General features: G+C 41.8%; 1 protein-coding gene across 1 annotated transcript; it reads right to left on the bottom strand.

Moving 5' to 3' along the window:
• Positions 1 to 6,621: 6,621 nt before the first annotated feature.
• On the bottom strand, positions 6,622 to 68,708 carry tnr (tenascin R (restrictin, janusin)). Its single transcript, XM_076098562.1, has 28 exons — positions 68,604 to 68,708; positions 66,723 to 66,945; positions 66,476 to 66,576; positions 65,732 to 65,894; positions 64,412 to 64,888; positions 56,831 to 56,950; positions 56,556 to 56,699; positions 55,299 to 55,414; positions 51,403 to 51,553; positions 47,522 to 47,700; positions 47,134 to 47,224; positions 46,646 to 46,746; positions 45,344 to 45,446; positions 44,484 to 44,573; positions 42,771 to 42,904; positions 42,392 to 42,521; positions 39,218 to 39,484; positions 36,377 to 36,496; positions 35,857 to 36,000; positions 30,105 to 30,224; positions 28,386 to 28,529; positions 21,535 to 21,665; positions 17,199 to 17,331; positions 15,961 to 16,112; positions 15,661 to 15,757; positions 10,097 to 10,258; positions 9,463 to 9,626; positions 6,622 to 7,397 (listed from the first exon to the last, which is right to left on the bottom strand). The coding sequence occupies exons 1-28, from the start codon at positions 68,685 to 68,687 to the stop codon at positions 7,278 to 7,280; spliced, it is 4,161 nt and encodes a 1,386-aa protein (XP_075954677.1). The 5' UTR covers positions 68,688 to 68,708; the 3' UTR covers positions 6,622 to 7,277.
• Positions 68,709 to 144,179: the final 75,471 nt, after the last annotated feature.

Raw genomic sequence — 144,179 nt, forward strand, 5'->3', positions numbered from 1 at the left:
CCGTGATATGGTCCTTCATGCTGTGTTCCCTGTGTTGCTCCTTGTCCTGTTCAGCTCTGTCCTGTGTTTTAACAAGTATGTTTCCCTCATGTTTGTTTTTTGACCTCAAGGTGCCACTGAGACAGAACCAGCACATTCTGATGTAGCGTTTCAAAATCTCATTCGTGAGCTAACTTCAAATCACATTCATGATTTCACAAATTTCACAAATTTCTATTTATTACTCACAAAATGATAAATTATATAGTAAAATGAAACAAACTTGAATAACTAAATTTGAGTTCAGGCTACAACAAGTGAAACAAAGGGAGGACAGTGTAAATGACAGTCTGTCATGTGAGAACTACAAACGACAGTATAATCATGTTGTGTCTTTTCAATGGTGCATCCTGATACATTTGATCAGTTTTGAATTCAAAGCACTGCTTCCTAGTGAGCTGGTTAAAGGACGAGTTAGGCACAGTGTGCACCTGTGGCTATAGCAGAATGTGGAGTAAATGATAAAAACGTTAAAATAACAGGGAACTGAAGCTACTCGCAGTAATTTCTGATACTTTCATACTCCCACGTCTGGAAGAGAACCCAATCGAACTGCAAGCATTGTTTTCATGACGCAGCTTTTCATGGGAAGTGGTTTGTTTCGATAAAGGCTGAACATGAGCTTATCTCTCTGACCTTTACTACACTACTAGTGCTGTGTTGCTCATTTATTTGTGTCTCACTCTAATATATTCACAAACCTCATGCATGCTCATTATTTACCAAGTTGCTTCTGCTGACCAGACATTTGAATGGATAATTAATGGATAATTAGAACATGCAGTAATTAAACAATGAATCTCAAAAGTGCTGAATCAAGGTTTTGTGAGTATCTGTTTTTGCGATCAGTTCTGAGGCTGCTATAATGCATGTGTGTGTGTGTGGTTGTGCATAGTTTATATGCATGAGTTAAGATGCTCAAATCAATGGTATTTTTAATAATACAATATTGTCATATTATTAGAATTATTCAAGCTTGACTTATAGCTGGTAGTCAGCTTAAAACCGGTGCACTCTTTCAACAGTCTCAAATTCATTCAACTTTCTTACATTTGACAACTTCAGCTCAGCCAAACAGTCCCCATGACTGACCTGCTCGTCCTAGCTGAGAGTGGAATCACTACCACATTGCATTGTGGGATATCTATGCCGGCTTCGTGTTGAGTGTTTGCGTACGGTAATATTTCACCGGAAATAGTATGCAGTTCACAAGCTATTGGTTTCATGCTAAGGTTTCAGAAATACAAACAAATCTCTCAAACTGTTTTCGCGTCCTCAGCAGCATGTTAGCATGGGTTTTCATTGTTACTTCCACCATGTTGTCCGATCCGTGACCAGGAAATATTGACTTCTTTTATCCACCCCTCAAATGCTCTTGCTGGAGCATTATCTGAAGGTTTTATAGTTCTTAATTTGTGATTGATTCATTTTCCTGTGACCAGTTATGCTAACCATTATACCTGCAGTCTGTCACTAGCATGAATTTTAGTTGACAATTAATTGTCATACAAATAATTGCGATTAACGATGCAATGGTCTACTTCCGTTCATTTTATGCCACACTTTGCAACTTGAGTACTAGACTGCCGATTAGGGGAAACACAAAGCCTGTTAACTGTTTTTGCTACAGCCTCCAGACCGTGATGGGCACAGGGGACAATTTGTTTTGTCTCCAGAGCCAGAGTTGATGCTCACTTTGGGGTTAGACGGCACATTCACAACAACTAGGCTACTTTAAAGCTAATGTCTTCTCTGCTCCAATCGCAGACACCTGCCTCTTCTGAGCGCAGCTCTCACTTAATCACACATTCGCTAAGCTTGTATATGCACTGAGCTCTTCCTAAAAGGACCCACGGTACTCTATTAACATATTGTTTTCATCGAAACGTTTCATGTGAATTGTCTAATTAGAGAAGCTGGATGGAAGCGACAGCTCCATCTGCACTTTCCCCAGAGCTGTCAAACACCCCGCCGCACCTGTATGAGCAGAAACACAGTAATCTGTCCAACAGCAGATCGAGACAGCCAAGCTCTCTTTATCCATATTTTGTTTTTCCTGACGTTGGAACCTTGTGCTCAGGTATACACTTTATTTACCCTGCGGATGAAAACAAACCTACTACACTTTTTCTTTGCTGCCACATTTCTAAACTTATCAAATTCCTTCGATTGTGGAATCTAATGCTGATCCAAACTAAACACACTTCCTTCACTGCTACTCAGCCAATAGATGTTATTCATATATGTAATTACCATTTTAAAAGCACCTTTTCGAAGATGAAAATGTAAACGTTTGTAGAATGAATATTTAACCGGTATGTTGTCCTCAGAAGTGTTTCCATGTCCATGCAGGTCTGCTTTGTCTCTGTGCGAAAGCATAAATTAGAGGACCTGGAGCCACACTGGCAGGCAGGCCTTTATGACTGCACTCTCACTCTTCACTTGTAACTGCTGCCGGCCTTACTTCAATTTTTAATGGCTTCCAATTAGAGGTGAAGAAACTTTGAAAAGTTTATGACATGGAGTCAGTTGGCTCTAGGTACTTCATTATTTCATAGGAGTAAAAAGGGGAAGTAGTTGCAGTAAGATTTCTTTTATATAAAACTTTACTCTAAAAGTGAAAAAAATGAACTCTTCATGCAAAGACGTTGTACGTGGATGTTGAAGGCTTTCATCAACAGTTCACCAAAAATTGCACGTATAACATCATTTTGTTTTTACAGAGAAGCAGTACAGAGCACCCTGACAGAAAACACTACAAACTGGCACAGGATGTACACGGCCAAGGACAAGAGGGCTCTACAGCGGGAGATTTAAACCACCCAGAACATCATTGGTACCCATCTATCGAACATCAGTGATATTGATGACAAGAGGTGCCTGCGAAGAACCCAAAGGACATTATAAGACGTAACCCACCCCAGCAACAGCCCGTTCACCCTGCTGCCGTCTGACAAGATATACAGAACTAAAAGCTGCCGTACAACCAGACTGCAGAGCAGGGTCTTTCCTCGGGCTGTGACGATCCTAAATTCATCCTCCACCCTCCACATTTAATATATTTATTCATGTGTATTTCTTTTATGTAGAAAAATGTTACTATAAAATGCATTTTGTTGCACAACCCTGTTTTACAATTAGAATAAATCACCTTGTAACCTTTTATGTAATTAACACACTAAAATATAAAAAAAGAAACACCAAATCAGACGATTTGAATATTTTATTAATATGTAGAAAATGTATTAAAAAAGGAACTATATAGTACATGTTTAAGTCAAACTAGAGCTAAATTTGACAGTAATATCCAAGATTATCCAACAATAAATCCTTAGTTTCAGCATAATGAGCTTCTCAAACAGTCGAGATTTTGTCAACATTTATATTTCATGGCAAGATTTCAAATCAATGCAGTTTCAGTGTCTGGCTTGTATAAGAGATATTATCATACAGGGCGGTCGTATCAGTTCATTCAACATGTAAAAGTCAACCCATGAAACAAAGCATTTTCAGTTTGATATCATAGAGGACCATGTGTCATTAATTACTGTATTTTTACCACAATGATGCATCAGTCAGTGTAATTGAAAAACGAATAGAAGTTGAAAAAATAAGATGAACAAGTTTCCTGTAAGGAGCTCAGCAGAAATAAATAGTTATACAGTGTGAGTGTATTCTAGTGATGGACAGAGTTTTAATTTAAAAAGATGGAGGAGATTCTCTTTTCATCCCTCCAAAAAGATTTAAAATAAGACTTTGGTAGCTTGCCATGAGGAAAACAAACTACTTGATTTATGTTAGCGGGACTGGCATCATAATACCAAATAACAAGTCAGGCTCTTTTAACAATGTCATATCAAACATGTTATTACCATGTTATTACCATGACAAGATGGGCAGGATTTGTTTTTTGTTTTTCAAACAAATGGAAAAAGAATAAAAAATATCCACAGTAATGCAACTTGAAACAAACAATTTGTTTTTGTGGTTTTCACATTGAAACTTAAGCTGATGAATGAGTAAAGTAAAATAAATTATAATAAGAGCATCTTATAGTTTGCCATGAGAGAAATCTCTTACAATACAAACAACATTCTGTTTCTTTTCTGCAAAGCTTCGTGACCTTTGACCATCGTACAAAGATGCACCGAGGCAAACTTCATCTAAATAGTTAATGAAATAAGTACTTGGAGAATTCCCTATTCTACTATAAATCACTGTGGGAGGTGGATCGCATGAGAGGCTCTGAAACAGTCACTTTGACGGTGAACCATGAATCAGACCTGGGAAAGGTCACATGTTGAAACCGTTATCTTATAGATTATATTTTAGGTTATGTTGGTTTTAGTTTTTGCCCATGTGGGCAATTTCACTGTTTGCACAAGAGCTCAGAGTCCTGATGAATCTATACCATCTACATCTTCTACCGTACAAACTATCTCAAGAGAACCGCTTACCCAGATCAGCAAAGAAATATGTCACAAACACATTCTTATGACATTTGTTATTTACTATCAGACTCTTGATTGCAATTTAGTCAACATGCGGTGGGCTCCATTCATCTTTAACATAACAATGGTTAAAAGTACAGCGGTTAAAAGGGAAATGTTTCAGAAGGCCATCTGAAGTAGTTTGCATCTAAAGGGGGAACACATTAAAAGTCACATTATCTTCAGCTCTATATCTACGTGAGTATATTAGCAGTTTATAGAGGGGAAAGTCACCGAAAAACAAATGAAAAATATACACAGGACACAAGCCAGATGTTCTGGTTTGCTTCAATAAGAGAACTGAAAAGAAGAAACGGACGAAGGCTACTTAATTAAGAATGAGATTTCCAGCTGTTAATATTTGGATTATTGAACATATATCTGAGAACAAATGTCTCTTGCAGCGATGGTGACATTGATTGTATTGGACAACACATGTTCGTTATTGATAGTATGTAGCCAGAGAGGAGATTTTTTTTACAAGTTATGTGTTTTAGTCTTCAAACATTTTCCAGAAAAACTGCAGTCAACTAAACGCACCGAAGGCTTTGTGTGACAATGTGAACACTGAATGGAACAAAATGCTCGGTGGGTCTGCTGCAGATTACGCCCCCCCCCCCCTACTAGAAGAAGACATTCTCTGCCACACTTGCTGATCGTGTTGTTTCACTGGGGAGCTTAAATAGCGAAGCAACTTAAAAGAAGGGCACAGAAGGAGAAACTTGGCTCCACTCCACGCACTGTTATCCTTTGTTAAGTTCATTTGAGCTATAGCAGTGGGAGAGAGGCCAGGCTAAAATATATGCACTATGCCCCCCCTGACTTTCTTTTGCATAGAAGGCAGTGTTCACATTGCATAAAATGCCGAGGGACATGAATACCATAAAAGTCCCTTAAAAGTGAGAATCTATTAATACAGGAAGAAGCTGCTTCAGTGACTTTGGTGACAAAACAAACTGGCATCTTTCCAAACAGCAGAGTCTTTATTATGCAGATCTTTGGTCAAAGCTGCGGTATGCAAGCAATTTTAGGCATCATTGGGAAATGCAGATGTGTGTCTGCAGATGTGTGTCTGCACCGCCCTCCGGTGAAAGCCTGATTCAAAAGCGGGATATCCTGCAGCAGCAAAAGGTGCTCGTCAAACATTGGCAACAACCTACACTACAAAGCAACCCCCCAATAAAAGGAAGACGGACTTTTCAAAAAGAGAGACAATATTAGGGGAAGCGTTTTAGAGATGGAGAGAAAACATTGTGAATAGCTTCACGGCTACTGTAGCTACGGTTAGCAGAATGCTTAACTAGTAGCATTGTCTCTCCCATCCCTGAAATGCTTTGCTGATATTGTCGCTTTCTAATGCCTTGAATCACAGTAAAATCATCTCAAAGGGCTTTACAGGCCCAAAAGATTGCAAAGAAAACAGGACCGGAATTCTTATAGAGTTGCCGCTATTCACCGGTTTAGGACAAAGAGGGGAGAGCTGCAGGGTGAGGGTGGTATCTTCCATCTTTCAGAAAAGTCCCTTCCTTGGGGGCACTACTTGAATTACAATATGCTGAAAGGTTATCATGGAAGTTTGTTTTTACCAGTAATGCTCAAATGAAATCCCTCAGCTTCAAATGTTCCATCCATCTGCACCGTCTCTGCAAGCAATCACCGCATCGACGACAGATATTAAAGTCGAGGAAAACAATATCTAAATGCCCACGAACGCCGAAATAAATAATTGAATTGCGTGAACAAGAATAGCTTTGCTGTGTTCCCACTTGTAGTGCAAATTCTCTCAGTGTGGCTACCAATAATAATAGAGTTTAATATTAAATATTCATTCTGCTTTAATAATTAACACAAAGGGTACTGTATTCAACAGTAACACAGACGGAGAGAAATAAAACAAACGAAATCGATGGTAATGAAACTGTTGCTGGTGCGCTGCTTGGTGAATGAGAATTCTGGATGTTCAGTTTAGTTTTTTTATATTATTTTTTATCTCTAATGTCCAGTATTTGTCATCATGTTTTAGGATTACATTAACTTAATATAGGCTCAAACACCAATGCATCAAATCATGTTAAATAGATGATTCCTTTTGTCACAATATCAGCTATAAAAATATATATATATCTTACAGTTAAGGGTTTTAAGGGCATTTACAGTATATTTTTCGTTAAAAGTGGGTTTGTTTTCAAAATGGTTAAAATAACGTTAGCTCTCGCAGTCGTGAGCACATGTCCTCGCATCCTAGGGAAAGGCAAGTCACAGACTTAAAGAAAAGAAAAAGCTTCTTGGTTTGCCTTTCCTTTTTTTTTTTTCTTTCTTTTTTTTTTTTTTTTACAGCAAATGGAACCATTGTCATTCAAAGTATTTCATAAATTACATACAGTGTCCTCTATCATCTGGGTAGAAGTACAGCAGGAGCAGACAGCTAAAGCCGGGCTGGAGCAGTGATAAACAGAGTTCGGACATTGTTTCGCCCTCTCTCATATTTCATGACCACATCAATGGTTAGAACAGTTCCTTTGTGTTGGTAGTACATTAATAATGATGAGTTTTGCTTCTTTTTTTTTTACAACTATATATTAATAAAATATTAGTAGCTTTTTGTCATAACCCCACTTTTTTTTGTTTGCAGCCACACTAAAAGGCATGAAAGAGCACATCAGTGGTGCACACAGACAGCAGAAACATCAGTAAACACAGTCCGAACTCCATTTATCCATGACTCTGGGCTGGGTGGAGGCGGTGTGTTTATACAGGGGCAGACCGCCTCCTCTTGCTGCTGATGCTACGGAAGTTGAATGGCCTCATCTTCATCTCCACAAAAGGAATAGAGAATTCGTGGCCTTTCCAGTGGTACCAGTTGATACCCTGTAAGAATGAAAAGTGTGGTTTTAGAAGCTGCTTGAACCAACAGGGTCACTTAAAGCAAGGCAAGGGCAGAAAAGACAGAAAATGTGAAAGAGACTGAAGATAGAAATGTTATATATTCAGTAAAGCATATTTTAATTTCAACCGAGGGAAGCCGCTAAAAGCAGGAGGGCAAACATCCTGACTTAAGAGCTAGCACAGTCATGAATTTAGTGTAATTATTGTCTCACTCCATCCTTTCTAATCCCCGTCGCTACCAAAATCTTCCCATTTGCAGCTTTACGCCAAGAGGCAATTTCTCTCCGCGAGTCATTATGCCTGTCCATCTCTGCTCCCACCTGGTCTCATTTCTCATTTCATGTCATCAAACGACAAAGAAGACGGTACAGAGAGCACAGAGAGCGAAGCGGCGAAGCTCCGAAGCCTCTGCAGTTCAGCCTAATCACAGCTCCACACAACGCCTCGCTTTCTTCTTTGTAGAGCCATTATGGCACGGGAGAGAGGCTGGGAGAGAGGCTGGGAGAGAGGCTGGGAGAGAGGCTGGGAGAGAGGCTGCATCACACGCTCGTCAAAAGGACCGGACAAGCACTCACTCCCACCTCACACTACGTGTGAGGTGGGAGTGAGTGCTTGTCAGAAACGAAGTCACACCTGTCAGTGTGAGAATGGGATACCAGGATTATTTTTAATCAAACACAAGTGCATGTTGTTTCATGTCTTGGCTCTGGCCTTTTCCTTCCACACGTTTCCGTAATTGGAATATGAAGCCAGTGGTATGAGTGTTTGGATAAGAGTGTCATTCCCAACAGATGATAGAGGTGCTTTTTATCAGTCAAGACTGAGGTGCATCACCTCTCCAGGTTCGATTAAAATTGATAAAGTGGTGCTGCACTACCGGTCCTTTTCTTTTACCTTTCATTACAGCTCCTCCAACAGGCAAATCAGTGTAAGCATGGAGATGGATGTAGCCTTTCAAATCAGAATTGTTTAACCTTTAATCACACTGCCATAATTGAGCCAGTTGATGTGAATTTTTGTAAAAAGGGTTCACCCAAATAAATGGTGTTTGAGGTTTTGAGACAACATCCGCGTTTCCTGCTGACTTACCAAAAACCATGGACGTAAATTTGTCGTTGAAAAATTGCATTGACAAAAATGTAAATCAATGTGTCTTTCCAAAAACGGCGTCAACGTTACTTTGAATAATCCTCAGAAATGTGTGCCAGCAATTTTCATTGGACCTACTTTCTACCAATGAAGTAGTTCCTCCGAACACTTCAGCGTGAGGCGACATGGCCACACAGCTTTTGGAAAGACACATTGCTGTTGAATTTTGAGAATTTTTCAATCATGTGAACGCCACAGATTAATTACACCCTCACTGAAATTTAAGATACCAATATCTCACAACCTTGACAAATTGAAGCAAAAATATCTGCCGGGCCAGGAGGCTGACGGGCATAAATAAACCGCTGCCCCTATTGACCCCCCCGCCATTCCTTCCACTCTCTGTGCCTTGTTTACAGTGTAAGCATAAAACAAAGGTCTTAAAGACTGACTTTGACACAGGCACGTTCTTTGAGACATGGCGATAACGTTTAGGTCCCAGATTCAGGACCACAATGAGTAGGAGTGGTCTTTTGTAATTTGGAAAAACAAACTTGTTATGCCGGCGACGGCCGGAGGCGTTATATTTTTGGCTAGTCCGTCCGTCCCCTGAACGCAATATCTCCAGAACTCGAGGAGGGAATTTCTTCAAATTTGGCAAAAATGTCCTCTTGAACTGATTAGATTTCGGTGGTCAAATGTCAAAGGTCAAGCTCACTGTGACCTCACATCTACATTTTAATGAACTTAATATCTCAGGAACGCCTGGAGAGAATTTCATTCCATCTGGTACAAACTTCCACTCAAGGAATTATACATATTCGACGGACATGAATGGAAACTGCTACTTGACTGGTTGGCGGAGGCATTCAACCGCGAGGTTATTTTAGTTTCTAGCTAGCACTATTTTATTTGTCACATTCACTCTTTGATCAACTTTTATATATAGACGACTGACCTGACTGTGTCTGGACTCTCCGTATTTGCCGTTGAGGTTTGCCCGGTGGCAGTTCTTGTACCACCACGCTCCTTTGTAAGACGAGGCACAGTTAGTGACAGCGATGTCGTTATCTCTGTCTTTTGTGGAGAAGGGTCGGCCCTGGTGGTAGCTCAGAGAGTCACCTGAAATCAGAGGAGAGACAGATGCAGAACCTTAAACATCAGCATATGCCGGGACACATTTACATATGGCCGCGGTGAATAACGGCGTGATGGGGCGGACATAAACGGCCAGGCGGGCAGGAGGGGAATGGGACAGACATGAGAGGGAGGGAGAGGAAATACGTCCTGCTACAGGCTCTTTAGGCAGAGAACATTATAATTACAAACATGAGGGGATGACAGGTAATTCTGGCATATGCTCCTGTTGACAGACTGAGAGGACAAAAGTGGAAATGTGGGGAAGCGCTGAGGCGGGTTTCAGACATCAGGGAGAAGATGGAGGGGAAGGGACAGCAAACAGTTTGCTATATTAAATCATATAGTGTAGTATTTATTGTAAATCATCCACGAAGCCAAGTAAAATACAAAACAATGATGTATGTTAACTTAACAAACACCTTGTATTCAATGTAATGTATTCCACCACGTACCAGCGGTGCCATTGTACTCTCCTATCCTGAGCTTGTAGAGATTTCTTGCATCTCCGATGGAGAATTTGTCGTAGTTGGCGTAGACCGACTCTTGTCCGTCCTTCATATCAATTCTCAGCTCATAACGGCCCTGAGCAGCAATCCTCTGGATGTTGTCTAGACCTGTGGAGACACAACACACACATTATATTGCATTGTAGTCGATAACCAAAAGATATTAGTATAATAAATATGATATGGAAGACATTACACTCATATTGTGATTGAAGACTTTACCAATCACACATTTTGCTCAAAGGGCTTTACGATCTTCACAGCATTTAACACTTTCTATCCTTTGACCCTTGATTCAGATGAGGACAAACTCTAGACTATATAAAGTAAATAAAATACAAAAATGTGTAAGAACATTGACAGGAGTAGACGTAAAAACTCTACAAAAAGAATGTATTTCTGTGACTTAAAAGACATTCTAGCACCTGTACGTACACATAGACAGCTTTGCAGGTGCAGCTTTGCAGGTTAAAGGTTTGAATCCCGATAAGCACTATGTCGGACGTCTTTGTCAGCTAGTTGTATGGATGAGTATGACTGAAATTGTGGAGAGCAGTGGACACTGTCACCACCAGCCCTTCTGCAAATGCCACATGTCACAACTTGCTGAGATAGGGGGCTTTGCTCTCTATCTCCGAGGCAGCAGATGTGAGGCTCGTTTGAACACCGGCGGGAGATAAGACCCCACACCGACCTGAGAGATTGGAACGGCCTTCACTCTCAGATTACAACAAGCACCCGTTTGGAAAGGAGTCTCTTTCCCTGCTTAACCTCCAACAGAAGCATCCCATGTACGAAAAGCCTACACTGAACTACAAGTCTGCTGTAGTATACGTCAATGGAAAACAGATAAAAATCTACGTAACAACCCAAAGGCACTTAATGTGACAGGGGAAAAGCAATCGTTGTAATAAAATAGTATTTAACACTCAGTCATCTCTAATTACCGTTGTATAATATCACTGTATTACCAGCAATTAATCCTGCACCCATCATTTTTTTTTTACTTTCAGTTTTATGGGGTCGGACTGCTCTATTCCAAACTGCAGCGATTAAAAATGCATTTTTGACACACTATTGCACTCTAGTACTATTAAACTACCAATATTACCATCTAGTCACATTTTATTACCAGCCTTTCTCTCTCACTTACACAGAAGCAAGGGGGGGAGGGGGGGGGGGGAAGCAAAGAAAGTACGGGATAATGATCACATATTCACACACAGACACCCTGGTTTCTCTCTCTTATTACATCATCAAACTGACATTGTGCTCAGCATGAAAACTGGCTGAGGTCAGTGAGCAGGGAGAATAGATGCCCTTGAGCAGCAATAAAAACGGCCGTTTCCAAACTATAACACATAATAATGAAAGCTTAATTTCCATATTCTTTACTGCTGACCAGTCAAGTGCCTCTTCCTTTCAGTTTGAGTGGATTTAATGTCGATGTTTATGGTTCCATACTCTCCAATATATTGCCGTTATGTGTGTGGAGGCAGCGATTAGCTAAATGTTCACTCTAATGGTTCTCTACGGGCTATGAACTAATCTGTAGAAAGAAGAGTGAAGGACAAATGGTCTCAAACTGCAGTCACCATCTGCAGTTTCTCTCAGGAAGACACATTTTAAGGACACTTCTTACACTGTAAATGCTTACATTGGAGAGCAAATACAGTGTGGTCACAGGACGAAACACAAAAAAACTGTACAAAGCTACACAGGAGTGTTTAATACACAGCCATCGGAAGTGCAGAGACATTCAAAACAGTGGTAGTATTTTAGAAAAAGTAACAACGTATCCTAAATGTTTAGGGGTGTTATAACACAGATATAATGTCTGTGGATCATACATTTATTTTATTGTGCATGCCAGTATTCTGAAAGTTAGTTATTGTAGTTTGACCGCTTAACAACACAGCAGTTGAAGTCCATGAGAGCAACTAAAGGTTGGTAATCTTGAGAAACTAGCAAGAGTCCGCTTAGAGTAGATATACAAAGTACATCTTGATCATTTATTTTGAAGTCACATTTATCTTTGGAACTGTGGTCTTTATTATGAGGTAAACATAATTATTCACACAATTAATATCTAAGTTTTCTCTGAAACACATTTTGCAGCTATTAGTTATTTTAATTAACTGCCATCCCTTTTATCTATCATTTAATATTCATTCATTTATTTGTATCTATTATTGACAGACTGACTAAAACTGCCAATCACGTTCACTGAAAGGTTGCTTTTAATTTGAAGACAGTTCTTACACGACCTTACTGTAATGCTTAGTGTATATATGTACCGCAAAACATTGTTGGGAGTAGACTGTAGAGAATGTCTTTTTCCAAGTGGAGGCTGGATTGACTGCAGTGTTCTGCACAGGGTGTGTTGTGGTGATGGAACAGATTCGTGGTACTGCTATCTTCAGCAACAATGGTTTTGAGACATATCTTGCAGAGGATTGTAGTCTCTTCCACATCTGCTCTCCTGAAAACAAACCACCTCCAGATGACAGACCTGCTGTTCTTTTTTAAAATTAATTCTTTTGTGTTTGGCTCCTCTCTGGGACCGTTTGAATTGACGTGAACTCTGGACAATGATTTAAGTAAAACTGATGGATGTGGTGTCTGTCTGTGTGTGTCTATGAGAGGGAGAGTTGGTCTCCTGCATGTGAACATGGCCTGCTTTTAAAAAGCATAAAGAAATTACTGAAATGCGCAAGGAATATTTCCATATGATGATATGGTAATCTACCATATTGCACATAAAATGTAGATAACAATATCGGATAAATTCGATACACCACCCACTCCTACTTACAACTCCAGAACTTGCTTGACAATCATGTTTTTAAGTTTTCTTCAGTAACAAAGTAATCCAGTGATGACTGTCTGTATATCCATCGACACGACTCAAACAGGAACTGCTAACAGCTTCTTTGGCAGACCTTTAATGGTGCCTATTTCCCAAAATGTACGCAAATACAAGCTAAAACAACGGGGCGTAGAATAATAAGAGTGAGTAAACTTTTTCCAGGGTCCATTATCAGTATTCTTTGACAGCACCGAGACTCAGAGCGTGCTAGAAACACGTTTCTCCATGTAAACAGAAAACAGGTTGGCCAGTTGTCTCAAATTTGTCACAGTGTTTCCAGTGGTCCAAAAACTCGCCAATACAAGCCGTCTTTGGAGGTGCTGACTTTTGTTGAAATGAAAGAAAAGAACTAGAGTTTTAATATGAGTGAAGCTATTGTATTAGTTGTATTGCAAAAACATTTCTTCATGACCTTCCTTCACCTCCTTCAAATACTTTACAACCAGAAGGATGTCCCTATGTGAATAACCTTTTAACATCACCTTTTTTGTATTATTACAACCACTGGACCAACGGACTAACAGGACAGTTTCCTGCAGCAGGCTCGACATTTTGTGCCGTACTCTGAGGCTACCGGGTTCCCTGCTGGCGTGTTATCTGTAATCTGGCATCATGGGGAGAAGCTCTCACAGGAGCAAAGAGCAGCTTGTGATGCTCCGCACACCCCGAGGTTACATTAAGCTGCTTTTATGCACTGAGAGGACAGAGTACTGTAGGATAGAAGAAAGACGCGGGGGTGAGTGCAACCTAGAAGGCACTAAAAAAAGTAAAACAAGACCCAAGAGATGGAAGGAGGTGCCCCCGACTAGTATACGTCAAGAAACAGTGAGAGGGCAGATTATTGCTGATTCAGCTGAAGTGGAAATGGGTCAGATGGAATGTTGTACTCGCTGAACCAGATATGCTTCGATGTTTTCAGATTTTATTATGCGGACAAAGCCGACATAGATCTGCAAGAAACGAGGCAAATCTGTGCCAGGATGCTGCTCCATGAGGCCTCCAGCTAAAACACTGCTGTCAGTCTGCAGCTCACTATGTCCATCCTTTATACGGTGTCGGGTGCACAGAGGAGGGATCTCTCTCCTGTAGGATGTGTGGAGTGTTATCGTACAAAGATGTTTGTCCAAGATATTTATCACACCTCCTGCGCTTCAGTGAGTAATTTCCCCCCACACTTGTTTGTTGACAAAGAAAAGCTAATTCTGAATGTATACCAGCAAAAAAAGCAATCCAACTTATTTCCTGCTGTGGTAAAATGTTGAGAGCTACCCTTGAACACCCTTCCCTGCGGTGCTGTACAAAAGTAACAGGTCCAGCTGACATTCTTACTCGATTCCACTCGACAACACTGCAAACTACTGCTTTAAAAATACCACCGAGGCAACAAATCTGACAGACTCAACTAGAATCGCAGGCTTTTGTAGCCGAATCCGTTTTTATTGGAGCTCCTGTTCATGAGAGGTTGGATCTAAAATCTCTTTATGCTTTCACATATTACCGTGTGTTTAGTCACTAATGGACTCGAGCGTGCCACAGCTATCTTGTGTTACGATCCCATATGTGTCAGATGCAAAGTAACAGCCTCCACTCTGTGATAATGTGGTGGTAATGCAATGGCATCATATTTCCCCCCGTGTTGTTATTTCATTTCTCTAATCAAAAGGTTCAAAAAAAGCAGCCAGACAGGTTCTGATTCAGTTAATGGAATATTCATGTCATATTTTCCTTTAATCATCTGCACCAAAACAATAACACCAAAACTGGCCCATGAAGAAACACGACTCATTTTGCACATTTTCTAATGAATATAACTCTTTTTTTTTTCATAATGAGATTTTTTGTGGAGGGAAAAGAGATATGCAGCAGTCCATCAAAACAGTGAGGATGTTCCGTTGTGTTGTCTTTGAATCAGAGCGACGCCAAAAACAATTACCAAGTCATTTCAGGGAGAGATGAACTTTCAGAGAATTCAGTAATGAATCGGATAGACTTTGTGAAGTCGAGTGCTGAACGATGAAATGAGCTAAAAGCACGCTTCTCCGTCTTAATAAAGAGTGAAAAATCGTACAAGAAAGGCTATACTGCCTGCACAAGATATTGGCAATATCTTTCCTCTCCATAAAAAAGATGCATCAATTGAAACCAAGTGAAAGCTATGAGCCTCTATTGATTGTGTCCATTAAATCAACTTCAGTCATGGAGACGGTGCGTATAGGTAAAGAGGGTGAAACAGCCTTCACAAAACTGAACAAACTGGGTAGCATATTGCAGCTTAATATCTGCCTGCAGCCCATGAAATGCAGCTGAAATATGTTGGGCAGGGTGACAAGAAGTAGGAATAAGGAAGCAAACCTGGCCTTACATGTGAATTGTCTAATACACCTACATGTTAATCGGTATCATATCAGAAACTACTCCTCAATTGCTGTCTTGAATGAGGACAGATGTTTATCTTAACCTACAAGTATTCTTACAACTACAGAAGCTGTTGTTGTATCAGACATCAACAACTGGACATGGTGATGGACTTGGTCTAAATGCTTGTATTTTAAACTACGGTACACTCTACACATCGTATTCTCTGTCTTAATTAAGTCTGATTAAGTCTGATTAAGTCTGATTAAGTCTGATTAAGTCTTACCAAGCCAGAATTCATCCTCCAGGTTTCCAAAGCCGACCCGATAGTCACTCCACTTCCTGGAAAAGTCTGTGAGGCCGTTCTGACGACGCTGAAATACCTGGACACCAAAATATGACGACGTGACAAGATCAGAAAAATACAACTCGGTTGTTGACTAAAATAGCTGAGAAAAACTCAGTACTATGATCACAAGGACATCCAGTACTGTATGTGGCCCTTTCTTTAACCTAATTGACAGAGTTAATTTTTTAACAAAAGTGCTAATAAAAGAAAGAAAGCATTATCTTCACAGTGACTTACAATCCAGCCTCCTTCATCGGTGGTCATGTCGCAGTACACCTGCACACCCTGGCTCAGGTCTCTGCTGATGTAAATGGTGTAGACGCCGCCCAGCGTCTCTCCGTTCAGCAGGTGTTGGGCACAATTCTGAGGTGTCGCAAACAGACGGCTCCCTGGAGAGAAGAAGAAGAAGAGGTTTGAGGACAAATTATGATTTACTTGTTTTTGTCCATAGTTTGACTTCAATAATTCAGCTTGTAGAGATTTCTGGATAGAATTTGAAATGGTGTGGCGTTAGGCAACATTCAGGATGTCTTTTTTTTTTTTTATTCTTTAAACTGCAGTAATCTATATTGAAATATCAATATGCCGCTGTGTAATGTAAAATTACGGGTCCATGTAGTGATGGACCCGCACCTTTCAATTACTAACTAACTTATCTTAAATCACATTTCAGGAGGGCCGGACTAGCGACACTCGTGGTCAGCTGTGGAGCGCGCTCCAGCTGTTGAAATGATTGGTTGTGGAAATCAAAGATAACATGAAATAGCATTAAATATTTGCAGAACATAGCGTCAACAGTTTTTAATAATATTTTCTAATACTTCTAATACTATAGAATCCAGAGGGACCACCTCACCCACAAGCCCCTTGATTTCTGTGTCCGACAATTCCTTTTCTTGGTCTTCCTCTCAGTAGTTTCCCCTCGTGATTGCTTGTTAACAACCATTGATCAGCAGGTCCATTTCATGCTTCAGCATTTATGAGGTGCTTTGCATTGACCATTTAAAGTTGAATGTTGGGGCGAGGCGGATCCATGTGAGCACATTTCCTAGTTGATTTTTGGATTCATAAAATCCTTTGCACTGTTTTATAAATGAGACCCCAGGTGATTAGCATCTTCACGACGCTTCCTAACCCTTATTTGAGTGACATATCCGGCATCTAATTACACACTGAGCACACTGAAGATTAGAGCACCCTGTTCAGCTCTAGGTTTGTAGACAGCGACCCCGCAGGTACAGCCTAATGAGAAGTCTCCCCCACTATGCAACAGGGAAGGGAGATGAAAATTGTGTCAGACTTTGGGGACCCATTATTGTGCACCTTTGTTATGGTGACAGTAATGTGAAACACTAGAAAAAAAATCCAGGATAAGAAAACTCAACCCATAAGAATCTGTTTCCTAACTTAAATCAAAGAATACCAATACATTGTGTGTGTGTGTGTCAATGTGAGTGAATGTCTGTGTACGGTACCTGTAGTGAAGGTAGTGGAGACTACAGCGCTGGTGTCAAGTCCTCTTGCAGCCTGGAGATTGACAGTGTACTCTGTGTTCTCTGCCAGTCCCTCTAGTCGGATCCATGTGTCCTCTGCATCCAGGATCAGCTCCTAGAACACACACGTGAACAAATTCACACACATACAAGTTAAAAGATATTAAGATTAAGAAAGTGCCCTCCATAAAAAACAATAATTGAATGTGTATTCAGCATAAACCTCAGGGTCTCTGTACGTTGCATATTCCCTTCACACTTCCGACAGTGAACCTCTCCACATTCCTTGGACAATTTTGCAAATATCTGCACAAATCCACCACTTCTAAATACTGCACAGTTCATTGATTTAAACTCAGATATATTGCAAATATTTCTATAATTTTTGTTCCTGTTTATTTTCTAATTCTACTTACCGTATTTTCCGCACTATAAAGCGCACCGGATTATAAGGCGCACCTTCAATGAATGGCCTATTTTAGAACTGTTTTTATATATAGGGCGCACCGGATTATAAGGCGCATAGAATAGAATAGCGTTGTAAGCGTGTCTCTTGAAAGGTGCCATTTTGGGGTCTTTATACACACAAGTGGTGTTGGACTAGGAGTAAGCACAGTACCGGTGTTTACCGCGGTGCGGCTTTGTAGTTTACCAGTCGTACTGAAACATTTTGACAGAGCGCCGTGTACAACCAGTATGGATCAACCAATTAACCAATTGATCCATATATAAGGCGCTCCGGATTACAAGGCGCACTGTCGTTTTTTGAGAAAATTAAAGGCTTTTAAGTGCGCCTTATAGTGCGGAAAATACGGTATATTCTATATTTATATTTCTTGATTTTTGCAATACCTGCTGTTATTTTTAACTGCATCTTCTCTTACTATGTTCATGTTATACACCAGTACACCAAAGCCAATTCCCTGTTTGTGAAAACCTATATTTTCAACATTAACCTGCTGTTTGAACACACAATGAAGAACTTTTGTGTATCTTCTATGTAACTGATGGGCTTTTGTATTGTAAAAACTGTGGTGTTTTGGACTGCTGTGTGTGTTTGGCATGACGCAGAAATAACAATCAACTAAGCCGTAAGAGCTACTCTTCCAACGTCTGCAGAGCAAGTGTGGCTGCCTCCACAGATGACTAGAGCCATAGAAAACACAGAAGAGGAGGACAAGTGGGGCCAACTAGACAGGGGATACAAGATAAAAGACTCTTATCCGACAGCCAAGCTGAGAAGCTGCTCAGCAAACAGGAAACAAATATTTCTATTTGTGGTTAAGGAGTCACGACAGTACAGTCGAGTTACTTCCCTTTGTTTTTTCCCAATCGCCTTTCACTGAGCCTGTCTTGGGGAGCCAAACGTTTGACCGAGTATTCTCTGCGACCTCAGTTTTTTAGATGAGCCATAAATCCACAGGCAGAACGCTCAATTGATGAACAGAGACTTGTCTATTCGTGTGTTTGTGTGCATGTGTGTGTTACACTTTGCCCTGGATACACATTAAATATGAACAAGTAAAAATGAAATATTCAGCCAGTTTGGGAAAAGAAACCACCCATATCTAGGCAATGTGTTTATGTGAATTATGCAGGGCAGCAGCTGGTAAATGGTGTCTCTCTGTCTCAGAGGATCTGACATATTCCCACCAGGTTTTCAGGGTCAAGATAAGATTTATATTGCAAGCGAAAAGGCCTTGTTTTATAATACATATACCAATATACGCTTGCTATTGATTGTGTATGTGAGGGTGAGTGGTTGGACGTTTGGTGGATGTGTATTTATCCTTGTGACTGTTTGAAGGGGGAGATCTTTGTTACTCCAGGCACGAACATAACCAACGGTGATACATGCATTTACAAACTGGTAAGTACATGTTAATCAGATAAGAAATGATCTCAAAGCTACTGTGTGTAAATGACAAAAGTCCATTATCTCTGTAAGAGCTGGCTGAACAGCTGCGAGGCTCACCAATATGTGGTTAGATTAGAGCCGAGGTAACGCTGCTGCATGTTTTTCACCAACGCCAGACCTCAAGTGAAGACGACCGGAGGAATTTCTCACAATGAGTACTTCAATCTTCCGCCACAGCAATCATTTTTGCTCTAAGCATTAATGAGGGATGTGACTCATTACTTGTTGAACAACATCAATTCAAAATGTGCACTTGTTGAGGCAGCTCACAGTAATGAACAGAGATTTGAATAAAATATAAAAGGAACATGCTCAAAGAGAAATTTATTGATTTTCAATTGATTGACAATTAGTTAAAATTGGATTTGCAAGATCTTCCAGATTTCAACGCATGAATTTAATAGGAAACTACTGTATGCAATTGGCAACGAAAAAACTTCATTAAAAGCAGTGAACTGACATCACAATTAGTTTTGCCTCCAAAAATGTCAACGCAATCTTGAAACTCATTGTTAATATTTTTTTATTATAAAAAGAAGAAGAAACATCTTTGTATGTATGTATGTATCAAAAAGGTTCCTTTTCCTCTCAGACTCTGAAGGACAAGACGCAACATGAGCACACTTTGGCTGGAAACCGTTGCTACTAGCTGTGAGCTAACGGTATTTTTGTTTGCAGTGGTAGTGAAGAGTCAGGACTACGGCAACACCTTAACAGACGGATATTACATCTGAGGAACTGATTAGCTCTCAAGCTTGCAAACTGATGCTAGCAGTGCACATTTCTCTGATGGACGTTTGTTTGGTCGCTCATTCAGCAACCAAAGACATGTGTCCTTGTTTGCTAGTTAGAGTGTTAAGCTAAATGTATTTGTAAGTTTGATAGGAAGGCTACATTAGCAAGAAAGCTAACGTGTGTTGACGCTCAAAGCCTGTGGCTCTCGTTTTGTGTAGAATGCTGCCGTTTGGTCATTAGTCAGTATGACCATCTGCCTATGATGGAAGAGTGGAGTCACTGCTCTGTGCAGATATGGTTTAAAATGAATTTGATTAGCTTCATGAAAACAACATTCTTTGGGGAATTCTAAAAAAGGGAGCACCTAATGAAACCAAACAGTATTGAATACAAATGTCTCCCTGTTGGGCACTGATTATGCACATGTATTATGCAGATATGTATGTTGTAGGAGAAAAATAATTGTGAAAAGATCATTTCTGTTTGACTTAACATGTAAATGTATGCAGAGTCATGGAAATGTCATATCAAATGTTGATTTAGTGTTACCCCTACGTAAATGCCATAATATTTCTAGACAAATGTTTCTTTAGAAAACAAACCATTTTTTTGGGGAAAAGGATGAAAAGGTAGAACATGGGATCAACATGAAGACTGTGAATATATTTAAGAACAAATGTTGATGGAAGTCTGCATCGACTGGAAACAAGTGAAATTTTAAAAAAAGGGACGATCTGACATGTTACCGTTGCATTCTCTGTGCATGAGTGACACCCGATGGTCAACCACACAGCAGATTGTGTGTGTGTGTGTGTGTGTGTGTGAGAGAGAGACTTGAGGTCCATCATCACTGCACATAGATGCGAGCGTGTTTTAGGACCGTTCTTTTATTAAATCCTGACACTACGGTGGCCCTGGGCATTAAGGGATACAGTCTGTGTGCATTTAGTTACATGCGTGCGCTTATGTGTAAGACACGGGATTGCCAATAAAGAGGAGTCTATTGCAGAGCATCATGGGAAATGGTTATAGTCAATTCGTTAACAGGCATGGCGCGTGCCTTATTGCCATTACTCAGCCACATCAAAAAGTTTAATCAAAATAAACAATGTCTCTCCTGAGACACATTAAAGTAATATATCTATTAGACAGGCAATTTCACTGCCTCGTTCCCTTGTGTGTGCGTGTTTTTCAATCTGTGGGTTTGTGTGTCCCAAAATGCTTGCACGCTCCACATCAACATGATTGAAAGACAAAACTTGGATTTTTGAAGTGTTTGTCATAAAGTTGTGATTCCGCATTCATTTTCTTTTCCTGAACAACGTTCAACTCTATTATAATAAGTTGATTAAATTGGGAACATTTTCTCTTTTTTTGCAGAAATCCAAGAAGAGGTTTCAAATATGTGCTTCAATATCTGCAGAATTCGGTTTCTCTTTTCAGGTGTGTGGATTAACAAAAGTACAGCTTACCTCCCTGACACATGTTGGTTAGCATGCATTTTTTTTAACAGGATTTGAATAAGATGGAGAGTAGATAAGGAAACACATTTTGGCTGCAGACATTTTTTCTATAATGGAAATACCGTGTATAGGATATCAACAGTATGTGTGTAAGTGTGTACAAGAGTTGAGACACGAGTGTTCAGCTATGTGCGCTACATACTTTACGGCTGCCGTCAAGTGTCTTGTAGGTCAGCATGTAGTTGTCAATTTCCGCGATTGGCGGCTGCCAGGAGATGAGAGCGCTGCGGTGATTCACTTCACTGGCTGTCAGGTTCAGGGGCGCGTCCATGGCTGCCAGAACGAGAGAAAAACAGAAACTTAATGTAAAACAAGGAATGTTTCCGACATACTGTAGTTCTCAAATAATGACTGAGGTGTCGAGTCCTCCGCCCAGATTTGCGAAACAGGATCGTTGTTATTCATACTCATTGTTTCAGCTTATTATAGGTATTCCACAGGGTAGGGTAAAATCTCCATGTCAGTAATCCTTAATCCCCACAGTACTGAGTGAGAGGAGCAGTGCAACACGTTTCCGTGTTTAGACACAGTGCATGACAGCCGCAACAGCATTCGAGCCCTTGATCAGCAAGCCCACCCAAGTTTTACCGCACATTACATCACACCATCCGAGTATATTCTTAGTTCCTGCACAGCCTTAAACAAGGCTTGATTATAGTGCCTGCCTTGATACCTTAACCACATCACAAGGAGACTCACCTCCATTTCCCCACCTTACATCACCCCTTTTTCGGGTCAATATCTGATCTTCCGACATGGTAGCAGAAGCATTGACACGCGGTAACCTCATTTTAGTGCATAATAGAAAATAGATGACCTTCTATTCGAGAACATCAGTTTCCTGGAGTTACATCATGACATCGTCAGCTAGTCACCAACAGCGCTCTGAGTGAGTAAGGGAGGCAGAAACAAATGAAGTGCTTTGTGTGCGGTGCAATCCGACGTCACCACTGTGAATATGAGATAAAGATATTTACTGCATGGCTGTCGCTTTCTGTGATTCTTTTTCTCCCATTTTTTCTCTTTCTTCTGTGTTGAAAGTAACACTGGACTTCTGTAAACAGCGTGCACTTTTAACTTCTCCCCGGGACTTCTCCTTAACTTTTAGCTAAACATCTGACCGTAAATTGAACCCAGACCTCACACACTCCTGTCTGCTGCATACACACAAAAACCTTTTTGTTTTTTTTACCACAAACACACACTTCCCTTCTCGTTTAAATCCTTATCTGTGTGCACATATGGTAAGATCAATGACGGCTCAGTAATTAATAGCATGTGCCCGCCTTGATAACCTGCTGAAAGAGGCGGTGGGCCTTCCCTTGGAGACAGTGATACGCAGATCCACATTGTGTGACGGGGATTTAGAGAGAAAGACACAAAGAGAGCGGGAGGGAAACAAAAGGGAACATGAGAGTTTTTAAGAGCCAGAGGCTGAATAGTGTGCTTTGAGATGAACTCAGCAGATTGTGCTAAAGTCCGCAATGATGTGCCGTTCTCCTCCTTTCCTGCACCTTCACGTCTTTATTGACTGCGTCTGCATCTCATTTATGCTTTCCCTCCTCCTCCTCCTCCTCCTCCTCCTCCTCCTCCTCCTCCTCCTCCTTTGTCTGTTTCCTCCTATTCCCACATCAAACTGGCATCTTCCTCTCATTCACTCTCCTCACTATCTCCATTTGTGCTTGTGTTTATCTCTCTCTCTCTCTCTCTCTCTCTCTGCTCCTCTGGCCTTCCCATTCTTTGTCCACCACCTTTTTTTCCTGCTTATCTGACAGGCTGCCATTTTAACTCAATGTGCCACAGAATGAGCGGAGTTTATCTTTTTGTTCCCGTCTTCCCCTTGATGGACACTGTTGCTGCATTATGTGCGCGTCGAGGGATAGATGAGAGCAGGAAGAGGCGGGAGGGGCGTTTCATAGAAATGGACGGCCTGCCTATATTCTGTCTCTCTCTTCATTCACCAATTAAATCTGTCTCCTTGTCTTGCTCTCGATCACGCTCTTCCCTCCAATTAAACCTTTGCATGGAGTGTGACCAAGCAGGTGAGCAGGTGTCGTCTGAGTTGCTGGCAGCTCTGAAGCTCCGTCTCCAGACGTGGCGGTTTGAACAATGGGATTGAGATGAATAGGTTTGGCTTCATCTAGTGTCTCATTAACACACAGTGTGTACACAATACAAAAGGGAAAAAAATAAAACGCACACAGAGCAGCAGATGGGAAGGGCAGCATGGGCAGCAGTAATATGTTGTAGGAAGATAAGAGAGAGGAAAATGATTTTCTTTTCACATCTCACATTTTACATATGCCGATTTGTAAGTAAATGATGTAAATGTAACTTCTCTCAATATATGAAGTCTCCCGATTTAAACCAAATGGTTAATCTCACAGATGGTATTATGATGTCACACCGTGTTTTTATCTTTTAGAAGAGTCAAGAGCCATAGTCATTAGCATCATGGACAACATCAAAGAGCCATACGTGCATGTGAGTGCAGGTTGTGGCCGCCGCTCTGCACTGCGTTAATACAGCTGATAACGCCGTCCCTAGCGACTGCGTCATCGCGGAAGAAAAGCACCCACCCTCCAGCCCCCCCTCAGGTAAACACTGTTAGCTCCGTCAGCACTGTTGTGCCGTTGTTTGTACCGTTAGCGACGTTAGCTGCAAGCCGCCAACTCGCCGTCCCCATGTTGAGGCAATAGATGTGCTCTGGATTTAGAATTTAGCTTCACACTTCTGCACCTGAGAGCACTTCAGCCCACAAGGTACAGACAAGTAGGAGCAGAAAATAGATTAGATTAGATTAGATAGGTACTTTATTAATACCGCAAGGGGACATTTTATTTTGCTACAGCAGCATTTATAGGTACGAAGAAGTTTTCTTCTTTTGCAATCGCTGTCACCTTCTTAATGAAGTTATGATAAGCTGAGTTTAGGAACAAAGAAGACACCTCCATGTTTTACAATTTCCTGTCGATCTGCATATTCTGCATACTTTCTTTATTATCTCTCACCTGGGGTGAGATAAGAGCAGATGCCTCATTGAGACGGTAACTACACCTCTGACATCCCTCAGCAGCATCACTGCTGCTGCTAGAAAATGTCATTATATTTCAGTATAGTTACTTTTCCTGCTGTCCAAATATTGCACAAATACTGTAAATTCTGGCTTCGGGGAACTCGGTAAACCTTCTTGTCTTTCACACCCTTTGCAACAAAACTTCCAGACCCACTTTGAAATTACAAGTTTAGATTCAACACTCAGATGCTGAATTCTACGTCATGTCACAGATGCTTTACAATAATGGCTTTCAAAAGTATAAGTCATTATTTTTGCTTGATCAATTCTCCACAAGATCAAATTTGGAGATTTATGATGGATGCCATATCAGAATCTTTTTATTTAATGTTATTTGTTTTTTCAGACTTACAGAGTTTAATACAAAAGACAACCTTTATGTATTTATAGGCAAACATATGTACAATAAGCCTTTCTTATGGTGATAAGGTTGAGACGAAATCACACTTCTCAGGCTCAGGTCAATAAAACATTTTTCACATCTGATGAAATAAATTACAGTATACAACACAAATATTCATAGTAGAAATGCTACTTTTAAATTCTATATACGATAACATTTTGAAACAGTTCTAAAGTATTTTACATTAAAATAATTATAAAAGTTCTTAAAAGTACATTAAACTGTCAGAAAAGCCTTAATTGCCTGAATAATCAAGATTACATTTCTGTAATAGAGGTACTCTCACTACTAGGTGAACAACGATTAGCCATAACTCACTGAAGCTGCCCGCATCAAGGATCTCTGCCGCTTCAAAAACTTGCCAAGCACTTTCCAGCAAGTGGGCTCAGACACATCTGAGGGGCAAAGAGTCCCGGTGCTGCAGCCTACAGGCTTATCGAGACACCCGTAGCAAAATCCCGTATTTTACGGTCTTATAGCTTAAACATCAGCTGATGGAGAGCCAAGCTGTTTTACTCTGTGTTGAACTCTCGAGGCATGGATGCCAGACAGCAAAACAACTCTCAGAGTGGTTAAGAGGCTTGGGAATCGAAAGAAACTCCACCCTAAAAAAAAAAAGCAGTCTTGGCCACATTTGTATATGAAGCCATTGCTTTCCCCCTTTCTCTTCTCTCTTTGTGCTGTGGAAAGACCATCCCGACAGCAAAGCATATGGAAAGCCCTTCTAACATGAAATCAGTAGGATAGACTAGTAGTAGTAGTTGATTATTACTATTTTGTACAATTAATATACTACAATTGTATTTAAGTTATCTGGAATTAAATTCTTACTAGTTACAATTCCAAGCTGCCATATCAATAATTTCCACTAGTATGAAAATATCCATTTTGTAGACTTGGAATTCCAACTAGTCAAAAAGCAATTGTTGATCTCTGCAATTTATATCACTGCTAATTCAAACGGCCCAGCAAGAACCTTCACCTCTTTTACATCACACAGCTGCTGTACACAAAAACATGGAGACATCTTCCTGTACATAGTAATCTGCTCTATGGAATATTTTGACTTTTAACCAAATATGTCAAACCTTAACATCAGTCTCAACAACACTAAACTACCGAGAAGAACTGAAAGCTCATCTTAAAATCCCCATCCCCAGTCCAGATGTTGAATTCTATGTGTTTGAGTCTCCTTAATTATTATTAACGACTATATGATTTGATTTTTTAAAAATGTAATCAGATTTTAAATTTCTCTGCAAACCACTTGCTCAATTTCTTTTGAAATGTGCACTGTACATGACTTTACTGGACTTAACTATTACACACTTTTTCCACTGTCACAGTCCATGACGGCAATTCTTCAGCGTGGGGCTCAGTAGACGGACTGAGACTCAAAGAGCGAGGGGCCGATGAAAGCAGACAGAAACAGAGCGGCAGACATGGGGAGACGGTAACAGAGCCATAGCTGGGGTAGTTGACCAAACCAATCAATGGTCTCATCTTCCTTTACAGCCCCGTTCACAATGGGACATTTTCCACCGGAGCGTAACAGCTGGAGGAAACAAGCTGTGTGAGTGGAGCTGGAACAGGCTTTAAGATTTCAATTAGGAAGTTTAATTAACAACACGAGAAGTTCCCTGTGATGTTGGGGTTGACTAAGGCGCCCCCTGGTGAGACATGTCATCATCAGCCCTGCCAAAGGGAAAACTCTACTGGTGTGTGTTGGTGTCCGTACACTGAACCTTTAAACATGAAAGTGGACTAGAAGACGGACACTTTTAATCCAAACAGTGTTAATAGTTTGATATTCGCCCAAGAGTAGCACTTGATTAAGCTCAGGGATTATTCCTCATTGTGACTTTATTGAATTTTAGTTCCTTAATGGAATAATGCATGGCATGTTCCACTATGTCAGTATGTATAAAATAATGTACACATTGCTTCTGTGATTGCAGGATATATTTTAATAACATTGGTACACCTCTGAATGAGCTGCTGCAGATTTCCCTTCCTCTTGTAGGGAAGAATTCTATCTAATTGTGTCTTTTCTACCCAATCACATTTCCTCTAAAATGGAGTTGCAAGAATAAATTGAGCCTATCTGACAGAGAGGAGGAGAGCAGAAAGTCAAGCACCCGACTGTTTGCTTGATTCAATAAGACATGGTATTTAAAACTCTTTGTTCGCTCCGTGGTGCCTCCTACGTCACAGCAACTTCTTAAATTCCTTTATATGCGAGAGTCTAACCGGGGTAGAAATGCATGTTGTTTTTGTTCTCTGGAGAAGCTGAGGTACATAACGCACTAGGCAGAGCATCTGTTTTCCAAATTAGAATCACCTTAAACTGCCAAGAACATTTGTTTATGTATGAGTTACTATATGCATGTACAGCATTGACATGGTTGTAGGTACACCAAACTTTCCCGAGCCCCATTTATGTTTTGAAGTCTCTGCAGCCCTGCTCTCATACGTTGTCAGAGTTTGTTTCTGTCTCTGCTGCAGTGCAGGACAGGTAGCTCTGCTACTCCTCAGGGGATATGAACTCCTCTGCTGACTGAAAAAGTTCTTTTGTTTTTTCTGCAAGAACCCTAGAAAAAAAAAAAAAAGAAGTTTGCAGAGCTGCAACTCAGCTAAACTGGAACAATTCCCTCACCCCTAACTTTGCTCTCGATGGAGCAGCGGATAAAGGTGAAGATAATTGGAGAGGTGGGTCACCTGGAGGTGAAGCAGGCAAAAAAGTTGAAAAGAGAGTTCACAAATTTAATCCTCACAGCTGGTGTCTTTGACCATGTCAAGGTCTCTTGCACGGTAGCACTGACCCCTGTGACGTATGTGACTCTGCAACGAGTGTTACGCCCAGAGTAAACCCAAAACCACCCAGAATGATGATAAAACTGTAACTTTATTTCTATCGTGATAGTGACACGGCACCGGTAGTGCTGGAGAAATGATTTGTTGTTATGTCTCGGGGAATTCATCATCACTGAGACCAGCGGTGACACCAGCCTCCTCTGGACCGGTTCACTTCATTCAGGTAAAAACATGCACACAAACAGAAACTAAACCAAATCCCTTCAGGGATTAGGTTTATTATTAATTGCTATTCTGCAGCACATCAGTTTTAATTGATATTTTTCTGGGTTAGTCATGGTGGTGGTGATTAACTGGTAGAGCACATAAACACTGGTTATATATTATTTTTCCATGACGTAGTTCTGTTGTTCGTACTGCACTTCATTAATCCCCCTGAGAGAAATTCACCAGCTGCATTTGACTCATCCTGATTACTTTGGAAGCAGTGGGTACAGCCATTGCAGGAAAACGTTGGCCGTGAATGAAGCCGAGCGCCCAACCGAGGAAGCCCACGCAAACGCGGCGAGAACATTTAATTCCACACAAGGGCTCCAGTTGGGGCCTGGAGGAGCCTCCTGCTGTGAGGCGACAGTGCTAACCACGGAGCCATGCGCCACCCACTGTACAGAGAGCAGCTGAATAAAGATGAAGCACATACGTGTTTGGAGGTTGGTGATGACGGTGCCGCTGGTGAGGGGTCCTTTGGTGGCGTAGAGGGCTACAGAGTAGGTGGTGCTTGGCTTAAGGTTGGACAGCTGGTGCTCCTGCTTGTTTCCTTCCACAAGGAAAGTATCAGCTGTCACTGGAAAACACACGAGGATTACATGTTTATCGTACATCTTCTGACTACATTCAATTGTAACTGTTAGAAAGAAGCTTTCAGCGTGGGAAAGAAGGTGGCTCACTGACAGGATCATGTGTAAACATCACAGTGACAGTGATGCTGCTGAACAAACCACATTATGTCCGTGCTACACTATTCATCCGTTTTATATGAAGTTTGACTGACTGACACCATGATGGTTTGGATTTTATGTGGGTGCTCCTGGTTGGCAATAAAAATGTATTTTGTAATGCAGGACAGTATACTCGATAGAAATATGAGATTTATTGACCTTGACTTAATACACTGACACTCGTGGGATTTGTCCACAACTTTACATTGCGCTTCTCCAAACCCTGGCCGGGGCTGCTTTCTGAGTATGTGTCCAGCATATAGATAGTATCTCTGTATCTGATCAGGCTGGAGTCCAGTCAGTCGGGGTGTAACATACACATCGACTCTGGGAGCTGAGTGATACGGATTCCTTCTGGATAACTCCCGGCATGGCTTCGGCCGTGCGGTCGTGTGCAAATGAGAAATATGCTTTCCATAACATTATACTCCAGCCGCATTATAAAAGTCAGAAGGGAAAATAATAGTTGAGTTCAAGTGTCGTTAAACATTTGACTGGTGAGTTTAAAATATACATGCAAAGGCTGATGACTGAATACACGGGCTGGTGTTTCTTGAGAAAACACGACTCCTTTGAAACTTTTTATACTTTCATATTTCAGCACTCTCACTGTGTATGTCAAGCATCTTTATCTGCTGCCGGCCTACCCACTGGAGGCTTGGCAGTCCTCCACACGGTTCAGGGAGCAAATTATAAACAGACTCTGAGGGGCCAAGCAATACGGCTATCTGTTACTGATCTGGATATGGCTGTCAGACAGCGAATGCATGGGTTGCATCAGAAACGCATGCTGTGTGAAAACGGCAATGCCGGTGTCAAGGTTTAGTGGTTCAACGGAGCATAATGAACTTCTCTGAAGGCAAGACAAATGCATCAACATTGCCTCAAAGCATCACAATGATCTCACTTCTTGTACCTGACACCTCACCACACGCTGCAACCTGAACGACCAAAAACAAATCTGCTCATTGTGCTGCGACTCTTCAGTCTGATCCTGTGACTGACACTTATACCTCTCTAAAATGTAAATTACTTCATTGTCCAGAGAGCGCTTCTCAACAGCAAGTTAGTAAGTAAACATTTACTTAAACAGTGACTTTCATAACCAAGGTTACGAAGTGCTTGACGAAACACAAACATGACGCATACGGACGACGGCATTCAGAAAAAAGCTGGTGTGTAAAAATCTCCCTGTAAAATTAGCTGGTAAGCAATGTAAGCAGCAACGCTGTAGTGGTGATGTGATACAGACAGATAAGCAGCTGAACTGCTCACTATGGAGGCATTAAAAAGAAAAGGGTGTTGATGATTTTATCCAAATGCTTTAATTCGTCTCATTATTGTCCTTTGGCGGCGGTTAATCAACTCATCCATTCATTATGTAATAAACAGCCTCTGAATGACAGAGTTGGATAACTCACCCTGGTTGTGTGTGAGGGTCAGCACGTAGTTGTCCACAATGGAAACAGGTGGATTCCACCTCAGCAGGGTTCCTTGTGGAGTGATGTTGAGAGCCGTCAATTCAGCCGGCATGTCCATCGCTGCAACAGAATACGACAAAAGTATGAGCCCTATGTATTGACAAAAACAAGAGCCGAAACGTGCTCATTCCAAGAGATCAGATTACTGAGAAGCTATCAGTGACACGTGGCTGATGTGACAGCTGTGGATCAACTACAAAAGGTCCACTGACTGCAGGACATGTACCAAGTCAACGTGTTTGCTTTTTTCCTAACAGAATCATTGTTGCTAAAAATGTTTGAAAAACGATTTATCAATTACCAAAATCGTTGAATAATTGAATGTTATTGGACTAATAGATTGATCAACCAATTGATTCAGGTCTAATGCTAATATTAATACAATTTGTTTACCGGCTGAATGCTGCAGGATTTCTTATTTAATTAGTATCCTTAAAATGAAAACACAAAAAAGTTTCAGAAAAACCCAATTAGTGTGAACAGCATCTCAGTTATTTTGGAATACTACTCTGCAATTAATTTGTACACAAACTATGGAGCTGTGTTATAGTTGCTTTCATCAGCAAATATTTGCGATTTTGTTTTTGTAATGCTGGTATTATGGTAGAATTGCAAAGAGACATAAACTATCAATTATACCGTAACAATTTTGAACGGAGTACTATTTGAAACGGAAAACCGTTATTCAATCCACATCTTAGTTGTAATTATAGAGGCCCAGACACAGAAGTGCTTTGCATTCATACTGATTTATAATGACTCTCTTTGTCATTTGGATCAGTGTTTCCTCAATGCTAACACACATCAAAGAGAAATGATGCAGTCAAAAAAGGCTGTGGAGAGTCTCAGCTACTCTCCCGAGCCCACTGTTTGCCCACCCTCTTCCTGATTTCATTCTCAGACTGCTGGACATGCCAAAATTGAGTTTGAATTTAATTATACCTTTAACCTCGGTGTTTCAACCCCAATTTCTCCTCAGGCGTGCTATTGCAGTGCGGCAGCGAGCGTGGCAGGAGAACACAGAACACTGCATGTGCTCCAAAAGCTCGGCCCAGACGAGGTAATTAATATTGCCCTGCCCTCATCAGAAAAAAAGAAAAAAAAGAACTGCGCTCATTAGCACCACCAAGTGAGTTTGGGTCTTTCTTATCTCTACAACAGATGGACAAACCTGATTAAAATCATTACTTTAATTGCAAAAAGGTTTAAGTGAATTTAATGGAGGTTTGCCAAGTCAATTAGACCGGCAATGGAGATGGAGTAGCGATGGCCAATAAAGAAATAAAATAAACAGGTCATCCACTTTCATCAGTCCCAGTGATAATCCAATCATCGCTCTCCATCTCCTGATTGCACCGGTGAATCGCAGATTGAGCCCCACACTGCATCACGCTCACATGCTCGGATCTGTATCTGAAAGTCAAGCCCCGGTGCGTAAGATTCAGGACCAGAGAGAAAGGTTTGCACTGAAGCCACATGTCAAAAGTTGTTTTCAGGAGTAACTCATAGTCATTCACATCGACAGCAGCACTGAAGTCAAGCAAGACAATTTTTGTTGTCATTTATTTGACTCAGCCAGTCATCAGCCATCTGTGTTGAGGTGGTACAGGTAGAGTTGATATCTTCTCAGGCATGCTGAAACTCAGAATTAAGGCCATTGACAGAGGAAAAACCTCAAAATGTGATCGTACACTAGTCTATCGAAAAGTTTACTAGGAGCAGGAAGAATACTAATTGGTCTGCTGTAATCCCCATTGAATGTACTACAGTTCTTTCCGTGCCTTTCTTTCAGGTGAAGGTTAAATACGTGAGATAAAGGTCTTGTAATGTAATCAGCTATAATTCGTATTAATTTACCATCAAGGTTATCCAGTCCAGACTGTTTATTATCTAATATGAGAAGTATTTTTTATCTCCTCCAGTAGAAGTGGTTGGAGGTAAAACCTACAGCTTTATTTTTTTATGATAAACTCTTCAATTCGTTTCTTTAGAGAATTTGCCATTTGAGGTATTCATATCGAGTCTTAAGACTGTCAACCTTTTCAGTAAAGGGATCATTGAGATAAGTTAGCAATTTCAATGAATGCACCATCTGATTTTATATAGGAAGGATTATTTGCTTTTACTTAACGAATATTCCGTTAAAGGTATTCCAATCATTTCTTGCCATCACGCTTTAGTTCATAAATCTTGTTTTGGTCGCAGCGTGTCATTTATTTGAATCTACTTATTCTTGTGACCTTGTTTCTGAGTCCACGGTATTCATTCTGTTGATTTTATTGCCGCACGTACCATAGCTATATCCACTAAATGATGTTAACTTCAAACCAACAGGGATGGATAAGCCCCAAGAGAAGCTCTCGCTGGCATCTGTGTCAATATGCTCAATGCATGAGGCTGCTATTGGTAGGCCAGGTCATCATCTGAGTCAAATACATGATTACATAATACATGCTTACAACAAGTAATCGCTTTTTCCGAGCACAGGTCGAAGAGCTGTATGGATCCGCCTAAAAGTATTTCTCTATCAGCATCAGTGACTCTCTGAAGCACGGCACATATATCATCAGCGTATTGTATATTAAAGCTTGGGGGTCTACAGAAAAAAAGCAATAAATACTGGTTTGATGTGAGGTGAATTTAAGAGCTGAAGGGCTTTTATAACTGGATTTCTGATCTGAACTGGAATGTGGCTTTGAACATATATATCAACACCTCCGCTCATGTCAGGTACGGCTACTTCAGAGTCATTAACTGAGATGTGTTTCTGAAACATCAATCACATTAGATAATCATTTCTGAGTGGCATCAAGAGATCTTGAGACTACAGATATTAAGGTGTGCAATCCTTAGGTAAACCCAGAGACATTATTAAAGCAGTGACACTGCTTTAGGCTCTGCTAAAAACCAAGCAGGTCCAGTCAGTTATCCTGGGTCTGACCCCTGTCCTCCCTTAGGCTGGCTTTATGGACCCTCTGTCTCTGGCAGCTCGAAGCTCAGGAAGTCGATTTCTCGGGAAGAAGGTCTAATTAGTATTTTTCTTGAAGTCAGCTAAAAAGAACTTGATAATTCATCTGTGTATAAAAAAACAGACCAATGTCGTGATGGTTACCTTATTTCCATTATTGTATAATATTCAGTGGTGAAAGCTATGTGGTTGTCTGATGACGAACATCTAGCAAGTCACGTCTGGCAATTGAAGCTGAAGGTATCAGATATCATCTAAAGGAGCACATTGAGAGCTCCAAGTCTCCTCTTTGGCTGCAGAACTCACTTAACTTAATGTTAAATTCACAGACTGACAGAACAAGCGGATACTCAGCTTTGAATGTCTAAAGATCCTAAAACAAGTGATGAAGATTTGTAACTTTGTTTGTGTTTTTTCCCTCCCCAACAAACAGAGTGTACAGACATCAGCTTGCACTGCACGTTCACTAAGTAACAACTAACAGATTGTTTTGTAGTTTAGCTTGCCCACACAATTAATGTTGATACAGTTCATAAGCCTGCTAACGGCTTTGATAACAACCTTGATTTCATGGGGGACAATTGGGCACATGAAGATTGTTATAAATGGAGATTATTAAAGGTCCCATATTGTAAACAGGGGGATTTTCACGTCTTCTCTTATTATAAAGCAGGTCTAGGTGCTATATAAATGTGTGAAAGAATCAAAATGATCAATCCTTGGAAATATACACAGTCCGTATTCAGAAACTGTTACTCCTAACAGTAGTGATGTTACAACTATACAATATATGTACAATGTTACAGTTCTTTAAACATTCTAAATGTGTCACGGTGTATTTCCGGTTACGGTTTAGGTGAATGACATCAGCTGACAGAAAGTAAACATGGACCCAATGTGTTTCCTAGCACTACAATCCTGTTTAAATGAGAATACAAGTATATTCAGACGAACCCTCAGCTGTGACAGTGGACCGTGAGGTCAGTCTGCTGTGTGCTGTGTCCATTATGTCGACCACACTGCAGCAGACAGTACAGTTAGTGAGACACATTGGGCTGTTTTACTCCCCAGTCCTTCTCTACATCCCCTCTCATTACTGTGGAAGCTGTACTGCCTCCCTGTATACAAAAAGCAGGTTATCAGTGTGAGAGTGTTCTCCACTCTTAGCTACACTGGATGTGTCTGTGGCGCAATACTCAGACTAATACTTGCGGCCACAGCCATGCAAACATTATATCTGTACTCATGCTTTTATTCTGCATGTGAGCGGTACTGAACTTTTCGATGCTGATTTTAGTTTGTGAATGTAGAGTACTGTACTGTATTTGTAGAATATGAAAAAGAAAGTCGGGGGGGACTAAATGGTCTCTCTTCCAACTTAAGTTTTGGGACAAGTAATACTTCACTAGGGGTCCTGATACTTTGCCAATGAGCACCGTTATTAGCACTCCGTTAAATAGACCTTCACATAGTCTATTTAGTGTCAACCCTCCGAAATTCATCTTAGATTAGCGGTACCTGCTGTGTTAACACAATGAAATATGGCTCCCTGCTTTTTTCGTCCCCTCTGACAATAATTGATTACGGAAGTCAAGTAAGTAGCAATTCCAGCGTTATTCAAGTCATTACATACTTGGCCAGGCACTGCTGGATTACTGCTCCAAATCCCCTGTTTCTGTTTTGTTGTTGAAAGCGGCATTAAAAAGTCCCGGGCATTGTGCGATGTGAGAAAAATGTTATTTACCATTTCTAACAAGCTTGACTTTGGAGTTATGTTCTTTTCAGGCTATTACAGCCCTGACGGCTCTGCTTATTGTTAGTACACAGGGATTGTTGAAAGAAGAAGCTGATGATAAAGAAGTGGGGAGGAAGAGCAAGACACACACGAGAAGGTGAGAGACTCTTTTGCTTCTTCTTTTCTCACTGGATTGCTGGTGAATTGGGTCTCATTGGCATGCAAACACACCTCCTGCTCCCCTTTTCTCCCTCCTATCCTGGGCTCTCCTTAGCTCTCTCGCTGTTTCGTCTCTAACACACAACGGAGATTATTATGCATAGCACTGGGAGAGTGTGTTAGTGGAAGAACGGTGTCCCGTTCCCAACGGTGTTTACATGCATAACTTGTGATTTAGTGCCAAGTAAAGAGTCTGAAAGCAAGGGAGCTTGAGGTTTCTTACGTATGTTGACGAATCGGGAAGAAATTTGTGGAGAGAGAGACACCAAGAGAGAAGATTAAAGAATGGAAAGCGGAGAGGAAATGGAAAGGGGAGACAGAACGATGGAGGATAGAGAAGAGAAGGACACTGAGAGACAGAGAGAGGCGTGACGATACATTGGAGAGGTGAGGCTTAAGTATAAAGAGATAGGAAAGAAGGGGAGGGAAGCAGAGAGATAGAGGAGAGTGAAATGGAGCTGGGAGTAAGTTACCAATTACTGGGTCATGGAGTGGACAGTTTCATCTATTGCAGCAGTAAGGATTGCACCTCCTGCAATGTCAGCTGTACCCTTAGATTTTGTCTGACGTCTGTGTGTGTGTGTGTGTGTGTGTGTGTGTGTTGCTCTTTCTGGCACATACAGTGGATCCCAACGCGCAGCTATTCTTGTTGTATAAAGAACAATTGGTCTGAGAGTCCAGCAAACATTTCATCCATGTCCCACCCCCTCTCACAGTGTATTCTCTTCCATTCTATTCGCCCCTAATAATGTTTCCTCATCAACTCCTACCTGTGAAGATGGAGGTGCTGACCACTTTGCTCTCCTGACTCCCCCTGACAGCGCTGAGGCTGATGTCGTATTCTGTAGCAGGAAACAGGCTGGACAAGGTGTAGTTGGTCACATCGCTGTCCATCACCACGCTGTCCACTCGACCTGCAGGACACCATCAGAAGTGTTGCTATCGCTCCGATCTTACATTTCTTCAGCTACAAGGTAACTGGTGTGTGCTTTGAATCACGTGGCTAAATATTTAATTACTTTTTTATGGAATAATTATTAAATACAGCATTTTAATTAAGAATAATATTACATTTCACTGATAAAATGTTATCAATGAATTAGATACAACAGTGTGTGTAACAGGGTTCCCTGCTACAACATATCTTTCATCAGAGAGACCTGCTACAACAAATGCCATGTTCATTTAGCTGAAACATGAGAACGCAGAGTGCCGGCGTGTATGCCAACGTATTAAACATCATGTTATTATAATGCAATGAAGACAGGCGTAAAATAAAGGATATGCTACCTCTGGCTGATTGGTAGGACAGCTTATAGTATTCAAATGGAGCCAGCGGTTTGATCCAAAAGATAGTCACTGCGTCTTCCGTCACATCTGACACAGTCATCTCTTTAGGTGGGTCCATGCCTGGAAGGGAGAGGATGTGTGTTAGCAATGAATCAAAAGGGCCCACAATGGAAAACATGGGAGAATTTACTCTGATCCCAGAGGTACAATAGGAGCACATTACAACGAGAGTTCAGGAATCGACATAAAAATCTAAAGGATCAGTGGTGTTGAATACCAAAGTATTTAAAGCAACCCTTGCTTTGTCCATTTTTAATCTCCTCTTCATCATATTTACATAAACAGACCTGTCCTTGGTCTTTTAAAGCACACACATTTATAAATAAACAAACACCATCAAACGATACTCCAGTAGAAATATAGCTTGTAAAAGAACACAATAAGGCAGCATTAGACTGAGCAAAGCTTACTCAGAGGAGATTTACCCCCCCCCCCCCCCCGCAGACAATTTGCTTCATGTGCCTCCGGAGACTATCGAGCAGCCATGGAAAAGGTTAGGGCGAAAACAATGTGAGCAAACAATTAAAACTGGTGACAGGTCCTTAGCTGCAAGAGGAAAAAAAAGCGGGATAAAGAAAGTTAGAGAGGGGGAAAGAAAAAGACAAAAAAGGGTGGAGGAGATTAAAAGATCACGTCCATCTCTTGGTGTGGACAAGAGGCGAAACAGGCAGCGCTTGTAAACCAACTGCTCTGCTCGTCTTTGAAAAGAATAATGGCTATTATTCACAAGCAGAGGGGGCAATTTATAACTCCTGGGCTTGATTTAAATTCAACCTTTATGACATACAGGAGTAGCCATGCATGCATATCTGACTAATAATGTTTGCCTTGGCCAGAATAACGGCAGCAAATTAGCATTTTCTCATGAAGCTTCCTGAGAGGGTCTGAATGGGAGCAGTTGCAGAATATCTACCGCTATTGACCTGACCCCCCCCGGAACAACAACTTCAATTAGCACTGTGTAAGCATAATAAATTAACGTGGCCATCGGGCTGAGCGACATTAACGCACCCTTTGAACTGACCGCACAGAGTGACTATCAAAGTCTGGTAAATAACAAACCACCTACTGTATCTGGTTCAAAATTGGGCCGCAGAAAATTTCAAATGCAATGCTAAAAGCATCCCTAATTACACAAGGAAAGACAGAGTGCAGTCTCTCATCAGCGCTCGCATTCAAACATGCGAGATCAAAGCATCACCGCAGTCTAAAGACAGGTGCAGGAAATACTGTACATCTGTTTCATAATCCCTGTCCAATTTCACCCTCAAAACCTGCTCAGCATCATGTGTGGGTGAATGTAAAGAGAGCGAGAGAGAGAGTGCTCGAAGCTGCCAAGGTATTATGTGAAACTGGCACAGTAATTAGATGACAGCATGCAGGTGTCTCTGCCACTGATGCAAAGTTAATATCTCTATTGTCCAATGCTCACTTTCACCTCTCCTCTGCATTTGTCTTCAGTCCTCTCTTTGTTTCTCTTTTGGGGATTTTCCTTTCTTCCAAATTTTGCCCGCTGTCTCTTTCTCGGGCAGGTTGTTCCACTGACCCCTCTCTTCTCATTCATTCTCTTCCCAGATGTAATTAGCGCACTCGTAATCAAAAGAAATGTTTCTGAGACGAAGGCTTCAGACAAGAAGCCAATTAGCAGCTAAAATAAATGACGTGGTAATTCTGTATAACATGTTAACAAAGACAGAGAAAGGTGTGGAGGATCATTGCGGCGCAGTGGGAGGATATCAATCGAAAGAAATGGAGAGAAACGATAGAGAAACTGTAAATGAGCGAGAGGAGACAGAATAAAGGGAAGCCTAGAAGGAAAAGACTAAATTCAAATGAATAAGACAGAAAACAATACAAAGCACACGACTTCTTCTCTTACACTACAGTAATAATATGAGCTCAGCCCACACACTGCACCTTTCCTCCCCCTCTCTCATTCTTCTTTCCTCTGTCCTCGTCTGTATTAGAACGTTTCTCAAATAGCCCTAAATGTTATGATTGCCAATGAGTTCAGAATGAACACGAAACAGCACTGGATCGTTATACACGGCGGCTATAGACACAAATTCCATCTGTGTGGCAAACCTCAGTCATCCGATACCACAGGAGAATATAACAAGCGTGTATTTTTGGGGCTGTGTCTGCAAGTCTGGCAAGGAATTAGAAAGGAAAACACCTCCAAGGCAGATCTCTAATTACAAAACTCATTCTGCTGTGGTTCTGTGCAAATCAGATGCTAAAACAAGCATTTTTGCAAATACATATTCATTCAAAATCACTTTGTGTTTCCATTTCTTATGCCAATTTATCTCCTTATTAGTTTCCCACTTTACCTCACACTTGCCACAGTGTTTCCCCACTTTCTTTCCCTTTCTCTACTGATTCCAACCTTCATCCTAAATAGGATTCAAGGACATTCCAGTTCCTCCCGTCTCAACAAACCCTAAAAAGAAGAGTAGTTATAGTTTCTCTGTTGTGAGGATTTGCTGCATCGTTATGGACATATTGTCACTATTGTCTATAGACCAAACAACCAATCAATCTGCACATTCATTTATAATGTAAATCATTGTTAGTTGCAGCCCTAAACGTGACATTAAGTTCATAGGTACAGAACAATTCATCCATGCATAGACAAACAGTATGATGCAAGGTTGCGCAACTACTAAAACAGATCTCGTAAACAAAGCCTTTATTGTGCTGCTCATGCTTATTCATCCTCGTGTGTGTCTTCCCTGAGTTACCTTTCATACCACTTACACATGAAATCAAGCAGCTCACCTGTAGTGAGCGACGCTGTAATGGGGTCAGAGGTAACGTCCCCCTGTATCGTGATCAGACTGACGGTGTACTGAGTGGACGGCAGCAGCCCCTGGACCAGTGACCTCGTCTTGAAGCCGTCCAGCGTCACCTTAGAGGTGTCGGTCCCGTCTGCGGAGCTGTAGCTCAGGATGAAGAGGTCAGCGGGCGGTGCCGGGGCGCTCCACGCCACCGACACCGAGTCTGAAGTCACCTCTGACAAGTAGAGGTGGGTTACGGGCCTGATTCCTGGAGGAACGAGGGACCGCAGAGTTTTCAAGGACAGGTAGAAAGCCGACCACAAGCAAGAAACAGCGATGAAAGAAAAGATAACAGCTGCCATCGTTATGGAGATGACAGACAAGCAATGTCAGTGATGGATGGAAGCAGTCCTGGATGGTGTAATAGATCGTTTATAATAAAGAAAATTAGCCTTGGGCATAATCTTGATGGGGCAGGTGAGAGTCAGAGAAGACCACAATCATGTGGAAGTGATGAGATTATCCGCCGTAAAGATGAAGATGTGATGGGACTGTTCACAATAAGGAAATGGAGGAATGATGATGATGATAGCAGATGCCGTTGTCAAAATGTATGACCTGGAGAGATGATGTAATGAATACGAACCAGTGTAGCAGATGATGCAGCAACAAATGCAACATGATTGGAATTTAATCAGCCATGTGTGGACGTATAAATGCAGTGACATTGACTTCACCTTTTCTGATTTAGCCAGATTAAACTGTGGAGTTTTATTTGTAATCAATCATCATTTGAAACCTGCGCAGTTAACACTGGTCTGCAATTAAGTTCTTCTTCTCTTTTATTGGCGAATAGCTGCTTTTTGTGGTGCATTTCCTTCAGCAAGCCAGTTAACTGCAGCTACAATGACCTCACAGAGGCAATGTACAGTAGGTAATGTGAATTGATAACTGTAGGTTTTAATGATGGTTTTACAGATAAAGGTCAGAATACTAATCATGAGAAGTGTGACTTTGCCTGTGAAAAAAGATTGTATAATGTCTTCTCTGTCTCTAAAGGAATTTCTAAAAAAAAAACATGATAATGTCATTGCAGTTTTCCCGATTTGGGCTTGTGGACTTTGAAGTTATAATGGAAAGCTGCATTACAAACTGGGGGGAGCTTAAAAGGGCATTTATTAGGCTAGAACAAGAGCACCGGGCTTTGAAGACACAGTGGCCAGTCTGTGGAATTACAACTTCTAGGTCCATCTTGTGATCACATTTGGCCCAAAACAACGTTTTTCAATAGACTTATATTGAGAAAGAGACACCTGTAACTCAGTGGATTCTTTTTTTTTTTAGGTAAATCAACTTCACAGGGCAAACACTTCAGTCGCCCTTAAATTATTAGGTTCTAAAAGTTGTAAAATGCAGACAAATTCAGAGTTATAACTAACTACCGTTCATGTGAGCGAGCTGTTACAGAGCGGCTCGGAAGCGGGATTAAAGCAAATGCTAGTGCGCTAGCTCTATGGACCCATGGATGCATTGGATTTTTGTAACAGGCAAACCTTCTTGGCTTCATGCATCCCAGTTGTATTCTCATGCATCCATGGGCAACAAAGATCTAATGAAAAAATGCTAGTATGTGTTGCATGATGGGAAATCTAGTTTTTTTAAGCTAGTCCTATACTATGGACCAAAAGTTAGGATATCGTGGCCTCGCTAGCTAAAATAAAGTACATTTCTCCTTATGGAATGGTTTTCACTCGTGCTGCTATTAGTATTACAAAACCTTACCTCGAATAAGAATACATGAATAAACAAACAAATTAACCCATTATAATGAGATGTAAATGAATACATATTGTTAATGAGTTAAAAATCCTCTAGTGCTTTCTGGGTGATAGAGCGTAAAAACACGGCAGCAACGACAAATGAATAATGATAGGCTTGCAGACAATTTCTTACAGCAAGTGGCAGAGCTTCATATTCAGTGACAAAGAGATCAGGGTTTGGGAAGAGACACACCTGGAGCTGATCTCCTCATCAGGGAGGTGAACAAATGGCAAGCAGGGAAGCGGATCTTGGAGATCATGCTGAGAGAAGAGCAGAGTCTCTTCTCCCCAGGATAGGGCTCTCGACCGAGCTAGGTTTTCGGATTTGCTTTGGCTTACTCTGAGTTATATGGATATATTGATCAAAGTTCAAGATCAAACTTTTTTCCCCCCGGTGATGAGGCAGACAGATGTTGCCAATATGGCCAAGTGAACAGTGGATGAGTAGATGACGGGTAATTAATAATTCTTCCTCTGATTCTCGTCATCTGTCTTTTTATCAGTCGCTCATCTCTCCTCTCCAGATGGTTCGAGATGTGTTAAAAGATGATGATGATGACGGTTGTGATGGTGACAACTGCCACGACGGTCACAGTGGAGAAGCACAGAAATGATGGTGGTGATGATGAGAGAGGTGAAGAAAAGAGTGACAAATCTGCCAGCAGGTAAGCTTGTGCCTATCCCATCTGACGCCATGCTTTGTGCAACTGGTGATCACATCAGGCTTTCTGTAGAAATAACCAAGAACCAACAGCGGCGGGTAGATTGACAGGCAATCCCACATTTAGTTGGACGGCTACACACAACTTGTTGTGATAAGAAATTCTCAGAGAAAGAGGGAACTGAGAAAGAAGAGCAGCGCAAGCGAGAGGGTGTGGTGTTGAAAAGGAATCAGAACAAACAAGAGACACAAACGCATTCGGATGCAAAACGGAGGCGCAATTACGGAACACTTGTAACAAGCTCATTAGCCGACGTGAATAATTTACCTCCCCTAATTGCTTCTGCGATGCCTTTTAACGTCTTCCATTTTCTTTTAGTGCGACTCACCTTACCTGCTGCCACACTTTAGTTCATTATATTCACTGTTCAACTTCATTACGCGCCACTGTTGTTCAAACTGCTGCACAGCTTTGTGCAGTAATAGGCTGATCTTTCCATGTCGTTATCTGAGCAAAGAAAACACTGGAGTGAATTTATCTTGGCGCTGTCTGATAGTTGAGTGGATCAGCAGCTGTACTGCAACCTTGATCCTCGAGAAAAAAAAGTTTCTGTCCGACTGTAACACGGACAAGGGAGACGAAAATAACACTGTCTACCTGTTTGAGTACATAACACTTGAATAGACTCTCTACCTGTGAACGCATCTATGGTAGCTGCAGTGCTCTGCTGCCGTCCTCTTCTCGCTGCCACAGTGATGGTGTACTCGGTACCGGGCTCAAGGTCGGTCAGAGTGGTGGTGGTTACGTCTTTAGGCACATTCAGCTGGAAAATGAAGGCACGGTTCAATCACTTATATAGTGCCTTTCACAGACATAAGTCACTAAGTGCTGAACAGGATCGTTATATCATACAAGACAGAAAATCACAAATTCAATAGGACTGCTCTAGGCACTTCCAGACTACTTCATAATAAAAGGTCATAGCCTTGTATTGGACGAGTATTGGGCGTCTGTGTCCAGTATACACGCGCATAGCTATTTATATTCAACGTTCATCCGTTCACTTCTTTACCTCAGCAGTGAGGCCAGAGGAGGATGTGTAGGTGACCTTGTAATGGTCGATGGGGCCCTGGACCACGCCCCACACCAGAGTGATGGTGTTGTCTGTCGAAGCCATCACAGTTAGATCCAGGGGCACATCCAGGCCTAATGTAAAGGAAACGAGATTTAAGAAAATGCTTTCCAAACAAAAATGTGAAAAAAAAGGAACACCCAGCACGAGCACATTAACGCGGTTAGTTACCCGCCTGAGTGGGCGTGTACCAACAGGGGGAGGGGATTTAAGATATTACATGACTTTTCCATCCAAGTGTCTTCATGTGCACATTTTCAAATTCCAAATAAAACAGCTGAGCTGAAACGCCAGACAATAGGAGGAAAGATATTTATTTAATTCAATTTATTTATCACTTACTTTTTAAATGTACTTTGCCCTCCCTTTGGTTGGGCTACCCCAAAAAATGATCTCCGTGAAAAGTTCACAAAGCTTTATTTCTGTCGACTACTAAAGTTATAATGTTATGTTCTGGTATGTTTTCTGTTTGTTGCTCTATTGCCTCATTCTCTTATGGTTTGTATTTTTGTATTCCGCATACAAAAAAGAAAGGAAAAGCAGCTGTTGAATGTCACAACCTTACATTTTCTTTTATAAATTGTGTTGATGGAAACATTTTAGTTTTGGTGAAATGCCAGAGATGTGCTCCAACATTGTGCAACATTTTAGCAGAAAAAGAACTCGTTCTTCCGTATATATCTACTGTTTATCCTCGTCTTTGATGAAGCACTGACATCAAAAGTAGGAGCGTTCCTGATTGAAATGTAAGAGTCAGCTTCTTCCTCCGTATTAACATAATGATCCCACGTTCTGTGTTTAATCTTCTGGTATTAGTTTTGTTCTCATGATTGCCATTTTCTTTCCTGCAGCAATGACCCAACTTGCCCAATGGATCATCAATGTTTGATTCTCATTTAGTCCTCTACTGCAACCCTCAATGTTTTGGGAGCTTCTTGTCAAATAGACTTTTTTTTTTTGGGGGGGGGGGGGGGGGAAAGTAAGACGGAAAGAACTTCAACTAAATCCACTGTAAGTAGAAATGATGCTTTGCACTTTCAGCAACTCAAACTTAGCAGACAGGAGATGTTGTCATATTATTTAAAGCTATTTGAAAATGACGTGATAGCTGAATTTCATTTTTAAAGTTCAAAGAGTGGGACAGAAAGTGCTTGTTCGTAAAACAAATGCAGGCATAATTTAGCAAAGTGCAAAAATACCTTCAGCCATTAAAATGATTGCAACTGGAGGGAAGATGTGCTCGACAGTCAACGTTACGGGAAAGATTATTGAAGCACCTCCGTGCACTAACATTTCAAACAGAAGGTTGAATGGGATCTTTTTTGTCTCTCCACCTAAACACAATAAAAATTAAAATGGCCGATCAAGTGCTGAGGTAAAGAGAGGGCCATTAGCAATTAATGGTATTCATTATTACAGCTTTAAAATTCCGTAATGGGAACTTTGACCCCAGCTAGTGATATAAAACTCCCTCTCCCTAAAACAGCACAAGTCTTGCCAAAATCTGATTTGCTTAATGCCACTAAAATGTCTTTTAATGGTTGGAACAGGAGCACTGACCAGCCTGCTGTGAAGCTTTCTAGTACAACGCTGCTGTGATTCACTTAGTGTGTTCTACTTGCATTAGTGGAGTCTAAACAGTAATCCACTCACCCGTCCTGGCGTTCATTGTTGCCGGTGTACTCTGGTTGCTACCTTTCATGGCAGAAATGCCGATCCCGTACTCTGTGCCTGGCAGCAGGTCTGAGGCACAAAGACACAAAGAGCGGTTAGTAATGTAACACACGATACAGCAAGAAGGAACATCACACGGACTCGCCTTCTGAAGCAGAGTGCATGTCAACTACATTGTAGTTTCTCATAGCCCAAGTTAGCTCTCCATCGGCGATGAGGTCTTGAGCAAATTTACATGTACAAGAGTATGATTTCTGAAGAAACGCGCTTTTTTTTTTGCCAACAGCATAATTGATCAGTTTAAAATCAATTCAGGACATCCCCAGAGATTCTCAAGCTACAGAAATAAGGTAATGAGGAATAGAAATGAGCGAGAGTGTGACAGAGATTATCAGCAGGGAGAAAGTGAGAGTGACAGAGAAGGAATGAGGGTGGTGGCAGCATCGATTGCAATGGCCCAACACAATAACACAAGGACCTTTTCCTTCTATTCTTATGCCGGACGTGACCTTTCCAGCACTGTGGCCTTTCAGAAAAAAAAACATCCCAGCTGACCCCTTCTTTCTGACAGCCTTTCAATACGCCCGCAGGACAACAAGCGTCTCAATAGATACAATCAGTCGTCCCGTCAGCTAAATGTTAGCTCTGGAGATAATCCCACCATGTTAAACACAAGGGCACTAGCCAGCTTCTTCAGTACACATTAGATGCATTGTGATAATACTCAAGGCATTAGCAAAAAAACATTGCCGTGAGCAAAAGACCCCCTTTCAATAAAAATAGACTAACAACAATAAGCAAATGAAAGAAAACACAACACATGACTTCTCACTGCTTACCTGTGAGGGAGGTCTTAGTGGTGGCTCCCTCATTGCGTGGTACAATGACTTTATCATACTGGTCTCCTGCTAAAGTGCTGTACACCACCTGGTAGCCCTCCACCTACATTTAAACATATACATTTAAACACTTACAACAAGGGAAGGGAATACAACGCGTTCACTATGAGTCAAAGCAGCTTTAAATTGGTTCATAGAATAAAGGGTTTATTTTGAATTAGTGCAGCACGATATCTGTCTCTCTGCCAACACTCTGCAGAATCATGGGGATGAATAGAGACATCATGACAGACTGGCTTCATAAGTCTGGTTGTGTACTTAGTGAGGCCCTGCGTGAAACAACCTGATTTACCACATTAAAACATTCAGTGACCACTTGAACCCAGTAAATGTGTTCGTAGTGATATTTGCGGACTAATGCAGACCGACCTGTGTGTGATGATAAAGTGCTAAAATACAACAAGACAAGAATTTAGATAATTGGGGGCAATAAACTTCAAAAAGTATGCAGGAAGGGTCATGGAGGGTTGGAGAACGTCCAGGGATTCAGAGCAATTTGGTTGTTATTTTTACAAAAGAGACATAATTATCATACTCTCAGTGATATGAAGCGCACCTAAGGTTGTGCTGAGACACTGTGGAGGCTTTGAAGTATGTCAGAATAGTCCACGACATGTATTTGAAAAATAAACACTTATGTAACCTACTTTATATCACAATATATAAATGCTTCATTAGTCTTGCAATAAAAATGTACTTAGGTGAAAGTACAGAGGCATATTCAGCAAACTGCACTTAAAAGAATCAATAGTTAAAGTACTAATTTTTGCCCTTCAGGAGTATTTTATCTATACCGGCCTAATTCAATGTCTATTTTGGATTATTATAACTATTACATTGCATAATATTTCATATGTCCTCATGTTTTGAATGTAAAATCTTAATCGGCAAAGTAATTAAAATTGTTAGTGGACTAGAAAATACATATACAATGTGCAAAATACTATACAGCTAAAATAATAAAGTAAAGTACAAGTACCACAAAACTGTACGTAGATACAAAACCAGTAAAAAATAAAAGTACATGTGCTTAATTACTCTCCACCACCAATAGCTGCATATAACTTCAAGACCATTTACTACATCAGAATACAGGCAGTTTTAAAAACAACCAATCAAAAGACGACACAACACACTTTGTTTTACCGAAGATTCACACCCGACCTGATAATCACTGAAATGGGTTGAAAAGCAAACTATGAAAATAAACTGCAAATGCTTTTTGGACCCAGGTCTACTTACCTCAGCCTCACTGTTGTCCCATTCAAGCTCCAGGGTGGTGGAGCTCTTGGACAGGAGCCGCAGGTTCTTGGGGGCATCGATCTCTGAGAAGAACGATAAAGCTGACAATGTTGGGGACACTGAGACCAATTCGTGAACAAGCAAACATCATCAGACACAGATCCAGTTAGTTATCAACTGTTAATTACTACAGTTGATCTGTATGTATAATGACATCACTTACTGTACATCAGATGCTATACATGTCTGTTTAAAGAACATTGTACTCAAGATGGAGCTGAAAGTGATGTCATTTTGATGAAGTTCACTTGTTGTTTACTTTCTCCTGCACAATCAAGGTCAATAATTACCTTGAACAGATGTTCACTTCCATATATATCCAATATGAATAAACAGTATGTTTTACATCATCAACTCTTGACTCGGAGGCAGGCACAGGATCACACGCACCACTATCACACAACTATCTACTTGCTGTCAGGCCTCACCGGTAGTAAATTCAGTGGAAATAGAGCCGCTCTCGTTTCCTTTTCTCACTCCACTCACGGACACCTCGTAACGTGAGCCGGGACGCAGAACCTGCGGAACAAAATAACAACAACACAGGGACAGTTTAGTCTGTGTAATCTCCAGACACAGAGGGAAGGCAGATTCTGGGATGATTTAACAAGCATGACAAACGTACACACACACACACACAATATATTTACAATGTGATAACCCCAAAGCCAGCTCTCAACCCAAAGATAAACGGTTTAAGTTGTGAGGACTGGCTTTTCTGTCCCCAGATGGCAGGTGAGTCCACATATTTGTGTCTGTATGATCAGATCTGTGACACCACAACGTGATTAATTGCACACACATGCCACCGCTCACCTGCAGGGAGTACTGGCTGAGTGTGGGCTGGAGGCGGAAGGTGGTCCGTGGGCCCTCTCCTCCCACCAGGCCGTAACGTAACACAATCTGATCAATCTTTGCTTTTGGCGGTGTCCACTCCACAAATGCTACGGTGTCCGACACATCCCGCACAATCAGCTGAGTGGGGCCATCGATCACTGCGAAGAAAACAAGGACAGAAGAAGAAGAATTATTGAGAGTCCTGTTGCAATGTGTTCTTTACCTCACCATCTATTGCTGCACTTTTTTTTAAAATTGGTCTAGGTATTTTTGTACACAATCACCTGATTTTTGGTTAGATAGTTAGTTAGTTAGATGGTAAGTTAGTCAAACCTTTTTAGATAATTCTCGCTTAGGGAGGGATGCAACTTCATTATTTTGACAATACAAATTGTGAAAAATGCCTGTGACAATTTCAAGAAGTCCAAAGTGATGTTTTTAAATTGCTTCTTTTGTCCAACTAACGCTCCAAAACCTTGATAAATTCAGTTTACTGTCACATAAGACAGTGTGTACCATACTTCTGGCTTGTGATCCTTTAAAATAAAGCAGTGTTTACATGCGACCCCTCTCACCAGAGGTGTCAGGAGTCTAAAAGTTACAAGTTTGACATCTAATCTTTTGAGATTGTCCCATTTGAATATATTTTTAAGGCCAAAAAAGAAAAACTATCTGATATTTTACAAGAAACTAAGATAGATTTGAGATAAGAATTACATTTTGTGCAGCAGAATTAACCCAGATTTATGTTGTGACCCATTGCAGGGGTTCCTATTTTGTGAATCACTAACGATTAAGAACAAGAATTGCCGCCTCGCGGTTGTATGCCATTTCACATCCATGTCTGTAATACATTTCATCACTTCATCATTTTTATCCTAATAGACATTCTTGTGAAATTAGCATATCAATTCTTGTTTCATGGCTTGTGTTTTGTGAGACCAAAGTGACCTTTGACCACCAAATTCTGGTGGTTCAAGTGGATGTTTGTGGGAAATTTGAAGTAATTTCCTCCAGGCGTCTAAGTCTGTCAAGAAAATCCTAGAAGCTAAACTTCTCAAATGTTAAATGTTATCTTACTACAACTACATAGCTGTACAAGAACTTGGCGTGAATAAAATACAGCCTTGGCCAAATCGTGATAAAATAAACAAAATCAAAAGAACAAGTTCTGATCTGACGAAACATTTGGTGCCAACTTTTGGTTTGGACACATTTCAGTCAGTGTGAAAAGGGGAAGCTAAAATGGAAAACTTCAAGCCCATGCAGTGGTAGATTAGTTATCTGAAAAAGCTGTTCTCCGACAGCCAAGCATGTAAAGCTTATCAGACCTCACACACACACACACACACACCGAGACAGTAGGCTTTATCTGTGCAAGGTGTAAAACATAAGCGGTGATAAAAGTCTCTCTATGCTGATTGCTGGAAAACCACATCTATTAGGTGTGAAGTCCTGAAAACACACTGTGAGGAACACCCATCTGACAACAGCACAGCTCCCAGGGCCACTTGGTGTGTTGATCGCGAGTGAGGGGAAAATGGAGTGCGCGATCTGCAGGCCGATTGGAGCGGCGTCAGCAGTAATGTGGGCGTTGTAACGGACCGCTGTGTTCTCGGTAAATCAACACTTTTATTGATGTTTTTACTGCAGTTAAATGGGGCTCAAAGCTACTACTTAAATGACAAGTATGCACAGTGTTTGATGATAAATTAGCTTTTGAAATATCCAAATAGGTTTAAAATAAGGTGACAATCATTTAATATTGAGGAACAAATCTAAATAGCACATGACACAATTGTTTAGTTCAACAGACGTTTTAAATTGAAAGCGCCGTGGTGGCAACGATAGCATTATTATTCTCCGTTGATGGCCTGAGAGGGAACATATGTAAATTATATATTTCACACACTGAGCGACACAGGACTAGAAAGTCTTCCTTAAAGCTTTTGAGATCTAAATACGTCCCACACTAAGTCTCGACATATTGCCGGTCCACCCCGATCCTTGATGTATTAGAAATTGGTCCCTCGGGTCTCGTCCTAGAAAACATCCTGAGGAAGAGCAGTTGCTCAAAACCTGCTCCCGCATCAGCTGTCCTCTCCCTCCGGGTTTCCTCCGACTCCTCATCACGCTCACTCCGTCTCCGAGGAAGGCTAAATCTTTGTTATAAATAATTGAGTGACTTCAAATTTGTCTTTTCCTCTTTCTTTATCCAATAAGGTGTCCTGCAGTTTGCCGCCGTGAAAAATGAATGACCGAGTTCCATGAATTATTTATCAATACTTAATTACAACCAGCGAAATGAAAAAAAAAAAAAAGACTTGACAGGAAATTGATGGTGTTTTGACTGCAGACATCAGAGCTTGAATTGTTATGGACGAGGTTTGAATTGGATCTATTACAGCTGACTAGTAATAGTGTCAGAGGGTGAGCAGTGGGGGCAATACCTCAGTGAGCTTTATATCAGGGACATAAATGGTGGCAGACCAACAAATGTGTCAAGGTGAGTCTCACTGTTTATGCCAGGGTAGTTAGCTGCGTGTGTGTGTGTGTGTGTGTGTGTGTGTGAGAAGGGGCAGGGAATACTATGCTACATGTGGTGCTGAAATGAAAAGTTAATCAATTGACTGATTAACAGAAACTTAATTGTGGACTGTTATGATACTCGTTTAATCATTTAAACCTTTTAAAAGGAAAAAATGCCAAACATTTGCTTCTTTCAGCTCGTCAACAATGAGGACTTGCTGTTTTTTTTAATCATTGTAAATTTAAAACCTTTAGGCTCCAAATCTGAGCCCATGGTGCTCTGCCGGACACCGGTGGATTGCTCCCTCCAGGTGGGGACGGAGTGCCTACCTCAAGCGAAGGAGTTTAAGTATCTCGGGGTCTTGTTCACGAGTGAGGGTAAGATGGAGCGGGAGATCGACAGACGGATCGGTGCGGCTGCAGCAGTAAAGCAGGCGCTGCACTGGACCGTCTTGGTGAAGAGGGAGCTGAGCCGGAAAGGCAAAGCTCTCAATTTACCACTCGGTCTACGTTCCTACCCTCACCTATGGTCACGAACTCTGGGTCGTGACCGAAAGGACAAGGTCGCGGCTACAAGCGGCCGAAATGAGCTTCCTCCGTAGGGTGGCCGGGCTCAGCCTTAGAGATAGGGTAAGGAGCTCGGTCATCAGGAGGGAGCTTGGAGTCGAGCCGCTACTCCTTCGCGTCGAAAGGAGTCAGCTGAGGTGGTTCGGGCATCTAATTAGGATGCCTCCTGGACGCCTCCCACTGGAGGTTTTCCAGGCACGTCCAACTGGGAAGAGACCCCGGGGAAGACCCAGAACACGCTGGGCTGGGAACGCCTCGGGATCCCCCAGAATGAGCTGGAACATGTTGCCGGTGAGAGGGAGGTCTGGGTCAGCCTGCTTGGCCTGTTGCCACCGCGACCCGACCCCGGATAAGCGGAGGAAAATGGATGGATGGATGGATGGATAGGCTTTGGACTGTTGTTTGGACAAAACAAGCAACTTTGAGATATAACCTTGGGTTTAATAAACAGATGTCAGTTGGAGTGCTGCTCACATGCATTACACCTTTCTTTGGTATTATAGTACGTGCATTATTTAAAAATGGTAGTGACTAGTTGGCTGTAAGCGTCCTCCTCAGGCCACACATTTGTAACTTGTCTTAAAGCCTCTGAAGTATGCTATATTGCATCAAATGTTTTGGACTAAATGAGCAACAATCAGTTGTTTGTGAAAACATAGCGTCTATATATTTCCTAGAGAGAAAATGTGACTGTATTTTCATTTTATCGTTGACATCATATCCTGATGTGACAGTTTATCTTTACGGTTCCCATGAATACATACGTGTGACGACAGTAGCAGTGAATGGCTGGCTTCGGCCCTGGTCTCGGAGCGCCACTAGGTTAACAGTGTACTCCTCCCCTGGTCTCAAGCCAGTCTGAACAAAGGAAGTGATGGTGCTGGGCAGCTGGGCAGTCATCCCGCCATCATTGTCCTGGGAAAAACACAGAGATAGAAGGACTATAAAACAAAAACAAGATGTTTGCATATTTTGAGTAAATGCCAGATACTGTGTGGCTTAAACTTCTCTCAGTGGAGATCTGGCAGATAAAAAGTATCCCCATCAGTATGACATTAACAGTGACTCATGCAGTAGATTTTCTGAACTGTATTTTTTTTTTTACAGAATTGAATATTTTTTGGTTGGTTTAGCACATTAAGTTCCCAATCCGTGCAGCGTACTGTATGTATGCTATCGTGATATTTCTCACACCACATTCTGCCGAGGCAGCACTCATGTTCATTTCCAAAGGCCTGTCACTCATCCATATGGAGCGCCTGCTATTCCCAGCTGTTCTCAGAGAGCCAGTGTTGCACATGTACTTGCTGCCGACAGACAGATGTTACACCTACTGCTGCTCCAAGATCCCCCCAAAAAAAGCCTGCGCTACGAAAAGGCTGATATTAAAACAGAACATATAACAGCTTGCTTGCTTTCCTGAATCAAAACTGTAATTAGAGATGTAATCCATTTAATCACCTCAGCTAAATTACCGGGGTGGGCAGTAACACACAGCGGTAATCTTCTAATAACAATTGGTCCTCAATCTCAATAATAATACAGATGAACGGTAAATTATACAGAACAAATCAACGACAGTATATCCACTCCCATCTCCTATGTGGCAGTCGCCGGTAATTAGCAGGCGGTAACCTCCGGGTCTTAAAAGTAAAGCCAATGCGAAAAAGCCTTAAACTTGCATTCTTTCTAATAGCGATCAGGGGGCGACTCCTCCTGTTGCAAAACTAAGTTCAACTGAAACAAAGTCTAAGAGAAAAATGACTCTACTTCTCACTTGATGTATTATCTCACAAAATATTATGAACATGAGTTTGTAGCCTCAATCGCTGGTTTTAAGTCTTCATTTAAGTTCATTTTGTGATTTATGGTCCCATTTAGAGTACAACAGACGATAAAGCAGGGTCTGCTTCAGGGCGTGGCTACCTCGTGATTGGCAGGTCGTTACCGCAGCCTTGTCCTGTGTGGGAGTTGAGACTTCAACACCTTCACAGTGTGTTTTCAGTCCATAGCTGTAATATTTTGGCAGAGGTGGGTAGTAACGAGTCACCTTTACTCTGATGTATTTCTGAGTAAATTGTACCTGTCAGAGTAGTTTTATAGCAATACTTCTTACTCCTACTAGAGTAGAATTTAAGAGAGAAAACATTAGTTTCACTCCGTGACATTTGGACGGATTCATTGCGCTACGTTTATTTATTTATTATTGTATGCGTTCATGATCCGTTAAAAGGCAAGTGGTCAGCTTGTCAAGCTGGTCCCAGGTCTGCTGACGCTCTGTTATCCTACAGCCACAACTTCACATGCCTCTCTATTCAGAGCAGCATGACTGAAACCTCAGCAGGCCCAAATTCATCTATTTTATTTTTGGACAAGCGACTGCACGCTGAAAGCAAATTACAAACATCTGACAGATATTCCCCGATATCCCATTCTTTGCAAACATTATGAGAAGCAGATTGACACACGGATAATGAGGGAACACAGCAAGGATGCTAGTGAGATGCTAACTGGTATTATTGGAAAAAAATATAATTATTGTCTGTGACAATTTGTGAAATTAGATTCTCTTCATGCAATGCCTTGACGTCCTTCAGAATGCATATAAATAGACAAGTGTGGGATGTCATACAGATATATATATATCTTATATATATATCATATATCTTCTGCCGAAAGTACATTCAATTAAAACTGTTAGGTGTGAAGTTTGTCGGGAGTAACAGGGACATTGTTTCTGGAAAAATGTGTTGTTGAATATTTATTATAGTAAATTTCTCAGAGAGGGAGATCTAAAAAACAGGGCAAATAAAACATTGCTGGATACCACTAGAGGTAAGTGATACAATATATTTTCTGATTTGGGTACGCAGATGAATAATGATACTAAATATATCTTTAAACGATATAAAAGTATTACAAGCTGTTTGGGGTTTATGTCCCACTTAACCACCTGATTCCTTCAACAAGATGCAGCTTCAGAGGCTCAAATGAGCCATAAAGATTGATTTTTCCGTTATTGCCTGACACCGTCTCGTCTTCCCGGGAGTCAAGGAGAGAGTCACAAAGTGCATCTGAACGGTGTTAAAGGCACGCTTTAACATCAGGTCAAGTCCATGTTAGACGTCATGTGAACACATGCTTTGTATAAAGAGAACACTACATATTTGCACAGCCTCATCATGTGTCGTGAACTGTAGGCTTTGCACATTCGCTTGACTATTCAACGTGAATGACAATGCTTCAGGTAAACCTCAACGGTAATGCAGGTGTCATGTGTGCTTTTTCAAAAGAAACCTGCAGCAGCTCATCCAACAATGACAATTAAAAAAGGGAGCTTCCAGGAAACTGAAACAGCTCTTGTGTCCTTGACAAAGTCACACAAATGATATAAATCATTACTGAGAATATTTCTTATGGCCAGCTTAATCTATTTATTACAAAAAGCCCAAAATATAACATATCACATGGTGTGGCAGTATGATGTTTTATTGGAGCATCAGATGTATAATGTAGCTGTTTCTAACAGTGTCACCGGCAGGTCTCAAATCTGGCCCTGCCGGCACTCTCTCTCCCTCTGTTTCCTTTTTTACAGAGGAGTGAGTTCAGTGTTTGTTTGAATGGGCCAATGCTTTCATGCCTACTTCCATTACAAGATTGTCAAAATTCACAATCCCCATTGCTGGATTAAATCCACAGGGGGTGGGAGCGCCAACTCGTAATAGGATTTCCCCCCATGGCTGGAGCGAGGGAGCGGCCGCGTGGAAAGATACAGGGAGGAGCGTTTACAGAAGAGGATGGAGAGGAAGACGGAGGTGAAGGAGAAAGAAAAGGACAGAGGGCACCTTCGGGGGCCAAGAGGTGGTAGATGGAGAGTAGAAACAAGAGAGTAGGAGGAAAAAAGGGTAAAGGGATGGAAAGTGCTAGAAGAAGAGAGACATGAAAGATCAGGAAGAAAGAGAAAGGAAGGCTAAAAGCAATAAAATTAAATTAGTTTTTTTAATTCAGAAATGTTCTATCCTTTAAGGGATTGAAATAACACAAAAAAAGTATCTTAACATCAGATTTGAGGCCGGACCAAAGGATATCTCCCCCGAGAACACCTTAAAGGAGAAAACCAATTACTGTGAGAGGGCATGAGATTAGAGTGCAGTGAGTACCTGAGTTTACAGCGGGAATTAGAAAGAAAAAGCTTTTTGCTTTCTGGCTTTGAACCTGGGCCTGCAATGGTTTTACCAAGGGTTATTCTGCAAAAGGGTTTAATGGCTCATCCACCTAATAGCCAATAAGCTGAAGACAATCCGCTTGTCTAATTTGGTATGGACTTCAAGTTGAGGAAAAACCCCAAGAAAACCTAAATCCATCCGGTTATTTTTCTTCCCGTTTCTACACAGAAACTCAAAGTCATTTATAGATTAGAATTAGTGAGAAATTTGAAAAATAAAAAGTCAGTTTTTTCCTTCTGTTCATCTCACACACAAGGACAGTGCGCGTGTCCTTCAGCCTGCTATAGTGCTGTCGTCTCACATTGGGACGGACAGCAAACACATACACTGACGAGCAAATTCACAAGGAATGTATTTGGGCCGCTGATAGCAGGCGGCCCCCGCCATGTGTTTTGTTGTGAATTAGCCCGCGTGTCCACACAGCTCGACTCTACCTTGGGGATGAAGCTGATCTCCCATCCGTCGAAGGAATAGTAGAAGGGTAACCACTGGACCTCCACTGACGTCTCCGTGATGTATTTGAAGACTAAACCATCCGGATTGGAGAGATCTGGAGAGGTAGCAAGAGACGTATCATTGTTCTTCAGTGACCCACACAGACCATAAATCACTCCTCCATCTCATGCTGAAGGTGACCAGTGCTGAACCTTTCTCTTTTACATTTATTGTTCTGTTCTGTTCTTCCCTCTGTCTTTATTCATTTTACTATGTTTCGATCACCCTGATGCTGCACTAAATGTTAGGATTGACAGTTTTTGCTAAAAAAAAATGTGCTGTTTGTATAAAATGATGACCAAAAACTTATCAACAAGCAGTTATTTTCTGCCCGCTGAGAGCAGGCATAGTACTGATGATGGTTATATATAAAACCCCTGCAACATTAGTTTAAAACAAATGACTCATATTTAACAAAATGCTAAAATTACTTTTTTTTTTTTTTCACAAGCAGCCGTGTCCTCATAAATCTTTCCAGATAATCAAATACTACATTTCATAATTACGTTTTGCAAAGACAACCCAACAAATCACATCACGTATGAAAAATGGTTGCATCAAACTTAATTGCCCTAAATTGACTTTATAACTCCAAACTCTGCTATCACTGAAATTAAAGTCACGTATCTGTGAAATGGGGGATCATTTAACCAGCCAAGACTGAAGTAATGGCAATAGTATGCAGCCAGCTGATGTTGAGTGGATATAATATTCTGTATTTCATTGAAAATAGGCTTTTAATCAGTTAATCGGTGTGTTTTCATATCTCTGATAAGCATGGAATAGTATGTGTTTCTAGCTGATCCAATGATCTGCCATCAACACGGGCCAGGAGGTACACATTCAGACGGTGTTCATATTTGTGTGCGTGTATTTTTGTATGAGTGACATCAAGCAGGTGTTACAATTGGGCTTCATAACCAGTTGGCACAGAGGAGCAGCTGGTATCCTCACTCTATTGACGCTGAGAAACATCTTCGGGAAGATTTAACCACAAAAAAAAAAAAGAAAAGGTGAGAGACAGGGTGTGTGTGCATCCCCATGAGCGGCTGTGTCCGTGTGAGAATACATGCACACAGCACACATTTGAGTTATTACATTAATATGCGGTTGGAACCAAACATGGCCTCAGTGGAATATGCTTCAGGGCTCCCACGAGAACAGATTTTCGAAACAAGCGACAGGACTGCACTTACAGGTCAAAACGGTGATGCTGGCAGGGACGCTGATACTGTTGTTAATGACAGCGAACACGTTGATGTTGTACTCCATGCCTGCCTCCAGGCCTGAGATAGTGTAGGTGGTGGTATTGCCTGGAATCCTTATCTCTAATTGCACACCTGACAGAGAGACAGGTCAAAAGATACACTGGTACATTTAAACTGTGTGTGCTTTAAGACATTTTGAATCAGCTGAAACTTAAATCACTATCTTCTCTGCCCTCGAAAGGCCAGCACACGTCTGCACATACCTCCAGGGCTGCTCGGTGTGTAGGTCACTAAGAAATCTGTCAGCACAACAGACCCCTCCCACTCCACGTCAACTGTGCGATCAGTCACGCCTCGTATCTTCACATTCATGGCCGGTGCCACTGTTGAGACCAAAAAACACAAAATTATGTTTTTACGTGTGTTTTTGCAATTATATTCATACAATGTAACCACTATATCACCTTTTGAAAGACTCTCTAGTATATTGCATGTGTTACAAGATTGCAGTTAGCCATTACATTTCTATGGCAAAGTTTTTCCACACACATAATTCATTATTTCAGTGTAGGGGGGGGGGGGGGGGGGCATTTTAGTTTAGTTTATTTGACACAGTGAGAGAGAGCAGCCCACATCACACATACGTATCTGCATAGACATGTCAGGCATTTGAATATGCAACTCATTCCAATTTCCTGCTAAACAGAAGCTACAGGACCAAATACCCATGTTGGTATTGAACGTCAGCAAGCTAAAGTCAGCAACACTAGCGCTAGTCTGCTGGCAATGGAGTTCCCCCAACACTACGGAAGTGGTCTTTTAGATACTCAGGGGCTTTGTTGTTGTAAAATGTGCACCACGCTGAGTTGTAGTTGTATGCCTCTATCCTTCAGAGGCAACCACTCGAACTGTGGGGGTATTTGTTTCAAAATGTTGACCAGCAGTCTCAATGTTGCTTTATTGATTAAATGAGCTTTTCTAACCAAATCCTGGATCTGTTGTTCACTTCCCCGACTAATGCTCTGTTCACACTAAGAGGGACACAGCAACAGGCTACAAGTCATTTTCAATAGAAGTCAATGGCAAACTGACACGCTAGAAATGAATGGTGAGTCCGTCTCAACTTGAAGGCGTTTCCTTTGGTCTAAAAGAAAAGCTGTTAGTCAGTTCCAAGTGCTGATTAGCAACATAACTACGTCAACGAGAGTTTGAGCAAAACTTGTACAGCAACTCGACAACAATGCAGCTGGCCACGCTTGGCTGTTCTGTTGCTTTTGTCACTGGTAGTGTGAACACATAGTTAAAAAAAGATCCTGTACTGCTAACAGAGAGTTTGGCAGGAGAAATCGAACCATCTAAAACGATAGTGGTGTAGTTTGCTAGCCCTACATTTTTTTGTTGAGAAAAAACAACTTTTCTCAAACCAGTTTTTAATCTGACTGAATTCTTCACTCACTTAACCTCAATTTGTTCTCATCCTTACGTGAAGCCTAACAAACTGAGTGATCAGCACGTCAGAATGCATTTTCAGTACAAGCAGATCCCAAAACATCTACAGATAATAGAAATAAGAACGTTCCTGAACGCTCCACTTCTTCTAAGTTCAACTTTCTGCTGAAGTATGAAGCAAACCATTTCTTCAGACCGTGGTCGACAGTTAACGCTTTAAAATACTGACAAAATTGCTCATGCACATTCACCAGCGGGCAATTTTTTATGCACGCCGTTACCAGCTGCAATATCAAGCAGCCCCTCCAACTCCCGGGCTCCCGGGCATGCAGTCCTCTCCCACTGCAGCACCTGATAGTTAGCCCTTGTGTGAAATCATGCTCTCCATTACATAGCACCGGGATCAGCGGGGCCGTGACAAGGATTAATTGTGGAGAGTCCACTTTAACGCCGTTATCAGTGTGGATGGAAAATGGACCGCAACACTGATGGATATACCCGGAGATTAAAAAGCCAAATTTCAGTTATGAGAGCCTCTTATTTTAGCCGGTCAGGCAGGTTCCTCCTTTCACTGCATGATTGTGTCGTTCAGAGGAAATGAAAGTCGAGTAAATGTACCATCAGTACCATAACCAAAGTACTTAAAACTATTGCCAACGCACACAACTTCGCTACATTTGCCATCATCTCGCCTCTGCATCCGTAATCTTTAAAACCAGACCATATGAAAAACTGCATTGTGTGGCTCAGTGCTGACATGAGAGGGAGACGCACTGTCATTCACTCGGGCTGAAGTGGAGATCGTCAAGCCATAAGCCTGAGAGGTGGTGTTGAATGTAAATGAGGAGGCATAAACAAGAGTGTTTACAGCTCCCACTGCCAAAAACAACGAGGGGGGGGGGGGGAAGACAAGACAGAAAGTACAAACAGTTTGAGTTGGAGACAGATTCACAGACAGACAGAGGACAGGAGGGAAAAAGACCAGACGAGTAAAGCCTCAGGAGAGCGAGCGGCTAACATAAAAAGACGGTTAAATGAGGGAGAATAAGGATGAAACAGTAAATGAGAGACAGGGAGGGGAGTAAAGTGAGTTTGATGGCGTGATAAACAACCCCTCACCCTCCTGTGATGCAGGAATCTACAGCACTGAGTTCTCCTCGGGCGAACCTCCGGACACTCTGGTAGCCGTTTCGTCTACTTCCTCACACACTCGACAGATGGGGGCGCATGCTGCACGCTTAGTTCGTTCATTTACGAAACAGTGAACCTGCACCGGGGACTAATTCTGCAGCATTCAATTAGCTAGATTCATTTCATCAATTACCCTCGGCTTTGTCACGTATATATATGGAGGGAATAACAAATCAAATCAAGGAACAATAATCCACGGCATAAGAGAAGAGTGATTGAATGAGGTCATGCAAGGAGGCTGAACAGACGAGCTGCTTGAAAGGCACTAACTCACAGAGAAAGTGAAGGGCGGACTCTCAAGTCCGCACTCCTCTGGAAAGTTAGTCAGAGGAGCTTTTTACTGAGCGTACAGCAAAGACGGAGAAGCATCGAGCACCTCACCTTGTCGTTGCTACGGGAAAGGTCATCAACGTGGAGCAGTTCATTTGAATGCAAATGTCTTGTTTACTCTATCGTCGCCCGGGAGTGGTTCAACATTTCTCAACTGCAGAACCATCGACAGAGTGTCTGACCTTTGTGGGGGGGGGGGGGGGACCGGGTCCAACTTCAGCAGCGGTTCTCAGTTCCTGACTTGATCTCTTTAGGCTCATTTTGTTCTCGGGCTGCCTACGGGGGTCTTAGGACGTGAAACAGTTTTAACAAATTCAGAATATGAAAACAAAGAATCACCAGCCGGGATGGTGAATCTGAACGTGTATACATGTAGCAGAAATGAAGATTCGACATAAATGTGATGTTACAAACACACAGGTTGTATTATTTGCAAACTAATTCATGTGCTGAAGGTTCTTTTTCTCTTTCTCAAACATGTATCTTTCTAAAGGTTTGCTTCAAAAGGGCAACTTGCCGAAGGTTATTCACGGATCTTGTCTGTAGTCTTTAAGTCTTATTAGGTCTAATCAGTATGTTATCATAGGCCTATACAGCAGTATGTACTGAATTAAAACCTTACGGAGGTACAACTCCAGCTGACAACGGAGGTCAGTGAAACATCAGAGGACTAACTTACCTTCAGGCTACTTCATGTGATGGAATTCTCCAGTTCATTTGCTTATAAACTGAAACTTCCAGTGTGAAGTACAATATTTTGGCATGTGCGTCTGGTAGAAAACATCTGAATAATACAGATTTTGAATCAGTTTTTCACCCCTGAATGAGGTCAAAGATTGAACCTGCTGTTGCTGAAATAAATCCCATGGTATTGACCACTGTGATAGGAGATTGTTTTCCTTGATCTGTGTTTTGTTTGGGTTAACACAAACCAAACCACACCATGGTATCACAAAGAGGGTTACCTGGTTTTACGGATTTTAACATTGGTGATCCTGGATAACAGGTATCACAAAGCTGGCAGCCAGCTGTCTCTGATAATTCAGCATTTACCAGTCCGGCTACACGCTTGGACGCATTTCGATATGAGAAGAGAAATCAGGTAATTGTGGTGACTTAAAGTAATATCCAACAAGGATAGAATAAGAAGCAAAGACAGTCATGTTGCAGTTTGTATCCATGTCTGTCCAAAATATCATCACTTCATCTTTTTATTCTATTAAAACATACTGTATGTGTGAAATTGTCATTTTAGTTTGGCTAAAACGTGTTCTGTGAGGTTCAACTTCTAATCACTTCAACCTTACGTGCAAGTGGAAGTTTGAGCCAAGTTTGAAGGAATTCCCTCAATGTTGTGTTCACGAGAATGGGTCAGACGGACGTACACATGTACGGACGGACAAGCCGGAAACATAATGCCTCCGACCACAGCTTTCTCGGCGATGCAGAGGCATAAAAATAATAAAAAAGAAATGATACCATGAAGAAATACTACAAGAGGTCTACAAATAAGTATGGGAATTATCATATATGCCATAATATACAGTTTACATATTAAGTAGTTTTGAATGACAAGGGAGCTATGATAAGTTTAAAGGATAGTGTTTGAATAAAAAACTGCTGGATGCTTGATGTGTATTATTGTAATCTTAGTGCACAGCTTCTGTAAAGTATATTCAAATAGTCCCACCACATATAACAGCTATAACGTTTAATTATTGGCGAAACATAAATTAGCTGACGTTAAGCTAAACCTGTGGGGTTTCCTATGAATGCAAATTTGGTTTCTTATCCTAAAAATGGGGAACACACTAGACTTTAGCTAAAACTCTGTGTTTCTTTTAGTTTAGTTAAATACATACCGTCAAAGATCCTTTGTCATACAGGGGAGGGAAAAAAAGAGAATCAATTTCTATTCAGTGCAGGAGAATGCTTCTGGATATCGAGTGGCTTTTGTCACAATCTACATTCAACATTTTAGTCAAACCTCGATAACAGTGTGTGTTCCTCAAGCTGAAGAGGCAGACTGTGAATGGCACCGATAAATAGCGTGGCCTTTCACCAGCAGCTCAAGCGATTCTGTGAGCGTGTGACGAGGTGGACCGTCACATGTCTGTCAAAGCCCTATTTATATACAGTTAATACAGTTAATCTGGCTCATAATAGACACTGATAGACACAAGAAGCCACGCTGTTCTGTCAAAATCGATTGATGCAATACGTCAGAATAGTCCGATAAAAATAAGGACAATAAACAAACACGCATAAGAGACGACATCAAACTTCTTTGTAGTTTTGATACGCCACACACACACACACACACACACACACACACACACACACACACTGCAGAACTTTGAAGCTGCAACACAGCTCTGAGAGCCACAACTAAATGTCAGTTGTCTCCACTGCCACACTCAGAGGATGTCAACAACGTGAGAATGTCACCGTCACTTTTCAACTGTAGCATCAGGACTCATGGAGGTGATTGTGGAATTCCTCTGCCGCCGAGATTAAATGCCACTCTTCAGCTCTACTTGATCTCTGCTTTGTGGGTGGATACATTTTTTATGTAAAGATTTACTGTATCCTACCCATACTCCTGGAACATCCCATTTAAATTCAACAGCCTCCGTAATTTGTCATAGCGGGGGAATATTGGCCACCGTAATGGAGCAAAAATACATCCCTCTTTCTTCAGCTTTTGATAACATGAAACACTTAAGCCTGTCACCCTACAGGTCTCTGGTAATTGAACTGCTTCGTTTTGTATTCAGCAAACTCTCCCCTACCAGCGTTGGCTAGTTTAGCCTCTAATTGCAAAAGAAATAAGCAATTCGGACTCCCTCACTTTGTACAGATATTTGACGGGATGGCGGCTCTCCTGTCTGTCCTCATCCTTCACTTTGTTGACAGCTGCCTCCAACGGCAGAGCGGCATCTGATATTTTGGCGTGAAGAGCTCGGTGAGAACAAAAGGCGAGCGCGACTCAGAAAACTGTCTCAGCTGCAGCTAATGTAGCAGCTCTCTCTCTCTCTCTCTCTCTCTCTCCCAGGATGAATGTGACTTTTGACAAAGGCTGTTACACCTTCTGATGCCCGGCAAGTCACGTGCCCCGCCAGGCTGCATTTGAAGCACAGAGGGGCTTGTTTTTCAGGGCTGCACGGCTGCTACAAACGATGGGGCTCAGCATTCAGACCTGTGCACCTGAGTGCTGTAGCAGTGACAGAGTGACAAAGCTTTGCATTTATAAATCTATGGAGCAAATCAGATCCATCTACCTGCTCTGTAGGTGGCCATGGAGCAGCATGGGTAAGAAGGTCTGCCTTCTATCTAAACACTACACTAGGCGGTTGAATTAATTGCTTCCTGTGTTCTTATTGAAGGTGTGCCGATAAATGAAATCCCCTGTTGTCGCTGTAATCTGTTTGCAAACTCTCAGCACTCCATGGCACATGAGTGCCGATACCCACACACTACTGTATTTGTTATAAATTGTATAAAGTGTTCGGATTAATTAGTTGCTTAATCAATAAGTCAATCTTCAGAAAATGTATCTCCAACCAAATTGATTATTGTTTCCGTAATATATCGTGCAAAGAAATGCACACTTATAGTAATAAAGAAGAATGCAACAGCGTAACATCACATAACCATGTAACCATAGTCAGCAAGGGAATGATTTCGGGCGTAAAGCCTCTGCACATTGTGATGCCGCTCTTCCGTCATTTACACTGATCTTCATTACTGCATACGGTAATGAGTTTGCTTACCCGATTGTAAACATGGAGAGGATTATTGTAGAGGAGAATTAGACTTCAAGTGCGTTGTAGCCCACACAGTCTGTAAATAGCTATTCATATTTAAAACCAGCATATTCCTGACTGATCAGAACCTTTGTAATTAACAATGATTTGACCTTATTTGTTAGCTTTTATTTATTTATTGACACCTTGACTGTAAGATTTATTTTTTTAAGTATTGTTTTACTAGAGACGTACAGTAAATGCATTCTAACTGAATGGGAATAAACAGAGTTATTTTAGCAAGGTTTTTAGTCCCGTATCTAATCCAGCCTTTGTATTAGTTATGACTGCTACCTGTATAATGAGGATGTCCCCTGTCCATGCAAATGAATGCAATTCTTCATCTATTTTGCTAATATTTTATAATAATAACACTGAAGACGACTCTCAGGACACAACCTCTCAGCTGACCGGGACGTTTCTCAATCATCATGCCCGCATTGTTTTGAAGTGGAGGCTAGCGGTTGTGCAAAGCAGATCGCAGCTTGTTGATCAGAACTATTTTATTAGAATCAAAAATCTATATAATAAAGTTGGTGGATTGATTTAAATGCCTAATCTGCTGTTTGGCCGGCAGCTGGCTGATGTCGGGTGGTCTCGCCACTCAGAATGAACCATACAGAGCAGCCAGAGAGTGGTGTGTTCTAATGAAACTCACTAGACTTTAATCTGAAGTGTGCTTTTAATGTGACCACCCAAATAAACCTCAGAGATTCAAGATTCAAGATTCAAGGACAGAAAATGTGTCCACATTACAGTCAATATCTCCCGGTAATGCAGGCACTCAATCTAACGGCGCAGCTTTTAATTTCAAAAGGAACCTGTTCCTGCTCAAGCATTCAGGCTGAACTGTCTGAGGGTCACAGAGTGTCGTTGTGAAATGTGTTCCGGCTGGATTTCTGCTCTGAGTTACTTGATCCTGGCCACACTGACAGCAAGTGTAACAGGAAACAAGTTTCTGCTTCAGGGAATTCAACCACAAATGTCTTACAAACTACTTTTAGTGCTTGACAACAGTCAAGAGGATTAAACTGACCAAAAGGTTAAAAAAAAAAAGTAATAGCCTACCAGAGTTGCAGTCATCTCCTGCAAAGCCATCCTGGCAGACACAGAATCCCTCCTTGCAGACTCCCTTCTTGCTGCAGTTGTTGGCGCAGTAGACCAGCGAGCAGTCCTCCCCCACGTAGCCGGGCCTGCACTGGCACGTCCCGTTGACGCACAGCCCCTGGTCCGAGCAGTCGTTGAGACACCTCCCGACCATGCAGTCTTCGCCGGTGAAGGACTCCTCGCACACACACTCCCCGTCAATACAGAGCCCGCGACCCGAGCAGTCCGAGGGGCACCGCGGCTCCGAGCAGTTGTCGCCCCCGAAGTCCCGGTCGCACACGCACTCCCCTTCCAGGCACACGCCCTGGCCGGAGCAGTCGTCCGGGCAGCGAGGCTCCGAGCAGTTTTTGCCGGCCCAACCTTCCTCACAGATGCAGCCGCAAAGGTCAAAGCTGAAGCTGCCGTGGCCACCGCAGCCTGGGACAAAGTCCAAATGACCTGGTTTGAAATAATTTAAATCGATATATACATTATCATGTAACGAAATGATGCTCGATTCAAAACATGACAATGCAATCAAACCTAAAGGGAGAGTTCGGTTTTGGAGGATTATTACGTGTGCTTCTTTGATTCTAATATACACTTAGACATGAACACATCCAATCCTCTTCATGTTCACATTAGGCCTGAGTACCAGAGAGACAAGACATCATTGAAAAGCTGTCTCGCTTTGTGCATTTCCATCTAGCCACCGTCCTCTCCGGCAGATCATTTCATCCTCATTCTGATTCACGTCGTGACTGCTGCAGATAATCATATTCCCACTGAAGAGATGGAGCATTTTCAGAAAATATTTGAATGGGGGTGATGGTGTCAATAGAGCAGATCCTTTAACCATAATATAGCCTATAACTCTATCCATTCTCCTCCCCTCATATTATAATGGCGGCATCTCCTGAATAGTGAACAAAATTTTCACCAGTCGCAAAAGGTTTCTCCACACCTTTTAGACCGAGACTGCATGTGGGGAAAAAAAAAGTCGCCCTCCAGCATTATCATTCAGTCTGTCTCCTCTTCATTCACAGTATAAACAGTTTTTTTCGCCATCTTTTACTTATAACACCTGTTTTTTTTTTTATTCCTTTTTCCGCATATGAGACTGAGTCTGTTTTGCATGAATTCCTTGCAGCTTTTTCTATCTTTCCCTTTCAAAAGCCTAATGGTTGACACCAGAAGGTTTTTTGTGTGCACATATTGTCAGTAAAATGGCTCATATAAACGAAAAACAACATCCTCCAGCTTTATCCACATACTTTGTTGTCACTGTTTAACAGCACTCACCCATGGCTGAGCTCTCCCCACAGCATCCAGACCCACACTGAGCTCTGAGCAGGGACACCTCTCTCTCCAGCATCTCCACCCTGGTGGCAAGTTGCTGGATTGTGATTGTTGCCGGACAGCCGCATGCAGCTTTTGGGATGTTGATGCGGTGAGTGAATGTCACCTGAAGAGGAAGAAGTAGTACAGTTCGGTTAAGATGTGCATATTGTCACCTCGGGGCAATAATTAAACTTATCGGGCAATTTATCGCCAAAGTGGCAGTGAGAACTGAGGCCAGCGTCAGTTTTCATGGTGTAATGAAAAATATCCACATGCCTGTAGAAACGTATTACATTACCCACCTCTTCTTTAATCTTTAATATTGTAACTTTTTCCCCCCATCTTGAAAACTGGTAACTATCAGTCCATCAATAGTTATGGACTTGAATTCACGACCACAGCCTCTAGAGTCAGCAGTGCTCGGGGGTTAAGCACTCAAAAAACATCCTGCTCTTTTGTTTTGCTTTCATTATTTCTGAGCTAAGCAACATATCAGCATACACATCAGTATGAAAATGACTGTGTGATGAAACAGATGTTGTCCTTTAGATGACGCCTTTGTTGTCGTTTCTGTGCAACGTGAGGCAGTCTGCCTAAATCACTCGCAAAAAGTCTCTTCACACCTCAGCCTTGTGTCATCCGAATCACTGTGTAACTCTCTACGCTTTACTACTATTTAAACAAAAATACTGCTAAAACACATACATGGCTGTCTGCATCCAGCGTCTGCTCCATGTATTCTGTTGGTCCACTGGGATCCATTGGTCCCTCCACAGAAGGTCTGGACCCCAACTCAGCACGAGAACCTTTGGATCAAAAAAGAATTGGTCTTAAAAAGTGTCTAAAAACAACACGCTTGTGTGTCTCTCTGTGAGAACAAGAGGGGCCTCTAGGGCATGAGACGACTATAGCGAGTTTAAACCCAAACACTCGATCGATGAGAAGCCCTCACCATCCCCTGGGGCAGGTGGTGCGGAGGCGTCCAGGCCGACGGAGCACAGAGACTCCAAGGGTACATTGATGTTGTAGACGTGGTTAAAGACCACGGGTTGCTCCCGCAGGCTCTCGTTGGCTGAGGAAGCGGAGGGGGGCTGATCCCCCCCTGGGGTCTGTCGCCTCACTCTGGTGGTACGCACCAGCTTGTTGTCTCCTGATGGAGCAGCATGAACGACGCCCTGGAGAGAGAGAGACAATATGAAACTAAAAAAACACTGCACGTGGTTTGGACTCAGGGTTTTGTTTTCGTCCTTTATATCTTGTGTTTACAGCAGATGATGAGTGAAGATAACAGCCCAGGGAGGACAAAAAACAACAACAAGATGACACTAATACACAGCATATGACGGATTCTCTCACCGGTTGGCTGACAAAACCATTTTTACATTCAAATTTTGGATCATTTTCAAAAGATCTGGTGACAGTTCAGTATTTTTTTAAGATTGTGCTTTCTTTGTATCTGGCAGAAAGCACATATCATTTCTAAGATTGGATAAAGCGAGTAACATTTCAAGGGAGAAAGAATGAAAAGCAGAAAATAAAAAGATGTTTGATTGATAATGTCTTTAGAGGTAGTTATGATTACCAGCACTATCTGTGTGCAACTGATAATCGCAAAACCCTTTCACTGTACAGCTATTTCTTTTTTTTTAATATAGCTTAGCAACCCTAACTTGGCACAGCAGGTCTGTCAAGATTTGGACTTCTCCACATTTTACAGAGATCTGCATTCCGCTGTAGTCTGAACACTGCTCCGCATTTAAAGAGTTTAGAGGGTGTTTGTCTTTTCTTGGCCTTTCTACAGCTAAAACACACAAGTAGGGAATTGATTAAACTGTGCGTTTATCTTCCCAAATGTTAGCATGGTCTGCTAAAGTAGCTTCCTACGAACCACGCATTACTTCCGAGGCACATCATTAGCGAACAACAGTAGTTTGTGGGGTTACAGGTGCAGTATTTCCTCACCGTGTGGAAACCAGTCCAGTCCGAGTTTCAGCAACTACATCCAATCTTTCTCTAGCTTTAGATGCATCCGCCAGAAAACACTGAGAAGTCCTTATCGTTAAAGCCCAACAAGTGTGTCAGCAGCCGAGTAAAATAACTATAATAACAATAATTTGTAATGTTGCATTTTTTCTCATCATACTTTTAATACCAAGAAGATTTCCATGTCTTCATGGCTCTTATGATGGTGAATTTCTGCTTAGCCCGTGCAGCTTTGGTCTCAAGCATTGTATGTATATAGCCTTCAAGTGCATAGAGACCTTTTTACAAGACTATAATTTAAAACCACAGTTGGAAAGTTAGCTTAATTAGCTTAGGTAGGTGGGTAACTACAGCCGTCGACATTTTAGCCGACAACAGTGACGGTCTAGAAACGAGTAACCTGCTCTCGTCTACCTCTGTCTGACAGCGGGAACTATTCTTTACTGAGAGTTTGGAGTGGTTAATCTGCCACCATTATCCCAGCACAATGCATATGTGCATAACAATGCAAGAATGGAAAGCTTGACAGACGTAGCCACAGAAACTATACGGAAAGTGGGGCTGAGTGAACGATCAATTGTACCACTTTGTGCTTGCTCCCTTATAACAAAAAAAAAAGGTGTACTTTGTAGGAGCAATGCACATGAAAACAACACTGAACTGCAAATCATCACTTCTCTCTGATACTCAAACTGGTCAGTGTGGATTTGTGCCCAGAGTCAAGTGATTAACATGGCTGCCAAAAATAGTAGATTGAAAATAAATAATTTATATGGCGGAATAAAAAAAGCCCAGGGCAGCTCAGGGGGAAAATGGACAGGGTTATTTTTTTAACCTAACAAATTGTTACCTGTAGAGCAAGAAACAGAGAGAAAGCAAAGATCCAGACTGCTGTGGGCACAGTGGCCCTGTGGTGCTGCTGTGCCAGTGGCATGCTGGGAAGAAACCTCACCACTCCTGTGCACCGACACCTGCGGACGAATGAGAAAAGGTGGGAGGAGAGAAAAAGCCGTCAGTGGTGTTGTGTGTGTTGCATTAAAAATACATAATGTACACTGTCCCAGTGGTAGTTGTGAGGTGTGATAAAATGGAAACATATGTGTTTGTGTGTGTGTGTGTGTGTGTTCAGGCCCACTGCCATCAGCTTATCCTCTTTAAATGGTAAATAAATGCCTTTGATCTGATGTGAAATAATTGGCTTTAGAAGAAAAAAAAAAAGAAGAAACTGCTCAAGGGATTTTGGAAGTGGCTAAGAACCTTTGGATGTATTTCACAAACATTTCATCTTTCCACTTGGGAGGAATACAGAGATGTTTCTCAGGGAGAGAGTTGATGGATGGATTTCAGCAGAGAAATGCTTTTGAGTGACGTCGCTGTAATCCGCTCTGCATTGAACGGGGACGTGAGAACAGGGACACAGCCGCTCGGAGGAAAAACTGATGTGGATCCTTCAAGCCGACAGTCACACATCAGCACAGATAAAGCCGAGCTGACGTTCGCCTTTAATGTGGCTATTTGACTTTATTGAGTTTTGTCACCGACGGCAACCGAATCAAACATCTCTCTCAAGCTGCAGAGATCTACCTGGCAAAGTGTGTCGACAGCTTGTGTCTTGAAAGCACGAAAACAAGACTGAAAAGCAATTATATGTCGGTGCGTCAGCCTGTCATAGCAGCACACTTACGCACGATTCCCTTGAGTTTTAGCATGTTCACGTCTGTGTGTGCGTGGGCAGAAGACTGTTCAGATTGGGGGGGGGACACATCTCGCGGATGAGCCTGTGTAGTCTGTCTTTGAGAGCCTCTTTCATCAGCACAATGCATCTCATGTTGGTGAGGCAGGCTACTGCTCTCAGCTGGTGCCTCTTGTGAGGGCCAGATGGAAGACTTCTTATCACACCTAACTGGCTCTGCCGTCTTTTTTGCTCATTTAGGGTGAAAACGTTGAAACATCTGCACATAAAATGAGAAACGGGGAGAATCCCAGTGTGTGTGTGTGTGTGTGTGTGTGTGTGTGTGAGTCAGGCGTCCTTTTAAGTTTGTCTCATTGAGGGAAAATGAAAATGTTTGTTGTTGTTGTTTTTTTAAATTCATGCATACTCACACTGTTCGCACAGTCACACTTCCCTTTCAAGATCTTTGGCACCCACCTGAACATCAAGGCAAAGTGGAACCTCCTCTGTGTACGAGGTTGTGTACGTGTGTGGTGATCGGGACCACTCGCATAAAGAGCGTTGACACATACAGTACATCATAAAAGTCCCGTAGGGGGAAGATAACTGCTGATATGTTACAATCTACAGCATGCCTCGCTTCAGACGGTGCCACTAATGCTTTTAACAATGACTTTGTCCTTGATAGAATACACTCCCAACCAAAGAGATGGAAAATGTTCGACTTTTTAAAAAAAAACTCTCCCCCTCAAGCGTGCTGCTGTCTGACACGACACGAGCCGTTTAACTGGTGAGTTCACCAAACAAATGAGAAGCACGCCGACGATGAAGGAGCGAGATGGACAAAGCCAACTGGAACCGTCTTGTTCACAGCTATTAGCCAGAGCCGCGTCCCTTCGGCTAGCGTCAGTAGACGGCTCCCATGCAGGCTGAAAACACGCGATGATGATAGATGGCACTGCACGGATGTTTCGCTCACTTCCTGAAACACGCATGATGGGAAAACGGCTCCCGGATCAAACGATGTGAAATTGGAGGCCGATACGATGTTTGGAATAACAATTTTGCCAATCGCAGATTTTTGTTGTTTATTTTGGTTTTGTTGTTATTTCTGTGCCAGGGAAACAATTGAATCTTCATTACAAAAATAACTGTTTTACAGTCAGTCAGCTCTTTATTACGCTGTCTTTAAATGAGCACAAATCCAATCGTACAAATGTGTGAAAAACCAATGAAACATAAATTAAACGTAAAGAAAATTTATAAAAGCAAAAAATAAATCAATGAATAAATACAAACATAATTATCTTTCACCGCTTGTGTTTTTCAGACAGAATAGAATGTTTTTGTGTTTCCATTAATAAGCGCAAACTTTCAGTAGGCATGAGGCTGAACACGAGCCTCTCTATGAGAGAAAAATAATCACACAACGCACCTCCTTTGAATATTAATGATAAAAGGAGAGAAAAAAAAATCACTGGCAGCCTACTACAAAGTAAGATGCACGATAAGCATCACTCTCATCCAAGATGTGAGCCTCAGAGCTGAACAGCCGCTCGCTGAAAGCAAACTTGAAAACAAACAACACGTGCACACGCCAACCGTTGCACTCTCACGTCAAGCCTCACGAGTCTTTTTATCCGAATCAGCAGCTGCTTCTGATGTCTAGCGTGGCTAGCTTCAGTGCTAAGCCTTCACTTCCATCAGCAGGGACAAGCAAGAACTTGGTTTGGGTCTAGAGGAGTTGTAGCATTTATTCTCCAACAAATAAACAGTACACAAACTGCACTGCTACATTTAAAGCTATAGCGTTACTGCTAACTTCATACTCATCGCCACACAAAACGGGCCGCCGGGCTTGCACAAACACACTGGCGGAAGCCCTGACAAGAGTATATGCAACGCCGCAGCTTAACTATAGGAGACCTACTGGGAAAGTGGCTGCATGTGTCCATGACATTGACGCAACATCGTGGCTGGCTGCTGACTCTCTCTGAGACGGGTGAACTGGGGACTCAGTTGCCTGTTTTGCACAATGCACACTGCAGCTGGCGGTGAACGATGGAACAGGATATCGTTACAGTTGGGCAGCTTCTTAGCACTTCAACCACAGCACCCATGCATGCAAGACATCTATCTTGTCGGTTAACAAGCGTCGGCTTTTGGTCAGAAAAGACCAATGAGTTTTGGTACAGGGAAAATACAAAACCTTGAAAGAAAAATAAATAAATACAAACATTTAAATGAATAAAGACATAAATAAATCAGCTGTGACTTCAAAAGAGCTACCGATATTTCAGACAGGCTCTATGTTCTACCAGCTTATACCATATTCTGAAGCTTCTTCTCTACGACAAAGAAACAGAGGTAAAAATAGATGTATCGTGAGATAAAAGTATCATGCAACCTTCTTATCTCACTACAGATAAAGGAGAAGTCTTGCTTTAAGGCATAATGCTTTTAAACGCCCACCAAATATAGACCCATACAGCACATTAACACAACCCTATACATAGTTTTACACTGGCAATGACACAACTTTGAAAGAGTTTCAAAGTCACAGGGTTACACTTTAGTCAACGGGTCATGGTGCAGGCTGATGCCCACGAGCATTTCATCGCACGGAGGCTCAATTAAGGACAGACCCGCTCATTCAGAGTGAAGAGAATCAACATGCTGCAGGCACTAAAACCTGGCTTCATTTACTCGCTTTCTTTTCCCAGCAGAGAGAACACACGGGCACAGCAGCCCACACAAAACCAAGTGCACCGATACCTACCCCTTCAAATCTACAGTACTGCTGCATTTCCAGGCATACCCGCACGAGGAAATACACACACAGAAGCACATAATCACACTGTCATGTATCAAGTGTTTTTTAGCATTTATTCGTTATACCTCCACCTGCGTTGATGGTAATTAGATCCGTCAGTAATCAGCCTCTCAAACTAGAGATGCTTCCTAAACGTGCAAGTACAAAAAAAGGGGACGCTGCAGGGAAACCGAGCGTGCATGTGTGTGTATTTGTGTTGCCGCTTATTCACAGACTCTGTCTGGGAATGCTCTGAAACAATACTGTCACTTTATGTATTTTCCTGAGATAAATCGGAGGGGCTCACCCCCTGTGGGGCTGAAATGAAACTTGCCTGTTTCAATTATAACAAAAACCATCAGGACACTTAATGCAGCGTCACAGAGGAGAAGGTAAAATATTCTTTCTATACAGAAAAAGGCAACTCTGCAAAATACCCCGACTGTAAAATGAACCACAAAAATCAGCATGCTTGAAAGTTGAATGTTAAAAAAATAAAAAAAACACTTTGATCTTGTCTGTAACTTTTTTCATCTTTGCTAGATTACATTTCTCTCTGAGGTGAGCGTTTGATAATTTTGTCTTGAATCTTTCACAATATCTTTCTCTTTCATCCCAGAGTGGTTTACGGGCAGGAGAGTCGATATCAAAAGAGAATAGAGTTTTAAAAATGCACAGTGTAATGACACCGATATAGTAATCCAATCTTTGTCATGTGTGTATACTTCAAACAGAGTCTGGGGACATGCTGTGGATACAGATGTGCTGCTGGATAAGAGCTAAATGACAAATAAGTGTATCTGGATCTTTATGTTAAAGAAGCCGAATAACGAAGGAGAAAAAAAGAGAAAATGTATTTAAATGACTTGAGCTTAATTCCGGTAATGATCTTTACAATGTGTAAGTAATAAATTAATTTCTAAAACAGTGTGAAGACATTTTAAAGTAGAATTCTTCAAGCTATCCTTTGTTGAAATATAGTTATGAAACAGCATGCTCAGCAGCTCTACAGATCCTGGCTGAACAAAGTCAATGACAGATATTAAGAGAAACATCTTGCTGGGAACATTAGCTATTGGAAAGACAATATTAAACTACTCGGCTTTTTTCCTCAGGGAGAAAAATAAACATTTACACACCAATACCATTACAATAGTGTCGGATCTTTCACAAATGGCCCCCAAAGGTACACGAGGAGTCATTAGTGCTCACACTCTTAAACACAAAGCATGCCCCATGTAATGGATCCGATACTGGAGGAGGAAATGGAAACACATTGTAGATGAGGACACAAATATCCAGTTTGAGTTTAATGTGAATGGAAGAAAAATCCTGCATTTGTTGAATTTCTGCCTTTGATTTTGACATTTGAACGGGTGATATTGCTGTATTTCGCAGTCTACTCATTTTTAGAAAAACAACAAAAGAAAGGAGAAATAAATTGCCTGGTGCTACAGACCATTGTTGTTGGATTCATGAAGTGAATCTACCTTCGCTCACTTGTGGCTACCTAAGAACAAACTGCGCTTTCCCGGCCTTTCTCCTCATCCCTGATTCCTGGACTCGTCCCGCCACCTGAATCTGCAGCTAGCTAGCCTTGTTCAGTTTTGAACGTTGTGTGTTGTCGTGTTTTTTAACCCCCCAATTGTAGCATGAGCAGACTTTGTATTTCACAATCGCTGTTTTCCTTCAGAGCGTTTTCATGACCTTGACATTTCCAACCGCACTTGAAGGCAGCTACATTCATTTCACAGCAGCTAGACAAGAACAAACTAAAGGACTGTGACTTGTGCTGGAGCCACCAAATTCCCTACAGAATTGCTCCAACAAGAATCCATGTAGTCAGTTGTTACACAAACTCCTGCATCGTTGAGGTAAGTGCTTGTGTCTTGTTTTTTTTTAACCCTCAGAGGAGTCTTTTATTTTTCAACTTGCAAATGCAAACATTAAAAAAAAGCCCTTGAAGGGTTGTAGTTCTCGGGGAAGCCCCCGAGCAGGCGGATCAAAGTTACATTATACATTATATGTTGGGCTATTTGACCTCTATAATCACACTGTAAACACTTTATTAAGTATACCTACACACTAGTGGATAGGAGGATCCAATCCTTCGAGGCATACCTCTTACATGTGCTGGGGATGCTCATTTGGGACTTTGGTATATAATCTGTTATGTTGCTGTATGGTGCTATCATTGTAGTTTTCCAGCCACACATTCACTCTGCTGCTTCACTCCCTGAGATGTGATGGGACAACAGATGTCCCCGTCATGTTTCTTAAATCATCCAGAGGTGACTCACAGAGCATTCATCCCCTCACTTGTTACGCTTCTTGTTTATTACTGTATCCACTGTACAGTCTGTGGCAGTAACAGCCACCCTGCTCTCATCACACATCTTGCTGATTTCAAGCTTTAGTCTAGCAGCAGCTAAACCTCTTGACCCCGTCTGCATACTTCACATATTCAGCTGCAGTCGCATCATTCAGTGCTCAGAGGAGCCGGCAGTTTGAATTAACGTGCGAGTTTATGTTATAATGTAGCCGCTGACTGTAAGTCCCTCAAGCAGGACAAAACTGTTCATTCGTTTTTGTTATTCTAGCGCTTTTCTATTTTCTATTCGCTTTTGAAAGAGTTGACTTTATCTCACTTAAGATAAAGCTTTTTCGCTTGAGATGTTGAGACTAATGCTGTTGCGATGAAGGCATTTCCCCCGGCGGTGATAATAATTGTTTGGTTGTTATGACATGGAATATCCACATAAATAAAAATCTCGGCACAAGGTAGAGTACTTGTTCTGGATGAAGGCTTGAAGCCCGTAAGGAGAGAAGACGGGCCTGCGGGTCTATGTGTATGCGTTTCTATTGCTGTTATCGTTTGCACTTGTGGCCTAATGTAGGATGTGACGGGTTGGTCTTTCTGGCATTGGTCCCAACACTCGTCCATTGTGATTGGACGGCTGGGTGACAGTGACAGTAACGAGCGCCGCGTTCTACCCACAGTTGGAACATTTTTCAACTCTCGGCGACCAGAAAAACAAAACGTGCAGCGCTCAGCGCAATAGAGACGCTCGTAAATACGCGGCACTCCCACTGCAAAAAAATCCAATGAAGAAATAACGTGAACGTGGCGGTTGTGGCGTTTGCTTGCCGTACCCTGCAGTTGGCTTTTCAGTAACGTGGTATTGCATGATTGCGATTCTTTGGTTCCCATGTTCACTGTAATGAACTGATATATCTCCCAGCGTAACGATCAGGCTCAATGTGTTTTTTTCATGGGGTTTATATCTATTTTTTCTAATTATGTTATATATAAGATGTTCTTGTTTTGGAGGGAGAAAAAGGCTCACTCTTGTGTCAACAGAAATACATTAGGCTTAATGGTGCTGTACAGCTTGATTTTAGTTTTCACTGGACGTGTGAAGAGTTGTCTTTCATGGCTCCTTGGTAGGAAGCGACAAAAAGACGACAGCGTGTTATTACCACAAGAGTATTAACAGCTGCTGTGAGCGCTGCTCCGTCCCTCATCCATAATGATTCTCTCACCACGGATGAGTGAAAGGACCAATGACTTGTGGGAGTGTGTTGTGCTTTGCAGCTCTACAGCGATACCAAGTGGATGGCAAAAGCCACCACGGGCCATGACTTCTCGTACCCACGAGCTTCCTCTCAAAACACATCGCACAGATTGCATTTACGCCGAGCAGAGCACCTTTGAAACTGCTGCATAAGCATGTTTCCGTTATCCGCTTATACTTTGTATATATTTACATTAAGTCATCCATAAACAGACCGTATCTAAAGTAAAGTGAAAGTGACTTGCGTAAGTTTGGCCCTGAAAAGACGAACAAACTAAAGTAGTAGAGATGAAAATAGTTAGAATAAAACGATTAGAGGGTTTTAATAATGAACAAAACAGGACAAATAATAAGAGGGTTCAAGAGAAACAGGAGAGCGGAAGAAAAAGAACAAACCGCTGAATAAGCAAGTCCCTGGTTGCCTCCTCATCCATTCTATCCCTTTCAAATGTTGGTTTTCTGGACCTTTGTGCTGATCCCCCCCCCCCACAGATCCATTGGCCCATCAGCAGTGAAGTCCTTGTGGGTTCCTCACGTGACACCAACATCAGTTTGTATCGTCCCTACTTTGGCAGCTGACATCCCCTCTCACACACAGTTGGAGAGACTGGGATGCATGTTTTGCTGTTTGCTGTCCCTACTCTCATGTGTAACGCCAAGACTTGATTGTAAATTTCCCAAAACGGTTGCCAGTGGCAACCTGGTAACCCCTCACTGTCGAGCCTCGCTCGTCCATTCGGCCTCTGAAGGCCTCCTCCTCCGACGCACTGCTCTCTGATCACGGTCCCCCTCTGAATGAATGCATGTGTAGGTGTGTGGATCTGTGTTTCAGCAGTTAGGGACTCACAGGAGATTAACATCCACATTGGATTAAGGAAGGGATATGCACTGGAAAGCTTCATTAACTCTCACTGTATGTGTATGTGTGTGTGTGTGTGTGTGTGTGTAGCTCTCTTCCGATGACCACAGGGCTTTTTAGACTGTTGCCTCCCGACTAAGTGCTCGCTGTCTGCCTGGCAGACATATGTCTCAATCTGTGTATGTGGTCTCGTTCCTCTCTGCGGCCCTCGAGGGGGCTCGGCGAGAACCGATAAGTCAGCCTTCGGGAGCAGCTCATTGTAACTATCCTTTTTACGAGTCCAGGAGGAGGACAGCGAGAACGTTTAATGAAGCAATCGCCTTCTGTAATCCAGCTGCGATGGTAATCTCCAGCGCCTCCCCCAGCTGCTGACACACGCGGTCGCTCAGAGAGGCACTGTGATCATGAGCAGTCAGTCAGCGCGAAGGACGGTGTCAAGTGCCGCTTCTGTTTTTAAGACGCTGGATGCGGGCTGGATGTCGGTCTCCGGCCTGAACTGGTACCAGGGGGACAGCGTTCCTCCATCTGCTGCCGCGTCGCTGTCACAACGTGGAGTGAGGAGAGAGGAGAGCAGCCAAGTGGACATGTATTTGCCGTTGCTCGCACTTTCCCTCACCCGTGATTTTATTCACCTCTCTCAGATAAATGACCTTCCGTCTTTTCTCATTTGCCGCTCTCATTTTTCATCATCTCTGGTTGTCATTTTCGCCATCTTCTTTTATGTCTCTGACAGGCTTTTCATTTTCTCTCTTTCTTTCTCTGAGGATTTTCTTAATCCCCGAAAGTCATTTTTCCCCTCTGCACTGTAAACCTGTTCTTCCACAGATGTGCTGCATAATGTCCTGATGAACAGTTAAATCAGTCGTACACTGTCAATAACACTGAAGCATCAAGACGTCAGCTGCTCCCTATTATGGATGAGAATTTTGCGGTTTTTAATGCAGCAATCTTTTAGATATACATAATCCTATACGCTGTACATATTATATAAACATCTTGTTTTTATTTGATTGTAGGTCATTGGTTCTTTTTATATATACAGTATTAATATAATATATATAGCTGTGTGTGTGTATATATATACATATATAGCTATTTCTTCACATACTTATCGAATAGAACGAAGCTTCATTCATAACATTTACATCGACGTTCAAATTCTTAATCAACATTCAAATGTTGTTTTTTGCATGTCTATTAAATCTGATTGAATCCAGCATTTCTGCACATTTGCAGATAAACAATTAATCCACACTACCATAAACAGTGTTATACTATTTGGAGAATTAGACTCCAGTGGTGACTATGTAGGATTGTTTCAGACTCATGCCATCCAAACAATTAAAATAACTCCAGAGCGCTGTTCAAAGAAATGATTCAAAGTCAAATTATATTGAAAACAGAAAAAACATGCACTGGATTTTGGAAATGAAAACATCTAAGGGAATGTTCTGCTTCAATCTATATTTGTTGGCGTTTAGCCTTTCAAAAACAACACTTTCACTGCGGTCAAAAAGCTGTTTCCTCTCCCGCTCGCTGCACACAAAGCAAAGCAAACACTTACGAGTTACATTCATTAAAAAGTTGATTTCATAAAAAAAAGACTTACTCATTCAGTCCGATGAATCACAGGATTTTTGCTCGAGGATTATACGGTGATGATGACGTCATAAAATATGGTGACAGACATTCAAAGCTTCATTTGAAGCCTCGGTACAGCCCCAGTGCCCCACATACTTGGCTAATGAAGGCGATTCTGGTACGATCACGCATCTATGGCTGAGTATCAAGCTGAAAACCACACACAGTAGAGATGAAAAGGCTACATTCTCTCTCCGCTATGTTCAATACGGTCTTTCGCTCTCGTTTCTGTGGCAGCAGCAGCCCTTGTTAACTGCTCCTTACTCACCCTATGGAAGTAAAGCCATAACCTCCATTTGCACAGGTTAATGTGCAGCCACCTCGACATGAACACAAAACCAATACCAGGCCTTCTTGCGTAGGCGATCGCTCTCTCTCTCTCCGCCGTTCTTTTATTCCTTCTCCGTCCCGGCTTCCCTTTCAGCTCTCAACTGTCTCTCTTTCTTTCTCCACCTTGTAAATTGGACTCTGGCACCATTACAATGCTTTTCTCATTATTCCTATCCCTCTGACCAAATTGCCTTGTCTTTCAGGACCATTGGGCTCTGTTCATTGGCTGCTCCCGCAAACCGGAGGGCTGCACGAGTCTTTCTCTCTTCCTCGTGGCTGTTTCAGAGCAAAGATGGGACCATGAAATGGATTCCAGTCTACAGCAAATAGTACAACCTCAGGCCACTGATGACTGCCTGCTCCATGCCGCACACGGAGAGCGATTTATCAAGGAAGATGTAAACAAATGTTCACTGGGAGCGCTGAGATAACATGCACTGAAGAAGTGCTCGGCAGTATTCAATCTTCTAAAAGCATTTCTCTAATCAGCTACTCATGGAAAATCCTGAATTTCTCTTTTATCCTAATTAAAGGACTACTTGTACTACTTTTTTCCTGCTAATTAAAAACTAGATCCCAGTTGGAGATTGTATTAGAATAAAAGTAAACTAAAATACTCCTATAGGTTCTGCTGATTGCTGTAAGTAGTTTCTTTCTTCAAAGAAATACATGCAATTTGTGTTTTTTTTTAAATACAAAAGTTTACGCGTTTTTTTAATTGATATGTTGATTAATTACATTATTATTTGAATAATTTTCACTACAGAAAAGTCTGAAGTTCCGTAATCTGAGCTTTCACCAGCTCTTCTGTCAGCTAAGGCAGTGGGCATTACAGCAGAGGTGGGCCACGAGGCGAAGGGAAACCCTGCAGAGACTTTTATTTTTGAAAGATGTGAGATGAGCATCTTACGTATCCATCCTCTGCTGCCCTAGTCTGTGAAAGATGAGCAACCAATTATAGGAAGTTTGTCATTTATTGTAATGTTTTCATTGTAATTGTACTGTCTAGTTAGTGTCGCACCGCGCAGTAGAATAGAGCAGTACTGTTTCCTGATCCTTTATGATCAAATCCAACTATTAATAGAGTTTATGTTGTAGATAGCGTCCATCACCCATACGACAGATAACGTAATGGCCTTTGGTTACATTGTAGCTGAAGTTTGGTTCAGGGAAAAGATGTATTCCTTTGACTCGGGCTCGTCTTGGACTCGACTCGTGTGGTCTTTCCTTCATCTCGTGGTTTGGCCTGAGCTGAAAGATTACTGGTCTCATTACACATTTAAAACTAAAGATATTAAAAGAGACAGAGCAAAGGAAGCATTCAGACAGACACGCTGATGGAAAGAAGAAAAGTGGACAAGAGAGATTTAGACAAATGGCAGAGGAGACACAGAGGGAGACAGAACGGACCGATGAGAGAGCGTGAGAGGACAGTTAAAAATGTAGAGAGTGAAGCTAAATGTTACATCCTTTTGAGTTCAACCAGCTATGAGGTAGGAGGAATTGAATGGATCTTTTTTCCCCTCTCCTTCTCTCTCTCTCTCTCTCATTTATGCTGCAGCTGAATACCCACTGCTCTTCTATTCTATGCTGACACAATACATGGCTTTTAGCAAACTCATTTTCCATTTCAGAGCTGCCCGCTGGTTATTTTAGAATGGACAGAAAGAATAAAATAAAAATAAAACTGGATAACGGTAGAAAGTGCTTGCAAACGAAATCAAAGGTTGCTTAGCATCTCAGGCAGGACATTTTAAAACAGACAACAAATGCAGAATGCACAAAACAAAAAATCTCTTTGCTTTACTGTCTTTTTATCTTATTTTTTTGTATTTATATTTATGTGTATTAGGCACAAAATGTACAGGGTTTGTAGAGCTCAGCACTATTTTCCAATCTGCCTTTCCTCTATGTGGTACCTGCATAACACACGTCAAACAGCCTGTCAGTGCCTGAGTTTGACATGTGCTTGTAAGTCCTCCACCTCCCTTTCCCTTCACTCTCCTCCCCTATCTTCTTGCTCAGGCATGACCTAAAACAAAAAAAAAATGGACCAAAAACTTCAAAAACCTCCTGCCTGTCACCTCATGAGCTGTTTTTGTCTGTTTGTCTCCTCTTTCTAGGCAGCCATTTCTGTCCTTTCATCTTCCCCTTTCAAAGGCTTCTGCTTCCTGTGGGACAGCGTTGACAGCGCGCTCTCCTGTACCTTTCATATAGCTACAGCGAATAGGTGGGGGGGAAAAGTCGGCCTCCTCCCACCTGTGCTATCTGGTTTATTCTGTGATTTGAAGGTGGGTTTGAAATGACACACAAAACGCAGCAACAATCCAATACCATAAGCTGTGCGGAGACGATGAGGCAACTACGGAGGATCAAAAGGATTGACACGTTCTTCTGTCGCTGCTGTCTGTTCAATGCCACGACAGCGAGGGGAAGAAGAAGAAGAAGTGCTCTCGGCGCTCAGTCGGGATTGTATTCAATTACCAAATAAACAGCTCAATGGCAGAGAACCACAAAAGGCGGTTATTTTAAAGCCTGCGCCGCATTATGTCTTAGTGACATAAATCCTATCGGCCTGTTTTTGTGGTGACACGGTCCCTGTTTCTAAACGGTGTCTTCTCTTTGGATTGAACAAACATAGAATAATCTACTGTAGTGATAAGTGTGTTTCACACATGCTGAAAAAGGCTCGTCAATGACTTTTTTGTTTATTGTTATTTTTTCATTACGTTTCTAAGGAGAATATTTTGTTGGTAAATGTGCTCTTTAAGTGGAACGTGAAGGGAAAAGAAAACAGATTTAAATCAGTTTTGTTTTTGGTCCATTAGACTCTGCATCTCCTTCAGACAGAAGAAAACAAAGTATCTATACCAACAGATGCCATTCATTCATACATAAATGTATAAATCAACACAAGTTGCATCAGGTAAATGACCACAGTGAGTAGTTACACACGAGTACATTTATCTCGTTATTTTGTCAACAGGTCTTTTCCCCGAAACGACCAAAATATTGTAACCTATATAAATGCAGTTTGCCCCAGACGTGTTGGATTGGTTGGACCACCATTATGGACTGAGGTCAGGTCGGGTTACATAAATTCTTGGTCCTGCTAGAGTTGAACTCGCGAGATGTTTATTATTGATTAAGCTATAAACTGCTGGGACACATCGGTGAGCCTTCCATTACTGATCAAGCTGAAGAGAGATCGCTCACACTTTAATCCCTGAAGCGATATAAAGAGTTCCAGCCGTGAAATGTAACACTAACAATGTGATTGGTCAAGTCCCTTGACGATCATTTTATGAGGGCAGGGTCTTCAGGCACAAATCAACGGGTAAGTGTTCTTGTTTAAAGAAGCTGGAGGATTTACTACACGTCCACTTACTATAAAGGCATATCAAAAAATGTATCTTAAAGGTGGATTCAACACAATTTTGTCAGAGAGTTTTCCCTTAAATAAGACTAGCCCTTACCTGAATTTATTGGCAACCATGTGCAAAGAAGGAGTTATCTAGAAATGTTATTCATTAGCTTTAAGACACATCTTGGACTAGCGCCGAGCTGTATCTGAGCTTTTAAGCCCTGATGAGCCCAGGCACAGTTTGGGATGCTGGAGCAGCGCTGCTCTGGTCATTTCACAGTCCAGACAGACGACTATGGATTGTCAAGCTTTCTCCATCAGAGCCCCGGCAGACTCTTTGAACAACCTTACCAATGAGATCAATCTTTAAAAATGTACTTTGAGGACTGTTTTTTTTCCAACTGCAGTGTGCTGGTCTGGATTCTGACTGCCCAGTGCTTTACAGTACATCATTTATTTAAAAAAACCACCTAATTCAAGACAGAGAGGAAAAGATGAACAAATACAGAAAGAGACAAAGCCGAGCTCGTCAAGCTTTGTGGTTATTAAGCTGCCTCTTGTAGTAATGAGGGATTTTACTACTTAGAAAAGACAATACTGCGTTTATCTAGAAGCTATAATACTATTAACATACATTACTTACTGCACCTGAACATAATCACAGTACAGAAAACCACTCAGGCATCAGGATCATAATTTAAGGAAAGGTTCAGGTTTTAAAGAGGTGGGGTCAGCCTGGTAAGACATCCAGTATTGATTGTGCTAACACAGGGTCAAATTGGAGGGAGGCACAGTCAGATGGAACGGGTTATCTCTGTTCCAGGACATCAGATTGTGGTGCCATCGGCTCCAGGAATAGCCTGGTGAGGAGGAGATACAAAGGTCCAGTTCATTAGCAGAGAGCCTGTCAAAGTAACGGACTGCTCCGACTGCTTTCAGCAAGATGGTCAAAACCGGGCAAAAGTAGAAATAGAATCAAATCTCAGCAGAATGGGAAGAGCTATAAATACAAAAAAAAGCATCATGTGAAGGACAGCTCTTGTTTCCAAGAGTTAATTAGGCATTAATTTAGTATTTATTTGGCATGAAACTAGGTCAGGGAAATCTGTGAAAAAGTGGATGATATGGTTTGGTGGTGTGGTAATAAGTTCTTCTTCAGTTTCACCAGGTTACTCCTTAATGCTGGACTCTAATGTACACTTGGGATAGTGAGATTACACTCTGGGCCAAGAGACGCTTCAGCTAAACGTTCACCAAGCTTTTCAAACCGCTGCTGAACAACTATGGTCATAGTCTGACTTTACAAATGTTAACAGGAGGTGCCCTCTGGTTCACTTTTAGTTAATACTTTTGTTTCACCTATGGCTCAAAATGTAGACATAAAAATATAAGTCACCATCCAACCTAAATCTTCTCACGTCCGTATGTTTGGCTAAAGGTTTGTCAAGAAGCCTGAAGCCTTCAGTACCCGGTCAACACTTACTCGACTCACCTTTGTTCCACAAACCAGTCTGTCCTTTGTCATATTTTGTGTCTCAATACACTTGTTGGTTACCATTTAAATATATAACTAAAGTGTATATAGTACTTATTTTGTTGTTTGTTCAAAGTTGAAATTTTGTAAATAGCAGACGCACATTTATGTGTCTAGTAATCTAGAGGTATGCATCTGTCCTTGTACTACCTTTTGCTGTTGAGCCACTTTCTCTGCGTGGGATCAATAAAGGTTCATATAAGCTTGACTTGACTTGATTTTCAGAAGAATAGAAGGAAAAACAATATTCCCATTATTATTATTTTTAAACATATATAGTATAAATACTATTATGGAGGTAATGTCATTAAAATGACTGTGATATTGATTATGGTCTTAAATTGGTCACGCAAAACGCAACAAACAAAAAGGTTGGAAACAGTGTGTTCGGTGTCATATTACAAAAGCTGTCATGGAAAACGCTGAAATGCTGCCATCTTAACTCCCTCGATGTACGCGCGGAAATCCTGTCAGTGGAAGTTGAAAGCATTCACATTCAAATATTTGAAAGTGGTTCTCCAGGGTCCGTCTGTCCTTGTGTTGCAGTTTATAGTCTTCTGTTTGGTATGATTTCCTGTGTCGGGTATCCACAATGTTTACTCCCTTTCGCACTCCCGCCCTGCCCTGCATGCAGTCACAATGCAACACTTCTGTTGCCTATGTGTGACAGTTCAGTCTCTGCAGAATGATATTTGTGCGTGCCGAAGATTTTCATGCTTTGGTTTTTTTTTGTTATTTGCACTGTTTTCTAAATGCTAAATCCATCTGCACATTGAATTTCTAAATCCGGACAAAACAATTCATATGTCTGATCCGATGCATCTAGACAGGGTTGTGCAGAACACGTCTCTCTGGAAAGAGGAGCTGTTTGTACTCTCCTAGCGCTGCAGCCGTAAGCAGGACTGACACAGGCACACGGACCATAATCCCCATTGATTAGAAACCTAAAATCAAAGGCTTCCAGTGCTGTCACTCTCACCTCTTGTCTCCACTCTGCTTGTGCTGCTTCTTCCCTTGCCTCTCTTGGTCCTCGCTCACCTCCGAACGTCTCTCTGTGTGCATGTTCGTCTCATATATTGAAGCTATTTTTTGCTCCTATTCCCACCGTCCACATCTGTCGTCTCTCATCCTTTGCACCCGTTTCAACAGCCGCTGTATGTCGTCAGAGAGGCCGTCATTCTGCTCATAACGAAGCTAAGCTCAATCATAACACATCGGTTTAACCAAACTGTTTCTTTCAGACACATTTCCTTCTTGCTTGGCCACACAGGGTTTAGTAGCTTGGCAGATTCCAGATCATGGCTGGCGCTGCGGGCGACTCGCCCTCCCACGTTTAATGACTGCAGGAGTAATAAAACGGTTTCATCAGTGGAGAGCTTAACATTAAAATAACAACAATCGGCTGTCCCCCAGCTCACTTTCTCTGTTTTGCTTCCTGTCCTTCTCCATCTTCCTCCAATCTGCAATTCCCTTTCCTTCAGGTTTTACATTTAGACAATGAATACGTTACATCCCCAAACAGCTTCCCTGGTTCATTCGATTCGGAGTTCCCTTCTGTGGGAAACAAATCTATGAATATATTTTGCAGACGCACCGCTGCACTATAGGATGCGCTCTTCGGTGTTAACCTCATATATGTAAGACACTGACAAAGTAAATCTCAGAGCCTCCAGCTAAACTGAGCCGTGTGCACACATAGCATTGCAAGTCACGTCGCACGGTCGAACCAGATCAAACCTGCAGGTTAATGGACTCACATCTGATGATTCAAAATGTAGATAAATGTAGATTCAAAATGAGCAATTAGATCACAGCTGTGTCAGGAAAAAAAAAAAACAGTTCTGCATACTTCGAAAACAAACCGCTGCAAAGAATATGTGGGAAGCAATGGTGATGGAGCACAAACTGAGAGCTCGTCAGTTTCATTATCCAGAGAAAAATGGCGATATTGAGTTTTGGAGCTTGGGACGAACCCCGAGGACAGTCCTGATAATCAATGTTTCAAAATTGAAATCTGTGTGGAATATATTACCAGTCCGGTCTGCAAATAAACACATTATAGGTCGTGTAGCTATTTTGTCAAATCCCAGGGCTGAAAATGTAATTAAGTGATAAAGATACCCGAGTTGTTTAAACGTCTTGTGCGTAATTAGGCAGAGGAACGTAGCGTACTCCCAAATCAGCGAGTGCAAATGAAATGCAAGTATCATTGTTAAAGGCAGTCGCACATTTTCCAATTTGAAACTAACCGAGTAGAGACGTTGACTTTAAAAGTGTACTTTGCAGTGGACAAGAAGACGGCTATAGTTACAACAGAAACTGAAGAAAAAAAAAACAGAACTGCACAAGTCAGAGATGAGAACAAACACGTAAATAGCTGATTGATTACATGCTTTCTGGTGAATAGGTATTAGGTATTATGTCAGTTTAGTGAAACAATCCTTTTCAAGCCTGCATTCAAACAGTCAAGTCCGCATTTCTGCGTTTCAACTGGACGGCATCAGTTGGTTTATAGTCAGCTGTGTTTGTCTTGGTTTGATGCTAAGCTTTAATCCCTTCGTCGAGACATAGACAGAAAGACAGATAGAGGTGTGTGTGTGTGTGTGTGTGTGTGCGTGTGTTTGTGTGTCCGTGCGCCCATGTGTCAGGGAAGTGACAATCCATTTGTGTTCCTATTAGACCAGCAGTTATGGTGATGAATACATACATGGAAATTAGCCCAAGATGAGGGCTAATTGTCTGATTAGATGTGCTTCAGGTTGATAGATGCACAATAAGCCCATGCACATAAAGCAGTCATTAAGGGACATTAGACCATTAAATTGAACACTACACTATAGCTAGAGGGAAAAATATGGATGTTCATTAATGCGTCTCGTGTGTCTGTGTGTGTGTGTGTGTGTGTGTGTGTGTGTGTGCGCACCGTACCTTTTCTGTGAGCACTTTGTTCTCTTGTTGCCAGCCTCTCTCTGACTCTGCACCTGTTCTGGAGAGGGGACGGATCAAATTAGTATTGCAGCAATTACACATTTGAACTGCTTTCTCAGTGACTTAACAATACCATTCCCTGGACAGAATTCCAAATGCAAATTGCTTTTCAATTCGATTCAATTCAACACGAGTTTATCATTCCACGCGGGCGATTGGATTTTGGGGCAGGTAAAAACTTGGTTGGTGTTGAAGATGCACATTCTGTAGCGCCTCTAACACTGCAGGAGTGTTTATTAATGACTCCCACACACTCCGCACAGCAAGATGTTTACAAAACACCAGTGGAAAACACACATTTAAGCCTTTTCAAGTCTTCTATCTTATAGCTTGGCATTGTTCATTAGCTAAAGCACCACGGTGTTGTAGATCATTAGCAACGGAAGTCAGTAGTTACATTCAAAAGGCAACAAAAATGCCGTTCTTATAACCATTGAGGAACAATGAGGCATTGCAGGAAAAACTTGAGGCGCGCACAAACACACACACACAGTGATATACACACAAACACAAGCTCAGAGAGGCATAAGTACATACACTGCTGAGACAGAACAGGCACATATCGAGGCTCTTCAATCAACATAGAAAGAGGAATAAGTACTCATATGCTTTCCCCTCTGGTTTGCTGCTGAGGTTTTGTTTTTTATGTTGTTGCAGCACACCTCCTGAGGCGCACACTCAAACTCACTCACTCACACACACACACACACACACACACACGCAAGCACGCCCTCGCGAACACAAAACCAGGCACTTGAGGGTGTGTCGCTCACCCTCCGAGAGTTTAAATGACATGCTTTGCTGGACAGGGGATCAGCTTAGAGAATTTGCAAATTCTCTGAAAATGGTGGGTTTCCTCGAGGAAAAATTAAATAAACAAAGGAGCGAGGCTCAACTGTTGGTTCTTTGGACATAGTATGAAGGAAAGATGCTCATCGCTGTCCTCTTTAGGGAAATCAACATGCAAATTCAGATGGTTTACACATTTGAGTATCATTTTCCCCCCCAAAAATGTACATCACATTGTATTCATTACACGATGATATGAACAGAAGTGTTTGCTGCGCTTCAAAGAATCAGCTGCACACACTCACCGCCACCTCCGACATCTACGAGACCCGCAATCAGTGCAACGGTCTAAAACCACTGCAGGACTCATCCTGCCAAAACCTTCTTCATAACTCAGGAAAAAGACTCAGAGCTATTACAACTAAGGTATCCCGTTGTCTCGCACTTACTGTCGAATCATCCAATTACTAAATGGAAATGGAATGCCAAAGCAAAGCACTAATACTGTGTGTTAAAGCAGCCGACACTTAGTTTTCCATTTTGCACTACACTCTAGTCTTATGAATATCACACATCCACGGATGTATGTAATGTTTACGGGGATTATGTTGTGTTTTTATTTCTTGTAATGTGTCTTGACTTCTATGCTGTGACTGTCGTGAGCACCCTGAGGCAAATTCCCAACAACGAAGTTGTACGGCAATACAGTATTAAATCTGTATATATGCAGTACGAGGTCTATTTGACAAGAACTATAAACGGCTTTAGACAACAAGCCCTTCGAACTAACTGGCAACTGACCTAGCTTTCCATATTCATCGTTTTATTTACATATATTTATATAATATTTATATTTACACCTATTTTACCAGTACTTGAATACATAACAGTCCTGTCTATTCTTTACCTTTGTCTGTGCAGCTTTCTCGTCCTTGTCCTTGGCTGCAAAAAAACAGAGTCAAATTCCTTGTATGTGCAAGCAAACTAGGCCAATGAAGCCGATTCAGTTTCTGAAAATGACACAAAGAACATTTTGTGATCTGATGTCCCAAACAGCAGGAGGATTAGTAGTCAAGTCCAAGTCACAGGCTCTGTTGACCCCATGTTCCTACCACCCGCGGTGCTAATAACGTCAACCGTTGTCCGTGACAGACACGCTCACAATTCACTCGTGTATTAAGCATCTGAACTAAAAGCAAATGCAAACCATACATTTCCTCCGTGTTCTACTGTTTCTCTGCAAAAAAAACAAAAACACTCTCGCAAGCATGCATTCACAAACACTAACCCTGATATGGAGATGCTGAGACATGGATTCACAAATCCATATTCTCCAGTAATTCACTCACAAACATCACAACAGACATCTAAGAAGGATTTGCATTAACGAGCGCATACACAAACATACACAGGGTTTTTTTCTTTCTGTCCCAGTAGGAGAGGAGAAAGTTACAGATGATCCTGTTTCCCTTCTCAGACAGCTTTGTAGTTGTGAGAACAACAAAAAGATATTATGTTCCCGCAGTTTATTTGCCGGCCCAGCAGCCACTGAAAAACGCTGACATCGGGAAAAATCTGAGCGTACATAAAAAAAAAAGACAACAGAAATGAAAGTGTATAATAAATAATTTGCATTCCTCTATGTTGGTTTGAGCCTAACCAAACAAACAGCAGTACGTTTTATAGAGTGCTGGGGGGGGGGAATAAATTACTGATGGAAGTGTGTTGTTATAAAACAGAATGGGGATTGAAATCAGGGAAGCAACGATTCCACTTCTTCAGTCCTGATCCCGATACCTCGGCTCTGGATACTGAGTACCGATCCGATACCAGTCTTTAATTCATAAGCTGTGTGCCGGGATCTTTCTTTCACATGTAAGGCAACGTCTGGCCTGACCTACACATTGCTTTCCTAACTTTGTAAAACAAAATGCAACAAATAAACACATAGATAAAGATTCATTGGATTGTTATTTATCATTCAAATTATAAAATACCAATGAACATTCAATTGGTGAAAACTTACACAGGAATTACGATTCCAGTCAATAATGTATAAAGCTATTTCAGTCAGTATCGGCCTGATATCCGATATCAGTATCGGTGCCTCCCTAATGGAAATCATACTTTTGGGGAACCCATCACGTGACTGAATTCTTACAGTTCACACAGCATGGCGTGAAGGAGGAGGCTAAAGGGATTTAGTGTCCTTGGTACATCGACAGCTCTCATATGCTGTTGTTTTTCTTGCAAGCAATGGGTTTAATACAATGACAGATTAAAGAAGTTGACAATCAAGGCCCTAAAGTGAATCCAACTTCTTTTTAATACAGCGTGCCAAGATTAGTGCATGCAGTAGTGTATTTAGTTTACATAGCAGTGGCATAATCTGACTGGGAGTGTTGTGGTATTTGTTCAATCCAAGCATATTTATTTGACATTTGTTACTGAGCATCATTGGAAATATCTTTGGGGATCTTTTCTCCCTGAGTGTAGGCTGGAAGGCAGCAGCATCCTCCAAAGATGACAAAGGCGCTCTCACACAATCAGTGTTGTGCCAAAAAGGCTACAGTACAAAAGGGCTCCACATTCCAGGTCCCAGACAGTCCAGACACATTTTATGGCATAGTAAACACTGTATATTAAAATACAAATATAATTTGCAACAGAAAATATAATATAAAAGCAAACATAGTGCAGACGAGATTACGTGTTTTATGAACAAATTACAAGAACGTGGCAATATATCCAATCTTGCAAAACAGTCACCTCTTACATTGACTTGACTTGTTATGGAACTGGCACACGTGGTTAAGGTTAAGGTAAGATCATGGTCTGGTTTATTAAAAGTCAGCAATATTTTCACCTTTACGATATTCACATTATTTTTAAGCATTACACACACACATAGGCCCAAAATACACCCGCATGCACAATCAGGGCGTATACACATGGATGAGTGGAGAAAATTAGGATTAAAGGGGGCAGCTCCTAGCAGTTGGGGGTTCGGTGCCTTGCACAAGGGCACCTCAGCAGTGCCATTTAACCGAAACTACAATCTTTGTGAGCTTTTGACCGCCACCCTGTGACTCCGGTGCAGTTCATAGATGTAGCGCTTCATTCACTCAGCGATTACATGTTTAGGAAACTAATTTAGTCCTGTGTGAAAAGGCTTTCTAAGAGACAGCCTTGCTCCCTCATTAAAGATAGAGTTTGTCAATATGCTAATATTTTTCATCTCAACATGCCCGACGCACAATGTCTCCTACCTCACTGAAAAGTCCACTCTCAGTGTCTTAGTTTCAAACTGGACCATGACTGGCTACCAAAGTACTACATATTCGTCATAAACTCAGATTTAAAGGTGAGCACAGAGAAACGGCCTTCTAGTCTCAAAATCTGCACGAACATCATTCGACACAAAGTCACAATAAGCAGGAAGCTTGCTCCCTGACAGGCTTAGAACTTAGTTTATTTGAATACAATGTAATTGCATACAATGCGATTGAATCTCCTAAACCAAAAATTTCAAACACAAAGCCTTTAATGCACATTGTTGTCCGTACCCCTAAACCTCAGCCTTATTCTACACCAAAGCAGCCCGAGCCACTTCATAAATCACACAAGCTTATTGAATAGAGAAAGTATGAAATATCTCAGATGATAGATAGTTGGTATTTAGTCCAGACAGCCCACAGCCACGAGTGAATTTTAGTGTGTCTGTGTGCGTGTGTGTGTCTTTGTCCGTGCGCTGTACTCCACTTGTGAGTTTGGGTCTTGTGTTGTGTGTGAATTAGGCTCGTCTCTAAGTGTGCAGTTTTTTCGTTTTTATCAGTGGACGATCCCGATACCGTTGTGTTGATGCAGCAGATGGATTCCCTCCCGCTAACCATTCATCACCCCGCCACACCAAGACCTGCCCCCCCCCCCCCCCCCCCCCCCCTTTACACCATTGAAAAATAGGTTTTGGACATTCTTTCTCCTCAAGAAAATAAAAGCCGTTTACTGCGTCATCAAACAGGTCTCATCCCATGGCTGCTTCTGGAGCTTTCTGAGCAGGAGAAGTTTTTATTTGATTCTAGTTTCACAACACCAGGTGAGGAAACAGAAAGTTATCAGTGATCAAATAATTATCATGTTTAGCCTGGACTACTTCATTAAATGTAAATTGCAGTCTTAAAAAAAGACATATTGTGTCTGAATATTTAGCTTTTGTCTTTAAAGAATCATTGGTTTGACACAATGTCCCAAATTAATTCAGATTTTTATTATCATGCACCAATTCAAAACTTCCGCCGACGACATAAACCAACGTGATAAAAGCAAAGTCATTTGTGGATTTTTTTTTAACAAAAGCGACGTCCTTTCACTGCGTCTTCAATGTTGTGAATGTCTCGTGTTTTAAATGAATCCATGCAGAATTATTGATATTTTGAAACGGGATTTCATCTGGGGAAACAGCATTCATAACTCCAACATTGATGAGGACAAAGGGACAAACATATTCATTTTCTCTGTCTATCAAGGTTATTAGTCAATAGCTGGATTTGCGTAGATGTGTTTCAAATGCCTGGCTTAGTTCAGAGACGGCTCCACTGTTTCAGTCAAAGTAATGAAGGCGACGCCGTTAGTGACACCGTTAGTGCAATGAGCTCGTTTATGGGAGGGAGGGCGGCTGAAAATGAGACATTTGTTATCTTTGCAGAGCATGAAATGAAATTCTGAGTTAACTACCCTTACAAGAGGGCTACTGCTGCCGCTTAATGCCTGTGAGAATTAAAACTTCAGGGATGGAAGGCAAAAATGTGTAATTTGACGTTTTCCATGCTGAGGAAAAAGATACGACACATTTAAACTATGTATGACACATTCCATGCTGACCCGTTCAGACGTTCTTAAACACGTCTATAACATATTTACATGAATGCTACATCACACAGTAAAGGCCACGCAGTCGACGAGCAAGGTGAGTGTTTAGAGCATCGCGTAATGATTCATTAGATGTGATTGAGCTCAGCGGGTGGCGGTGATTGATCAGTCACATTGTACATACGCTTAATTAATCAATAAGAGCAGCACGGCTCAGTGTTGAAAAAGTAGAGGCTCAGACAGTCACATCACGGAACTGAGCGCAGGGTCTGAATCAAGTTGAGCTATTCTCCCAAAAGCTCCTTAATCGAGTAATTCATATAATTAATTTCTGCAGGTTATGTAATTAGACAGTAATATTCTTTATTTCTACGATTTTCAAAACGACAATAATGCGTCTGCTATTATTGCAACACAATAACCGGCTGTTGAATAATAGCAATAAACTGAGGGCTCTTAAGATATAAATGCTAAAATGGGAAAATAAGTGACTACACTAATGTTGTGCAATCAACATGAAACTGTTTGATCCGCTGTGGCTAATTTCTTCAAATTGAATATGATCCAACCAAGTGTGTGTGTGTGTGTGTGTGTGTGTGTGTGTGTGTGTGAGTGTGCAAATCTGTGTATGCGACTGCTCTCTTGAGTATACCTTATGCATGTCTGTTGGAGTCAGTACGCTAAATGTTGCAGTAGTTTACAACATTGGGTATTGTTTATCTCAACTCTGCTACATGTGTACATGCACACACACACACACACACACCGAGTAGACACAGAAACACACATTAAACCACAGGCAGACACACAGCAGGCCGCAGGTCTCCTGAATCACTGGGCCTTTATGTCTGACTGTTAATCACGACAGTGATCGGTCCTACGGAGACAGACAGACAGACAGGGGGAGGTGAGACGGGCAGCGGAACAGAGACAAGGTGACAGGCAGCCGGAGAGAGAGAGAGAGAGAGAGAGAGAGAGAGAGAGAGAGAGAGAACACTGGAGAATAGGCAGAACAAGTAAATGAGTGGGAGAGTCGACAGCGCGGATCCACATCGTATCTGATGAATCAGCATATAAAATAAAAGAACAAATGAAAAGCCCATGAATCAATATTTTAGCATCGGGGGTTTCAGAGTGGAGATCAATACAATAAAGCACACCGGTACCGAGGTAATGGGAGATCCATATTAAATCGGAATAGTTTAACAATTCTGAAATTGAGATTTAATGTATTTATTTTATCGTGTCAAATAACATTTTCACTACACAAGGTAACAAAATAAACGTCAATCATCTGAAATGATGTAATGCTCATACGAATCCCTCAGTGTGACTTGTGTTTAAGATATCAGTGCATGTGGATGCATTATGGGAACCATCAGCTGCCCTCGCTGAGGCTCGTCAGCGCTGTAGGACAAACGTCTTGGACCAATCAGATCGTTGGAGTGAATTTAGGCTCCTAAGTGCTTTCATATCACTGAGTGACTGTTGGAGGTCAATACACCACTTATTTAAGTTGTCACACCAACTCAGATGCCTTTTGTGCGGGTAACTACTTCAGATGAAAAGCCGCATTTACCTTTTCACTGCCACGACATTGTAACAAAAAAGTACAATTAAAAATGACGTGTGATAGTTTTTGGTTCGACAGGCCTTTTACGTTTAGAAATACGAGACTACAATTAAAGCTGCAGGCTGCGTTTCTCCTGCTGCTTTGATTGATCAATCATTCAACAGAATGAACAGCTGAAATAATGTGTATCAAAGCTTAATCCTTCGCCAAAGCAACAGAGCTCGTATGAAATGTACGGTTACAATCTCCACTTAGAAAGTGAATGAACGCCGTTGTGCTCTTGTTGGTATAACCATCAGCAAACTATTTTACTCTGTGAAACAACTCGTTACAATACAGAAATACCATCAGGACTACAGTAGCCTCAATCACTTGTGTGGTTACGTAGTAATACATTAGTTGTGTGAATACACTGTGGAGACAAGGTTTCAACACGGTTTTCCATTGTTTGAGATTATGTCATTTCGCACAACCATCTTCTTCTGCAATAGTTAGGTGGCACCTGGGATGGGAACACACATTCATATTGTGAATTCGCACCCACTTCTTTTGCCAATTTTATGGAAATTTAGTCGAAATTTCAGCTACGCACGGTTGGAAACTTGACAAATATTGACCGACCAAACACCACGGAACTAATGGACGGCAGAGCAAATATAGAATGTCTTATATTAAAACGTACGTCAGATTAGGTTGAGAAAATGACGCGAACGCTCCCACCTTCATAGAGGTTGGAAAGTAAGGCACAAAGGAATTTGCGTCTTTTTGATGAGAACCGTTCCCACTGTTTGCAGAGGAAAACAAACCAAGGACAATAACACACACCGTCTCGCTCAGTCAGCCACATATACTACATGTTACACACCTAATATTACCCACAAAATCCCCACTGCCGTCCACCTCTCACTCGGTCTCTCTCTCTCCACATCCACCTCTCTTGTGCACACACACACACACACACATCAGACAGCACGGTCCCAGTCAGAGAGGTTAGGGCTGCAGGTCTAGCCGCGGATATCCTGGGATTGTGGAGGGAGCGTGAGAGAGGTAGAGAGAGCACCACTCAATCAATTTCTATTGAATCTCTCTCCAGTGGGAACATGATAAGTGATACAGACCTATGGGATGAAATAAGCCTGTGCATTTCTTCAGATCTGGGGGAAAACAGCCAACTGGGCTTACACACTAAATGGCAAAAATTGCCTCAGAGTCCTCCTCAATCTGACAGTCGGAGCCTTTTGTTAAACAAAGACTTTATAGAGACCGATGGGAAGCGCAGTATAATGTACACGGCACACAGCTGTACCCTTGTTGTGCCCTTCACGACATTCAGACAAATAGGATATAATGATAACATTTCCCCATTTTGGGATGTTTTTTGCCTGTTTGCCTAACCAAAGAACACTTGTCAGAAAGAAGAACACAAACATTGAATTAAGAGGTTCTGTGACAACAAATTGCAGAGAAAAAGATTCCTTTTGGTGCAAAGAAAAGAAGGAAAGTCAAAGAAGCGAAGGGAAGTAATTTAGACGGTATGTAAATGCAGACTTAACCACGGATGCACCCTGCATGTTGAGCAGGTACAAATGTGAAAAACCCACAACAATACTGGCATGAAATTAGTGAATTAGGTCCCAGGAAGGTTAAGCGTATTCCAGATGCAGCAAAATTAGAGTGCAGCAGAGCAGTGTAATAATACTGAGAAAAGCATTTTTGAAATAATGTTTAAGTGGTAATTATTGTTAGTTCAATGATAACATTTATAAGACAGGTATTTTTAAAAAGGGAATGAATGAAGACTGTTACAGCTGAGAAAGTGTTAAGTACTCGACTGGAAGCCTGAAACAGATCTTAGTGTCGACTGATTGAGGACAAAAAACTAATTCTGGCAACTATTTTGATAATCATTTGCGTCATTCTTTAAGCAGAAATGCCCAATGTTGACTAATTGAATGCTTTTCTTTGTCTTTTATGATCGTTAACTATATATATTTTAGGTTTTAGACATCTGAAGGAGACATCTGAAGGAGACATATTGGTCTCTGAGAAGATGCGAAGACCATTTTTCATTATTTTCTGACATTTTATCGACAAAAATGATTCATTGATTCATCAACAAAATAGTCGACAGATTAATCGATAATGAAATCAATGGTTGGATTTAGTGCTGACCTCTGAAATCTTTTAATGTCACTGAAGAATTTAACAGTTAAAAGTCCTTAATGTTGAATTCGTCTTTCATTCCTGGAAACGCGGTCCGACTTAAAATATTTAACAATAACAGCAACGTTGTGAGGTAACAGTGGAGGACCTGGAGTAAACTCTGAGCCGACGTTTGATGCAATGATCTAAAACTAAAAGGCCTGAATCCCTCTCATGGTGGACATACAGCACCAACAGGTCCGGATTCATACTGTGTGGCTTCCAGCTTGATTTGACTCTGGAGTGTGTCCTGCAACGTAGCTTAAAACTCTTAAAAACACCTAAATTGATGGTAAGATACTACAGACAGAAATGTGTGTGTGAGCGTTGCATGTGCACTAAATCCTTTTCTGTTGAATAACAGACCCTTTAATAATCTCAGGAGAAGGCTCTGCTTGACAATGAGCAGAATTACCCTTGGAGTAAGGGAGAGCTCAGATAGAAGTTTTTCTATTACCTTAGTTATTCGAGCACAACCGGGGGAATCAACATTTCATGTTTCATTGATTCCCGGAAACCTTTCCATTCGTTTAAAAGTCACCTGCTTGAATACAGATTCATATTTTCAGCCAGAAAAGGGTGCGTGCTCTCTCAAGTTTCCTTTTATGTAAAGGTGATTGCACTATTACAGCGCATGCTTTGTTTATAGGGGATTTAGTGAGGCTGTGGTGAATCTTAATCACAAATATAAAACACAGATCTTCATAAAAACACTGTGTTTACATTTTACTTTGCCAAGCAATGCTGTCATTTACTAGCAGCAACAAATGAGCAGGTACACCTAATAATACGGTTGTATATACCCATTGTGTTTAATTAATACTTAACTGAAGCGTGAACACATTACATTATGTGGACCACAACATTTAGTCGTATAGCTTTAAATGCAGCGATCACACCTCCTGTTCATGACACCATTCTCTCTATTAGGAGTTGAGCTAGTTCTAAAGAATCCTCCATGACACAACCCGTGAAGTGTTACTCATGCAACTATCTGGAGATGTTCCTCTTCTCAGGATGTGATGTGAGGCCGGCTGGCCCAGTTAGAGAGACTGTCTCTGTGCATGCAAATTGACCCAACGACTAAGCAATGAACTCACAAATAATATCCTCTAAAAACAGATGAGAAGTCTGGACTTGCTTCTGTTTTGTCTTCAGTCTTATTATTTTATCTCTCCCTCCCGAGTTGCCTATTTTTCCGTGCTGTCATCTTGCTTCAGCGATGTTTGTTATCCAGAGAACAGAGATCAAGAGTGCTTCTGCACCGATTCCTTTGCTTTGTTATGACACTAAATTCTGCCTCAGCGCTCTCCGCTAAATGAACGAGCACCACAGATACTCATGCGCACGCACGCGCGCTGACACGCTATGACAGATGGCTATGAGCACATAACTTGATGCGAGATAATTTGTTATTTCGAGACTATTGATTTGCGAGTTGTGCAACGAAACAAGTCTCTTTCAGAAGCGTCCCTTTAGCAATCAATTTTAACACGCTCGCCCATTTATTGCATTGTAACGACACGATCGATGGATCTAAGATGCTGACTGCACAGAAATAACACCAAAAAAAACAAATATGACAAGAACACTACTGTGAGATGACATTGTTTTACATGTGAGGTTCCTGAGACGCAGACTGTGGAAGCACACAGCTTCCCTGAATATCATCCATCATCCGAACATCTCGAAAAAAGACGAATACATTATTCTATTTTTAGGGAGGTATCACCACACGATAAGCCTCTATTATATTGCAACAAAAAAAAAAATGGTTCAGTTGATATGTAAGGCGGTGAGTTCAGCAGGGAACGTCATTTACCGATGACGGTCAAAAGTAATGGAAAGTCATTTTCACCGGGGGCTGTTTTCCATGTAGGATAGCTCGCGCGCTGCCAGCTAAACTAGGACAAATGGCGGCCTCATGCCCAAATCATCACGGTAACCTCGACTGAGTTGCTAAGTAGTCCCAGCTGAGGGCTTTGGATGCCCGCATGTTTCCCTTGACCGTAGTCACAGTGCTGTCTGAACAACCTGCAGTGTGAATTACAAGTTGTTCACATCGGGTTTCATTAAACCCTGTTTTTCATTCAACTTCTTCTTGAATTTGGGTGTGTTTTTCAATCCGGAAGATTCAGCAATTCAAGGTTTTATTGATAACAACAAATCATCAGATGTTGGTGTGGATATGATATTGGGCTTATGTTCCCCCGCAGTCAGACAAACCAACCCACAGATTGTTGATACTGGTAATGATGGCCAAAGCGGTGGGGGTGGACATTCACACGTCATGTGTCAGGAGCTGGAAGACAGTACGGTAAGTGGCGGTTCACAGCTGTATTGGCGGGAGGGTGTTGTTCCAGGTAGTGGTGAGACATGAAATGCAATCGAGGAGGTCCAGTTTGAGTGACAGATCAATGAGTATGAAGACTGCCAAAACAATAGACAGCAGTTTCTAATAGCCTGAGACTGGATTTGTAATTCTAAAAAAAGCAATCACGGCAGCAATTATTTCAGCATGACAAGATCAAAGTCCGTATTATGTTCTCGTTACAATGCAATCTAATAGTAATGTGTGCTTTCTTTTCTTTTATTGGCCACAGCAGCATCCTGTCGCATGACATCACTTCGCCTTGTTAAAATGAACGAGGAGGCTGTGTTCTTTATGGAGGTCTAAAGTCAGTCCCAATGCGGTCTAAGACACAGCAGCCACTGGGCGGCTAATGAGCGAGTGGCTCCAACACGGGAGGGGGGGGGGGGGGAGAGAGAGAGAGAGAGAGAGAGGGGAAAGCTAAAAGCTGACTTTTGTGAAACAAATGAAAGTTGTCTCTTGGATTGAAAACTGAGTGAATAAGTGGATACTAGACAATTTTCTGGATGAAGAGCAACCCAGCAGCGCACAGAGCTTAACATTTAAATCAGGAGTATTGAATGAAGTACTTGAAACGTTCAGTAATGGTCATCTTTCTGATTAACCAGGTTTTGTTATCCCTGGATTGTTCAGTAGTTCTTCTCTGTAGAGGGGTGTTTATGTAAGGCCAATCCAGGTTTGGCTGTAACAAGCTAAGCAAGAGTGATGCCCTGACTTCGGCATTTTAGAATGCAGGAACAGATTACACTACGGTCATTACTGTGATTCATTTCATTTATTTCCTTATACGATTGCAGTCTAGTCCCACATGTAAGTGGTGATTTAGTGAAAAAATAAAGAAGAGAAAATTCCTCTAATAAGGCCTTTTAAGTAAACCTCTCTAAAAGTGTCAGCAACTTAGAGTTAACTTTAAATAAAGTCATTTAATTGACTCAAAGTAAACAAGAACACTTTGATTAAAGACAGATTAATCGTAGCTTTGTTAAAGACTAAGTTTGAAGACTCGTGAAGTGATGCAAGCGTAATTAGTTTTCTTGGACCTAACTAATGATGATGACAGCGGTGACTGGTGATGCATTAATGCCGTCCTGGGCAGTTTAATTAGAAATAATAATTAAATGACGAACCTAAATTCTTTAGACCTCAACAGTCGTTGTGTGGAGACAAAAAGTCCCACAAAAGTTTATTTTGTGTTTGGAATAACTTCCTTGTAAGTGCCCAACTTCACATTTTGCATGACAAAACGTTCACTATGTATAAGGGGTCACAGCTAACAGTCAAGCAGTTATTTATAAAGTGGTGTCAGGCAAAGCTTCAAATGCCATCATATTATTTGAGCAGCTCCAAATAGAAAATAGAAAAAGCAAAACCAGAAATGTTGAGGCAGATTACTCGAGTATTGCATTTCAGTCTCAAATGTCAAAAAGATCAACTCCGTCTTGCGCTGCCTCTTTTCCATAACTCAGAAATAAACTGCACGCAGTGGCAGTAAATAAAGCAAATTAAAGCCTCCTTTGAATTAAAAATTCTAAATGGTTTTAACTAGATAATGGGAGCCTCTTAACAGTTAAGCAGTAAAGCAAGTAATTGCTTTTTCATGGACTTAAGATTTTGAATTTCCATCATGTGGTGGGACTAACAAAATCCAATCACATGGATAGCAATTAAACTCTTCAGTGAACTTCTGACATGGTTCAGTTCCAAGGTAATCACAGAACTTACTGTGATCCATACTTGATGTCCTCCCAGGATGTCGACGATGCTTTCTGTATGTAGCGTAGCTAAAGTTTTGTTAGAGTCATGTACGACTGGCATGCACAGCATCTGCAACTCCATATGACAAATCAGAGGTCATCGCAAACCAGTTGGAGTTGTTTTTTGGGGGACTTCTTTGTAGTGCAATATGAATGCAGGAGCTCTCCATCCACTAGATACAGAAGATACAGTTATGTATTCTTGTGAGAACTTTGCAGGTTATGGTTGAGAAGACAGCATTGATATTTGAAAATATGACTGCGCAATGTGATGTGATATGATTTCATTCTGTTGCTCTTGAGCTTAGTTTTGTACTGCGAGTATTGTTCATTTCATATCTTGTTATGCCGCAGCACACGGAGAGACTACCACACTGCACAATGTAAGCACTCGCGTTCCCACAGACCCACTTCTCTCTCTCTGTCATTTCCTGTTTGCTCAAGTATTTGCATTTAATCTTATTTCAATTAAAATGCTTCACAACACTGTTAAATTACAATGTTGAAGGCCGTGACAATACAATTTCACGTGACACTTCCCTTAAGGTCACGTAATAGACATTCTTATGTAGCAAGATGGTAAGAGCGGCGGCCATTTTGCTTGTTGCGGGCTAACTTCTAACTTCCGTATGAACTGAACCAACTAAAGTGAGGTTTTGCAGTTACGACTAAAACGATTATAAGTAACTCTATGAAGTCACAGAGAGCCAGATAGTACATGAGTAATAATTAACAACTTCATGTTTCATCCACAAGCTCTTTGTCACAGCATAGGAAAGCACATTGCTATCGTAAGATTAATTCCCTGTAACCAGTGTAGCATTACAGCATGGTGGAATTCGCAAGCTAACTAGCGAACAGCTGGCTAGTTAGATTGCTTGTAAATTCAATGGCAGTTCTACTCCTGTTTTATTTCTACGGTTACTTCGTTATCTCCCTACAAGTTAAGTTGACCGACAGTATGCACATCAAGTTAGTTGTGAATTAAAATAATTAACCTTGACATCTGCATTAACACATTTTATATGATTTTTGTTGTCATTCCGCCACTAAAAACGTAAGTAGTTTTCAAGCTTATTGTAAATAATTGACTAAATATAGAAGCATGTACATACTGTATGTACATACTGTATGTACATACACAAACTGCTGCAGATATTACAGGATAACATGTCCCAGTTGTTCCACAAAAGCTTTTCTGTAACATTTAGACGACGTAATATTAGCAACGGATGTTCACTAAACACTGGTGTGAAGGAAGTGTGTTGTATTGTTGTAAACCGACCCCAGAGGCACTGCAAAGAAAGACATGCTCTCTTAATGTGGCCGAGGAAATAATAGGTTCCGTCTCCCTTCTGTGACACCAGAGCTGAGCTAAATACAGGACGGATCCAAGCATTGCTTTTGATTTCCTGCTTGTTCCGTTCTTGATGCAGCCTGAGCCACCCTGTGACCGCTTCCATATGGTGACCTGTCCGACAGCAGGGACAGATTGCATTATTGGACTGGTCACAGCGAGTGGTTGCTGCTAACAAGTTGCTGCTCCTCTCTAACCCCTGTTTGTGAGTGTGTGTTGCTGTGTGTCTACGTGGATGTGTATTTGTGTGTTTGCATGTGCTTGTGTACGTGACCCCGGGTGACCTGTTTCCAATGAGGAAATTAAATCCATTGCAGGGATTTTCTTTCGCCCCCCCCCCCCCACCAGCGAACCATTTTCTTTTATTACTTCACCTGCACTTCCTTGAACCACTGGGTGTGCTCCCGCACCGCAACAAACTCCCAGACGAGCATCGGCAGCATCTATCTTGTGGACAGAAGTGCTGAGTGGCTATTACTTCTCAGCAGACCACATAAAAACCACAGCAATTAAACGCTATTGGGCCATTCGACTTTGTCCTCTTAGAGGAAAAAGAAAAGGGAGTGAGCGAGCGAGCGAGAGAAAAAACGCAGAGATGGAAATGGGCCAGAAAAAGACTGATCCAGAAGACAGAAAGATTTGTATGTCAGTAGATTGAAATGGAGGAGGAATGAAAGAGGGTGAAGGTGATGATGAAATACAGAACCTGCTCTCAAAGAGACATAAGAGAGCTCTTTAACTAAGGTGCAATGGAAAGTAAAAGCAGAGCGCACCATGGGAGTTACAGTAAGGTCTCCACTTTTAACTAGATTTATAGTTTAAGTGATTCTGCTGGAGCTGCATTGTTGTTGTGCCCTCCAGAAGGAAGCTTAAATCATATTCCGTGCTCTTCAGAGTGCTCAACTGAGAAGCACTTTTTGAGTTATGTCTTTTTAAATCTACTTTGCAAAACTGGAAATTGCTCAGACGGGCGAGAGCCAAAGCTGTAGAGAGCGTCCTGTACGAGGTACTCCTGGCAATCTGTGTGTCGTGTGCATTTTTCTATTGGCGACACATTTATAAGAACTGCCGGAATTTTTAACAAACCAAAAGAGAAGATTAAATTACACCGGATATCAACATAGATTAAAACTGATGTTAGCCAGCTACTCATAAGGGTTCTGGATTAATTTTAGACGTATTCAATGCAATAATATAATAATTATTATTATTATATAGGTTAGTAAAAGCATAGGGACTTTCTCCTTGAAATCCCCCCAAAAATACGCACATTTAGTTTTTTTCACTGTAATCAGCAGGTACCGAGAAAGACAGAAACCTGGCATGGGTCTGGAGCTGCTGGAGCATTTATCCGCCGACTGCACTAAACTGCAGACGCGCTGCACTGCCACGTTCACGGTAGTGATGCACGGGTCGCAGTTATCGCCGGCATACGGGTTAACGTGTGGATCGGGCAGGCCAGCTCATAAAGATTCATATTTCTGATTAATAGCAGATGGGCTGCTGGTGTGGTGAAATAATACATCATTGATGACAAAAATAACTGAAGAATAGTTCACAAGATTTCTTTAAAAAACATTTACTGGGTGATTTCCCTGGGTGGAAATGAACCCTGTGCGTATGTAATGTGTCACTAGCAGCATGTTGGTCCAACGAGGAGTGAGCGGAGTGCAGCAGCACATCAGGCCGCTAAAGTCGCACTGATTTTGGCTTCAAACATTATAATAAATCAAATGTGTTTTTAAATTGGAATGAATATTGTTTTGCTTGAGCTCATATTTCACACATGCTGCGTAGTAACTAATAGAACTACAGCAAATGTTTCTGAATATTGCGCCAGATCTGTGATAATGTACCGGTCACAAAGTGTTGTGGATTCTAAGTGGAAGGGAATCCTCCAGCTGGTTTAACATGTTCACCGTTTTCACTCCTTCTCCCTGTTTGTTAGGCTAAATTTTGTGTTCCTCCTGCCGTCATTTTGCCGACTTAGCTCATCCACGAGCAAACTCAGCACATCCAAACTAAACTTTGAGCGAACAAAGCCCTGTTTGTCTCAGTGTGACGTAGTGACAGCATTATTGCCAACGCCACAGTCAATCCTGCGACTGTTGTTGTTGCCGCCACAATGGAGGACCGTCCCCATTCATCACCGTCTGTCTGCGTACGTTCCAGGCAACTAAAAATAAACGTCTCCAACCGCTCGCTAATCAGGACGGGGATGTAGGTGCACGGCGCGCAAAAAAAGCACGACGAGAAGCCAACTAACACTGAAAATTACAAATGGCTGCCTGTCTCATTACCCACGCAAATCACATTAGGCATCCTTTGGAAGCCTAACACAGATGCTGCACTGTATGGCCCTCTCTCTTACGATCAGTCTTCCTATCCGTCTTTCTCTGCGTCTCTTGATATATCCCTCAGTCTCTTTGCCTCACCAACTCCCTCTCTTATTGTCTTGCTTTCACTTGTCGTCCCTTTGCCTTTCTGTACGTCTGTCTGAGCCGCTCCGTCTTTGTCACTTTCTCTCTCTGCTGACCAGACAGATATATTCAAATGGCTGCTGAGGGCAGAGTGTTGCATTATTCAAACCCCTCACAGGAACAATGACGGGGAAATTCCCATTAAAGCAGGCCATTTGCTGAGACAACACATCCTCGGGCCACGGTAAAGCCAGGTTACAGGCAGCAGCACTCAGGAGAGGAATTAACACATCCACACTGGGGACAGAGTCATCATCGTCACCGAGGCATGCGTTTTTAATTCTCAAATATATATTTTTAATACTAGAAGACTCAAGCGTAGAACCTGTAAGCATCCCTACAACTGGCTCGGTGTATCCAAGACTGACACCTTTGAGTTTTAAACACCCGGCACACAGTTAGCGTAGGCTAACGTGTGCTTTGAGATCAGGGGGCAAGACTGAACGGCCCGGTAGCTGGCGAGCACTGAGCTTGCTGTGAACCTCAGTGGAAATACCTGTCACATCACGAACTTAATGCGGAAAATCAAGGGGCTGGAACCAATATCCTGGATACAGCCAAGCTGGCTCACTCCGGCGCGCTCCGATAGAGCCCTCGGGGGTCACATCGAACGGCGTGTGTGATCCACATAATCAAGGTCCCGCTAACGCCGGTGTCATACACCGGGTACTCAAACTCAGGAAGTGAGCAGCTGGTTGCGTGTTCAAATTAATTCACTTCAGTCAAACTGCCAAGACCATTTTGATGTTAGAGATAAGTAATACAGGGTGTGGCTGGATGATGTACATGAAGCATCTGCTTTAGGGAGGGAGGTGTTGCACTGAGAAGATAGAGAGATTCTTAAGAGTTTTAAGACTCAAGAAGTCATGGCTCACACTTTGCAAGCAGCTCAAAATAGGAAAATATAAATCAGACAAAAATGAAAGCAGTGATAGTATTTGTATTGTCATTTCAGTAAGGTAGTATGTGTTGGTTGTAAGTGTTTACCATGATGCAGTAACATTTGTGTAAAGAGTAGGAAAACTCTGTGATTATACTTTTAGTTTTACTGTATTTTGTTATTTTTTGTAGCCCATCAGATAATTAACTCCACTGGCTGTTGATGTTGAGATAAACAAGCATCTGCACTCGTTTGCACTTGACATATATCATCATCTCAGCATCTGCAATGCAGGCATGTCATTCTGTGGCATCACATAACATTTTGTTCTCAAACATATTGAAGGACGCCAGCTGATTAATTGTAGCACTCTTTCTGACCTTCTGACATGGTGATGTGTTTAGACCACAGGGGGAAAGTCTTGCGATTTTAGCCAATGAGAACAAACATTTTGCCGATAGCCTTGGGCTATCTAGATGTGCAAGTAAGCACACTGTTTCCCCTGGCCAGATCGATGTTCCTCGATTAGGCTGCGCGGGCCAAAACCAATGCAGCAACTTTCCTATTCGTCAGCTACCCAGGCCCATTTTCATTTAACACATGCGGACATAAATATGCAGTGACACACTCGCATGGACACACACACACACACACACACACACACGCTTTAAACACAAAAAGACAAACTGATGTCACAGACACCACCGACACACGGACGTCATTCGTCTTGTGGCATTTAGCGCAAGCGTCAAAGAGTGTAGAGCCCTGCTAAAAAAAAATCAATGGGCATTTGCAACAATCAATGGCCGGGTTCCTCTGAGAACTAATTAGAAAGGCACACATGCAGCGCCGCCTCCTTCCTCCTCTCTGCCCATCACTGCGAGTTCCAAACTAAGTGCTTCTCCACCGTCGGGATCAAAGCAGAGTTTAACACAACAGTGGAATTTGGAAGTAAAGATCAAATAGATACAACAAAATAAGAGCATTTGTAATATATTATTGTTGATATAATGTGAGATTCAGAAGAAAAATAAATATCGAAGATGAAGAAAGGTCATGCTGTGTCTTTCTTGTGAAGATGGACTTTTTGTTTCCGTAAAGTAGGTAATAGTTCAAAGTCTTGCTCCAAGTGACACTTTGTTCACAATTCTTAGCATCATTATTTGGTCTGGTTCCTGGCATTCCATTCAATCCACTGTTATTAAAAGGCCTGTGACCCCTGAGCACCAATAAAGCGCCAATAAACCCAGCGAATTTGTTTCCATGCATTCTATCACACATTAAACTTTACTCCGACACGCCGCCATCAATAAAGACATGTGGAGGGGTGGATGGACTCTCAGAGACTCGCTCATCTCCTCTTCTGTACAATTAGTCCGACTTAATGTACTTCGCTGAGCAACCCTAACAATGAGTAATCTCACGTTCATTGTAAGAGGAATTGGATTGGTTGACATGTTGGATAATTACTCAGTTTGACGATGCCGAGAGGAAATGTGAATAAGGCGATTTTTTTTTTTCCAGATTGATTTTCTCTGGCTCTCTATCTAAATATCTCCCATATCTCATGATCTATCTGCCTCACTATTGACTCCCTCTCTCTACGACACACTTCCAATGAGCTGGAGACTAGGCCAGTCACGCGGGGTGTGGTCGTCACTTTATACTTTGCTAATTTCTGACAACTCTGAGAAGGCTCAGTCTGCCCAGAGGCCTGTTGGCAGTTGGCAAACAAGTCGGGGTATTAAACTTACTGTACCTCGTGCACCACTGAATGGGAGGGTGACACACAAACTCAGTACAGATGATATACAGCTGTGGAAGTGGGAAGTTAATACATTACCTCAATGGAGTCAGCTACACAGTAAACCTATTGCAAGAAGAGTAATGGTGTCTGTAGGTCATTGAGATATGTGGCGCACAGTGATTGGAACAGCTCCTAAAGTATGTGCTCCAATGCTAATGTGGCTAAATCCAGGGAAACAGACCTGGGCCTTGGGTTATCCGAAAAAAAGTCCATCTGAGCTTCACACAGATGATGTAGAATGGTTTCAGAAAACATCAAAGATCAACAGACAGAAGGTAAGCAGCCGCCTCTTTGAAAGGAGCATTACTATGTGGATTGAAAAGCAAAGAGAATGATTCCCTTTTCATGTATTTTCGTTATTACAGGTGTCACGCTGAGCTGCTTTTCTCTGAGTGTGTGTGGATACATTCGTGCACGCTTTGCCTTGCATAGGCTCTCATACATAAAGAGAAGGAGAGTGCCTTTTGAATTGAGGAAAGGAGTGATCATTACGCACACACACACACATGCACAGAGGTGTGCTGAAGCATACATCTGAATTCGCAACGCACCTTGAGGGCTCCGACCGGAGTTGATCCTTTCAGTGTTGGTCTTCTGAGCTGCGGCTGTCAACACAAAGGAGAGAGGGTGCGGATGTTTTAAACATGTGAAGACTTTTATTCTCTGCTCCAGATATCCGGGAGGGAACAGGAGGAATACTAAATAATCAAATTCAACTTAAAAAAAGGTCATTTGGTTGGGAGAGACAAAAATATACAAAGAGGGGATTCAAAAAAACAGATACAAAAACTGTGCATCGTCTCTAATCTAATGACTCCTTCCCTAACTAACCCCCATACGAGCAATACAAATAAAAATTTACAAAATCGCTAATTCAGCATCACATGGCAAAGATGGTGGAAGCTACAGTAACATAAAGCAGCAGGAACAATTGGTTGATTGTAGTCTTCGTTTCAATTTCCTGCCCCCGTGTCTCAACTCAAACCTCTGGTGAAAGGTAATGAAGCTGTGTATTTTACTTAAAGTTGTTGTTAAGTTGCGGTCCACTTTAAACACATCCAACTGTGAGAAGTAATACAGTTCTGTATGACAACACGTACGGTTAGCAAACATGCCTTCATTAGCATTCTCAGTGGTTTTGAAGGACGCTAGAAATGACTCATTTTACACTTGAGACATGAGCCAGCACTTGATTAAGATTCTTGATAGAGTCACAGGATGCAAGCGCGCGTGTGTGTGTGTGTGTGTGTGTGTGTGTGCCAGCATTACAGGGTATGACCTTTCCTGTTGCATAAGGCACTTGTCTTATGAGCTCCTCTCATCATCCTAATTAGGCAGCCATACTGTTCCAGCACTTAGACTTAATATCAGTGTTTGGTCAAGTTCAAACATTTATTAAACATAGTATTAAAACGCCTGTGGCATATACTGTATGTAGGCTTTTATACACACACACACACACACACACACACACACACACGCTCAGCTGTTATCAATCTCTCTGAGTGGTTTCAACTGAGCCTGAGGTCAAACGGTAAAGCTCCATGTTTCAGAGTGAGATATATAAAAACCCATCGTATCCAGGTTGTGTTCAGCATGTGAGGAGAAGTGGCGTGGTTTACTTTGTTGATAAATGTATGTCATGATGTCAGAGTCTCAGCGAGGTCAGACTCAAGTGTGAATCAAACATGTATCTGTCATCACTTGTAAAACACAGCTTGATTCAAACAGATATTTTAAAAAAACAAGCTGCAAACTGAAGTATTCGCAAGGACAGAGAGGGAGAACAGACTCAAAGAGACATTTACATCCAGGGCAGCAAGAACAGGATGTGTCAACACTCAGAGGGTTTTTAAGACATGAACACAGGTATGTTGCATTTGCAAATAAGAACAAAAATAATAATAAATCAAGGCAGCACAGAAGGAGTTCCATATTGAGCGCATCTGATTTCCCCTGAACTGTATAATCTCAGCAGAAGATGGGGAGGTGAACATGTCTAAGAAAGTACAATTTTAAAAAAAAGGCTGAAAAGGAGCCAAAGTTGAAGAGACAGGCTTTTTAGACTGTTTCGGGAAATCATCCAGTTTTTGATCCTACGGTGTCCCGCGGAGCGACGGCTCACATTTTAAGAGCTGACAAAGCCAACCACTCCACTCTGCTGAAAATGAGACTTTGGAAAACAACCAAGGCTAAACTCAATCAGCGGGATGAAAGCACAGAATCAATCTGAGGCAAGGAAGATAAATAGTGAGAACTTATCTGGTTCCTCTTAAGTGGCATACGGGACTCAGAGTTCTATACCCGTCTGTGTCTGTTCTTGCTTTTGCATATATTGTGTACATCCTTTTCATATACGTACCATTTTAAAAAAGGTGTACGGTGCTTTTTTTTTTAGGATTTCTCAGACTAAATGGCATCTATTGTTCATTGTGGCACTGGATGCCAAGCAAATCCGTTATTGAATGTCCTTGTTTTGTTTACTTACAAAAGATAAAGAAGAGAGCCTCTCAAATGACTCTGGGATACAAAATAAATAAGGGAATTTACAGATGGTGATTATGAATTATAAATTCCATTCCAAGACACAAAGAGATGGAATAAGTGACAGTGATGACTTGCATCCAGTCACATCTGCTGCCCCAGCAGACAGAGCCGCTAGTGAGAGAGAGAGTGAGGGTGTGTGTGTGTGTGTGTGTGTGTGTGTGTGTGTGTGTGTGTGTGAGAGAGATGGGGGCATTTTTATTTTCACAGCTTTCAATCCATCACTCATTCATTCTTGGGGACATCCACGAGTTTGAAGGAGAGAGTGACAGAACAAGAGGGGTAGATGGGAGACGCAAGCGTGTGGGAGGTGAGACAACGTCAAAACTCAAAGCTCAAAAGAAGAGAAGATGGCTGGTTGATTTTATTTAATTTTTTACTCCATCCAAATCCGAGGCTATAGAAAAACACAGCGACACGTCTGCAACACCGCAATCATATGACGGCCCACCATTTGGCTCCTCACCACCGTCAAAATCTGGCACCGGACGTGGACGGCAGCTGCTGCATGTGTCACGCTATACACATGTACTCTGTGTGTTTTGGTAGCTGCCAAAAAAACGCCGCTAACGGGTTGGGCTCAAGTCGTTGGCGATATTCGTCACTACAGGACGTGCAGAGAGGAACACGCGTGACGCTAATACATTAAATGATCACAGAAAAAGAAATCTTCAGCAAAATATAAATACAGCAAGTTATGATCCATCCTGACAGTTTGTCTTTACAAAATATGTTATGTGACGATGAGTAAATGAATGAGCTCATTTGGTTTTATAACATGAGCACAGTTAGTAAAGCACGAAGAGGGAACACAACAACACAGCGTTGTAGAATATGAGAGAAAACCTACATTCAAACTTTCTTACGATAGATTATAAATCATCTAAATATCCAATTTGCCTTCAAATTATGGAAAAGCTAGCTTCAATTGATTTGATCATAATTACACATCATCCTCTCAGGGAAGACAGGGGCTCACGCTGTATTAGTGTCAGTGAGAAACGTTACAGAAGTTGACTTTCTCTGGTGGATGGAATCATTACTGTCGTTACCCTGATCTTTCACAGAGGAGTGCACCGGCACACAAATTTAATTGCCAATTTTGAAAAGGGAGCCGATTGTAAATGATACAAACTTTTGAATGAAATGTCGAGTAATGAATATTCTGTCGGAGGTAATCCCGACACCGATTCTGTGAGGTTGAGGAGCGCATCCCGTACGGTAAGGTGTCACAGCTTATTGTCTAATACAGCGGGACATATCGGCTGCAGAGCAGAAAAAACAGAGAAGTTTGGACTGGATTATTAAAATGACTGATGGCGATTTAGGGCCAGTGTAGATTTAAAATATGTATATATTATGGACCAGGTTGAATGAGTAATACTCCAAGAAAAAGCTCAAGATTTTCAAGATTTATGTTGTAAATTTATGAGAAAAACAAGTGTGAAACCAGGGGAATGAAACTAGCTTGTTTTGTTTTTGTTAAGGAACCACATCGCTTCACTTTGAAAGGTTGCGTCAACCTCATCCCACCACAACTTCCCCCGTTAAACACTGCGGTGAGCCGCCGGGTGATAAATATATTATTGTCGTGGACTCTCCATTCATTCATTCATTCATTGATTGTCATCCTGTTATCCGGGGCCGGGTCAGACTAAGCAGAGTATTCCAGCGTCCCCGCTCTACGCTACGAGGTCTTGCTGTGTTGTTTTCCTCTTCACACTGTGACACGGTGACGGTTGGGCAAGGTCCCTTAAAAAGCTTCAGTGTGTAACTATGGTAACGGTTTCTCAACAGCTGGGTATTTATCGTTCACTACACACGACCTTTGTGTAGCGAAGGATGGAAGTGGTTCGTCAGTTGTGGTCATAAAAGAACACAGATAGAACATGTATGTATCTTTCAGGACCTTCACCTCGCTCAGGGGCCTTTTTTACCATAAATATGCACTTTAATCTGACTTTTTTTCTCGTAATTTAATGGCATTTTTATTTATTTTTTACATACAATGGGCTTAATACGCCATCATAGTATTAGAATTTAAAATACCAAGAGATTTACCATATTTTCTGAAATCTAGAGAATAGCATGCCCTAACTCCGTATTTCAGTTGCTTTTATGTATTTATTTTTGATTGTCTTGTTGTTATCTCATCCCCGCTCACAAAGGTGGCAATGCTGAAGCTGAAATGTCACACTGAGCTGAAAGTATATTGCACCAGGCATATTTCCACGGCCAGCTCCAGAGCCTCTGTCAGGCGACAAGCTTCTCAGCTATTTGTCCTCATTACAGAACAGCCTGCGACTTGCCCACCTTAATTCCCCCGCCCGTCCCTCTGGGGGCTCTTTTTTCAAACCCTGCCTTGGCATGAGTCATTTTTACGAGCGCCACTTTGGCCCCCGTCGGCCCGGGTCGCCTATGCTTTAAACCAAGCAAGGCGAGTAAATCTGCCAGCTTTAATTAAAATAGCTTCTTTTGCAGCACTTTCCCCCAGCTCCGTCCCTCTTGTCCCCGATGACATAATGGTGCCGGGAACCTCCCTCTGCAGAGCCGCCTCAAAAGGACTGACCCTTTGGAAGAATGTGTGGCGCACTATTTTATGATGAGTTGGCAGGAAATAAGCCACATCTCATCCGATCTGCTCATCGCCTTGCTCTGACCTGGTTCCGTGAGTGAAAAGGTTCATTATGAAGGTAGCGTGGTGAGAAAGTCTACGTAAAAACAAATTTTAACGACGCAACAAAAAAAAAATCAATGAGCAAAAAAACCGTCCATCGTGGTTTAATTGTGTGTGGAGTGACAAACAACAACCTTGCTGTCTTTCAAGGTCAGCCTTTCTAGGAGAAATAACGATCTGTGAGGCTGAATCAATGAAGCTCATTGAAGCTGCTTTCCTACAATATTGTAAAGGGACCAACTTTGGTGCCATTGATTAGCTGATTTATAGCTTGCATCTGTTCTGGGCTCACGGTGAATGTAGAGCCGCTCATTACGGACGGAAAAAAGAGAGACGAGTGGAGAAATAGGCTGCAAACTGTGTCTTAAAACAGTTTGAGTATTCGATGCATCTTATAATTCATCCAGTGCACCAAACATGCTGGAAACGCTTCCCGCAGCAAATTCTCTTTTCTTTTTAATCGTATGCGGATACATCAGCGTGAAAACAGCAATGATGTAAATTAAAGTCTTAAACAGCATTGGGTTTATGGGGTGATTTTGTGTTAGTTGCAACAGTTGGAATTGCAGGTCGAGTATCGGACGAAATTTACATTACAAGTCCATAAAAATGAAGTCCTGAAGAGCCATATCAGTACATTATTTCATACCATCCATGCATGCAGGGAGCCATTGTGCTTGAGCGCTATTGGCCCAAAAACACGGAGGCCAGAAGAAGCCTGAAACACTTGTTTGCCAAATGCGACCAGCGAGCTACCTACGTTGGAACGAATGAGGCGCCAACACAGTTCTTTTCATACATCCGTGTCTTTAACTGGCAGTAAAGAAGAAATATAAGCTTCTTATTTTTTTTTTTTACATAATCTTGGACATCTCAAGCACTGATTGCACAACCACATCTACCATCCTCCCTTCTATTCAGCTCCCGTCTCTCCTCTCCTGGCTCTACCTTACTCCTCTTCTTTCTTCCACTCATAAAACACGCACTCGCTACACGAACACACCACCCTCCCTCCTTCCTTCCTTTTCTTCTCCTCTCTTATTTCCTCTCCTTTCTTATCTGCACCCCTGAAGGGGTTGTCTGTCTCCTGACCAGCTGAAGCAGGGCTTCCGCTGCTCTGCGCCTGGCCCCTATTATCGGAGCATGACAAGGCGCTGCAGTGTCAACTTGTCAGCCTAATAAACATCCTTTATGGCACCGCCTGGGTGTGTTTTGAGGGGAGTAAGCCAGCCACCACGCAGTGGACCATTGATTTCATGGATGGCGCACAGTGCTTACACTTCCACCCGTCTATTATGCAGCGGACAGGCTGCACTTGTTCTGCCATGCACGTCCATCCTTATGAAACTCATGAAACTGTCCATTCAGTTTGAGACGTGGTGGTAGAGATAGAGGCAGAAAAAAAAGGAACGAGAGAATTAAAGAAGTCTCCAGCACAGGTCACGTATGGCAGCACTCGGGGCAGCAGTGCATTTAATCATAAACAATTTTTTCCAGACCTTTACATAAGACCTTTTGCAACCTGTGTTTTGCAGGTCAGGGTCAATAAGGCTTTTGTATTTTCTTTTTCTCCCCTACCTAAATCCTTCTTTATTGTAATGCTTGGAAGGTGAGGGGTCACACAGAGGTTGAACAGACCATTCAATCACATACAATAGCAATCACGCACTTCTTTTTTTCTTTCTCCTGCAGCACTTACAACATGAACTGTTCCCAGACCGAACGGAGAGGGACAAAAGGATGAGAGGAAGAAGAGGGAAACATGGAGAGAGAGAGAGACAGAGAGAGAGAGAGAGACAGACAGAGAGAGAGAGAGAGAGAGACAGACAGAGAGAGAGAGAGAGAGACCACCACCCTTGAGAATGACTGGAGCACTAGTTCAGCACCAAGGACAGCAACATATCTGGACTACCAATCAAATAGGAGCCAGTGAGCAAAAATCCAAATGTGCCTCTTTAACCTTTGTCTAGTAGCATGTTATAAATATTCATAAGAGGTGAGCAGAAAGATGTCATCTTAGCAAGCAAGCAGCATAGGCTCCCCCCGAATGTTCATTAACATCACGACGAGCAGGTGTGGAAAACGGAGAAACATTCATCCAATGCTTCACGTAGCCAGCCGAGCCTCGTGCGCCGTTTTGTTTTCCAAGCTATGAATCAGCCGCTGGATGTTTCCAGCGTTCATAATAGATGTGAAAGCTTTTGTAAAGCATTTAGTCTTTTTACTGTTATTGCTTTTGACAGCTAAAAAATAAATAATCTGTCAGCTAAAAGCATAATGCGCTGCGAAGGCCAGCGCCGGAATCCATTGAGCGTTCGCAGGGCTCGCATATTGATCTGTGATCAGTGACAAACGGGGTCACCGTGGTTATCTCAGTTACAGCTGAAAGGCAAAAATTATTTTATATCACGTACATCTCCAGGAGAGGATGATTACACAGGTTGTATTTGAGAGGCTATTAGGAGCAGGGTAAGCTTCTTCGTATTATCGGGAGCAAGCGAGCGGAGGTCACATTCAGTCTAATGCAGCTTTGATTGTATTCGCTATCTTTCGAACTGGCCGTCTGGCACGACGCGACGCGATCAGCGGTGCTGGAAAAACAGCATTACAGAGCTTTGTGAGGCAACGGCAGTCAGGCGGGCAAACCTGGCAACCCGTAAAACTGTCAGAGCGACCTTCACTTACCCTCAGTATTGATGGTCCAATCATATAGAGAATTAGCACCTTCTGGGATTTCTGAAAATGGGGCATAATTCTCGGATATGTCTAAAGAAAGACGGATAAATCATATTGTGACTTTATGGCAGTGCCCGGAGAGCCTGCGAAGATGAATTCAAAAAACATGTCCCCCCCTCAGTCCTCCCGACTGTAAAAATATGTCGTGGTCAGAATAGCGATTGGAAAAATCGACTACAAACAAGTCAACACATAAAAAACGAATATGTCTCGTCCGTGCTGGGATAGAACTTTTCAGAACATCATTTTTGATATTGACGTTAAACTGAGCATCTCAAGCATTCATCTTATATATTCAGGGCTCCGCTCAAGGGGCTCCCCTGAGAACAGCACAGCAACAGCTTCACACCATATTTCACAGTCCCTGTTGAGCTCTCCCCCCAAAAGGCACCAGGTAGAGCTTTTCATCTAGTCTTTATTACACAGCTCCGTTGCTGTTCCAAAATCTGCCAAACGGGTAAAAATGACACATGCTTAAAATGTAGTTTTAAATAAATCACTGACCAGATTGTTTTAAGAAATTTGAGACACATTTAGAAACTTAGCTACAGTTTGGTCGATTTTCTCCGGTTAAACAAACCGGGTTTCGAAGAATTTCAGTATAAAAATCAAAAAGTAATAAAAGTACAACCTATTAGCATTAGATCGTCTGTGCTACTCAGTATGAAAGCTTTATAAAAACACTGCCGGTGGCTCCTCTCTCTCTCTCCCTCTCTCCCTCCCTCCCTCTTTGTTCAGCCTTCTATTCACCGTCTTTAGCTGTTCTCACTATAAATAGATGTCTGTGTCCATTAATGTTTCTGAACTCCTAAAAGACCCGGTTGTACTTTCCAAGCTCCCTGTGCCCATCAGTATCTCCGCTTTCAGACACTGGATGTACCCTGCACACTGAAATATTTTAGTAACACATGAAAACAAAATGAGAAGTGATACTTTCTTTTGAAAAATGGTGGGCGATAATTGACAGTAAGTGAGCTGTATTTAATGGGGTAAACATGGACAACAGCCATTATGTTCCATTAAGACCTCTGTACAAACCTGGTGAGCATCAAAAATAAATGGCTTTGTCTTTATTGGTATTACAATTGCCGGAGTGCTGCTAGATCTATTATTTGTGTTATCAGTTCTTCAAAAAATACCAGAATCAAGGATTTAGCTCAAGATTTATAAAGAAGGAAAATGGAACCAATGATTTTTAGTCTGCCACAATCATTAAATAGCTCATTCTGATGATTCATATGACACACAAAAAAGAATCCAAATAAATCTGATCTGGTTTAACCCTATTCTCTAGATGTGTTTCACCAACATATCTTGTATTTTGAATAGGGATGCACCGATACCGGATATCGGGCCGATACGGTCTCAAATAGCTGGATCGGGTATCGGCCGATTAAATTCTCTGATTACCCATGCGCGTCAGTAGCATGCCAGTAAGCCGCAGAGCTGAGGGAGCTAACAAACATGTCAGCTGTTTGGAAGTATTTCACGCTTGCTTGTTTTAAATAATAAATATTTCAGTAAATTTATGTCTATGTTTTTGTTACATTTTGTTTGACAAAGGAAAGCAATGTTCAAGTCAAGCCAGATGTTATCTTACACATAAAAGAATGATCCAGTCTAATCCTAAATTCACCCCATAATTCCAGTTTAACACCCTTTAAACAGAAATGCTACTATAGATATGATGAGGGACCACAGAATAGCTCAAGAGTGGGAGCTGTACCGTCTATGGGTGCACTTAATAAAGTTTTATTGTATAAAGGAGTGTCGAGCAAAATCAAGATCTAAAAAATTCAACAGATATTTGTAGATTTTTATCTGCTTTCATTTTATGTATTTATACTTTGTGGGTGGAAGGACGACTGACTTTATTTTTTTGCTATTTGTGATTAAAGCCTTTTAAAGGAACAGCAAGCAATAACCCTGCATAGCACAGAGTCAAAACAATTAGATTCATCTCCTGCACAAAGGGGATCTCTTATGACTCATATAGTGAGCATTGAATCTTGATACAAAAGAAAAGCTCAGGCCACGACAGCAAAACAGTTGCATCACGCCGTTTGAAAGAAAAACAGGAAGGAGGAATGGCTGAAATGAAAAATCAGAAAGTCTGCAGTGCATATATTCCTCCAGTGATTGAATGATTCTGAAGGTGTTGATGCATTATCTAAGATCATAACGCACATGGACTGAATACAAGTGGGTAAATAAAACAAGTCAGAAAATAGGCACATGCCTTACTTATCACAACACCAATGTGGGAGCATTGAGAAAATAGCACACACACACACACACACACACACACACACACACACACACACAAACATAATCATCGTGTAAATGTTTTGTGTCCAGTAAATTTGTATTTTGACAGTGTTGTCAGAGTTGCCATTTGAGCGTGACAGTTTGGTAATCACAGTGACAGGGGCAGGATATTGGATTTAACCGAAATGCCTAATAAATGACATTCATTTATTCAGTGTGCTAGCAACCCTACTCAAGCCTTAAATGCATGTGTGACATAGAAACACACACACGCATACTTACATGAACAAGCACACGTGCACACGTGTGTTGAGGTGTTAGCTCGCTCGTCGACTCAGAGCTGAAACACGTCATTTCTGTAAAAGCAAAGCATAACGGACGAGATTCTCTACTTCTGACAGATATACAGCAGCAAGTAAAGAGATCATTTATGTTTAATCTGAAAAACATCATGCTTTTCCATCCAATTCATGTCTTTCTCCAAAATCTACATGGATCCACTTTTTTTTTTACTTGGTTCTGCACTGATTGCACTGGTCTTCCCCAGCGAGAGGTCCCATCACAGCCCACGCTCTCTGCCGGCTCTTCTGTCAGACTGGCCCTCAGGTGTTTGGTCTCATTCCTGATCAAGGTCTTTCCTCGCCTGGTCCAATGACCTACTGACAATTTAGATTGTTCTTTCTACGGAGGCTTCAGTGTTCTTGTGAAATAGTTTCGCTTTGCAAACAATTGCCACCACACTGTCATAAAGACCAATGACATAGGCCTACCGTCTATATTATTTGAAATGGGCCATTCTGCATAAAGAGAATACTTCTACATTGGTACTGTAAGTTTATTTCGATGCCAATATTCAGCCCACTCGTTGAAAGGTGTAAACATATTTGCAGTTCACTCTAAAAAATGAGGCGGGGCAAACAAAAATGAGACTTTGCCGGGCCGCCACAGTCTCGGTAATAAAGAGGAAACAGTGACAGGAAGGCTATTTGTCAGACATATATTTAGAGATCCCTTCCATGAAGGTTCAGTCACCACTGACCAACAATCTGTCATCCAGTCAGCCCTTTCAAAAAGAGTCCCAGTCGTATAAGCTTTTTAAATGAACAAAAGCTTGATGAATGGCTCTTTTGACGTTGTTCGACTAGAGTTGTATTGATCTGAACTGTTGATGTATTGATTGACGGGATGATTAATAAGGTTTAATCAGGTTGAAGATGAATTCCAGCCCTTGTTGACGACAGATTACGAGATATTGCTCCATATCTTTAATCTTTTTCAGTCCCTTATGAGCAGACATTTGCTTCTGTGTGCACACAATATTACAACTATGCTAAACAATCCCTGTGTTATTGAAAACAGAACTTGAGAGGTACCGTGGCTTGTTGCCATCGATCACTCCGTGGCAAGATGCCACTTTAATCAAAGGCTGGATATTTCATTAGGGCGCCATAAGCTGCACATCCTGTACCCTCCGTGGGCCAAACATTAGATGACTAAATCCTGAAGCTGTTATATTGACAGTGATTGAGAGGCCATCTCTGTTGACACGCTGACAGCAGGTCAATTTTATGGCCAATGTGGGCAAATATTGTGGTCTGATTATGAGTGTTTGTTTTCAATTCACTGTCAAAGAGCAGCTTAAGAGTTGTGTTTGTTTTGGAACACACCGGTCCAAAACAAAATTGGATTCAGATAACGGATATGAGGCCGTTCTATGTTTCTATATGATATCCATTATAAACAGGAATTACAATTCCTGTTTGAGGTTTGACCAATTTGTTGCGGCATTAAAAAGCAAAAAGACAAAAAGGAAACGCTGCAGAGCGACCCGGGCTCTGGCCACACGTGGATCCTCTGAGAGCAGCACAAGATCAATGAGAGAGCTTTTTTTTTTAACACAGCAGGGTTGTCCTCCAGCCAAAGGATGAAATGATCTATGTAGATCTCATTAGCCCCCTATGATGACGGACGTACGACCAAATGATTAATGGCCAGCTGGAGAAACAGGAGAAGTATTGACGTGACCTTTAGGGATGCCTCTCTTTCAGGCGCAAACGCACCGACATGTCTTCAACAGAAATGATAGAGTTTGACATTTCCATCGTTTTCCTCTTCTCCCACTCTCTCTCTCTCTCTCTCTCTCTCTCTCCTTCTACCTCTAAATTGCAGGGTACTGACATTCTCAGTATTGACATTATTCTGTCCCCGTTAGAGCATTCTGTCTGTATTAGTTTGTATTCACAATGTCCATAAAAGTGTTAAATTCACCTTTAATAAAAACTGCAGTTGAATGGTCATCTGCCAATTGGATTTCATAGGCACAGCCGTTGTGGGGGGGATAAAAAAAAAAGTGAAAGTCGATAACAGACAGTGTCATCTCAGATGATGAGGATTTAATGATGGGGAGTCGTCCAGTCACCTTTCCACAACCCCCAGAGATAACGGACCACCGACGGTGAGCAGGAACATTGAAGGAATTAATTCAACATTGTGTGTGTGTGTGTGTGTGTGTGTGTGTGTGTGTGCGTGTGGTGCAGGCAGTGAAGTGCGGGCATGTGATTATAGATAAGAAGCCAGAAAGAAAAGAAAGGAGGAGAAGTGTGCGAGGAGGAGGCTAGGGAGGACACAAGAAGATGATCTGTGATCTATCTTTTCTGTATATTTCCATTATGTACGAGACACAAATGGTGTGATAATGAAAGAGACAAAGAGGTGGAGAGGGAATGGAAGAGTGGAGGGAGGGAGGTGCAGGAGGATAGAAAGATGCAGGGGGGAAATGGTCTGCATAGAGGGGAGGAAGGAGACAGAAGACGGATAGGAGGGCCAAAGACCAGCAAAGATGAAGATGAAAAAAATGGCAAGCAGCATTAATGAAGGAGGAGTGGAGTGTGGGAAGCCCTCGCAATTAATTGGTCTGAACAAACAAAGATGTTTGCATTTTGCCTTTGGCCCATGCTTTCCGCCCCACTTTCTTTGCCTCCTATGGCGGTCCACACCATGATCGATCGGGAGAGCTGCTGCCCGATTAATCTAGCTCACTCTGAAGATCCTGACGCAGCCTCAAGTGGAGGGACTCAAGAGCACCGGGGTCATTGATCCGACTTTCTCCTTCGGAGGTTTAGAGAGTATTTTTTAGCAAGTCAATGTGCAAAATGCACATTCAAACACAAGAAATAAGAAAAATAACTATAATTTTCTACTCTATTTCCATCATTTTTTCCACATTCCACATACTGTGTGCATACCGTACTTAATGTTGAGATAATGCGGTTTTTAAAAGGCGTTTTTTGTATCTTCGACCTTCGTCTTCATTAGTATTGGGCCATATCTGCTCACCAAAGCCTGTGATCATGTACCACCACTTAACAAGTGAGGAAATGTCAAGGTTGCAGGGAAAAGGTCTTGGACAAGCAGATTACAGGAGGAGCATATCAAGAGTTTGGATCCAACTTTGCCCCCCCTACCCCCCTACCCCCCTCATGGCAAAACCAGTTAGACAATTAACAATACAGTAAAAGAAAGGATAGAATTAAATAAGCAGCAGGACAATTGTCCAGAATCTAAACTAGCTTTAGATAATAATTTAAAATATATATATGATTGTGAGATATACTGCATGTGAAGAGCAGGTCATTGCTCAGACCAGCTCAGAATATGCAGCTTATCCAACTGTAAGAAGGAAACTATTTAATAGACATAACGTAGGAAAAGACCCAATGACACTGTGTGCACCAATCCTGCAATTCTAAAATGTACAATGCAACAACCCCAGTGGTGTAACTGACCGTACCCGATCCGTGATCTGGTCGAAGTCGAATATAACGTCGACATGACGTGTTCAAATGTAATCTTGTAAAATGTCGTTTTGGTGAGACACTTGAACGAATACAGTTCCTTGAAGGAGATGTTTTCGCAGCAATATAACATTTATAAGAATGTAAAGGTAAGCCTTCATAAAACTCTGTGCCACATGTTATATCCATATTGTCCAAACTACTCTAGCTGTCATATTTGTCGACGCTGCGTTGAGGCTTTCGTCATATGAAAGTGGGCGCGGTGTCACCTCTCAGCCCATTGCCTACTTTTTCGCATTGTTAAACATGATGCAGTCGATGGACTTAGGCTCCGACCTGAGGGTGAAGTTACACTTGAATATATTACACTGTAATTAATTCCCATGCTTGCAGCTAAGAATAACCGTAATTTACAAAAATGTTTGCCTATTCTGTCAATTATAGTTCTTATAAAGAATAACAGAATCTGCAAAAATCTGAATCGGCCCGGAGAATTGCAATCGGTGCATCTCTAGTCGTTTTTCTGTCCTGCTGACCAACAGAGAGATAAACAGGCCAAACTACAAACATAACCTCCATGAGTTTTTAGATTGATGTGATGTTTAAGAAGCCTAAATCCATCACAGCACACATCTTTCCTTCTATAGTTTGTGGGCAAAGTTTCGTTACCATCGTCAACTACGAGCAAGGACAAAGTTACAATTTCTCCTCAGAAATATATTAAAGGATAATATGACAGTGTGCTTTTAGAAAGCATGTTTGCTCACAACTCAAACCAATCGACTCCATCAGAAGGATTCTGTGAATTGATTTGATTTGCATTAATATTGAGCGGTTGAGCAGACGACTCTAAGTTAATCGGCTTAATTGGCGTAAACATGCAAAACCATGGGAATAGTTAAATTAAATATTGAAAAACTGAAGTTCAAGTGAAACATTTGCATGTGTATGGGATGCTTATTACATTCAATTCTCAAGGTAAGAAGAAAAATGAAAGCTTACAAAGATTTATCTTATTGCTGAGTGTGATTAATTATAAGGCTGTAAACTTTAGTTGAAGTGTAATTTTTATTGAACTATTCTCGCGTCCGGTCTCCCAGCGGCCATCGTCTTTATTGACAAGCGGTTCGGGAGTGGTACGTCTCACCCTTCACTATAATGGGAGGCCTGGGGATCACTGGTGTGCTCTGCCGGCTCGGACACGCACCGTAATATTTCTGCTGTCGTGAAATTGAGTGTCGGTCCCAGCTGTGACGGATCAACATCTCTGTCTCTCCATCCATCTTTTCTCTCTCTTATTCGTTCACCATTAAATAGACGTGCGTCTGAAACAGCACTACAACAAAGCATGGAGAGCGCTTGGTTTCTGCACCGGCCAGAAGAGCAGGTGTGACTGTCAGGCCTTTGAAAAGACAAATCCAGTCATGCTAGTTGGTAGCATGCTCTCAGTAGCCCTTAAATCAAAGCCTCCCTGTATGTCAACACCTCTTTGGGATGTTTGTTTTTTTTCTTAGATTTATTTTATCCTTTTGTTGACATTCGTTATGATTCACTAACAGCACAGTGCCTCTGGAGGTTAAGAGCTTCATGAAAGAAGATTTACGATCTTTTGCCAACCTGAAATAAAGTCAACGGAAAGATCCAGGGAAAGAAAATGCAAGACAAACAACAACAACAACAAGCCAGCTTAGTCAACACCCACTTTTAAAGAGAATTACTCAACTAAATGTCCATCTTAGATTCCCATGGTAAGCAGGATGACTCAGGCTACAATGTGTTGTGATTATGTTAAAACAAGGTAAATATATAAATCTGCTCTATATTTAGCTTTTATGTAAATCAAAAGAGAGTTCCTAACAAGTCTGGTTGCAAGAGACATTAGAAGGATGATGCGATCCAGGTGTTGACTATTGCATACAAATGAGTTGATTGCATCACTCTCCAGACATCACGCCTACTTCACCGACATCTTAAAAAGTCTGTTCTAAAATTTGTGCTTCGGAAAGTCTACATCAGATTCACAGCGTGTTCTTAAACCGTAAAATAGTTGGTAGCCGTGTTCTTATAATTGTCCTTCTAAATTCAAGGCGTGTGCCAGCTGATCTTAATTAGCATAGGTAAACGTCCTGCCAATCCCTGTTAAAGGGCACGAGACAGCAGGGCCTTGTGCACACAGAGAAGTCAAGAATGGCCAAACTAAAGTCGAAGGGCGTGTGTCCACATAGCGCCTTTTTATGAGCGCCAGAGTCTTTCTTTCAATCGTTCCCAATGAGGAGAGAGCGCATGCGGCCGCATGGAGAAAAAGCGCTGCGCCCAGCACGACTCCTTGTTGTGCCGCCACTCCGAGCGCTTCAAGTTGAAAATCTCTGAAGTTTTTTATAAAAGATTGTTTTGGCTGTCTGTCTGTGTGCTGAACTTTATATTTCTGACAGACGCTATCATAATAAAGACCAAATCGCCCATTTGTGGGAGCAGATGAGCCGAGCAGACACTGAATGTTGCCGGTGCTTTTAGTGCCGTACTGTCTCGCCATCGCCCGACGTTACGGCTGTCAGATTGAGCGTCAACAAGCTCATCTGTACGTATAAGTGTGAAGCAGACATCCTCCGCTTGATGCTCATGGTTAAAAAATCAATGTAAAAAAAATTAAATAGTAACCTAAATAGATAGAGAACACCAAACGTGCTCTCATATATAGAAGCTACTTCAGTGTTGAAATAGTGTTTTTTATATTTTATTTTAAAAAGACCATGACGCATGAGAAACAATTATTATTTAAAAAAAATTGCTACACATCTATAGGTTTAAGGGAAGCAACCGCATCACAAAATGTTCGGTTATTAATTAAACATTGAGCGGCTGATGCTGAAGAAATGTCGACAACAAATAGTATCAAAACTAGGACCAGAATCCTCCTGCTATGGCAACCCCAGATAGAGAAGTGTGTATTGGGTCTGTGGAGCTGATAAATCCTGCTGGTGTGAAAGGTCAAAGCTCTTATTTACAACATTGTGTGTTTGTCACGGCTCGGTGACACTGACCTCGCACAGGCCCCCGTGTCCCTCCGTCTGTCTGTAAATGTGAGTGTATGGGTCTTCATTTTCACTGTATGCTTACGTACTGCAGCTTCACAACACACACGTAAATGTTGTCATCACACACACACACACACACACACAAACACTAAAAACACAGTCGTTCTCAGGCCACCGGAGTGACCTTGGTCTAGATTAACAATGGTCCTGGAGGAACAGGCCTCATTTATAAATCCTCTGGGAGATCCGTGGCGTATTTTTGTTATTCTTCATGAGCATACACTAGTACATTACCTTGATATGTTGTAATCCACATAAAAGCAAAGGGCATTAAACACAAAAGAAGGAGAGGATGTTAAAAACCTAAACATTAAATTAGAATTTGCTTTAACCAGGCAGCAACCTCTGGTTCTAGTTCTAAGTGAAGACAATGTGAAAGTCTTTTAACTTGCATTCTGTCAATGGCCGGCAGGGGCCGACTCCTCTGGTTGTATAGAAGTCTATGGGAAAATGACCCTGATTGTCACTTGATTTATTACCTCAGTAAACATTGTAAACTTTTTTTTAAAGTTTTGGGATTTAATCGCTAGTTTCAAGTCTTCTTCAATACAGCATGGTGTTCATTTAGTGAATCATCGTCCCATTTAGAGTCAAATAAAATATGATTTGGGGCGTGGCCACCTTGTGATTGACGGTCTGGGAGTTTCTTTTCCAACTTACAAGTTAAACCCTTTCAAAGCTTATTGTTTTAGTTCATAAAAGTAAAAAATGCCTTGTTCAGTGTTTGGTTGAGCTCAGCTCCACCCTCGGATGGTAACGGCCAAAATACCAAAATCGAGGCTTCAAAACAGCACCCCACAAACCAATGGGTGACGTCAAGGTGACTAATTCCACTTGTCATATACATTCTCTGGCTTTAACTTATCATTATGAAGTTAATGCTGATTGCACAATGTAATGTATACAGAATAATGACCCCCATCTGGGTTTAGATCGGTACGATCTCCCAGTAAAAGGCTCGATTTACAGCACAGAGGAAGTGGAAAAGTTGCCGCTTTCCACTTAAATCACTGTCGAGAGGCTAAACATGGTCAGAATGGTAGCGACCCAGTTGCCATGCATTACAAGCTCATCCTTCGCTGTTGCCTGAGGATGAGTGAATGTTAATAGTTGTTGAGCTGCATGTCAAGTTTATGGAACAAATTCCGACACTTTAATGTCTGCGAAGGACATTGATCCCTTCACGGTGTACAGATGAGTGTGTGCTTGCTGTGCAGTTATTAGAGTGGCATCAACAGACACATTAAGTAATATATGTAATTATTGTTTTAAACATACTTTTCTAACTGAACACCTCTATTTGGATAAAGGTTTGATATGTATTGTGGATTCTGGGGCGACCGTACCAGGTTCGGAGGTCAATTGGAGGATGAAGAACACCGTGTTCATACCGAGTATTCCCAAGAACAGAGAGGCTTGCACGTATTTTTCAATAATGCCACTGAGTGACATTGAAGGAGAGGCTTACTGCGAAGATGAAACCATGCATTAAACCTGTAGGATAAAAACACAGCTCAAAGCACTTAAAAGCATATCTTCAGTGGAGTTAAACGACACAGATGCGTGCCTTTCGATCCCCTCACTCTTGTACTTTTTCGATTAAGTCTATTTCAGGAAAAATAATGGCAGTAATACAGAGGACCTTGGCTGCATTATTTGGGGTGTTTTCTAAACACAAGGTACCAATCATCCACGCCCTCCCCGTTTTATGTACTACCGCTGATAATTTGGGGATCTGTCTAATGATACTGCTGAGACAAGCAATCTCGGCAGACTGATGCTGCACCCTGTCATTACGTCCGAGGCCACCACAGTTCGGCTGAATCTTCAATGTCAAAAACCCCGGTGTGTTGTTTTGGTTTGGGACAAAACCTGCCGCTGATGAGTTACCGCATGCCCCGCAGAGGCACCCTCTGGATTTATGGGTCGTGTCCAGCTGTCTGTAACACTGAAAAATGGCAAATCAGCATATAAATGACTGCTTTATTGAGAGTGCTAAGAAAATCATCAACCCACAAGTCCATTATATTAATTGGAATCGTCCTCACCGTGGCAGGCGATGGCTCCGGTCGGACTATAGGGTCGAGCGGTGATAAATGAAAGGTCGGAGTATGAATATATCCTTGGCCAATGATATAGCAGACCATGTGAACAACTGCTCCCTTTTGTTTATACTGACCTTGTAATTAATCAGAGGGAGGCAGGGATGGAGGAAAATGTATGGGACTCAGGAGGAGGAGGAGGAGGAGGGTGAAGAGGAGGAGAGGGATTTAAGCCCCCTAAGAAGAGAATACACAAAGAAATCTGAGTAAACACTGGCGTAGTGCACAGTGCTTCCACGATGATCTTGATAAAGAGATGGAATATCACAGGGATCAAGGCTTTCTCACTTTAATCCGGGGATGCTAAGAGACCGGGGAGTTTAGCTTGTGTTGTTTGTTCCCACAGACGGGTAACTGTGCATCTCCAGCTCAGTGCTGAAGACTGTGGTGTCGGGCTCCATCGATGCTGCTGAGCAATCGCTGAGACGTTAAAGCTCGAGTCCGCTTTCAAGTTTCTAATGTTCAGCCATTTCTCACTGTGTTCTAAGCGTTAATCGACCAAAAATGGATTGAATACACCAAGAAAATAATTATTGGGTGCAGCTCTAACTGCACTGTTTTGAGTGACCCTTATTGATAAGGCCTGGAGTTTAGGACTGTGTAGAAGGCTTTGAGATGTTTTTCAAAGGGCTAGTGGTGCTGACTCATACCTACAGGGAAGTACACAGTCTTCATAGGGCCCGATCAGAAATGGACACTGGGAAAAACTGCCCACAAATACATTTTATAAAGAAAAAGACCCGATCGGAAATGGACCCGAGGACAGCGAGATCCACTGGGAATAAACCCCAGTATCGTCATACTGCCCTGGGCAGTGTGACGATAATCTTTCCTCGTTCATTGTACTGAATATTTCTACAGATTACAGCTGCATGATGCTATTTAAATATTTGCCTCTTTGTATCTCAAACATGTAAACCCGTTCTCCGAGGGCACCACTTCCATGTTTATCAGTTTGTACTTCTGAGAGCGAGGCCTCTGCACCTTCTGCTAAAAAATATATAATCATATATAAAGAGAATGTATTCTGCTCTGTGATAGAATCCTCTTTAGTCTGCCCACTATCTCAACGAAGGGGAAATATTATGAGAACGCTCCAGAGCCTCGAGGAGATGAGGACGTGAACATACGGCTTTAGACTGTATTTAGCTCGGCGTATTGTAGACCTTAAACATTCAGGATTGTGAATCAAATAAACACAAACCCCCAAAGGCTTGTTTATTTTGACTCTACCATCGCGAAATTCATTAACTAACAAGGTTAAACATGAAAACATAGCTGATCATTTGCATATGAAATCATTTGATTTACTTTCGCAATTATAAAAAAAAACTAATGAGATGTTACGGTGTGACCTCCAGAACAGCGATTGGCCTTCAAAAAAAAACAAACGAGTGAAAAATAAACAAGAGAAGGAATTAAAAACACAAACTAACTTCTGCTTTAGTTTATGCGTACTAATTTGATAGCCGCTCCCAGCCGACGGCAGCCATTATTCAAGAGGGCACTGTACACAGGGAGAGATACAGGTTTATTTAGCAAATACAGGAGATTTATTTCAGCTCCACACAAAAAAAAAAAGAAAAAAAAATATGGCACAGCTTTATAGCGGAGCAATAATTCAGCCACGAGAAAACATATTCATGGGCAATCTGATGCATTACAGGAATTTATAATCAGTTGTGCAGCTCAGGCCATTGATAAATATGCAGCTCTCTGGCTGCTGAGGAGTGCATTTCCACACAGAGAGATTTGATAAACTGCATAATGCTCATGAAGATGAGTTATTGTGCAAGGCGGTTAAGCAAAATGTCGTGCGCTGATTAACAGTGCATCGGATAAGGGAAACACACATCTATGTGACGTACAGTAGCGATTCTTCACAGAGCAAGCTCTGAAAGTTCTTAAAGCGACGACTACACTAAGGAGGTGTTGACAACTACTTAAGGTTTCCATGAACAGTTGCATTCTGGTCTGAATGCAACTGTCACTCTTTATTTTCACTCCCTTAACTCTACAATAGAACGGATCACTTTTCAATGTTGGAGACTTCTTCCATCTTGATGCAATTTAACTTGCTCAACAATTAAGAAATGACTTGTAATATATTAAGACCAAAGGTACTACTGTACGTTTGTTTTTCATCTAGACTTAAGCAAAGCTACTGATCCTAAAATCCTAATAATGTGACCAAATATAGGTTGAAAAAAATAATACAATTATAGCTTTTTGTGCAGCAGAGCACCTCTCAGAATGACACGACAAAGGGCTTTACAATTTGGCAGTAAAAAAGCAGACATTTATTTTCTAGACTTTTTTATGAAACAAACCAACATAATAACAAAACTCTTGTCCTGAGGGCCAAAAGTTTCCTAATATGGTGAACTGCTTACAATAAAAACTTCATGTATTGACAAACTGTCAAGGTCCTCGCGGCGACCAGGCAACTTACAATCCACTGGCTCGATGTGTTTCACCGTTATATACTGTAGATAGCGGTGAAACGGCTTATGGTTCACTTGAAGTTGACTACCGAAGAACAAAAACAGAATAGTATTATTCCAATTTAATGAGCGCATACTAATATTTTGCATTTGTGGCCTCTTATGAGTTCCAAACCGCCTGAATATGCTGTTGCAGGTCATTCGCATTATTTACACTACTGCTTGCCTTGAATAAGCAGAGTCCATCCTCAGAGATTCACACAGGTTTACGCATCCACATGTGCCTATTCTGTCTGTGTGTGCGTGTGTGTGTGTGTGTGTGTCCCTGTGACATCCAGCCCAGCCAGCCAGAGTAATGGAGCAGCCCCATCTGGACTTAGCACATGGGCCAGACTGTCAGGGGATGAATGTGCTCCTGAGACTGTGTGTGTGTGTGTGTGTGTGTGTGTGTGTGTGTGTGTGTCTGCTTGAACCAGAGACGGAGGCTCCGAGCGGTCAGCCAGGAGGACAGGCTGGAAAACCTGCACCTCTTACTGCTTCCACGATAGTCCAGACGGAGAGATTACAGACAAAAAGGAGGAGAGCTACAGTAGAGAGCAAAGAGGTGGTGGGAGCGATAAACAGAGGAAAAAGGTGAAGACAGCAAAGTGAAGAGACGCGGGGAGAAAGAGGAGCAGGGAGCCCGCAGGGTTTGTTTGCCCACGTCTAGCCTCTAACTCTCCGCTGTGTGCTTTGTGGATCACAACAACTTGATCAAGGCCTAACTTTATTATCGTGGCAGCTTTTGGCTGCCGTTGAAAAGACGGATCCATTTGGCTTCTCCCTCCGACGTAGCCCCGCCATGCAGCCCATGACTCCGCAAAACATTCAGCTGCTTGGCAGCACAGAATGGGCTGGCGGGCCCCAAAAGAAATGAACTGTGGCTTTTGCGAAATGAGGACTCTACTCCAGCCCAATGAATGAGCTCATTTTCCCCCCACCCCCACCCCTCGCACCACCTCATTCTGCACTGGCACAATGCACTGCTGTGATGTGTACTCCAACACAGACACATCCCACTTTTCATCAAAAATGACTACCAATTAACTCTTTCTCATATTCGTAAATTCATAGAGTAGAGTGTGGACTCCATTGAGGATGCAGAGCTCGATGGATAGAGAATACCCGGCTCATTTATCACATCAGGAGTGCAGCAGCGGACCAAAACAAAAAAAGAAAATAGCCAGGTGGCACCACCAGCTTGATAGACTTTACAGCCATGAAAATAGTCTCTTGTTAAATGTTGCTCGCACAGGAGAGCGATTCAGTCTGCCTTTCAGAAGTGAATCATGTACACTTCATCATCTGCAAAGAGAAAAACTAAACTCAGTGTCACAAAGCTGCAGGCTCCGAGGCTTTCACTGCTGAAAGGTCGTGAAAGTTACACAATCGCCTACTATCAAACGCTGAGGGTCACACACACACACACACACACACGCGCTTCCACTTATAAAGCCACACACACACTTTCCCTTCCTCACATCCATCAGGGGTGATGGATGTGACAAACACTGACAAACTGGAGCTGCTCAGGTGGGATGATTTACCTGTTGGACTAGAGGATGCACTTACAAAAAAAGAAAAGGATCTACATGACTCACGAGGATGAAACATTTTGCATTACAGAAGTGACTAGTCTGCAGGTATGTATTTACAGTATATTGAGGTAATTAACACTAAACGGTAGCCAATGAGCTTAATCCATGCAGTACACATTAAGGCATTCAAACATTTACTTATGGTTAATATTTAATCTCAAAGAAAACAAAAGGCAATAAGTCACGCTCCAATTAAATTACAAAACCATAAGAAGGAATTATAGAACACTTACTCAAGCACTTTGAGTACATTAACCTTAAATCCTGTGTTCTTTGCAACTAAGTATGTAGATGAGGATCTACAGCAATACACTGTTTTTGAAGTCAACCCAGCACGAACACAGACGCTAATTTACAAATGCTGGTAATGGTGCAGTTCACTTGACTTTGTGCGTCGGCATCATGGCTGATTCCTTAACTGCAGTCTTGGCCCCTGAGCTGTATTCAACTCTCCTGTCTCTCACTGGGCTTCAGCCTCTCCACTTAACCCTCCTCTCATGCTCTGGTTTTTTGACCACAGGGCCGCCAAAATTGTCTCTCAGAGAAACAGAGCGAGAGAGACAGAGAGACAGAGAGACAGAGAGATAGGGAAACAGAGAGAGAGAGAGAGAGAGAGAGAGAGAGAGAGAGAGAGAGAGATAGAGAAACAGAGAGAGAGATCTGGGAACACTGTTGGTGTCACAGAGCTGAGCTTTAGCAAAGGGCCAGTTGGACTTGTGGAGATGACTTGGCAGTGTCTGATTTGTTACATGATTTGGCCTCCATGGCTGCAACAGAGCCTCATTTAAATTCATGCGTTTTTTTGTTTTTTTTCTCTTCTCTTTTAAATCCTGTTCCCCGACTGGAGTCGAGTTCAGAGAGCGTCAGTTAGTCAGTTTCATGGATGCTTCGACGGATGAGCAGACAAGTCCTTTTCTCAATGCAAGCAGTGTCGGTTACTTCAGACACATGTTGGTGAAGAAATTCATACTTATATTCAACATGTTCAGAGGTAAATATGGTGCAACTGTGTTTCGCATATTAAACCTCGTTCACAGATTGGCTGTGAAAAGTTTGCTTTGCTCATTACTATTCTATTCATTAGCAGAAAGCTCTGACACGTGACTCATTTGCTCAACAGCTGACTTTCTAATGGAAGAAGCTGTTTAAAGCAATTCACACTGTACAGGGAACAATATGATTTGCTCTTTGACAAGCTGCTGAACACAACGTTGTTCGGCAGATGATCTCTATTGGTTGTGCTTTCCATTACGCACATGAGCCACAAACAGGAGACACGGACCAGACTGCTCTCTTCTACCTTCCCCTGACTTTGATACAATAATGAACACTGTGGACCGGATCCTTCTTACCTCTTCTTCTTGCTGTGCAACAGCTGCCAGGACATCAGTGTGTTCAGACAGAAGAGGCAAACAGCTGGGGACAATAGAAAGACACGGGGAGGTGTGAATAGACCCAGACTCAGGCCAGAGACGCATTCGCACAAGTTGAAGATGCTTGAGCGAAAGTTTAGTGAATCTACATTATCAGACAGTCACGAGTGTGGAAAAGGCAAAAGGCTGCGCGCACACACACACACACACACACACACACACACACACACACACACACACACACACACACACACACACACACACACACACACACACACACACACACACACACACACACACACACACACACACACACACACACACACACACACACACACACACACAATACATTGCTAGCTAGCTTACAACTGACGTCTGCACATTGACTGTTTGCTGTGAATAAACACAAACTACACAAACAGTCCACTGGTCAAATATGCACAAATAATACAAGCCCCCCCCCGCCAACAAAAAAATAATTTCACACACCTCATGGGATCTCACCTTACATTTTGCAGTAATGTCTTGCTTAAGGGCACAATGGCAGATTGGCAATGTCAAACTCCTCATTGAGTCTTTAACTCCTTGTCTCCTCTCTCTCTCTCTCCAACGCCCCTCATCTAGGCTCCAACACCTGTTCCCATGGCAACACTATCAATAGGGGACCGACCAGGGTCAGCGAGTGCCCCCCCCCCCTCTCCTCTTTGCACAGGTCCTGACATTTGGAGCTCTTTTCTCGGCGTACCCGTTCATCCTGAACAATTTGTCCTGGTTTTATAATTCCTCGTTCTATTGATTTCTCTTCCTCGTCAGATGAGGCCTGTCTCAAGCATGTAATAACACACACATAACACACACACATACACACACACACACAAGTAGATGTACATATGTACATGAGCATATGTACTTATCAAACTAGACATCCTTTTAACCCCTCAGCTCTCTGTGGAAGCTAAGGGGTTTACCAAAATACAAATTAAGTCGAGAAAAAAAAAAAACTTTCATTTAAAAAAACAAATGGAAATCAAAATAATCATTCTCCTGATATTTATCTCCACAATCACCATAAATTAAAAGTAGCAATTTAATAATAGCATTAATCTACTCGTATAGCATGAATTCAGTAAATGTCAACGAAGGCGTGAGTAATGAATTAAGAGAAACATTCAGGGACGTATTCAGCTGGAGCTCGACTTAGTGGATTAGAGGAGATGGGCATAATTATGAAATGAATGCAGCCGCATAATGGGCTTTGGCATTTTGGACAATACGTGGCTTCTCGACTACAGTGCTTTAATTAAAAAAGAAAGTACGAGACAATACTTGAATGCACTGCTCCCTTTTTCTGTGTCATTGTGTTGTTACTTTGCCATTGAAATTTTTCAATTAATATTTTAATTAATTTTTGAGCACATTCGCTTCTCTAAATTGCTGCTAAACAAAAGTGATGAGGAGTCACAACCGTTTCCGTATTCGGAGGAAAGGATTCAATGGACTTTAATTTCATGGAAAAATGCACATGGATGAAACCGTTGTTAGGGAGCAGTTTGCCACAAACAACTGCAGACTAAATCAATCCCCATCCACCAATGACGATCAGGAGGAGCAGAGCCAGCTCTCCATCTCATGCGATATGCAAAGTGTGTGCTATACATCTGGACAAAGGTTAGCGATGCGTCAGTGACAGTGTCACTTTTGTCCTCAACAAAAGGACTGGACTTCTGGCCTTAGCTAACCCGGTCTAATCCCAGTCCCAGCAGTGTACTGGAGGGCTGATCTGAGCCGCGGACTTTGTTGGCGAGAATGCCAACGGCTGTCGGACAGCCACCTGCCCACGAGTCCCTCTGCCTGGGGAACGGGTGCCGGGCCAAAACCCACTGATTAGGTTAGTCCTGAATCAGATTCTCTCTCCACTTGTACACTCTTTTACTTTTTAAAAAAGGAACAAGAGGAAGGAGTTGATTTTTCAAGGGGGTAGCAAAGGAGTAAAATGTTCAATCACTCCTCTTTTCCTGATTAGATGTGTTCCTTCACATAAACTAGGCCCGTCAGGACCCACAGGTGGGTCGCAGGAGCCTTTGGGCCACATGAGGGAGCCTGCATGTTCATATTGTTGTAATAAGTGTAGCCGACTTATAAACCTGAATCCAACATGAAGGGCTCCTGCACATTCTGTTTGCTTTACTGATGAGAGCGGGAAACGGGAGCCTGATATTAACTCCACCCAAATGTATGTTGATGAGAGGAACGGAAAAGATTAAGATCTCTTGTTAACTCCACTTAGATGCAGTTGGTCTCATTGATAAAGTATTAATGGCTGGTTTACCTATTCAAGATCATATAGGGTGATGAGGAAATGGCATTCAAAATGGTGAGGAACGTTCATTTGCACTCATTAATTGTGACGATTTATAGATCAGGCCTATTGTGATTTCATTTGTCAAAAGTTGGTCCCCAAAAAAACTTTGGGAAACACTAGGCCGGCTGAAAATGTCGCTCTGAAAAGAGGTCTGCATTTCCAGCATCTATTCCCGGATGCACAGACAACATGCTTCACACACAGACACACAGCGGAAATGTCACTCGTGGAAATTAATTTTCTCATTTTCACAACAAATGTGTTTTCTGTAAATAATAATAATAAATAACCCTCTGTAAATAACCCCCAGTGTAAGGCTTTGTTTTTTAATTGAATATTATTTCATGGCAGAGAAAAAATAATTTAAAAAAGGTCCATATCTGGTTGCTGAATAATTACAAACGTAGTAGTGTAGCATAATCTCATTTATTCGAATAAAGGAAACAGGGACGTCTGCCTCTATTCAGATGTGTTTGTGTGTTTGTGACCTGATGTAGAATATATTTACACCAAATTCATGTTTAGTGCTAAAGTAATTTACGAAGCAAAATATTACAAACTAGATAGCCCAGTGGGTTCCAACCTCAGGGTCAAGTCCCCCCCCCCCCCCCCCAAAGGATCTTGAATAATGAAATGGAAACAACTAAAAATTGTATTCCTTTCTTGCAGCTTCTCACAAGCCTTTGTCTTTAAATATTCATCCAAATGAAAGCATTGGAAAGGTTTGGAGGGAACATCTGTTATTACAACCACTGAAATCTGAAACATGACAAGGGGCCCCAATTAGACACAAGGGTGTGTGATTAAACACAGCTTGTATTTTCAAAGCTTTTGATATCTGAACCTGAAAAGGAACTATAACGGCATCCGTCAAACAGATGCAATGGGGTGAAAAAAAGTGCAGTATTAGTGCAATCAAATGAAATAATCAGCAGATTAATCACAAACAAAAATGATGGTTACAATAGCTGCAGCTTTGAAATATTTAGAGAAATCAGACAGGATCTGAAATATCAAACATGACTAAAAAACATTCAAATGAAGGAGGCCTGAATAAAGCTCTTAATAATAGAGCTGCGCTAATTAATGATGCATCGCGCCTTGAAGCCTCTCTCCCCGGTAACAGCTCAGAAACCCGTCAACTCACTTCAGACGGCTGCCATGTAACGTCACGCTGTCTGTCCGAGCTCCGCAGTACATTTTGATTATCTAGCAGTGAGAAGACACAGTTGTTTTAATGACATGGCTGCCCCGCTGCCTGATGTCTGCCAAATGAAAGCAGAGCAGTGCCATCCCCAGAGGAGCTTAATGATCCACACACACACACACACACACACACACACATACAAACACAGCAAGACACACGCAGACAGACACACACACACACAGCAGCTTATTGATCACTGTCAGGTCTGTCTATAGACTGGAAACACGCCTCTAAGCAACACAAAAATTAGGACACTGATGATTTGTTAGTTAACACAGGCAGGGCTAACACCCACACACACACACACACACACACACACACACACACACACACACACACACACACACACACACACACACACACACACACACACACACACACACACACACTCACCACACGGTCCCTCATTTTGGCACACTTGCACACATTCGGAGAGAATCGCCAATACCCCCAATCACTCTCTCACACACACACACACACACACACACAGACAGACAGACACACACACACACCAATGTAGACACAGTAATTGACTGATATGGAACAGTGAACAAGGTGTTTTTGTCCCTTTTTTTTATTATGTCTGGCACCGGACAATTCTGGATGCGTCTCCGACAGAAACGACAGCGTGGGTGTCCGAGAGAGAAAAGGACAGAGAACAAGGGAAAGAGGGAATCAAGCATGGCAACTAGAAAACATTCAGACGGAGAGGAGCGAACCGCGTGAACCTTTACAACTCCCGCCCCAGGTCTCCATTGTGCCGCGCAAGAGCCACATTGGTCGGACAAAGCCATGAAATATGAACACACAAGCATTGAATGAGGCGATTGGTCTCGGCCAAGGCGGAACCAAACAGCTTCAGTTGTCTGGACGAGGGATCTCCAGTTTTTTGGATGAGCCCGCCCGCCTGGGCAAAGAACTAACTGTGACACTCGGTGTAAAAGAAGGCGCCAGAGAAGTGGCGAGAGAGAGAGAGAGAGAGAGAGAGAGAGAGAGAGAGAGACAAGGAGGCAAGGAGTTAAAGACTCAATGAGGAAAAAGAAAGAGGACAGATGCTGTCGCTGTGACTAACGCCGGTAGGAACACGGGCATTAGTGTCCACAGTCACCAGTATTAACAGGTTGTGTCAGTTATGTGCATGAGCAGTGAGTGCGATTACAAAAAGACATGAAGCAATTATCTAAATTGGTCCAACAAGACTGAGCTGCAAAAAAAAAAAAATAATTATAATAATTGAAGGTGTTGGCTGTACCTTAATTTTGTCTCTGGGAGCGCTTTCTTATCAGTTCGTTGCTTTTGCAGTTTACTGTTATCATGTTTTATTATTCCTTGAGAGATTACATTTTTGGACTCACTAGTATCAGCATTGATACGACAAGTAATTACTATTTTCTAGTACACTTAAGGTTACACAATCAATACAATATAAATCAAATGCTACCCAGTTTCTGCCCAATCAATGGACATGAAGCCATCGCAACACTTACCCTCTGATGTGCCCCACAGCCCTGTCACACGAGTACGAGGCAAACAGCCATCATGTGTTCTTCTGAATAGGTTTCAAACTGGATGTTGTTTAACACTATTAAGTGTACGAAGGTGGTAAATGCACTATTACAGGAACACTTGGGGAGGCAGAAGCCGGACATGCAAACCAATTACCCACAACTTTGAGCCAAGTATTTGGATTTCATGGTCTTCCTGCTTGCTGGCCTTCATACACACTGTGAATCACAGCATGTGGTGTTTAGGTGTGGGAGGTGTGTCCTGTGCAGTCGCACTATCACAGCATTGAGACAATGCCTAACACCAATAACTCCTCAACAAATGTTTATTTTCCTCCTAAACGTGCATACTATGGGTGGAACTGTACAGAGTGTATGGTGAGTCCTTCTGTGACTCTTTCAGTATTTTACAACATTACTCGATTTCAATTCTTGGGGTCTGAATTCGATTCAAAATACATTATTCATTCAAAATCGATTCCCGATTCAAATTCACTTCTTGATTCAGTACAAATGGGGAGCTTAATGCACGACCTGCTCCAGCCCGCTGTGCGCAATAAAAGAAAATTATGCCGTGAAAGCAGAGTTAAGTGTGTTTAAGATTAGAGTTTCTATATTTGTAAAAGCCAAATCAACTGTTAACACACACAAAGGCAAACATGTATCCATGCTAAACCTGCACAAATAAACACTTTTTACTGAAAGGGTTTTAGTATTTCTCAATTTGTAGTGACTTTAAGAATAATATCTAGTGTATTTTGCAGGAACGAAGTTTTGAAAATTACTTTTTGAAAGTTGTAAATCGATTCAGAATCTTAGAAGATGAGAATGTAAATTCTTACAGGATTTTACAGCCACCCCTAAAGCTGCAGTTCAGGAATTCAGAATTAAAAACAGCCTTACAGCGGAGCATACATTTACATTACAGAAATTTGTTTCCAAAACCAATTTGTTCATTTTTGGTGTTTGAATTTTTGAAGATCTTCAGACATTTTCCCTTCATGTGTGACATAAGCGTGGGAGATTTCAAAGGGGATCCCCAGGGGGAGAGGGTGGATGTACAGGGATCTGGGAGAGCGAAGAGTGAAACATATCAGAATAAAGCGACGGCCCTGGAGCTGTGAATCCTTTTTCCTGAACAGAGAGAATGGAGAAGGAGCACCAACATCCAAGTTAAAAAATTAAAGTTTTTTTTACCCAGGGCTGTTTTACTGTAACTCAATATAACCTTACAGGAAGTGGAGAAAAATAAGAAAAAGCCCGTCTCCACACAAGGAGACGGCGTCAAAAACAAACCGTGAAAACATTTGCACCAACGCTTTTGATTGCCGAAGTATTATGCAAATAGAAATGCATGATGCAAGTTAGTGAATTAATGAATTCTTCATTTAAATTCCATTTTTTAGTCAACAACTTCCCATCCAGTACTGACGCCTCCTAGCTTAACCTCGTATTTAGTTCTGAAAGTAAAGTCGAACTGTTACAAACACTGGAGGTCTCTCTCAAGATCACGAGGAACACCTGAATGATCTCTTTTCAACTGCTCTACTTGACTCTGTTGCATCAGCCAGAGCAAATCAAATGCACCTATAACGTGTCCCTAAAGAGGAAGTCAAACACATTGCAGGAGAATTGCTGCAGGAGAGAGAGGCTGTGAGAAACACACATATGTACTCACTCCCTCACACACACTCTCTTGCCTCCCAGATTTAATTTCATTGTCTCCATACAGCCACGACCTCGACACCCCAGCGGGTTTCACTACTCCCCGATTGCACCTTTGTGTGGCGATATTGAAAATGACGGTCAGTTTGGGGAGAGTCAGTGACCTTTGAATTAGTTTGGAGTGAACTAAAGTGGAAGGCTCAATATGAAGGAGGGGAAAAGCTGAAAAATGCCCGTGTACATTTGTACTGCCAGATTACATTTGTGTGCATGTGTAAACAACCTGTGAGTACTATGCATAATCCCAGCGCACTCAAAACAGGCTTTACTGTATATGCAAAGAGCTGCATGGGAGACAATGGCAGGAACGCCAGCGTTAACAAAAAGGTGAATGCTAAATCTCCCATGTTCCGTTAATGTGCCATTTCACCCAATTTCAAGCATGGCTGCCCCAATAAGATTCCTGCATCCCATTTAAACGTTCCTCCAGAAATAACATTTATCCAATTTGTTTCATGGCTCCCCGCTTCCATGCTCTCGTCTCACACATGCCCGCGGCAGCCAACTGGAGTCGTCTGGATTGTCGAGAGGACAGCCCGGCTCTGGAGAAAGGGAATATTTGGTCCACTTTTGGGGAACAAATTTGTGGGGTAATCCGGCATGACGCGGCTGGATTATGTAGGAAATAGTGATATTTGTGGAATGTATAAACTTGGAATTAAATGGTCTTACTATCAACATGTAATACTCAGTGCTATGTTGTGTATATGTGAGTGAAAGCAGCGGTGATACCTTCAGCGAGCAGGTAATGACCGTGCTTACATTTTCAGCCCCCTTTGGCCTGCTCTTCATCCCTCCCGAAGAACAGCACCCGCGCCAAACACCTATTTATTCAGCATTTCTTTTTTTCTGGCATCGCATCCCTTCCGAGTGACCACGGATGGTGCTGCTGGATGCACAACCGCTACCGTTTCCAGGCACGGGGCCTATCTTGGCGGCAACACGCGGCAAAAAGACAGAATCCATCCAGCTAACAACGGCAACGCTCCCTATTCTGCTCTGTCCCCTGCACCGCTCGTGTCGCTAATTAGAAATGAACCCGGTAATTAACCACCTTGTCTCATTGTTCGAGATGGAATATTTCCGTCTCCAACCATGCAATGCCTTTGTTCTCAACTTACAATGACAGCATTTCTGTGTGTGTGTGTGTGTGTGGATCCCTCACTGCAATTAGAATTACCAACAACTCAAAAGAGTTATATTCAAACCCGTCTCAAACTTGGGATGGATGGAGATGAGGCAGAAAGGGGGGGCGGCAAAGCTTGTCGTCTGTGATGGTTCTCTGTCTTATCGCAAAACGCAGCTCTCTCTCTCTCTTTTGACACGACAACTTATCTCCGGTTCCTGCAGCATTTTCCCTTAAAGCGAGAAAACAACCAGGAAGTCGGTGTATTGTTGTGCAGGCAAGACACATCTAGTGTTCTCCATTATGGAGTGCGTTTGGCATTTGTGGGACAAGTACAGGCAATTATTTAGTCACGCCCCCTATAGCCAATTGCCTCACAAACGGTTTAAAGAGGCACCAGGTTCAATTTCATGTTAATAACGCAATTATTTTGTCTTCTTTTGTGTGTTTTATAAAAATAAAAAATCTACAAATATTTGATTTGATCTAAAGGTTTGATTTGACGCATATTTAAACAAATGCCAGTTGACATGCACCAATACAGACCATTTCAATACCCTTTAAAAGACTACGCTGTGTAGCACAGAGGTACTACAGCAGAGGTTTACCAGCTCACATCACATGATTGTATAATGTTACCTCCATACGAGCAAAGTAGAAGTGTCAGAAGCAGAAGCCCGAATTACCTGGTGGTTCAAAGGGCAGAGAGAAGATAGGAGTGATCTCCTTTATAAACGATGACGGCTATCTTCTAACATCAACTGGTAAAATGTTTTTTGGCATTCAGTTTTATATACTTACATACTTTTTATTTCACCTCCAAGAGATCAAGGCCAAATGTTTTTTTTACTGAAAGACCAAAGCAATAGGGGAATACAGGTTGTATCTGGTGGAGAGTAATGAGCACAGTACCTCTGCCTGAATTTAGAGTTCGAGATAAAGCCTGCAGTGATAATAAGGGTAGTTTGAGGAATGTCTCGAGATTTCAGTTGTGAAAGATCAGCTTTGAATCACTGTCTAGTTTTAAGCCCGAGGATACTTTCAAGCTCTAAAAGGCTTTGACACAATCGGAGACTGGTGTGAAAAATGACTGTAATAGTACCAAGAGTGATCCTTTGCAGGAGAAGAATGCGATTTTAAGATTTTAAATGTGATATATGTTAAAATAAACAATATAATTGTCCATTTGAGACCCATTAATGCCACTGACATGAAAATGAAGTACAATATCTAAATGAAAAACAAAACAATAAATAAAATAGACTCTCAAGCTCAAGAAGAGACTGCTTACTAGTAAACATGGATGTTACCCATGCTGGATTTTAAATATTTAAAACATGATATAACGACAAGAATCAGATTTTCAAATGTGTTATGAGGAAGGAAATACACCCGACGCCTTTGTTAGACCTCGAGGAGACACACGGATCCTTGTATGCGCTTTGGTGAGTAACACAGAAGATAAACAGGAGGTTGTTCTCCACGGGGTCCTTTAAGGCTGGAGGAGTTGTTGGTCTGTGGGGTCATTTCTGCATTCATATTGGATAACTGGTTTGAACGGTCTCAAAGGGAGAAATAGTCTGTTTTTAATTTTAGAACTGTAATTAATGAAATCACCCAGAAACAGTGAGGGCTATGATCAAGTTTATAATTAGGAAAAATTAAAAATTAAAAATTAAACACTCCCGTTTTGCTTTTTAAAATCAGATTGCAACCAGCCAGGGGAAGATCTTTCAACGAGCTGTTCTGATCCGGGTCCAACAAGCTGGATTGCAACAATGTTCTTTGCCAATTTTGGGGCGGCAGAATAAAAGCCTTGAAAACTGACTGGAAAGTGTGACAAAGAAAGAGAAACGGGGAAAATGAGAGGAAATGTGAGGGACGGACAGACGGACAGAGAAGAAGAAGAAGTTCATTGTTAGTTCATTGTGTGTGCTCTCTCTGCGCGGACAATCCTGTGTAATGAGAAACATTACCATTGCCAGAATCTTTTGGTCTAGTTTTGGAGAAAGAAAAAAATTAACTCATCATGCTCGCACAAAAGAGTGTCCCTAAAAGCCATCCAACCAATGACTGGCCTTTACAAGGAAGGAGGCGCATGGGGAGAATCACACACACACACTTCAGTTGATCCTATTGAAAGCTAATTGAATCATTTCACCTGAAACACACATCAGTAGAACAAAGCATCTCCTAGAGGCGGGTGCGTAGTTTCAGAAGAAGAAGAATCTGAAACTTCTTCTTCTCTGTATTGCTGCACGAGCAAATTGTGGGTATTTTTTTTTTGCTAGAAAAATTAACATTATCATCAATTATTACTTTTCTTGATCCATTTCCTTCCACGTGGTTGGGTTATAAATAGTTTTTACATTTCAATGCAGCAGCAACTCTCTCATTCTTACTACTGATTAAAAACATATTTTAAGGAAATACATGTATTGTAACTGAAACATTTAAATGTTATTTTCATTGTGGAACGAGATAATTATATCAACATGTTGAGCAGGGCTGGATAAAGGTCAAGACGAGGGGTTTCAATCCTTTCCAATAGTTGTCTGCGATCTCATTAGATACAGTAGACGCTGTTTTTATGACTAATTCTTTTAGTTCTTGTCAAGATTGTGAAAAGCCTTCCTGACATGTTTGGGAAGTTATTTTTTGATTTATTTGATGGATATCTGTATTGATGTGACGGGCGACAGAGGGAGTACAACAGCTGTAACCCTGAAGGTTGAACCTCTGGCAGCACTACGAAGACCTTGTTACATTCTTATTTTAAGAAAATACATTCGCTAGAACATGAGGCCTCAAAAGAGCACATCACCTACAATAATGGATATTTTCAGTATGAAAGCTAAAGTAGTGTGGAAACGATAAAGCACAATGGAGTGGTCAGCAGGACAATGTTTCCCCACACAGTGGAGAGAAGAAGAATCTCAGCAAGATGATTGAATCCTTTATGACACGATGGCACAGCCCTTTCTTCAATAATGAGGTTGTCAACGAGATCAGCCAACCACACAGATGAGACAATGTTATTATAAAACCATAATACAAAGAAATATTGATAATAAAATGAGCTTTAAAAGACCTTTGCTTCACGAGACTGTCTGCTGGTCAGTGAGTGTTGATGAACCTTGAAGGTCTCTACCGTCTGAGAGGTGTGATTTAACATTTTTTAACCACAAAAGCTTTAACTTCGCTTACTGAATAATTAAGAAGTTCAGCTGTTCATAATCAGGCGATGATCGACGACGATGGACTTCGACGATGACGACAACTTTCGTAGAAACACTGCTGTTAAACTGCTCAAGTTTAGATCGTGGTTCTCCGCACGGACATTCTGCTACGGCAGCCTGATGGGACATTTCACCTACAATTAGCGTTCAGAGGGGCTGAGAGTGTACTTCAGGGCACTGTGGGTAAATACAACGATCTGAATGAAAAAACCCTCTTAACTGATACATTGGCAACAGAGCCACTGGCTCCTGAAGGATGGTGGACATGTGTAAATACTACCATGAGCCTCATCTACTACTGCTATAAAGAAGGCGGTTCGAACGCTTGGTTGACGAGAGCTGGCAATCGGCCAGAACAAAACAAAAAACAAAAGCACAGGAACCGACTGTGGAGACACAGATGCTAGCAGTGGCAGCTCTGGCAGCCAGATGTGGTAGCAACAGTTCCTAAAATGCATGGACTGGCATCAAAAGTAAAACCATTTCCTGCTCTTTCTGGCATCATTTCATCACTACATGTATTAACCAAACCCCCAGTCTGACTCACTGGATGTAGACTGCGGGTATAAGTCGGCCATTGGCCGTCATTTCGGCCGGCATTCTCCTCCCCTTCTGCTATCTGCACTATTTTTGCGAGGGCAAGTCTCAGGCATCCTGTGCTTCGCGCCGCCCAAGACGAACGAAATTGATTTAAAGAAATACAAACAAGCCAGAGCGTTTCCCACCCACCCCTACAGCCTGGCAGAAATGATGATACGTGGAGTCAGACCTTTCTTTAGCTCTGTGGAGATGCGAGACTAACTAACCGCTAACCTTACACTGTGGGCACTCCGTGTCTAATCGATTCTTTCTGATACCGTGAAATAAACCTTATTTTTACGCCATACTTTTAAAGACGCTGATCCGTTTTAAAATGCACACATGCACACGTATCCTGCGCGTGTCCTAACTCGTCGGAGCAGTGAATGGATTGTTTAGTTCTAAAACTCTTACACACCACATTACACTCGCACACACACGACCATAATCTAGGACACGCACATTCTAATTCCCTTCGATCGCTCTGTCAATTACACAGAGGAAGTCAGGGAGGGGGAAAATGAAGGGAGTCAACAATGCATGGGACATCGATGTGTCCAACCACCACTGTCTGTTTAAGTGGAATTGACTTCTGCTCATTTCCCAAATTACACATATCTGACTGGCCCACCGCTGCAGGGGCTACAGGAAGCACAGGAACAGACAGGGAGTCTCTCGCACACATGCTCTCGCTATTTCTCCATTTCTCAGCAGGGAATCAATGATGTCTGCTTAATTATTGGGTGAATTTAATCAGTGGCACAGCAGTACTTACTGCCTTGTGACCCAGTAGCTGTCACGAAGTCATTTCAGGTTCAAACTATTAGTGTTTGAATGCTACCATAATGAGCAACAGTACAACCATTTAATTGTTCCAGAGGTGTAGAGGTAACACAAAAACTGCCTCTGCGTTGTGGTGGTGGTGCTGCGCTCACTTATTCACCTACAGGTATTGGACAGCTGCTGTTAATTGTTTTTGTGCTACAAATCCCTGTGACCTCGACAGCGGTGTACTGATTAATGATACATAATGTCTGGATTAGTGTCTCAAAAAAGTTAATTAACGTGTCTAGCCTGCTGAACTGTGGTCTAATATGTCTATAGTGTATTGTTACCGAGATGAACTGTTGAGATTATCGGTCAGCTCTTGCTTCGT

The sequence above is a fragment of the Anarhichas minor genome, unplaced genomic scaffold, assembly GCF_050575085.1.
Source record: "Anarhichas minor isolate MPS153535 unplaced genomic scaffold, ASM5057508v1 ptg000024l, whole genome shotgun sequence".
In the NCBI taxonomy this organism is placed as follows: domain Eukaryota; kingdom Metazoa; phylum Chordata; class Actinopteri; order Perciformes; family Anarhichadidae; genus Anarhichas; species Anarhichas minor.

Excerpts from the sequence above, each read along its gene's own strand:
- tnr (XM_076098562.1), bottom strand. The coding sequence starts at position 68,687 with ATGCCACTGGCACAGCAGCACCACAGGGCCACTGTGCCCACAGCAGTC. Across the intron at positions 66,577-66,722 it reads ACCACCTGCCCCAGGGGATG|GTTCTCGTGCTGAGTTGGGG; the intron begins GTGAGGGCTTCT and ends TTTGATCCAAAG. Across the intron at positions 51,554-55,298 it reads AGATCAGCTTCATCCCCAAG|GACAATGATGGCGGGATGAC; the intron begins GTAGAGTCGAGC and ends TGTTTTTCCCAG.